Source organism: Haemaphysalis longicornis, unplaced genomic scaffold (assembly GCF_048455015.1).
Source record: "Haemaphysalis longicornis isolate Haplotype H1 unplaced genomic scaffold, Haemaphysalis longicornis Haplotype H1 scaffold_3, whole genome shotgun sequence".
NCBI lineage: Eukaryota > Metazoa > Arthropoda > Arachnida > Ixodida > Ixodidae > Haemaphysalis > Haemaphysalis longicornis.
The window spans coordinates 173,261,478-173,405,656 of record NW_027526335.1 but is presented as its reverse complement, the minus strand read 5'-3'; the positions used below and the strand labels follow the sequence as shown (position 1 = coordinate 173,405,656).

Here is a 144,179-nt window from a genome sequence, read left to right as displayed (position 1 = left end):
AGAGCCCGTGTCTCCAGGTGAAATCATATCGGCGTTCACGTCACTCAAAAATTGTAAAGCTGAAGACAATCTTGGTCTTCAAGTTAAACCGTTTAGACATTGTCATCGACCTAATCTCACCAATCCTAGTGCACATATTTAACATATGTTTATGGGAAGGAATATTTCCTCGTAATATGGAATGCGCAAAAGTAACCGTAGTTTTTTAAAAAGGCGACAATAATGACTTTCGTAACAACCCTCCAATATCTATCCTTCCAATTTTTTCAAAAGGACCTGAAAAAGTAATTCTTAAATGACTACTATCTTTTTCCGACCTGCATAACATTTTATGCTCGGACCAAATCGATTTCCGCCGAAATAAATTCACTGAACTAGCATTGCTGGCCCAAAAGGAGTATATTTTACAAATTATTTTAACCCAAAACGTGGTCCTTGGTATTTTTTTAGATTTTACAAAAGCTTTCGACCTTATTGATCATAAAAGTATTCTGCTTAAACTCGAATACTATGGGTTCCAGGTAAAATACACTCTCTGATTGATTCCTATCTTCAATACCGTTCTCAGTTTGTAGACATTACCCATCATTGCTCTATGATAAAACCAGTAACCACTGGCGTACCCCAAGGCAGTATACTTGGGCCCTTTCTTTTTATACTTTATATAAAGGAGATTGTAAACATTGATCAATCTGCAAAAAAATTCTCTATGCCGATGACACTAGTTTGTTTTTTTCACAGCCAAACAAATGTTGACCTTGCCAACCAGGCGAACAAAACGCTTACACTTATTCACACCTAAGCGACAAAGAACAATTTAAAAATAAACGTAGAAAAAACTAAGGCAATACTATTTCGACCACGGACTACAGTTCTCGATCTTCCAGCAATCATGATCGGCAAAACACAACTTGAAATGGTACGCTGGTATAAAACGCTGGGTGTCTATTTCTCAGAAAATTTATCATGGGATCGGCACGTTAATTATCTGGCCGGAAAGCGTTCACAAGTGATAGGTTGTATGTGTCCTCACTGTCTGTATTTTCCTATTTTTGTAAATCGAACTTTGTGCAACTGTTTATTTTCCTCGTCTATTAATTATGGAGCACTGGTGTGGGCGACCACCACGGCATAAAATATCAAAAAGTTAGTTCGACTACAGAAACTAGCCGTTTGTATAGTTGTAAAGGTTTGCTACCTAGCCCACACTGCCCACTTCTTTCAGCAGTTGAAGATCGTTAGTGTTAAATCTTTATATTCTTTCCGATTGTGTCAATGGTACAAAACTGAACTTAACAAAAGAGAACACACTTTGACTGAATTAGCTAGCCTAAGAATAAATGATCCAAGTTGCTGCACTCGCCATCTTGAACACTACAAAGTTCAAACATGCCGGACACATTATGGCACACAGATGCTGAAACCTCGTCAGGAGTACAATCTTAATACGTTATCACGTGAAAGCAACTCAGATATCGCTTAAATCTCATTCAAACGCTTGCGGGAAAATTTCTTGCACTTTCTTTGCACTTGAGCAAAAACATTCTTTTTTTACTTGGTTCTATTTGCGATGTACGACTGTAATGAATTTGCGTTGTGCCAAGTTCTTTGCCCTGTGCGTACTTTTTTTGTGTCTGAGCTCTTCTCTCTCTTCTTTCTCTCTTTTTTTGTTGTCTGTTTTTTTTTCTTCTCTCTTTCTTTCTATTTCTTTTTTTTCCTCTTTTCGCTTGATATGCTTCCTTCCTTTCGAACTTTCAGTTGTTGTTCATGGCAATTTGCTGAGTCACTTACTATGTATTTTGCTGATAACGTAGAGATAAAGTTGTGGATTTTTCCCTGTATGTTTCACCCCATTTCAGCAATCGGGCTGTATAGATTTTTTCTTGTCTTTCGGAATCCAAATCTGTATTTTTTGATGCCCTGTTCCGCAGACGTGCTAATAATGTATCCTGTATAACATTTGCGCTGTTTGCAAAGGAGGGGTCCGGCCGAGTCAAGTCTCGTTATGACGTTTTGCCCGTACCTGCCAACATCGTGTTGTGTTGATTAAACATTGAATTAAATCGAATTGAATTGAATTGAAAGCCACTGTTTGTGTGCGTGATGCTTCGGGACACTGGGTGCGTGACGCCAGCACCGCGGTGGCCAGGTATCGTGTCATCGGACAAGCACTAACGACAAGCCGGGCCACTAAAGTGCTCCGAACTTAAAAGCGAGTATATACTCTAGCGCAAAGCGGAAGACTTCGCACTCGCTTTGTTTTCCTCGGAGTGACAGAAGTGAACGTCGATGTATCTGGCTCCTGCAGGTTATCACTATCTGAAACGTTGCGCTGGCTGTGTGGTCTAGACACGACACGCTTCTGTTGTATTTACAGTCCCCAGGGAGGCAGACTTTTTTAAGAAAAGATACAAAATGCAACTTGTATGTACATTGCTGCTGATGACTTCGCCGTTGGGCAGTAAATCAATCTTGCGGCCTCCTTGCAATCTTGCAATCGCTATCTTTCGGACAATCTTTCGAATGTCATTACACAGTGGCTGCGCTAGAAGGGCAAAGTCGATGTTTCATGGCGCCTGGAGGCTGCTCAGTGTGTGACGTTTCGTTTGCTCAGCCTTGCACTCTGCTCGCGCTCCCTTTACAACGGTGCTGCGTATACCATCCGTTTTGTTTATATATATATATATAAATATATATATATATATATATATATATATATATATATAAATATATATATATATATATATATATATATATATATATATATATATATATATATATATATATATATATATATATATATATATATATATATATAAATGCATTACGAGGGTTCTGGATTCTGCAGTCTGAAATGCCTTTGGCTATCCCCGACTTCCGACCACGTCGCCACGTCTTACGTGCGGCCGCTGGGAAAAAGACGTTCTACGTCTTCCCGCGGTGGTCGAGGGGCGGCGCTAGTTGACCGGGCTCTGAGCAGTCGTAAATACAAAACCCCGTGGTATAGTCGAGAGGGGAGTCGCCGCGGAACTAGCTCAATGGTAGAGCACCGCACGCGTTATGCGGAGGTTGTGGGTTCGATTCCCGCTTCCGGAAAAAAACGACGCATTTTTTCTCGACTTGAATTTTCAATTATTTTATTCCTGCATAAAAAAAGGCAATCATACCTCATTCGGCACTATAAAACACTGTTAAAAAAAGAACGCCAAACAGCACTGGCAATAAGGACTGCAACTTTATTGTATATATATATATATATATATATATATATATATATATATATATATATATATATATATATATATAAGAAATAAGGGTTGGCAGTCAAGAAAACCTCGGAAAGCAAAGGGGGGAATACGGTAGGCCATAGAAAAAGATGAATTTTTTGAGTAAGAAGGAAAGTGGTGAAAAAATGCCCGCCGGGTGGGATCCGAACCCACGACCTCCAGAATACCGGTCTGGTGCGATAACCACTACGCTACCGGCGGGGGGGTTTCCCCCCCACATTCTTGGTATTTATGTTCAGGTATTTTTTGTTTCCTGCACTTTGGGGTGGTAGCCAGCGCCACTCAGACTACTCTGGGTGAAGGGGACCTTCTATTTGTTCCCCGGGCCGTGACTCGAGTGTCTACGACATGTCGAGAGTTGTCGACCAGCGTTGAACCCTTTTAAGCTCTCTATGGCACTAAAACTGCCAGAACAGAGGTCCTCGCTATGCAAGTAGCGAATTAAAATGGTAAATGAGGGGCTAATTTATTTAAGAACAAAAATAAGCGTTCGCAGTCAATAAAACCTCGGTAAGCAAAAGGGGGAATGTGGTAGGGCACAGAAAAAGGTAAAGAATTTGGAAAGAGAGAAAGAAAGTATATGTGTATATATATATATATATATATATATATATATATATATATATATATATATATATATATATATATATATATATATATATATATATATATATATATATATATATATATATATATATATATATATATTTATATATATATATAGCGAATCAGAATAGGAAATGAGGGGCTCGTTGAAAATAACACAGAAATAAGTGTTGGCATGCAAGAAAACCTCGGAAAGCAAAAGCGAGGATGTGGTAGGTCAATGAAACAGATAAAGAATTTAGAAAGAAAGAAAGAAAGTAGAGAAAAAATGCCCGCCATGTGGGATCCGAACCTCCAGACAACTGGTCTGGTGCGATAACCACTACGCTACCGGCGAGGCAATTTTCCCGTCCACTTTCTGGGGTATTTATGTTTACGTATTTTTGTTTCCTGTGCTTGTGGGTGGTAGCCAGTGCCACTCGGACTCCTCTGGGTGAAGGGGACCTTCTTTTACACCCCCGGGCCGCGGCTCGAGTGTCTACGACATGTCGAGAGTGGTCGACCAGTCTTGAACCCTCTTAACCTTCCTATGGCACCAAGACTGCCAGAACCGAGGCCCTCGCTATGCATGTAGCGAATAAGAATAGGAAATGAGGGGCTCGTTCAAAATAACACAGAAATAAGAGTTGGCAGTCAAGGAAACCTCGGAAAGCAAAAGGGAGAATGTGGTAGTTCATTGAAACAGATAAAGAATTTGGAAAGAAAGTTCCTTTCCAAATGTTTTATCTGTTCCTTGACTGCCAACTCTTATTTCTGTGTTGTATATATATATATATATATATATATATATATATATATATACATATATATATAAAAAATAAGGGTTGGCAGTCAAGAAAACCTCGGAAAGCAAAGGGGAGGTTGTGGTGGGTCATAGAAAGAGATGAAGAATTTTTTGAGTCGAAAAGAAAGTGGTGAAAAAATGCCCGCCGCTTTCTTTCTTTCGACTCAACCACTCAACGACTCAACCACCTTCTTTCGATTCAACCACAACCACTTTCTTTTCGACTAAAAAAATTCTTCATCTCTTTCTATGACCCACCACAACCTCCCCTTTGCTTTCCGAGGTTTTTTTGACTGCCAACCCTTATTGTCTGTCTTATTTCACGGAGCCCCTCATTTCCTATATATATATATGTCTTGGGGGGGGATCATCGGACTGCCATCAGTGCTTCCTATTCATCTGTACATTATCATCATCATTAGCGAACGTGCTCTAGTACTTCGTCCTCATCTCTGGGAATACTCATAATCATGGTGTGTGTACTCGCGCGTTCCCTGCTGGAGCCTCCGAATAAACGGTCGCCCCGAACATCGGCCTCTCCGGTGAACCTTGTCCTCTCAAGTGGTGGAGGGTGCGTTTCGGTCCCGCTTCGTACCTCTTCGGTCCCACTCCTGGAGCTGCGTTCCGGTCACCGCTTGCCTGGCCCAGCCATGCCCATGACGCGAGAATCGGCCAACACTGCCCCCAACCCGGCACCGCCGCAGTGTATCATTACGACCCGCCAGCGCGACCCGCCATCGTTCGCTGGCCTTCGTTGCGAAGATATTGAGGAGTGGCTCGATAGCTACGAATGAGTCAGCGCCTTTAACAGGTGGGACGACCGCGCTAAGCTGCAGAACGTCTCGTGGTTCCTCGACAAAGCAGCCAAGACGTGGTTCTTCAACAACGAGCGCCGAATCGCTGACTGGCCCGATTTCACCGGGCAGATACGCTAGAAATTGGGCTCGTCCGCTGCTCGTTCTGACGCCGCAAAGAAACAGCTGGACGATCGCGTGCAACATGCCCAAGAGACGTATACGTCGTATATAGAGGACGTTCTTGCGCTGTGCCGTCGGGTCAACGGGGATATGCCAGAGGCAGATCGGGTGCGTCACATTATGAAGGGGATCGGCCAGTTTGCATTTTCAGCCCTTGCTGTGCAGAACCCAGCGACGGTAGCCGATGTGGTCGTGACGTGTCAACGATTGGACGAGCTGCAATCCATCCGCCTACACAATGACTCGCTGGCACCTGCCTATCTCGCCAATGATGAGCTACGCACGATGATTCGTGCCATAATTCGTGAAGCGCTCGGCAACCAACCGTCACTATGCAGTGCAGCGTTCGTCGCAGCGCTCCTGCACCTGGGCTTCATGAAATAGTTCAATAGGAGCTGGCGTCTATGTCCTGCCTTTCAGCGTCCCCTCTACCGACAGCGGCAACCAACCCGTCGTATTGCGAAGTCGTAAGCCGAACGTCCTTGCCGTTGGCGCCAGTCGCTGCTCAGCCTCACCCTGGGTTTGTGGCAGCTGTTCCTGCGGTCTCCCGCCCGCAGACCTTCCAGCCGACGTGGCGACACCCCCGCCAGGACCTCCGCACTCACCGGCCAACGTTTTACTATTGTGGAATCCCTGGTCACAGCTATCGTTTCTGCAGGCGACGCCAGCAAGACGAAAGACGCGGCTACGATGTCAACGAACGGGATGACTTCCGTTTTGCTTCCGGTTACTGTCCACGGTCCTATACGCCCCCTATGCGACGCTCGTCGTCTCCACCTGGCCAACCAGCCTATCATCACGACTCCCAAGAAGTGCGCCGCCGATCTCCGTCACCGTATCGCCACACGTCGTCTCCTCTTCGCCCTGTCTCTCATGAGACTAACCAATTGGCGGGAAACTAGGCCCTGCAGTTTTGGGGGGGGGAAACTGCACCAGTTTCGAAAATTGAAATTCCCCCAGGTCATCCAGCTAATATGTTATCGGTATCGGTTGAGGGGATTCGTGCACAAGCTTTGATTGATACGGGAGCAAGCATTTCGATTATCCATGCCGATTTGTGTGCACGTTTACGAAAAGTGAGGACTCCCTACGAAGGGCCATCTTTGCGCGGTGCTAATGAGACTGCACTTACACCTTCGGGATACTGTACAGTTAGGGTTATGATCACTGGAGTTACTCACCACATATTGTGTACTGTGCTCTGTCCTTGTGCCCACAAGCTGATATTGGGCTGGGACTTTCTCTCTTCGACGTCTGCTATCATTTCATGTCGTCAACCCGCCGTCGACTTCTCGGATACAGAAGACTTCATTGTTTCCACTTCAACGGAGTCAGTGACTTTGACAGCAGATTGTGTTATACCTGCTAGCTGCGAGCACATCTTGCCGATTTCCGCTGGAGCCATTACTGGGGGAGATGTCCTTGTGGTGCCCTCTGCTCGTTTGCTATCGTGCGGTATTATAGTCGCTGCGGGTCTTGTCCGGTTTACGCAAGGTACTGCACTCATTACTGTTCAGAATACGACACCAGAACCAATTCCGCTGTTTAAGGGTTGCACGATTGGATCAGTTAATGACGAAATTGCCGCCGTTCTCCCACCTGCCGTAACTCCACAGTGTCCACCCAATTCGGTTTCTGCCTCTTCCACACCTCTTGGTGCTGTCATCAGCCCCGATCTCACTCCATCCCAAAGAAAGTATCTTTTAGACGTGCTCTCTAAATACCAAGCTTCCTTCGACTCGTGCTCCCCCTCTCTTTCGCAGACTTCTACCACAGAGCACTGCATCGAAACTGATGGCCCCGACATAGTTCGCCGTCGTCCATACCGTGTCTCACCATTAGAAAGAAAAATAATTGAAGACAATGTGGCCGACATGCTCAAGCGCAAAATCATACGCCCCTCGGCAAGCCCGTGGTCTTCACCTGTCGTCTTGGTGGAGAAGAAGGATGGCTCAGTTCGCTTCTGGGTTGATTACAGGGCGCTAAATAAGGGCACTCGGAAAGATGTGTACCCGATGCCTCGCATTGACAATGCTCTGGACTGCCTTCAAGGCGCTGAGTATTTTTCCAGTCTGGACCTACGGTCCGGTTACTGGCAAATTCCGCTGCGTGAGTCGGACAATGAGAAGCCGGCATTCGCTACGCCTGACGGCCTCTACGAGTTCAACGTGATGCCGTTCGGGCTGTGCAATGCTCCGGCCACGTTTGAACGGATGATGGATACAGTTCTCCGTGGCCTAAAATGGAAAACGTGCTTCTGCTACCTTGACGATATTTTCATCTTCTCGCCCAAGTTCTCCGAGCACCTCAAGCGTCTGGAGGAAGTATTAGCGTGCCTTGCCCGCGCTGGGCTTCAGCTTAACGCAAAGAAATGCTGCTTTGCGAGTAAGACTATTGGGGTATTGGGCCACGTGGTCAGCAAAGAGGGCATAGAACCCGATCCTGGCAAGATCGCCGCTGTAGTCGATTTCCCTCGTCCGCTCCACTTAAAAGATCTACGGAGCTTCCTCCGCTTGGCTTCTTACTTCCGTCGCTTCGTGCGTAACTTTGCGGCCATTGCTTCTCCTTTACACAATCTTTTAAAGTCGGGCACGCCCTACGACTGGTCGAGCGAATGTGAAGCAGCCTTTCAAGCACTTAAGGACGCGCCCACATCTCGACCTGTTCTGCGCCACTTCGACGAAAAGAGCCCCACAATACACCACACGGACGCCAGAGGTCACGGCCTTGGCGCTGTCCTTCTGCAGCGGGACGCCCAGAATCAGGAAAGAGTAGTTGCCTATGACGGTCGTTCCCTGACAAGTGCTGAACAAAACTATACCATCACAGAGCAAGAGTGTCGGCAGTAGTGTGGGCTGTTCAAAAATTCCGCCCATACCTTTATGGCCGCCACTTCACCATCGTAACTGACCACCACGCTCTGTGTTGGTTGTCTTCCCTCAAGAACTTGTCCGGACGCCTAGGCCGCTGGGTTCTCCGCCTGCAGCAGTATGATTTCGTCGTCACACATAAGTCCGGCCGGAAACATCTCGATGCCGACGCCCTGTCTCGATGCCCTCTGACCACCAGTCCGTCACCTGCTGGGGAGGTCCCGAAAACCGTACTCCAAGTAGCACCCGTTACGTCTCCTGCCCTGGAAGACCCTCCAGAACTTCTTTCGTTGCAGAGGGCGGACGCATACTGTGGTCCTATCATTGACTACCTTACCGGCCGCGTACAACCTCCCAACAGTCGTGCTCGCCGTCAAGTCGACAAGTTCCAGCTCCTGCATGGCACGCTTCACCGTCGCAACCACCACCCTACCGGCCACAAATGGGTCCCTGTCGTACCCCGTTCCCTTCGCACATCGATATTGCAAGCTTGTAACGACGATGCCACGGCTGGTCACCTTGGATTTGCGAAGACTTATGACAGGGTCCGCAGCCGCTACTTCTGGCCTGGGATCTCAACAACTGTCGCAAAATACGTTTCCTCGTGTGCATCTTGCCAGCGTCGCAAACGTTCGACGGCTTCCCCTGCCGGGTTGCTTCAGCCCTTACCTTGTCCCTTCGCGCCTTTCCAGCCAGTCGGAATCGACTTGTATGGACCTTTGCCCATCACGCAGTCCGGTCACCGGTGGATAGTGACGGCGGTCGATCACTTGACAGGATATGCTGAAACTGCACCTGTACGCTCCGGGACAGCCGCAGAAGTGGCCGAATTCATTTTACATCACATCATTTTGCGCCATGGTGCACCACGCATACTTCTTAGCGACCGCGGGCGAACCTTCCTGGCGACCATTGTTGAGGAGCTGCTGCGTGCCTCCAACATCGTGCACAAGACTACTTCCGGCTACCATCTCCAGACAAACGGCTTAACCGAACGTTTCCACCGAACTCTTTCTGACATGATCTCTATGTAGATAAGCACCGACCATCGCAACTGGGACATTATCCTCCCCTTCGTCACCTTTGCTTATAACACTGCACGTCAGCGTACTACTGGCTACTCTCCGTTCTTTCTCGTCTTCGGCCGCTCACCTTCCTATACCTTCCAGTCAACTTTCTTCTCCGCCCCTGTTTCCTCTGACGCACCACCCATGAGCAGTACATTTCACGGCTCGCATATTGCCGAGAACAAGCACGCTTGCACACTGAAGCTCATCAGCAAGTCGGGAAGACAAGATACGACTCGACACATTCCTCCGTTAGTTTTCACCCTGGTCATGAAGTGCTCCTATGGACCCCCGAACGGTAGCCTGGTCTCTGTGACAAGTTCCTTCAGCGTTGCCTCGGCCCTTACGTCGTCCTCGAAGAGACTTCTGCAGTTAATTACCGCATAGCACCGATAGGCCCCGTAACAGACCGTCGTCGCCGTGGCGTCGAAATAGTCCATGTATCTCGCCTGAAGGCCTTCGGACGCCGGGCTCTAGAATGACCCGCGGCCAGGCGGCCGACTCCGCAAGGGGGGGGGGAAGTGTGAGCATCCTTAGGCAATGTATCGGCACCGGTTGGCACAGTCGGTCTTGGTGGGGGATCATCGGACTGCCATCAGTGCTTCCTCTTCATCTGTACATTATCATCATCATTAGCAAAAGTGCTCTAGCACCTCGTCCTCATCCCTGTGAATACTCATCATCATGGTGTGTGTACTCGCGCGTTCCCTGCTGGAGCCTCCGAATAAACGGTCGCCCCGAACATCGGCCTCTCCGTTGAACCTTGTCCTCTCAATATATATATATATATATATATATATATATATATATATATATATATATATATATATATATATATTATATATATATATATATATATATATATATATATATATATATATATATATATATATATATATATATATATATATATATATATATATATATATATATATATATATATATATATACTGCTTTTTCTATTGGTCATTTCAGTGTATATTACAAAACAATTTCAAAATAAAATGACCGGACCATTTTGCAATCATGGACAAATAAAATGGGGAGACGAGTATATAAAGCACATCAACCGAAATTGAAAAAAAACGCTATTCGTGGAGGTCCATTAGGGTGCGCTGTTGGGATGTTGGGAAGACGTTTCCAACTTTTAATTAGGCCACTCATTAGTTTGTCTTGTCTTTGCATGTTCTGATTCAAATTTTGAGTATGGGGTTTCATTTGAGTATGACTGCACGACCTCATACCTTTCTCCCGCCATCATAGTCAATAAAATATCTAGATTACCCGAAATATATTGGCAGAGAAAACCCCTGGAAACGGTTTAAAAGTTGCGTGTAATGTTCGTTGTTTTACTTCGCGTTGAAGAACGAGTAATTTTCTCAGTTACAAACGCTAAAACTGCGCATCTCCACAACCAGCAAAGCGCTCTGCGCCCGGTTCATAAAACTGCTGCCAGCTCCATCTAAGGTTACAAATCACCAGGAGCTCAAATTACGGAAAACGCGTGAGACAAAGTTTTTGAGTTTAATATACCTGTAATGCGAAAATACAACGGCCCACGTGCCAACGACGGTACCGAAAGTCCCACTGACTGCAAACTCCACATAACCATCATCATCATCATCATCTGCCTACTTAGGTGCGCTGCAGTAGGAAGGCCTTTATTATTGACTTCCAACCACTCCTGTCTGCGCTGCTCAAGCCCGAAATTTTTATTTCTTTCCTGTAATGGAATACTGGCGTTCCCCTTCTTCTAGACCCATCTCTTCCCAGCCGCAGTTGCACTCATTTTCCACCGGTTGTCGGTTCGTCTCACTACAAGGACAGCCAAAGTCCAGTTCTTTTTCTGCATTTGAACTATGGTATCTTCTACTGCAGTTTGTTTTCTGTTCAACGTAGCTCGTTTCCTGTCCCTGAGTGATATACCTGACGGTATTTCTTTCATAGCCCGTTGAGCCGACCTGCGTTTGGTTTGAAGTTGGTTATAAATGTACCAAGTTTCAGTTACTTCTCAACCTGGATGACCGCGCCATAACCCAGTTGATGGCTTACTACAACGATGCGTTGCGCAAGGGCACTCTACCACAGGAATGGAAGCACGCGGGCATAATCCTGATACCCAAACCGGGCAAACCTCTTTCATTTGGCAACCTCCGCCCCATCTCACTTCGTGTCTGGGCAAGCTTCTCGAACATATCATTCTTGCTAGGCTGCAACCACATCTCGAAGGCACCCACTTTTTCCCCGACACAATGTTTGGTTTTCGTTCTCACCTGGCCACACAGGATGTGCTCCTCCAACTCAAGCACGGCATCGTGGATCATCCCAACAGAGCTCAAACACGCGCCATCCTGACACTCGACCTAAAATGTGCATTTGATAACGTCACACACGACCTCATTCTTGACAATCTGCCATCATCAAATTGTGTAGAACGCACATACAATTACGTCAGAGCCTTTCTGGCTGAAAGGACAGCCAACATAGGGTTAGGTGAGCACCGCTCAGAACCCTTTCAACTGACTGGAAGAGGAACGCCCCAGGGCTCAGTTCTATCCCCGATACTCTTCAATGTGGCCATGGCTAAGCTGCCTCCTCTACTCAATGCAATTCCGGAGCTTCGCCACGCGCTGTACGCGGACGATGTGACCATGTGGGCAACGCGTGGATCGAACGGCCAAATACAGGACACCCTGCAAGAGGCAGCAGATTTAGTTCTGAACTACGCCTCCCTGGGGGGCCTGTCTTACGCAGCGGAGAAGTCAGGGCTTCTTGTGTTGCCTCCCCGCATGCGACCAGTAACCAAGCCAGAAATAGCCGTTTACCTTACCAGTAATTTGATCCCGTGCGTCACCCGTGTCCCAGTACTAGGCCTCCACCTACAGTCTAACGGCCGCGCTACGCACACAGTTCACCTCCTCAAAACCCAAATCACGCAAATCACGCAGATGATCCGTCGCATCTCCAACAAGTGCGCCGAACTCAAGGAAGCAGACACCCTCTGCATAGTTCAGTCCCTAATCATCAGCCGCCTTGCCTACCACGTCACCTTCGAAATTTTGTTGCGCTCCGAACTCCAGCGCCTTAACACTGCGTTGCGGACGGGAATCAAAGCTGCCCACCAGTACGGCTATGACCCACATGTGATTTACACCAACGCAGCCAGTTACCCAGCTAACCCCAACGCTAAAGTGGCAGTGGCCTCTACGGTTTCTGGCAGTGCGCAAACAACTTGTTCTGTACGCACCGATTCCATCAGGGAGGCCGAGGAAACAGCCATAGCATTGGCTGTGTACCAAATCCCCACCGCCCTACCCGCGGAAGCTGACGACGAAGATACCTGGGCAATTATAACAGACTCGCAAGCCACCTGCCGGGCATATTCCTCTGGAATCCTCTCCATCCAACCAAACAACATTCTTCAACACTCCGATCCATCCAAGCTTCCCTTCATTCGTATCATCTGGACCCCTGGCCATGCCTCCCTTCCTGGAAATGAGCACGCGCATGCGCTGGCCCAACAAATGACCCACCGGTCATCAGGTGAAGCCGACAGACAGATCTAGGGTGGCTCCATGACATGAGCTTCCATCATCCTATCCCACGAACCTCTCAACTATACACACACTCGGCTACTACCACACACAAAGAAAAACACTACCTCCACCCCACCACTCTCTATCCCGCGCCGACGCCACGTCATGGCGGCAGCTCCAGGCACGCACGTTCCCAAACTTGCACCACAAACACCTCTTCTACCCCACCCAATACGCTAGCAACTGCCCGACTTGCCAGAGCCCCACTCCCACCCTCTATCACTCTGTATGGGAGTGTCCGCTTCCACCAGACAGGCTCACCCATATACGCATCCCCACCCTCTCCTCTTGGGAGGCTGCTCTGTCCAGCACTGCCCCGCAAGACAAGGAACGGCTAATCAAGCGGGCCCGCGGGATAGTGTCCGCCATTGAAGTCCTTGACTGAGGACCCCACTCATAAAGGCTGCTCTTCGGCTTGTAGGGCGCTATGTCGGGCGAGAGGAAGGAGCCTCAGGCAGGACGACCGTTCGTCGCAAGGCAAAACCAGATTCTATTTTGTCAGCACCAGTGCGACTCCCGTGTCCTCGTGCGCTCACGCGGCCACGCAGCCTGCGTCCATGTCGATCGGGCTGCTGAGCGAGGAGCGGCGCTCGATCCAGCGATGTCGCTGGAGCTGGTTCTACAGGGGCTGCCGCCACTACAGGGTGACAAATGTTCAATAAATGTTTTCACCACCACCCTCTCCGTATGTCATAACCGGCAGCATACACTGTGTGTAGATTTTTCTACTGAGTGACAGAGGTAGCATACTTTTAAGTATTTGGCAGTGTTTGGCGAGTGTGCTTCGCGAGGGATCTTGACCCTTACCAATTCTGCTCCGGAATTCTCAATCGTTTTTGGGCTCAGCTAAAACCATTTGTCCGCTGTATTTATATTAGTTTACGTCTAGCGTTTCCTTTCCTAAACTGAAAAAGATGTTTTTTCGTGCTTATTCCCCCTTACTTTCAATTTATTCAGCTTTATTTTTACCCCCACGGATGTGCTTTTTGATTATATTTCCTCAAGCATTGTTTGCAGGTCTTCTGCAGTCTCACTCAGCAAGACTATGTCATCCCCAATCCTCAAATGACTCAACTATTCCCCGTTTATCCTTCATCATCGGTTTAACTAACAAGTTTTCTCAATACTCTAACCCCCCTTAACCCCTAGACACGCTGTATGTAGGTTTTGCAAAGCTGTAACTCACTGTCTTGCTCACTTTCGGATCGGGAATTTATTGCTTTCTTTGTGGAGGGTTGGTCGCAACAGGCATGCCTTATATATGTCTTCCAGATGTTTTATGTAAACCTCCTCTCTTCACTGGTCTCATGTGCTTCTAGCACGGCTGTGGTGATTATAGAATCAAACGCTCTCTCATATCTTATAAAAGCCATTTAAAGGGGTTTTGTGTATTCTGCGGATTGTTCTGTTACTCGATTTACAGCACGAATATGATCCTGGGTTGAGTACCCTTTCCTAAACCCAGCCTGCTGTCTGCGTAGTTGCAAATCAAAGAGGTCGCCTATGCGGCTAACTACAACTTTTGCAAACAGCTTGTAAACAACTGAGACGAGGCCACTGGGTCTGAAATTATTGAGATCCTTGGGATCCACCTCTTAATGTTGGCGTTTTTTCCAGCAGGTTAATGTTGGCGTTTTTTCCAGGCTATGGGCACTTTTTGACTCTTCGAGCCTTCTAAAGAGACTACAGCGAGCTTTTCCAGTACAGCTAGTTTTCCCTTCCCTGAGATATCCACGGTTGTGCCGTCGTCATCTGCAGCTTACCCTCTTTTTGTGACTTTGGCAGTTTTTCCTACCTCATCTTTAGTTACTAATGGGACAAGGCAAGTTGAACCTGTACTCTAAGTTGTTTCCCCTGATCTAACGTCACTGGTGTACAGAATGGTGTAGAATCAATCTGCTAACTTTATTATTTTGCCCAATATTTTCCTAATGATACCCTGTTTGTGTCTCAGTGCGTACAACCAGCATTTTCCGATTTCTCACTTTTTCTTAGTGGCTTTCAAGTTTCCCCCTACTGCTAGCGTTTCCTCGATCACTGCCATTTTATATGCATGATTGTCTTTTCTTTTGTTTGTTTTAATCAGTTTTGACAGCTGGGGTAGGCAATCTGATCTGCCGTACGTGACCCTTGTTCTTACGTTTGGCAATTGCTTCTTCCGCTTCTTTAGCTTTTATCGTTCTTCCTTACATGTAGCTTCTCTTCCAGCTGCTGCTGCTGATTCAGTGATTGCCGATGTAAGGTTGCCGTTTAGCTTGTCTACATTGGCCGCGTTCTGATTGTCTAGGAGTGCGCATTTGTTTTGAAGAGATATTTAAACCTTCTGTGGTCTAGCCTTGACTGACGCCATGCGGGGTTCCTTGGTTTTGACTAGTTTCCTCAATTCTCGCTTGAGATTCAGCCTTACCTTGCATCTAACCATCCTATGATCGCTCCTCCAGATCTTACTTAGCACCTCTACGTCGAGAACAATGCGTGAGTTCTCACAATGAAGTCAAATTGGTTTTTGATATACTATGGGGACTTTTCCTGTCCATTTCCTATTCTTTCGTTTGTAACCGAACGTGTGGGAATCTAAGCCCAAGGGACGAAGAACTCAACGAAACGAAGAGCGACCTTGCAGATCGGAACTACTTTCAATAGCGACTTTTTGAAGAAGGATGAAGCAGCTCGAGGTGGACGCTCGCGTGATGATTGCAGCGATGATGGTAATGTCAGTGCATCAACGATGATGACACGTAAAGTTTCTATATCTTCCCCGACCAGGAAGAAGCTCTGTGCAGTCCGCATTTAGCAGGTACAAACGTTCAACTGGTCGCTTTGTGATTAGTCCAGTCGGAAACCGCACGGGGCAGGAGCGAACTTTGTTGTCACAACCTGGATGTAGCGTCTCTATACGAGCTAGACTCCTTAATGCACGTGGGTTAGAGTCATCGTTGGCAAATATGACCGATCGTTTTTTAGCTCATTGGATGCCTTTTGGCGTGTCATGCTTTGAGATCGGAGTTCCTAGAGGTATTCCCCCTTCCACCGTGACCAAATTTCTTTTAATGTTTTTTCTCGCTGTCGCCACATCCTTTCCAGCACCGTTGACGTTGACTGATTTTTAGGGGGATCCAAGAAGAAGACGGAGTACAGACGCATGTTTACCTCGCTCCGTCTTTCGACCGTGACCACGGCGATTTTTTCATCCGAATTGACCGGATTCTTTCACAAAAACCTCCGTGAAGTGTTCCCGACCATGTGGACACCAATTTCACAGGTGGGAGATCTCGGATTTGCATTCTAGAGGACTTTGAGTGAAATCGGCTGCCGCCGCCGCGCTAACCCTAACCTTGAATTCGACCACGCCGGAGTCGACGCGGGTTTCGGGCGGACACTTATAGCGACAGCGGAAGCTACTCGGCTGTCGGAAGAGATGGCTTCGGCCATGCACATAGAAGTCGACGGGGAGGAAGTTGACCCGGCTTTATGCACGCGAGCCAACGGCTGGAAGACGGTCTGGGAAAAGTTGAATAAATCGGTGGCGCCGCACGGCACCGGAGGCGAGGCGGCCAAGGCCACGCCTGACTTCATCGGAGACACCAGCTGCAGCTCAAGGACGGGCGTGGACGGAGCGGAGCGTACAAAGCGCCCCGCTATTCACGAGGGAAGGCTACTGAAGAATTCACGGATGCCGGAGCTCCCGCGAGGCCGCATGAAGATCGTCGTCCAACCACGTTGCGGGCTCTGCGCTAGTGAAGTGACTAGAGTAGAATTAAGTCGAGCTCTGGCGGCGGCAGCGCAGGTCGCAGCAAAAGAAGCAAGAGAGGACGTCGTCTGCCCCAACGGGCACCAGAAGATTCTCGTAATAAGCAACCCCCGGCGGGAGAACGCTGACCGTTATGCGGCGGTCGAGCGCATTGACGTCAGGGGAACTGCATATGAGGTCAGTACATACGAGGCCGCACCGTATGGAACCGTTAAAGGCGTGATTCGGGGCATTCCTCTCGAGGACACAGCCATGAATATCCAACAGCAAGTCGTGCAGGACTATAACCCCACGGCATTACAAGCAAATCGCATCGGGCGATCTCGGTCGGTGGTCATCGCGTTTGCCGGAAAGAAAGTCCCAAGATATCTCAGGTACGGCAACCTCCTCACGGAGTGCACAGTATATAAAAAGCAGATTGAAGCATGTCAAGAGGGCGGCCGGTTGGGGCATAGAATGGACGTCTGCCCAGAACCTAGCAATAAAATCTGTCGAGGGTGCGGAACTGCCAAGCCCACCGACGATCACGCGTGTGAGCCCAAGTGCGGCCTTTGCGGCGGCAGCCACATCACGGCGGACAGAACGTGCAAGCACGTTTCAAGACTCCTTTCGTCGTTCGGCAATGCCGTTCGGAAAGAAAGCACCAGAGACGACAAGAACGAGGACGAAGCCGGGAGCGTAGAGGTCCTGCAGGCGGACCCCAACGAAGCGACGGTTCGAGATCAAGGGCGCCGACAAGGAGCGCCGACGGTCGCCGGCGCAGCCGCTGCCGATCGCAATCACGGGTGCGCGGTGGCGGCAGCGGCCGGCAGGGGCGCTCCTGCTCAAAGATGGCGCAGAGCAGCAACCGCCGCTGGGAGACGGTGGGGAGAGGGGCGTCCGACGGGCGGAGCATTTCGAGGCGGTGGAGCGAGCTCAAGGACGGTGAGGCGTCGGCACGGGGACAGCGTTCGAGGTCATGGGGATGGCCTGGAGAACAAGGATCAGCAACTAAAAAGGTGGGCTGGGCCAGTGGGTCTCCCAAATCGCTCGATTCGGAGTTCCCCCCCCCCCCCTCAACTCTTCCTCCCCGAAATCTCAGACTACAACTAAGGAAAGTGCAGATATTGCGGAGCTTAAGAAGATTATTGCAAAGGAGAACGCACAGATATTAGAACAGAGCGCCCAAATAAAAGGGCTCATGAGGAAAATAGATCAATGAGTTGCTAAGGCAGACCAGGGGACGGTAAACGACCAGGCAGAAATAAACGGAGCGGCGGATGCCCCGCGGAAAATTCCCCGTAGGAGGTCACCTGCTCCGACTGCTAGCCAAAGACAGGCACCGCAGAAGCAGGAAGCCATGGAAGCTGAAGAGGCACAGACTAGCGAAACGTCTACGCAGCCACCTGTTGAGGAACAGAAAGAACTAACGTATGGCAAAACGATCCTTCTAGCGGCGCTGAAACGCATGGATAGATCGACTTTACATGCTCGAGACTAAACACAAGAAGTATTCGGCACGAGTGGCGGCCAACGAGGTCAGAATGAAATCCACATTGTTAAAGAAGGAACGAACGAGTAGGATCAAGGAGGCCATCTCAAAGAGAAGGAGACGGCTAGAGATATCCGCCAACAAGGACAATGGCCCCAAGTAACAATAGGACTAAGAAAATGGGCCGCAAAGAGCACACGACCATTTTTCAATGGAACTGCAGAGGAATTAGATTTAAAGACACGGAATTGGCACTTTACATGGATAAGGTTGACACTAGGCCAGCTATTCTTGCGGTACAAGAGACAAGGGGAGTCCCAAAAGTTCTGGGATACGTTGGGTACACCAACCCAACCAAAATGGGTACGGCGATCCTAGTGTAGAATCGCATAGCAGCTACTCAACACCTTACAGCACAGGCCGGGTGTGAGCACACGCTGGTAGAAATACACGCAAAGAAAATTGGCAGCAAAAGTAATATTTTCATCATGAGCGTCTACTGCAGACCATCGCAAAGACAATATGAATTCGATCGATTTGTGATGGACGCGAACAAATTGGCCGGGAACAGGCCACTCTTGATTTTGGGCGATTTCAACGCGCCACACACCCTATGGGGATACAAATTGCAATACAAAAGGGGAAAGGCTTTGATCAAGACTATGGAAGACCTGGACGTTTCTCTAATCAACGATCCCGAAGTACCCACAAGAAGAGGCAACAGCGTCTCCAGAGATACAACACCAGATCTGTCATGGCTCAGCGGAACGCTGGATATCTCGTGGAAGTGTGAGGACGAGGATCTGGGCTCTGACCACACCATCATCACACTCACCATACGGGGCCCAGACTTCCGGGCCAAGCTGGGAACAGCTCGCTTGACGTACTGGGATAAGATGCGTGCAAACACACAAGGAGACGGCGAGGGCGCGAACGAAGAGGAGCCTCAAGATTCCTCGTACAAGACATGGGCCGATACGCAGAAGAAGATCCTCGAGTAATTCACCCAAAAAATTGCAACTACAACGAAGGTACCTTCGTCGACAGCAGGCTCGCTCAAATGTGGGCGGCCTGGCATTTGCTCACGAAGTGCTGGAAGAGGCAAAGGCGCAACAGGAAGCTCGCGCGTCGCATAGCCGAGCTTAACAACGAAATTTCAGAGTACGTGGCTCTCAGCAAAGAGAACTGGCTGCAGGTATGCGACCGCCTCCAGGGGCAGTTGTCCGTGAGGAAGACATGGAAACTGCTGAGGCACCTCATAAACCTCGCAAAGACAGCAAACAACTGGTTGCTGACGAAGGTTTTAAACACTTACGACGGAGACGGCGACCGGCTTCTGACGGCCCTAGAAGACCACTATCATCAAACGGAGCGAGGGCAACACCCGACCCGGCGAAAATACACAGGACCAAGCAATGAAGACCTGGACAGGCCGTTCACGCTCTCCTAGTTGTGGACAGCAATTGACAAGAGCAACATGAAAAGCGCTCCGGGGGGAGACGCCATCACCTACAGTTTTCTCGCCAACATGAGTGGTAAGACGGCACAACCCCTGCTCGAACAAATAAATAAGGCTTGGGAAACCTCACACCTCCCGCAAGAGTGGAAAGAGGCTGAGGTGCGATTCATTGCAAATCGGGTAAGGCCCCCGCGATCGAAAACATGAGGCCAATATCGCTGACCTCCTGTGTTGGCAAGGTGATGGAGCGCATGGTTCTACGTCGCCTTCAGGAACACCTTGAGATGACCGACCAACTTTTGAAGACGATGTTCGGGTTCCGCAACCATCTATCAACAGAGGACGTCATGCTACAACTTCAAGATCTGGTGATCAAAAGAGCTACGCGAAACAGCCCCAGGGCAATCCTCGCCCTAGACCTCAAAGGGGCATTCGACAATGTTACTCATGCTCGTAAACTCACTAACCTCAATGAGACGATGCGCGGGCAGCGCACTTTTGGATATGTCAAAGAATTTCTGTCCTCCCGTAAGGCACGAATCTCAGTGGGTGAAGAGCGATCGGAGCCCATTGAATTGGGGGAGCGGGGAACCCCGCAGGGAGCAGTGTTATCACCACTCCTGTTCAATCTGGCCTTACTGCCACTGCCACGTTTGCTAGACCAAATCGAGGGAATCAGACACGCGTTCTACGCGGACGATATTACTATATGCACGGAGCGAGCGGCTTCCGACGGCTGGATGGAGGAGACACTTCAGGCGGCAGCCCTCACAGTGCACGAGTACGTGAGGACCTGTGGACTCAATTGCGCGCCACAGAAGTCGGAACTCCTCGTAATCCAAGCAGGGAAGCCCCGCAAGCAGCCTTCACCAGACATCCACATCCAAATTGGCGGCACCAAAGTCAAGCCGACAGACACTTGTAGAATCCTCGGTGTCCTAATACAAGACAATGGCAAAGCACATGCCGCCGTCGACAGGATCATGACCAGCGCGGAGAAGATCCTAGCCATGCTGAGAAGGGTTTCAACTAGAAGAGGACTGAAGGAAGACGACGCCCTCAGACTCGTGCAGGCATTCATTACATCCAGGATAACATATTCGGCCCCGTATCCTAATCTCAACAAGACGCAAAAAAACACAATCGATACCATCATCAGAAAGTCCACCAAGCAAGCCCTCGGCCTACCCATCTATTCGTCGACCCAGCGCCTTCAAGCCATGGGGGCACACAACACACTCGACGAACTCATAGAAGCCCACCTGTCTAACCAGCGACTCCGCCTGAGCCAAACAAATCATGGCCGCGCGGTGCTGAATAAGATAGGGTGGCGCAAGGAGAGAGCAACAATCAAGAGGTCCATCCCAACTGAATGGATGAGGACAATCACCACCAAGCTCTTACCCCGGAACATGACGCCGGGGAAAAATGATGGCAGGAGAGAAGCCAGAGCTAAGGCGGTTAATTCCAAAATGCAGCGGATTGAGGGAGTCCTTTACGTGGGTATGTCCCTCGTCAAGGGCAGCAGCAAAGCAGCAGCGATGGTAACCGACGGGGAATGGTTGCTAAACAGCACTGCAGTCAACACCAGAGAGTCAGCCACAGCAGAGGAAGTGGCCATAGCCCTGGCGCTCGTCCAACCGGGTGCCAGGGTGGTGGTCACTGGCTCCAAAAGAGCATACGGCGGGTACAAGAAAGGGGTGATCTCCTCAGAGGCGGACGCGATATTAACGAAGAACAGGGCGCCGGAGCGCGCCGTAGAGATCGTATGGGTGCCTGCCCACGCACAGGTAGCCGGCAACGTCATAGCCGATTATCATGCCTGAGCGATGACCCTCCGGGTGGGACAGGACACTGACACCACCACCCCGGGGCTCACGTACAGAGCTGCACCGCACCCTGAGCAGGGAACAACAAACAATTATCAGGCGCATTCAGGCGGGTTCACTTACACACCCAGTCCTGATGAAAAAATTGTTACCAGAAACCGAAGAGGACACTTTTCCATTTTGCACAAATAGCATAGGCACTCTCGCACACATCCTGACGAAGTGCAATTCACTCAAGTCCCCTATCACCCCCATCCCCCCTCCACCCTCCACTATCCCACCCCATGAGCGTTGGGAGACCTTACAGTCCAGCCCCGCCCTGCCGATCCAGCTCGCGCTGGCGACCAGGGGCCAGGAGCTGCTGTCGGTATATGGGTCCCGAAACCAGGGAACCACCCCGTCCGACATCTGAGAAGACACCGTCATTTTATTTGAGCTCAATAAATGTTTTCTGCTACTACTACTACTACTTAAGATGCAGCAGCCAAGGTGGTGACGAGGTCAGCCTTTTTCCAACAAGAAAGCATGCCGGTGATAGGGGAGAAGGTTCTGTAACATCGTTGTAAAGAAACGTGAGTGGCCGGGGAATAATTATGGCTTCCACTTCCGTGATGATGGTAGCTATTTCGGCTACGTCTACCAGCCTAATACCTTTCTCAAATATGTTTTTACCGAGCGCACAGGTCGTTCATAAAAGCCACCCCACGAAGGCGCTGCTTCCACGATAAACTTCCAAGCAATGGACGAAGACGTGAAATAACCTTGCACATCGGGGTGCTTGAGTGTTTTCTACATAACAGCGAGTTTTCGGGCGCTGTGTTTGAATGTACGCGCATTGTCACTGCATAACGTATTACAGAGTCCGCGTCTCGAAACGAAACGGTGCATAGCACGAATGAAACTCTGATGTCATGTCTGGTATCAGCTCGAGATGAATCGCTCTAGTAACTGCGCACAAAACAAGAACGACGTACGTCCGGTTGTCTGACGATGTTGTCTTTACGTAGAGTGAGCCAGCTAAGACTACTGCACAGGTTTCGGATGGAGTAGTCTCTATTACTCGATCCTTGGGTAAGGGTGCTTCATTTTGAACACATGCTGTTGAATTACATCGTTTGCATGTAACGAAGGCATAGAGCAATTTCTTGACGAGTTATCGTCCTTTCATGATCCAGTATATTTCTCGCAGGTGAACCAGAGTGTCACGGAGACCAGCATGGCCTAACTTCGTGTGCGCTGATCGTACTAGCAGTTCAGCGTAATAAAACATTTGTGAGGAATAATAATAGGGTGTTTCTGGCTGTAGTCCTCAGGGCTGGCATTTAGTCTTCGTTGTACCCACAGGAGTCGTTGATCATCAAGAAACAGGTTCACTGCTTCTACAGATGAGGTTGGTGGTAGAGGAAGCCCCTTCTTTATACAATATAGTTCTTCAGGAAAACCAGCTGATTCCGTGCTCTGAATGCAGTAAAGCTCGGCCTTCCCAACTCCCTCAGCTGTAGAGTGTCCCGTTATCTTGTTCCTGTTACGAGCGTTCTGTATGAACCGGTGTATCCAAGCTACCACTCGACGGAGGCGTAAGAGGGAACTAAATCGGGTAAAGTAGACGACGGCACAACTCGAGACATTTGACGTCAGGATCGGTTTTCTGGTCTGCTCCGTAACGTGTTTGCCTTGTGCATCTGAAGGCATTGGTTCTGTAGGCCAAAACTCAGGTGTAGCAATCCAGACAGGTCTTTGCCACCACGATGTGGACTGTTGCAATTGGCAGGGTGAAATTCTTCTAGTGAGGAGGTCCACTGGATTACCCTTTCCTGGGCATTAGTGCCACTGCCTGATTTGGAAATTCTTATTTCGCTTACTTTATTCTGTAAAAAGGGCTTCCAAGTAGTGGCCTCGTTCAGAGTCCAACATAGAGTAATCAAAGAATCCGACCATAGGTGCGTCTCTATGATGTCAAGGTTCAGGTTTTCGCGAATGTATTCGCTCATACGTGTAGCTAAAGAAGCAGACGTTAGTTCCAGCTTGGCTAGAGTGACACTCGACTTTTTGCAATAAGCAGACGTGTCTTAAGAGCTTGCGTCGAATCTTCCAAAAAGAGATATGCAGCTACACCTTAGGCTCTAGGGCTGGCGTCACTGAATCCGTGCCGCATAGCCTTCGCGATGTCTTGATTGAGCCCTTGACCGAAAAACCATGGGATAGGAATCCCTTCAAGGGCATCCACTTCGTCCCACCAGTTCTGCCAAATGTACGCCAAGTCTTCGGGTAGTTCATCGTCCCAATCAAGACGACTTTTCCACAAATATTAATGGAGTATCTTAGCTGTGACAATAAGAGGGCTAATGAATCCGAGGGGGTAGAATATTTTGGCAATAGCTTTCAGTGTCAATCTCTTTGTAGCCGGTCGTTTATTCGTGGATAATTGCGACCGAAAAACAAACACGTCTTGCATTGCGTCCCGTTTCAGTCCAAGAACTTTCCAAGTCTCTGAATGCGGCAAGCATACGGTAGAGGGTTAGTCTGGTTGTCAAGAAAAACAGAGGCCACGGTACTGTTGTTGGTAACCCATTTTCTGATATCCATAGAAGTAGATTTGAAAATAATGATGGTGTCATTGTATAAAGCAATCGCTTCTTCTTCTGTATGTGCACCGATTACCAGACCATCCATGTATATGGACTTGAGAAGACGTCCCGCGGTGTGTGGATAAGAATCCATATTGCTCCTGAAGTGATGCTGGTGTTGCCATTAGCAGGAAGGGGCTTGAAGTTACTCCGAAGGGGACTCGAGACATACTCCACAGCGCTTTGGGAGTAAATGGTTGACCAAGTTCAGGGCAACTCTCAAACCAAACAAAACGTAAAGAGTCGCGTTTTGGCTCCCGTAGACGTATCTGTAAAAAGGCCTTCTCAACATCAGAAGACACACCAATCTTGTATTGACGACATCCCAGAAGCAAGGCTACGATGTCGGAATTCAAGTTTGGACCGGCGTCAAAGTTGTCATTTAATGACTTCGCGCCTTTGGCATGCCATGACGCGTCCAACACAATCCCCATCTTAGTTGTTATTCTTTCTTCGCAAATGATGGCTATGTGAGGAAGATGGTATATATACTGCCCGTCGCTTGGCGTGGTCCAAGGCACTTGTTCTGTTGTACCATCATGAATGTACTGACGGATGGCCTTGTCGTACGCGTTCAACCCCGAAACGCTAAGCTTCAGTTTTCTCATGAGGTGGGGCAGCTTTTTCTCAGCAACTTGAAGGTTGTCGGAGAACTACTTCCTCTCTCCAGGGAAGAGCTACTTTGTAGCGACCATTTTTGGCGGCGATGTCCTTCTTAACTCAAGCATCACGGAGTCGTCTGTAGGATCTGGTTGATCTTTGAGGCCGATACTTTGCCGTTCCCAAAATTGCTTTACGGTGGATGCTACGTCTGAAGGCTCTGCGTAGGCATAGAGTGATACGACGTTTGAGCAGTGAACTATGCGTGCGCCTTCCTTTGTTGAACCTTGTGCTGTCCATCCCAGCCGGGTCTCGATGGCTTTGAGATTATGCGCCAAACTGTGAATATTTCCATTCACAATGTTCCAGTAAAACTCCGATCCACTCAGGTTAGCGAGGCCATCGTGATCTGCATGCTTACACATCACGCTCCTTGTGTCGATGAGCCTGTCTCGCAGAGCAGTAATCACACTTTCATCTGGGGATGGAATCGCCTGGTTGCAGATCGACTCGACTTCAAGCGCTTCTACAAAGACCTCAGATTTACTTGTCCGGCTACTCACCTTTACATACACTCTGTTCATGGTCTGTGCCGTATCTTTTCCTCCGCATACTCCCACTGTAAGGGTTTCCTGTTTAACCAACTCGCAGCCTAGTCTCCTGGAGACTTCCGCCGTAATGACACTGCGTTGACTGCCTCCGTCTAAAAGAACTCTGCAGTTCAATGCTCTTGTTGATCCGGTCACTTTGGCAAAGATGGCAGATTTGCTTGTCAGGCTACTCAGCTTTGCACGCACTCTATTCAGGGTCTGTGCTGTATCTTTTCCTCCGAATACTCCCACTGTAAGGGTTTCCTGTCCAACCAAATCGCGGACTAGTCTCCTGGAGACTTCCGTCGTAATGGCACTGCATTGACTCCCTCCGTCTAAAAGAACTCTGCAGTTCAATGCTCTTTTTGATCCGGTCACTTTGGCATTCAGCGTTTGAAGCAGTATAATAGAGCGCTCTTGTCTGGACATCAGTTGGACTGGAGACGTAGTGACTTGCTCGCTGACTTCCTTCATTTTGTGTTTGTCGCACATGGAAGAAGCATGTCGCCGGGAGCAGTGCTGGCATAAAATTTTCCTCTTGCATTGCCTAGCAAGATGTCCTTGGGTAAAGCAGCGGAAGCAGCGTCCCTCTCGAGAAACAACGTACGTCTTCCCCTCCAAGGTTATCGACTGAAAGGAGCAAGACGCTGCGTCATGCAAGTAAAAACAGAAGATGCACTTCTTAGTCCCACTTGTAGCGCCGTGGAGGGATGCTACGGAAGGCACCTGGGCACTTGCATGGTTCTGCTTCGAATTCGCATAGTTGAGCTCATAGCTTGACGTATTTGGCACCATCGCTTCCCTACATTCACGTTCTTGCCCCAAAAATGCCATAAGATGTTCGAAGTTTTTCTCGTAGACGGTAGTTGTTAGCGGAGAAACATCATTCGGACTGTTTGCCATAGGAATCTTCGACCACTGATAAAATCGAAGCACCAGATCTCTTGGTAGCGTCCGCACTAGAATTTATCGTAGCTTCGAGCACTACGTTGTAGGGTTCGTTACAAGGGCTTTTAGTCTTCAGCAATGAACTTGAACCTGTTCATAGATTTTGCGCAAGCTCCTTACGTCTGAAGATGAAGCGAACGCTTTTAATTCGATGAGGGCTTGCATATGATCTCGTACAAGGAGCGCCTGATCTCCGAACCGTTATTTTAACAGCGCTACCGCGTAACTGTGGCATTTCTCTGTTGCAGGCATTCCGGATATTGCGCACGCAGCTTTTCCCGTAAAAAGGCTGATGAAGTTCTGGAATTTCTCCGTAGGTTTAAGTTCGGGATCGGTATGAATCGTACTCTCAAACTAGTTCCAGAATTGGACCCGTTTTCAGCGATCGCCATCGGATTCGGTCAATTGCAAGGGCTGGTAGCTTCGCTCGCATGGCTACGGTCCCTGACGGCGGTGAGCGTGTCTGAGAAGGTGTAATACCAGACTCACCACTCGGATGGTCTCGGTACCGAAAGCGAAGCTGCGCTATAATGTGTACGATTCTGTCGTTGAAGGCTGCTTCTTCGGATGTCTCCGCTGGAACGAAGTCGTCGGTGGTGTCGAGATAAATATCCTCGTAGAGCTTTCGGATCTGTCGAAAGAGGAATTTGATCCTCTCCAGAGAAATAGCCATGTTCATCTGCGTGGTAAGGTGTCCATTGCGTAGGCCTTCTTCGACGTTCCGAGCGATGCCGTCCAGCTTCTCCCGCAGCGTGTTTCGTCGCCGTAGCTTTCTTTCGATGGAGGTCATTGTGGGTAAGGATCTGGTCCGCCGGAGCAGGAGTCATCGTAATTCAGGTAGCGGTCCCGCTGCTCGTCGTCTGTGCTGTCAATTACCGCTTTTGACGGCACCAAACTGTGGCAACCTAACCCCAATTGACGAAGAACTCCACGAAACGACCTTGCAGATCCGAACGACTTTTAATGGCGACTTTTTTAAGAAGGATGAAGCAGCTCGAAAGTGCCGCTCGCGTGATGATCTGCAGCGATGATGGTGATGTCAGTGCATCAACGATGATGACACGTAAAGTTTCTATAGAAGGTGTTCATCAACATCAGGTTATTTCTCTCTGAAATCCCACCAGTGTCTCCTCAACCGTTGCGATTGCCTATACTGAACTTTCCCGCTGACCTTTCTCCCATTTGCATGTCCCTGACCTTTGCATTAAAGTCTCCCATCGCAATTGTGAACTGTCTTGTTGCGTTCTTCAGTGCTGATTTGATGTCCTCGGAAAAGCTGTCTATGGTTTCATCAGAGCTGGTTGTTGGCGCATAGGTCTGTACTATGTTTAAACTCTATCGCTTGTTTAGCTTGATCACAACACCCGCGACCCACTCCCTAATGCAGAAAAACTCCTCCACGTTTCACATACCAATCACCAATAAACGAGCGAATAGTCCACTGACCCTAAATTTGCATTTGTGTGTGGCATACTCTGTAACCTGTTTCTCAGCGCAACCTGGGAGCCGTGTACGCCGAAGGAAGTATGCCATGGATGTATTCAAGGAACGGATGAATCGTACATGGCGATCTAAGATACTGGTGCTCATTACACCTAAACCCAAAACCGCCACGTCTAGCACCATGCCACATGAACGCCATTGAAGTTGACGTCTTGCACAAACACAGGCTGACGAAGACCTGCGGCAACACGATGCAGATGCTAAATGTGGCTGGCGTTATTCGAATACAGAAGCCGGACAAAGCGAGGCGAGATGTTTGTTGACAACTGTCGCCTATATGGCACTGAGGTAGTCAGAATTACTACTAAATTTCAGCACGCTTTAGGCCACCTTCCAACAGAGTTTTTGACTGCGTGGCCAAACACCCAATTGTCTAAAATCAGAAACAAAGCAAAATTGGTACGTATGTGCTGACTCCTCGGGTGGCAAAAGAGAAGCTTGGACACCATTCATACCAATTAACATTCTGTGCTCCGCACTATCATTATTTCGGTTGTCAGAGGGAAATGGCAGGCAGTCTACAAAACGAAACTCTATGAACCTCAGCGCCAGTTATGTAGGGAACATCGAGCGCTGCTTAGCAGCGAAGATTGTGTCAGGGAGACTGCGCGTAAGCGGCGGATTTTGTAGTAGGACAGTCTCGAGCACTGCACCGACCCCGGCTAACCCGAAATTCGCGCCCGACCTGGCCCGGCCAGTGGGCCGAGTCGCCCGAAGCGTTTATTGGGAGGCACATGATATAAGCCAAAGGCGCGGCCGTTCTCGGGCTTGAATCAGCGGGCCTGGGTTGTTAATATTTCTGACGTCAAGTCTTGAAAAGAGCATTGAAAATAATGTTTTCAGGTTACTGCCCTGCGCTTCTCTATGGAAGTTGTACGCGTCGTTCGTGGTCTCATAGGGACAAAACCTTAATTTAAAAAAATTTTATGCATCAAGATTTCCTATTTTGTGGTACAACACAACAAAGTTACGATTAGAAAGTCCCTGTGTAATTCGTCTTGTGTCTAAATTTGTTGCGCTTTAAATTTTCACTATGGAGTGCCAACTAGCTCGAACCCTCACGTTGTTAAGTTACGATTACAAGGCACGCCGTAGCGTGGAACGTATTCATTGAAAAATTTTGGGCATGCCGTAGGCAGCATTTTTTGGGGGGAGGGGGGGGACCCATTGCAACTCCGGGGGAGAGGGGGAGCGCGGGGGAGGGGGCGAATGCTAGTGCGCCTGCCGACGCCCATGACCTGCAGCTCTGCACCCACACGTGTGTTTTACTTTTCATGTCGCATCCATTGAAATGCGGATGCCGCGGCCGGGAATCGAACTCACGTGCTTGGGAAACAGCCTCGCTGAGAAACCACTGCAGGTAACGCCTTTCAATACACGTACCTCGCACAGTACTAGCGTATTCAAACGCGGCTGCAAAAATTTCAGCATACCAACCTATTCAATAGACAACCACGTGATGTCGCAAAGAATTTGGTTAACAAAGGTGATGGTTGCTCTCACATAAGAATACGAGATATTACCTCGATGTGACGTGAACTGAAGACGGGGAAAGCTAGACTACGTGCACTATTAGACCCTAAATCTTCGCATTTCAATCCATGAGTGTTGTGTACACTAGACGCTTCTGAATACCCGCGACGAAGAGCACTCAACTAAATATAATAACGTTTCGTCGAGTGTCTAATCCAGGCCGTTTTCACGCATACGCGAGCCCTCCCTAGGCTTGGTTTTAAATGACAGGGCCCGGGGCGAGCCCGGGCTGGACTCACTTTTGGACGCCCGGGTTCGGGCATGGTTCGCGTCTTAATTTTAGGCCTGTGCGGTGCCCTCCAAGTAAGGACTACTTCTGCGGGGAATAGAATGATGCGAAGCGACGTAGGTTGATTGATTGATTGATTGTAGGGTTTAACGCACCGACGCAACGCAGGCGATGAGGCGCGCCGTAGTGGAGGGCTCCGGATTAATTTTGACCACCTGGGGATCTTTATCGTGCGCCGAAATCTCGTACACACGGGCGTTTTTGCTTTTCGCCTCCATCAGAAAAGCGGCCGCCGCGGCCGGGAATCGAACCCGCGACCTCGTGCTCAGCAGCGCAACGCCTTAGCCACTGAGCCACCGCGGCGGGTAAGCGACGTAGGTAGCACGCCACTATATTGGACGAGCACGAATGTGCATATGCGAAATTTGTAACTTTCTGGAAAGATGTTTCCGATTCAGCTGTGCTATATGCGACAGGCTGGTTCGAGAACGAGTACTCGGGTAGGGGTAACCCTCGAAATGTGGAGCAGCCTCCACTTGCAATGGATGTTTTTTTCCGTACCTTTCTTAAAAAGCTTTTGTTGCAACGCTCCAATTGTGTGGGACGTACAAGGATTCCTCCTGGTGAGGTGCTGTGGTGCGACTCTGCAGGAGAACGAAATAAATATACCCCGACACCGCACACACACACATGCTACACCAGGTGCTATGCAGCTTCGCTGGTCATTCATTTTCGCTGCGCGGAATGGCCTTGACTAGAACAAGCGAACTCATGCGGGCAAGTAACCCACAACTAAATAAAAATTGGTTCCAATCCACACTGTAAATTGGGTTGTAAAGCAAAGCTTTAAACGACGGTCACAACAATTGGCCTAGCGACGTCACTTGAATTCACACACGTGGCTCAACAAAGGGTGAAACCAGAGATTCTGCCAGCCGTTACCAGGAATTCGTGGGGGCGGCGTCCCGAACGCCGCAGCGTCGGGCACAACCGGGGTAGAGCGGTGGACGCCGCCGCTCTAGCCCGTCCGTGTGTCGGCGGAAAGAAAATAAAGAGGAGCTTATTTCGAAGGGTTACTGAACCTAACCATCCTGATGTGCTAGCTCGGGGCTACATCACTGCGCGCCACAAGCGCAAACACCAAAACAATTTGGCATGTGAGCTCAGTGATTGCCATTCCTACTGATTTAAACTAGTTAGTGCGGAGAATAAGTTTGAGAGGTACGAGAAAGCTGATGGAACTTTTACAATCGCTATTTATCAGTTGCTTCTTTCTCATTTTGTAATATATCTTAAAACAACCGAATTGGTATTCGCCAGTTTAAGAAATGGAGTCGCATTCACGGCGAGCCTTGCACAAAAGGTAGCGTTTCTCTAGCGGTCAGACGCCTTTATGTGGTCGCTATATTTTCTTTTCCCGCCCTACAAAGCAGTCCTCAACGTATCTTTGCCGTACGCTCCCTTAGTTCTGTTAGTTCCTTGTTACCCAGCAGGTGCTGTCGAAAATGTTAATGAAGCCGTGAGAAGAAACCGCGCAATGAACGTGAAGCAGGGCGAAAACAGGCTCAAAACAACTGTCGCTAAAGCAGACGACAAAGCTGTCCCGCCGCTCCTCCCCACCGGTGAGAGCAGTCATCTGCGTGCGGCGAACGCTGGGTAATAGCTCCCTATCGCCGCACCATCTACACTATGCTCCGTGAGTGAAAAGTGCCCTCCTCATCCCCAGCCGCGTTGGGAGATTCTTGTCCCGCACACCACGAAAGAACCATCGGTAGGTAGAGGTCGAAAGCTTTGCTTTAAAAAAACACCAAGGAAAAACCCTCAGACTTGAGGAAACCAACAAGTAACCACACCCAACACGGATGCGCATGATTTTTCCAAATCAACACGAAGTCCGATGCAAGTTCTGTACCAAGTCCCGAAAACTTACGCATACTATTCTTAAATTCACCCAGAATCCTGATTTGCTACGTCCACGTCATTCCCGTTCCCCCAAGCAGTGGGAGACGCTGATGTCCAGCTCCCGCTTTTGCGTTGAGCTCACGCTGGTTTAGAGCAGTGGCATCCAGGACTGCCCATAACAACCTGTAAAAGGCCTCTACATCCTGAATAAAGAAGCCTCTCTTTTCTCTCTGTGGTGCATGCCGCAACTGGAAAAAATAGCAGCACAGTCGATTCTTGTTCTTCGGTTCATTTTGTTTTGCAACGCCGTTTTTTTTATCGTGGCGTTATCTACGTTGTTTAAAGCATTGAGAAGGCCGCCTGCTCATGCTAACTAGAACATTTCGAATGCCACTTAAAGATTGCAACTAGTTACGTGATTCGCTTAAGGTACCTGATTGGTGAGAGGAAAAGTACTCACAATGGCAAAGAAAAACAAAACGTAAATATTTTGCGATTAAAACAATACTTGTAGGCGAGCTGTATGTTTACAAAGGTAAACCTGTGCCCCCGACCAATCGTTTGCGACTATCTCCAACCTATCACTTATTTTCTTCGTTGCTTTCTTCTTCCCACTACCCGACTTGCGCTTCTCCGTTTTTATTCAAGCGCATTACAGTGCATGAGAACGCACTATCCCCCAGTTGGGTACAGGCGACTAGAGCTGCTGCCTTCCAGGTGCCTGCACATAGGAAGGGGCGGTGAAGCTTCTGTGGATCATGGGTTGTGGCAAAATAATCGCGTCCTGTTTAGGGGCACTGAGTGTAAACTAAACTGTGGTGCCCACACCGTGGTGGCGGTGCAAAGTGCCAATAACACCACAACGCCATGGGCATCCCATTTGATACGGGGTGTTTGACAAGACATAAAGGGGCGATAAACCACACAAAGCTTATACCAAAACCCAGAGTATCGTTTTTCATACACTAACAAAGTTTGCGGATGCGGGTAGTTCACAAATGCGGTGCTGGGGGTGCGCTGGCAGCTCGAGAAAGCCGGCCGCATGGGAGAGCTCACGCGGTGGCATCAACCGGCGTCATTTTACTCAAAAAACAGTGATTATTCCGTTTTTTGTCGTATATTTGGCCATTTTATTCGCAAAACGTTGCACAACTGAAATGATATGCTTCCTGTCATTTTGGCGTCCACCATATCTTTGACATTGCTTCAAATTTCCCGTGTATCATATTTTGATAGAGTGGGTGTTCATTAATGGCACAACTTTAGTATCGCTTCTGATCCGCTTTCCAACACAGCTTTCAACTGTGAACGTTTTTTTTGCTATTATTGTTTTTTGCGTGCTGAATTTAGGAACATATTAGACGGCATTGTCGTTGGTGAAGATGTCAGCGATTTAGTGTCGTTTCGGAAAGTGACGTTGAAGATTACTGTCCCCCGTCACAGCTTACCCGTCCGAGACAAGCGATGATGTGTAAAATGCTCTAGGTCATCTATAGCTTTGTCGTACCATGTAGGCAACAAACAGGGAAAAAAATGTCTCAAAAACAGTCATACAAACAGCCCATACAACAGCTGAACCAGTTTGACAAGTACAAAATCCACGTTGTCGTCACACACCCTGCGATTCCTGGTGTGTACAACAGTTTCGTGGGGGCATTGACCAGCGCAACTATCCGGCATCGCTGTGAAAAAGTAACGGAACTGCTTCTCAGAATACCAGAAGCCAGGAGACTGCAGCTGGCAAAGAGGTAGCACAAAAGCCCACTGTATCATATGTTACGTTAATCCATTTTTAGCCGACTTCAAATTTCATTTGTCCATTTGTAAGAATTAAGTGGCATTATCCCTAAAAAAGGGTACACACATTTTTGCAATTTTTATTTGCCTAGAATATTGTTTGGCCTTTACGGCGTTAATAAAAAAATCGTACGCCTCAAGTCCATTGATTTTGCAGGACAATGATAGAATTCACTCTGCAACGACCTAATTTTTTTTTCAAAGATCGGCAACACGTCGCTGCAGCTCTCAAACATTTTTTTATTCCTTGAGCTAATAAAGCATTGCCATAGCGCTTTCTACAAGTGACTTCGTCCACTTCGGCTGAGCTGCACATAAACAAGACGCCATCCGATATATTTTCACCAACCACTGACCCTCAGGACCATTTATTTCGGTATCAATATCCGCTATCGAGAACCCGAAAGTCGCTAGTTGCTTCAGCATTCACGACAATATCCCGCGGCAATTTATTACGCGGATTCACTATCTCTGTATGGGCGCGAAAGGTCATAAAGTTCATCATCTGCATGACGTGTGCGACACTGCTGGTCGTCGCCTAACACTTCCATCGTCCCGAGGTTACATTGGTGTCCTGGGAAACTACAAAGCGGAAAATGCTGCACGCAGGAGCTTGGAAAAGGTTTACCGAAGCAAGAGTTTCCTCAAAAACGATGCCCGGTTGTGACCAAGTCATTAGTTTTGACTAAAGACAATTGGTTATGGACCTTTGCGGGCCATCATCAGGATACCCTATACGCGAAAAACCCACGCAATAAAATCAAGTTTCGGGAACGACAATCCCGCCGATTGTAGGCGTTTCATCACCGACTTCGCCTGAAGGCTCCATTTTCAAAAGTATTGTATTCCCCAGATTTCTTGGTCATATTGCGCCGATTGTGGGGTCTGCGGAAACAGTTAATAGCGTATTTCTAGAGTTCTCCGCTTGCACCGAAGCAAGGAACGGTCTACAGCCGAAGATTAAATATCTCCACCCTGGAACACCACCAATTAATCAGGTACTTCTAGCCACGCCTCTCTCCCTCCTCTTCGCGCAAATTATGGTTACATTATGTGAGTATCTCTATGACAGTCATGCCGAAGTGACATTATCTGGATACCCTTAGAACGGAGAGTTTACATTTTACGTTATGGCCGGAAAAAGGCGGTTTTGTTTTTATTTTTCTCTTCTCTTTGTTTCTCGTTCTCCTCTAACTCAACTACTGCCTTTTGCATCACACCTTATCTGCAGAGTAGTATATCGATAAACACATGCTGGGAAAACTGTATGCGTGCACTTGTGTAATAAAGACCTCCTTTCCCTCTAAAACATAGATGCATAATTTTTGTTTCGTACCGCAATTCCCTCTTTCAGTTCTATTCACTAGGGAAGCATGCATGCAGGCTGTTTGCGTCGTCACTGTTTGCGTCGGGCTCCGCGGAATGGCGTACTTCTCCGTGCTAAGCACATGATTTGTGTTAGACGTTCAAAACTCTACCCACCCAACTGAAAGTAATGTCTCGACTACAATGCGAGTTCTATTAATACATGTCTGTTGACACCAGCGTTGAGAATCGGGTTGAAACGAAGCCGACAACGCCCGCGGGTGTTTCTTTTTCTGCGGTGTGTTGGGGGGCGCAACGGCACAAGCTACACCATGTCCGGGGCGCTTCGGGCATTTCCGGGGCTGTTTCCAGGGTTGCCAAGTAAAGAACCTGGCAGCTAAACTTTTCAGTGAATACCATCTACGCAATGTCAAGGGAGGACCATGGCAATCACCCAAAAAGGTGGAGCTCCGGTCGCTCTATCATGTTGCAACAAAGTAACTGGATCGGTCGCAGCGTGGCTGTTAAAAAGCACTTGCAAGTCAAACCTGTCTTTAAGGCCTTCACATTATTGGCCATGCTCGAATCCTACTAAACTCTTCCCTGAGATCTCTCAGAGTTTTAAGGCTCCAGCAATTGTAACCACAGAGATAAGTGGCAGCGATCACTGTTTTTGTAAAATTGTGGTTAGCCGCGAGAACGATGCAGCTCTTCAGACCGTGGCAAGAATATCATGGTAGAGATATCGTGCACTTTTAATACCTTATTTCGGACGCTGCAGTAATTGAGATTGCGTAAAAGGGAAGTATTTGTCAAATATTGTGAATGCAATCTACATGTTCGTTTCCAGAAAAAGCTTTGTGCCGCACCAGCAGTATCACTGGCGTTTGAGCTCGCGCGACCTCTACTGCTGTTGGCTGCCCGCTGTGCTTTTTTTCAGGTTTCCGGAAGTTCCACAACACTTGCTGTACGTAGCCAACAAGAAAAAAAGGATAGCGGTAGAGATTTACCATCACATATGCAACTGTGCTCATTTTACTGTTAAGGGGTGAACGCGAACTAAAATCCCTACTTCTTCTCCCTTGATCACATAGACACCTTGCCGCGTTGGCTAAGTGGCTAAGGCGTTGTGCCTCTGAGCACAAGGACGCGGGTGTGATTCCCATCCGCGGTGACCGCTTTTCTGATGGAGGCGAAAAGAGAGAACGCATGTGTGTTTGAGATTTAGGCGCACGTTAAAGATCCCCAGGTGGTCAAACTTAATCCGGAGCCCTCCACTAATGCGCGCCTCATTCCCCAAGTGTAGCGTCGGAGCGTTAAACTTCATTCTGAATGACCAAATCACATGGATGCCTTCATGCCTCAGTCAAGCCGCACGTGACTCGTTAACATTCAACGTTAACGTTAACATCCATTGAACAATGCAATGTTTGTTTGGAGTATCGTACGGCTCCCACCTCTCCTCAGGTAATAGGCTGTATTGTCGGATCCCATGCAGTTATTTCAGTTCTGATCAGTTTGTAGTTGGGTCCCAAATCTCGATTGAATCGATTGAATGAAAAGCTATTTCTTTGGGGCGCTGATGCTTGCAACGAACGTAGTGTAATCTTAGATTCTGTCCGCACGTACCACCAGACAACCGTCGTAACCAATCGGATGAGACATTACTTTTCTCTTCCACCGACTACCGTTCCTATCAATTCCAGTTGTGAAATATAAAAAGCGTCCTGATCCTGCAACAAGTGACCTCTGTAAGGTTCATTTTGTAGTTCGTTTACTTAGCCCTTATAGGCCCTACCGCAGCGCCATTTGTTTGGGCTCTTCTATATTTAAAAATTTGAAACTAAGCGGAAACCTCAGCCAGAATACCGTGCCACGTCTTGAGATGGGCGTCATTAGATCTGTAAACTCAGTTACCAGTTCTCCTCTACGTGGCATCTAACAAGAAGTTAAACAATTTGCCCATTGTTGTTTAAGACTTAAAATAACCGCGCAATGCTTCACATCTGACATTCAGTGAACTTGGTTTTCTGCTGATGTGTTTGTAGTCGTGGTCCCAGGGAAACAAATCGTGGAATACCTGTCCTTGTGATAAGCGGTAGTCCTTGGCATAAGGTACTGCACAGTGGTAGTACTCGGGATAAGATTGAGCCACATGTAATTTTCCACGCAATAACTGAAATTGGTCACCCAGGGATGGATAATTGGTTTACTTGATTAAGCGATTGCCTACCTATTTTGACATTACCCAATAAACATCATCGTTACCCATCAGTGCGCTTGTTAAACATTGATAAAAGCTGAACTAGTGGATCCCGATGTCAAGAACTTAAGACATCGCTTAACTGTCGAATCAGAGTTATAGGTAACGCCATCTAAGGGTGTACCCAGAGGTATTATCTTCGACTCTCCGGCAATGTGTAGCTTACGACCCAGGTCGTCCTAACAAATTAGGCACTAGTATATTGGTCGTTGGCATAGCCAGATTGCTGAGCCAGCGCATCAGCTATTTTTAAAAAAAAACGCTTTCTCTGTCCACATGAAACCTCCGCCTCTCGTGTTACGAGGCAGGATCCTCGCAGATCGATGCACACCACGCAAAGATCACAGCAAGAACAATAACAAAGAAGGTTTACTCACGTAGCGGCAATGGGACTGATTTTGCTGTCATAAACATTTGGAACACATTTCTTAGATAGCTTTGCAGAAAACTGAGAAGGAGCGGAAGATGTTTCGGAAACGGAGAATATGCATGCAGTCGGGCTATGCCTATGTTACAGCAACAAAAACTTTTTGTTGTTGTTGTTGTTGCTGCTGCTGCTGTGACATAGCCTTCGTCAGAATCAAGCTATGCCGAAGTCTTGCCCCAAGCCGAAACGTTAATACACTTCCGTTCGTTACCCTTTACTCTTTCTCTTTTACTGCTTTTTCGTCGGCTCTCGTATTTTAGACTCGGAGCCATTTTTCAAGATGTAATCCTGCTGTGAAGGTACTGTGAGCATCGCATATGCAACCCGTGGCAGGCATGCGGCCAGTAGTCGAGCTGCATAGCCTGCCTCACAGTCATTCATCAGCAGAAGGACATGATCCCCAGCCCGTAATGGCTGCCGCTTCCCTTTTACATGGTCTTTCAGTGCAACCGGATGCCTCCGCTCCTACGAGCCGAATTTCCGAGTCAAGTGGGCCACCATTACCTCTTTGTCAAGTAAGCTCAGTTATGGCCTCTGTATCTTCGAATCCGACGTCGCCTGATGCAAAGCCGCCGCTACAAGAAGAAACATGCGCCGTTTTCCCACCAGTAGAGTGTGAAACCATCTCGGACTCTGAGGAATCAGACAAATTCTTCACAATGTCAGCAAGTGGTCGACAGAAACTTTGCTTTATATCCTCCAAAATGTGGTCTCGTTGTTATTATAAAACCAACAGACCCTTCCAAACTCATCACCCGTTTTCATCCCCTTGCCGTGAAAAGCCCATTGGAGTCCGTGGCTTCTGGTGGGGTGCTCCACGTACGACCAAATTACAGATTGAACGTACTAGCCTTTTATACGGGAAATACGGTTGTCACGGAGCGTCTGCTAAACAGTACTAGCGTTGCAAAGATCCAGGTGCATGCATATGAGCCCCACCCCAGAAATTGCGGGATGGGTGTAATTAGAGGTGCGGTCACGGACCTTTCAGACTCCGAAATTGCTGACGCTTTGCATGAGAGGGTAGCTATACGTTCGATGCGAAGATTAGGGCAAGAATCACAAAGCGTGCTTATTGTGTTTGCTACTGAAACTATGCCGTAACACGTCATTATAGGCTACACACGGTACCGTGTCTTCGAATACAATGAAACTTCAAGACCATGCACGAAATGTCAACGTTTGGGCCACGTGGCTGCGGCATGTACATTTTCCTTGCGCTGCGCTAAATGTGCAGATAACCATGATTGTTCTGCTTGCGGTGTTAAGGATCCTCGCTGTGCCAACTGCACTAAGCAGCACGAGTCCATTCTCCTTACGCCGTAAGGAGAATGATATCACACGCGTCATGTCGACTAAGAAAACTGATTATAAGTCAGCCAAGGCGATTGTGCAACAGCACTGCGGTACGACAACAAAATATACGCCGAAGAGGAATATCAAAACCCCTGATGGGTACACGACCGTTGGTGTCAACAAGGATTTCACACCTTTACCTCTACGCGAGGGCGGGCAGTCGGTGTAACTCCACATGGAACCAACACCACCCCAGCCTGCTCTCCAAGCCGCTAGTATAGCTGCCCCGCCAGATATGACTGTGCATACATCAGCAGATGCGCTCTCGGTTGCAGCTCCACCTGCAGCTCTAACCTCGCCTACAGCAACACAAACTCCTCTTCGCACTCCCAAAGAGACTCCTAATGCCGGTCTTGCAACATCTCCACATCGTGCATGCGTTAGAGGAGGTCAGTCAGAAACCTCCATTCAACAAGGGTTGGGCAAACTGAGCTCCTTAATTCTCTTCATGACACAGACCATGCGTACTACATTTCTGGCCTCGTTTTCCTCACCAGAAGCTGAAGCCCTCATCACCCTCATAGACTCTGTGGCTCGCTTCCTCACTTAGTGGCTGTAGTTGTTTTGTCTCCAGCCTGTACTCCTACAATGCAACAAATTCGGAATGCAGCCACATTTTTTCAGTGGAATGCGACTGGGCTGCAGTATCGACAACCAGATTTCCGGAGATTTGTAAACAAGCACTGTTTCCTTGTGATCGCAATCTCGGAATCACGTCTATCTGAAGAGGTACGCCTATCAGGATACACATTACTGCGTTCCAAAACTGATGTGCCTTCAACAAGGGCACTTTTAGCTCTCAAAAATGACCTCACCATTATACGCCATGATTTGACGCCAAGTGATGAAAACGAATACGTAGCAGCCACTGTGCAAATCGAAGGTATGTCTTTCACTGTCATTGCTGCCTGCATACCACCCCGAAAGGCGTTAGATTGCGACCGTTTGGAGAGAATCCTTCGTGCTACGCCGCCTCCGCATATACTCACTGGTGATTTCAATGCGCATCATCCGTCATGGGGAAGCCGCAGAACAACAATTAAAGCGCAGCACTTGCTAGATATTGCTTATCAGCACAATATGACTGTACTTATTACCGGAGAACCAACTTTTTTCCGTAAAGGTGTTTCCAGCGCTCTTGACGTCACCCTCGCTTCCTCTACGCTGCTTTCCAGATTAAGCTGGTCTGTGGATATTGAATCCCATGGCAGCGACCATATCCTTACCTACATAACACTGGACGGTGTTCCGGGTAGTCATAGAAAACATAAGGTCCGATTCACAAACTGGGAGGGGTTTACCACAGCAGTCCAAGAGGGCCTGAGTTCAGGGTTATCCTACGACAACTTTGTAACCACGGTGGCTAATGTGTGCGAAATGAGCCCAATGACTTTTCTATTACCCAAGTTATTTTCTGTTGCCGACCCAGAGTTTGAAAGTCTTCGTGCCATATGCCCGCGAGCAGAAAGAAGAGCGCGTAAAACACTGGCACCTGAAGACATTCGAGAATCCAGACGAGTGCAGAAGCGCATTCAACGGCACATGGGCAACTTGGCTAAACGTGAATGGACATCTTTCTGCTCAACGTTGGACCCCAGGAAACCACGCACTAGAATATGGAGCCTAGTCAGAAGTATTCGCACACCACCGACGTGTCTCCACCCATTTAACTCAGTTTGATTACGTACCAATTCCACATTCTTAGACGTCGCTGAGATGTTCTGTGCAAAAATTGCGGCCACATCAATGTCAGTTGCCTCACTTCCATTTTCGGATAACGGACGCCTATCACATCACACGCCCCTTACGGATGCCCCGTTTACAATACCGGAACTCGACATGGCTTTATCTGCAGTTAACAAGTCCGTTTCCCCTGGTCCAAACGGCAAAACTTATACTGCTCTGACCCATCTGGGATAAAAGGGAAAGAGATTTCTCCTGGACATTTTCAACCAATCCTGGAGGACCGGTTGTCTGCAGCCCAGCTGGAAGACTGCTCGCATTGTGCCTATATTGAAACCAGGAAAAGATCCCGCAGACATTCAACCGTATGGACCCATTGCGCTTTTGAGCTGCGTAGGCAAGCTGATGGAAAAAATTGTGCTGCTTCGGCTAGATTGGGATCTAAATACTACAAATGTTTACCCGCCACCAATGTCCGGTTTCCGCAAAGTCAGGAGCAGTATCAACAATGTAATCGCCCTTGCTAATTGCGTCAAGCGCGAAAAAGCACTCCGTAACACCGTTATAGCGGTGTTTTTGGACATTAAGGCTGCGTATGACTCCGTCACGCATGACGCTATCCGCTTTCAAATGCGCTCATCGGGTATTAATGGTCGTATGTACGATTGGCTGTCGAATTACCTTAGCGACAGAAGCATCTTCATGACCACCTCTGATGGCGACACATCGAAGCACACCGTAACTCGTGGCATTCCACAAGGAGGAGTACTCAGCCCAGTGCTTTTTAATATTTCCCTCATCGGCATTGAAAAATGTTTGCCACCTCATATCGCGATTTCCTTATGTGCTTATGATATTTGCATATGGTGCTTAGGCCACAATAGGCGTGTGCTTCATGCGAGGCTTCAGCGGGGAATAGATTCTATCTCAGAATTCCTCGCAGTGCGTGGACTCGAAATCTCGGCAACAAAATTAGCCGCCATCGCTTTAACGAAACGAGATGTCACACGGTACGAGCTCACGGCAATGAGGATACCAATACCTTATGTCACAAATCATAAATTTCTTGGCGTCACATTTGGCAGATTGTTGACATGGACACCCAATATTCGCAGTTTGAAAGAAAAGTTCTCGTCATTTTTCAACATCTTCCGAATGCTTTCCAGCAACACTGGTGGCTGTACAGTTTACTCCCTTCTTCGTCTCTACGACGCTCTCTGCGAAGGTCGTTTACGCTACAGCCTTCCTGTGTTGTTTCTCCTCTCAGCAGAATATCTCAAGGCTTTGGAAAGCCAGGAGGCGCACACTGTCCGAGTGTGTATCGGCGTCTCAAAAACAACATTCACCCTGGGAACTATCATTTAATGTAGACGATTAACGCCGGTAGCGCTGCGCAAACAGCAACTGCTTCGGGCATGTTAGCGTTTTGTCACGAGACAACGTCACCATCCATTGGCTGAGACCTCTGCTTGAGATCTGCAGGACCTTTTACCGCAACATTACGAGATCCCATCTCCGCCTTCGTACTCGCTATGGTTGCCCCCACCCATTAGTATTCACACAGCCGTGCCAGGATACGCGAAGAGCAAATGTTCCTGCTCCAGGTCTTACGTTTTACACTCTACAACTTCCAGAAAGCAAATACACCGGCCATAAACACATATACACTGATGGCTCAGTGACAGAAGGATCGTCCACGATTGGTGTTTGGATATCTGCGTCGTGCACTACGAATAACCAAAAAACTCAGTCACAGGACGTCATCAATAGTGACTGAGCTCGCCGCCATCTGTGCTGGTCTTGAATACATCACCACGCAGTCACCCAGCCAATGGGCTATCTTTACTGATTTTCGCGCGGCCCTTCAATGCCGTCAGACTTTTCCTACTGACCAGCTAGTCTGGGACATTCGGTTTCTACATCACCAAGCCATCAGTGCTTCCCATTTCGTCGAGCTACAGTGGATACCGGCACATTTCGGTGTATCGGGTAATTCTACAGCGGACGCTGCAGCTTCCCAAGCTCGCAATTGCCAAGTGCCTACTGCGGAACTACCGTTCTCCAAGAAGGATGCCGCCGCACTTGCGTGTCGTGTTGCGCGGCAGGTACAGCTTTCAATATTGGCGGATCCATCACGTCGCTACACCCCGCTCTATTCTGTCGACCCAGAATGTACTTTCAAATTGTCCTCTAATCTCACCAAACCAAACCGTAATACACCGCAGACGCCTGAACGTCACCTACACTAGCCTTTTTCATTTCAAGCTTCAGCACCAGCTCACCCCTCACCCCTCTGTCCAGACTGTGACTGCCCCGAAGATATTCACCATGTCTTATTTGTGTGTAAAGGATATGACGAACCAAGACGTTCCTTGACAGTGACTTTGGACCGGATACCCACATCGTGTCTTACGTTGAATGATGTGCTTGACCCGTGGTCAAGTGCAAAGATGGCTTCACGTGCGACGAGGGCCTTCCTAAGCTTCCTTCGCAGTTCAGGCCTAGTTCACAGTCTTTAACAGTGGCGATCATTGATTCGACATGTGGTGCAGGACCGTGACCGGCATCTTTGCTCTCTCAAACTCTTAATGGTGTCCCAGTGACATTTCTCCAGTGCGTTCGAACATTTCTCAAGTGTGTTTAACACTTCTTTTATTTTTACCTCGAACTACTGAACTCTGTCTACAGACCTCATGTCGTTTTTTTTTCATTTGTGTAACTATTAACCTGACGTAGCATGTTAGGCTATCTGCTGGACAGAACTCGTCAGCATCATTAAACTTCATTCTCTCTCTCTCTTTTTCTTTTAGTGTACATTTTTACCGGCCCCATCGTAACTTATTGTAGCCGGATGGTTCAATCAGGAGGTGCACCGAATTGCGAGAACCAAACCGAGCAGTTATCATTGACAGTTTTCCTCTGCCGCACATAGAAGAAATTCTGCAGTCGCTCCAGGGAGCCACGCACTTCTCTAAACGGGATTTAGCATCCACCTATCATCAAGTTCCTTTACATGTCGACAGTCGAGATCTCACGGCGTTTATAGCCCATGAAGGTCTATTTCATTTTAAACGAGTTTGTTTCGGCTTAGCGTCCGCACCAGCGGCCTTTCAACAAATGATGCATAGCATCCTTCAAGGTTGCACCGGAGTGCAATGTTATATTGACGATATCGTAGTATATGGCAGCTCTCAGGAAGAGCATGATTATAATCTGCGTCAAGTGCTGCAGCGCATTTCACAAGCAGGCGTGAAGCTTAATGAGAAGTGTCTTTTTGATGGTCATGAACTTTCATTTCTTGGTCATGTAGTATCTGCAAACGGCATCCAGCCTATTAGCAAAAATCTCAAGCAGATTGACTCATTCGCACAACCGTCCAATGTCTCTCAGCTCCGCGCGTTCCTTGGACTCGTAGAGTATTACTCCAAGTTCCTACCTCACTTAGCAGAAATCGTTGAACCCACGCGGAAACTTATCAGAAAAAATCATCCGTTAGTCTAGGATAAGGAAATCGAGGATAGCTTTCAGAGGGTCAAAGCACTCCTGCATACGGCACCAGTCTTGTCTCTTTTCGATCCGAACCTCCCAGTTATAGTAGCTACAGATGCATCTGATTATGGCATTGGCGCTGTCCTTCAACAACAAGATGGACATATTACTCGTACAATTCAATATGCCTCTCGGCCACTTACGCCAGCTTAACGTAAATATTCAGATGGCGAAAAAGAAGCGCTTGCATGTCTGTGGGCCTGCAAAAAATGGCACTCGTATCTGTGGGGTCGACGGTTCACATTAACTCGATCACCAGGCCCTCGTCACACTCTTGTCATCAAAAGGGTCGGGACGCCGCCGGTTACGTATCGGGCGTTGGTCAGCGAGGCTCTTAAACTATACATTTGATGTCCAGTACCGGAAACGAGACCACAATAAGGTTGCCAATGCGCTCCCGCGAAATCCCCAAAATACTCAGATAGAACAAACATCTTTCGAAGAACAGGTCATAGCGACAGTCGATTCTTTCATCCATAAAAAAGTCCAAGAGGGTACAGCCCAAGATCCAGTATTATCAGAGGTTGCATCGTATTTAAATCAACAGTGACCCCCAAAAAGGCAACTTTCGCAAAGTGTTCACCCCCACTTCAAAGTCAGGCATGAGCTCTCCTTAGTGGAGAATATCATTTGTCGGGTTGAACAAGTCGTTCCCCCGTCCAGTCGGCGCAAACGCATTTTAACGCTCGCCCACCAAGGACACCCAGGCATTACTCGGATGCAAGCATTCCTTAAGCCGGAATACTGGTGGCCGGGTCTTCGCCACGATGTCAAGCAAGTAGTAGTCACCCAATGTACTACATGTCACTCCGTTGACAAGTCGGCAAAAATACAACAAAGTCCATTGCAACCTGTTCAATATCCTGATAAACCTTGGTCAAAGCTGGGGATTAACATCATAGGTCCTTTCGTGACAGCGCCAGCAAACGGTCGCTACATTATAGTGCTCGCCCATTATTTCTCCAAATGGCCGGAAATATGCTTTACAACACCCATTTCCTCCTCCACCATCATAAAATGTTTGGCCGACGTTTTATTTATTTATTGATACTGCAATACCTCAGTGGGATGATGAGAAGGTCTTCCGGACGAACTGGTATCTGATAACGGAACCCAATTCACTTCTTCCGAATTTGAAGCGTACTTGCGCCTTAAAGGCATGAAACATAACAAGTCGTCCCTTTACTACCCAGGGGCTAACGGTCAGGTAGAAAGGTTCAAAAGAGTGCTTAAGGGCTTCATTCAGTGTGCCATTGCCGAAAAAAACATCTCCAAACAGCAGTTGATGAATACATTTCTATATATAGAACTACACGCCACACAACCACCAAGCAGTCTCCTTTTCTCCTACTTCGAGGTCGTATTTCCTGAACCAGGTTGTCGATTGTGGGTTTCCATGCACAGCGCTTTAATAAAAATCCATATAAGGAATGGTCAGAACTGCGTCGAAACGTTGAGCTCCAGCATGCTCGCATGAAAAGAGACTATGATCGTCGACATACCGCTTCGGACAAAGTGTTCCAACATCAGGATACGGTACGCATCAGACTTACGATTACCTCCAAAACAAACTCCACGTACTCATTACCCAGGCGCATTCGCCGTAAAGTCGCTGAGAACACGTACGAAATCAAATCAAATCAAATCAAAAGTTTATTTCGCTCACAGCTACATCGACGTGAAAAAGGTACATCGAAGGGGCAAGAAAAAAAGCTGCAAGAAGCAGCTTGACAGGGCCCTTGACCCCCGTCCAGCAATGAACGGCGTGTGTGCTAAGAGGGTATATACAAAAAACGCACTGAAAAATACACTTTTTTTATATGTCATAGCAATATAAAAACATAAAGTGCAATAAAACCAATTTGGCGGTACGACAGGAGTAGGCCTACATGCAGTGTACAGTAATCAAAAGACTTATGCATGAACTGCAACACGCAAACCGAGTACAAAAAAAAAGAATTACGATCGCGTACATTAACCATACTAGTATTCCGAGTTTTACAATGTTCGAAAAAGAAAACACATCGTGTTCGCACCAATGAAATCACATTTTATCATCTAAAAATAGATTTAAAATGCCATGTCTGTTTAACAATAAAATGTCGATTGGTTCCCGGTCAAACTTGTTAAGTACAATAGGCAAGGTGCTTTTAATTCGTTGGCACCCGTAGTCAGTACGTGAAAATGGAACTTGCAATGGGGACCGGTATCGATAAGAATAAAGGCTATGAGTCATTGTTAGGGCAGCTGCAGCTAAAAAAGAACTTTGTTTTTCTAGCGATGCTTTCTTGTACCTGCGCAGTAGCTGATAATTGTATATATCACCAGCACGGAGCAATTTATGCTTTTGAAAAAGTGGCTGAGTGTGTTCTAAGTACGAGACATTATCTATAGCCCGCACGGCCTTTTTTTTGTATTAGTACTAGTTTCTGTAGGTTCTATGAAGTGGTGTTTGCCCGTACTAATGCGCAATAATTGAGGTGGGACTGCAGGAGGGAGTTGTACAAAAGTTTCTTGATGTTACATGGGAGTTCAGGGCGATGTCTGCTAATGACACCAGCAACCTTCCGTGCTTTTGAGCAGATAGAATTAACGTGGTCATTCCAACTCATATTTTCCGAGAATGTAACCGCAAGTGTCTTTATTAATTTTTCGATATCAATTGTATAGGGTCCCAATATAACGCTATTCGGTTAATCTAAAGAGGTACCTCGAGAACGAAAAAGAACGCACTTCGTTTTTGATTCATTCAGTGATAGGCCGTTTAGTTTGGACCAACTTTGAAGCTGATAACAAATGCGATTTCCATTGGGCAAAATTTCTGGCAAATCCTTTCCATGGACCAGCACAGTGCAGTCATCAGCGTAGATAATGAACCTGTTAATGGAGTCTATCCGTAAAATGTCATTTATATAAAATAAAAAAGCACCGGTCCAAGAATACTACCTTGCGGCACTCCAGCAGTTATTTGACGAGTGTGAGATTTACATTCATTAATTTCTACGTACTGATTTCCAGAGCTTAGATGTGAACGCACAAATTCTATGGGAGTCCCCCGAAAATCGTATCGTCCCAGTTTAGCAAGTAAGAGCTCATGATTTACGCTATCAAACGCTTTGCTGAAATCTATGTATATGCCTAACGTCGTTGGCTTATTTTCTATGTTTTCCAAAATTGCTTCCTTCTGGGCTAACAAGGCGGATTCCGTCGAGCGACTTGCCCCAAAACCGTACTGAGTCTGTGATCAGGTTGTACTTTTGTGTAAAGCTACTGATTCTAACATTTATTATTTTTTCCAAACAATTAGAAAATACTGGTAATATAGATATTGGTCTGTAGTTGCCTATTTTGTTTTTATCACCCCCTTTTTAAGTAACCGTTACTCTAGCCAATTGCATATTTCTTAAGAAAGTGCCAGTTTGCAAAGCGAGGTTGAAAATATGCGTTAGTACGGGAGCTATGATGTCAAGCACATATTTTACTGGTCTGATTTCAAGGGCATCAGCATCTTTGCATCGACTATTTTTAGGACTCTGGAAAGCGACAACGACTTCCGAAATATCTGCTGGCCGTAAAAATATTGTATTTTCAGTTTCAGGAATATTATGCAAGATTTCTGTGTTGTTTACATCAACGTGGCCACCAAGTCCGGTAAAATAGTGGTTAAACTTGTCCGATAGCTCCACTCCAGTTAGGATTTCACCATCAGCTACAATTTCTTCCAGGCGAGAAGCACGGGGTTTCCGGTTGATTATCTCGTTTAACTTTTTCCACACGACATCACTGCTGGGGGGGCAGCCGCAGTCAAATATGCGATAATAGTAATCTTTCTTTGCCTTTTCTATCTGTTTCTTAAGTTTATTTCGAAAATTTTTAATTCAGTCAATGCTGGCGGCTCTCGGGATTTGAGAAATGCGTAGTAAAGTTTGTTCTTTACTTTATTTGTTTTACAATATTCGGACTGATCCATGGTTTTCGCACTTTCTTTGTGTGTTTATATTCTCTCAGTGGGAAAGATTCGAAATACACTACCTTTAAAAGGTCCACAAAAGCATAATAAGATAAATTTGCAACCTGTAGGGCGAAGATCTCAGCCCAGTTTACTCGGTCAATATTGTTTCTAACGGTGTTAAGTGTGTTCGGTGATATTACGCGGTATGAGCCTTTGTTAGGCTCGCACCTTGGCTGGCGCCATGCTTATCGACAAAACGGAATATTGGCATGTGGTCGCTTATGCCGTAGCTCAGTACCCCCTATATGTTACGATCCCTTGAAGAGTTTGTGATGAACATGTCAAGAAGTGAACACGTTGAGCTGGTAACACGTGTTGGTAGTGTGATGACGTTGCAGAACCCATTGACGGGTTCTGCAACGTCAAATGGAAGACGAAACCCGTTAGAACGCGTCCAAATTAACTAGGACACGCATGCAAGCAGTCCCGCAACACTTCGAGGAACGCTCTCCTTTCCCTATCGTAGACCTTCAGCAAAATGCAAATTAAACAAATAATTCAGGCACATTCGAGTAGCAAGAGTTACAATCCTTGCCACAACCTTGAACCACCCACGACATCAACGAGCCGACCACATCGCCGGGGTCGCCATCACCACCCGCAGCCACAAAACAAGCAACGGCTTCACACCACCTGTCGGAATCGTCGCATAGTGCGTCAATGACTTCCGACCATCCACACAGGACTAGGAAACTTCCCTCGCATCTTCAAGACTACGACCTCAGCTGGATGTTTTGACCTCACTACGTGAAAACATCGTCAAAGTGAAAGTGCAAGTGAAGGTGAAAGTTGGTGTTTTCTTTCCCTCTTCCTTTCCCTGGACACGTGTCCTCCGTGTTAAACAATCTTTTTCCATGTGAACTCTTATTAGGAGAACAACATCACCATCAGCTCGGCCTCTCTGCGTCTGGTCTCCAGTGCGAACGGGACGTTTGCAATGTGGCACTACTTCCAGGACCACTACCTGAAAATGTCTACTTTTCTTTTCGTAATTCGTAGGTGAAGTCACTGCACTGCGCTTAGAGGTATTTATTATATGTGCATTGTGGTTCCCGTATCGGTGGTGCTATTTTGGAAACATGTCATGACACGGTATTCGTACATACGCCGTATCTGAAATTAATTTCCATGTTTCAATACGGTCGTCATAAAAGGTGTAAATGCAAACATCCAACTGCTTCTCTTTCGTACCCAGCACAGTTTCCACGAACAGTAAGTGGATTCCATGTGTCACATCGGCCACAAGTTGTTGGTGATGAACTCCGGTGGCTGGCTCTAAATGTAACAGATTGAATTTCACTGTGTGGAAATCGCCTCGAGCGTTTGTCTCCTGCATCGACCTTCGGGGCCGCCGCAGACGCGACACCACAATATATATATATATATATATATATATATATATATTTACAGTAAAGCCCGCTTATATCGATATAGCCAGAATTCGATATAGATAGTGAAGCAACAAAAAAAACTTCTAGGAGAGCAATCTTCCATATGTAGTCACGAGCTAACGCTGACCTCTAACTACTCTGCAGTTCACTATTGATAGGACACTTTCTCGAAAAGAAAACATTGATTTATTGGGGCGGCAGAACTGTGTGATTGTAGCCTGCTTCTTGGAGCACAACGCCTTGCTGGTGACTGCTTGCTCCACGGTATCTAAACAGTCCACAAGCACAAGACCACTGCCCTCAATGGCACTGCAGTATCGCCGTAGCAAGGCCACGGCAGGGACGGCTTCGCACGTGCTCGGAAGCGGTACGGAGTCCTCGGCGTCTTCGACAGAGCGGAGACAAGCATGGATACAAGCAAATAATGGCGAACCCAGCGAACCGAGCAAGTGCGGGTAGCGAGTGGCGCGGACTTCAAGTTTGGTGACACCGCAGCCTGCCGCGCCCGCTTTCGGCTCCAACGGCATGCACGCGTGGAATGAATCAATGAATGAAAGCTTTATTACTATATATCTTTTCCCGGTGTAGGTCCCCTCTGTCCATGGAACCTATCGTGGCTTCCTAGGCGGCGTCATGTGGACTAGGTTGAGTGCTTGTCGGGGGCTTGTTGACGTCCCTTGCAGTAGCGTTCCAGGTTTTGCTTGATGAAAGCGGGGAGGGCGGTTTGTTCTTCACGTGACGAGAGTCCCACAATGCTTTCTTCACCCGGTCCGGCCGGTTTGGGCGCGCCCGGCTCCCGCGGGAGTCGCAAGCGACACCCGCGCCAGCGCTGCGCCCCGATGTAATGCGGAAAAGTCCGCCGCATGCCTAAGGAGAGCGAAACATCCGGCGCGGGAGGGTTTGATATAGGCAATATAAGCGGGCTTTACTGTATATATATATATATATATATACTGTTACGTGACGGCCGGACGCAGGAAAGGAACAAAGGCAGATGCGAGCGATGTATTCATACTATATACACGATGTCGGCCTTCAGGGAGCCCGCCCAGCTGGGGATTATTCTTCTTCCCTGGAGATTGGACCGATAGCTCTCTTCTTTCCGTGACACATCCCCCTCGAGGCAATCAAATCTCCCAGTTCGGGCGTGACACGTGTGCCGACTCATGTTCTTCGTTAGCCCATCGCTGCGGGCCCCACAGTTTCCCGGCTGCACTGCAAGCTGGTAGATGAGGTGCAAATTTTAAATGCCTGAGAAAAGCCGCCGCACTGCAGCTTCCACCGCGGGTTCTGAGGAGAAGCGCCAGGCCGCAGCAGTGGACTTGTTCTTCACAAGAAATTGCCCAGCTTTAAAAAAAGGGGCAAAAAGTTTTTTTTTTGCCATTTCTGCGAGGCAGGAAAAAAGCACGCGGTATCTTTCAACCCGAATAGAGTAAAACCAACCTCCCGTAAACTCTTACATAATGCAGGTATCAGAGCGATTTGTTGGGGAGGCAGTGCTGCTACAAAAGTTTTGGTCCTTTGCTGGAAATCCAGCCCGATCGGCATGGTTTACGATTGCTAAGAACAACAGCGCGCCAGATCGTAGTTCGGTTTTCTGAAATACGAGTATTTTGCAGTAGCATTGGACAACAAGTTGATGCGTTTAATAAGCAGTTCTTCGCGTATATTTTAATAATCATACTTCACTTGCGTGCAGCCCATCAAAAATACTTGGCTTCAGAATTGTAAGAGTAGCGTTTCCATTCACCTTTTCTACTACGAATATTTGGGTCACATCTGTGGCTTCCGTAATGGTTGAGAGCGTGTGTTATCCCTGCCGAAATTTAAAAGATGGAAAACTGGAATCAAAGACTGAAACTCAAAGAATGAAATCGTCTTTTCTTCGCGCCTTCCGCGGGCTTAAGATTATCATTATCCAGAGTGCGGCAGTCACGTCTGGGCAAATTTCTGCGGCATCTTGTGAAGATGTTTCAGGTCCTCTTTTTTACGAGAATAAGTTCTGAAAGTTTTCGGGGAAGAATGGTCGTGTATTCCTGTTATTACGAAGATTGGAACACCGTTCCAAACTGCAGACGCATAATAAGAAACTAGTTTTGTCAGCATGTCTGAAAGCGGACAGTAATTCGCGGCTTTTGGGAGAACAACGTTTACTAACAAAAAAGCTGTCAACATATCAGATTTATTATGCTATGAAGCAGTTTCAATCAGAATCACTGGACGCGCATCTTGAAACCGGGCATGGCGCAAGAGTTCTCCGAAAACCAAACCCGGACCATCTAAGCGCAGAAACCTGGTGACAAGAGTTCTTGATGGTGTCGTTGCCATTTGAACCTAAATGGGGAAGAAGTATGGTGAGGCAGCTCAAGATCGTTGCTGAGGATGACGATGAGGCGTCGCTTGCGGAAATTCGGCGTAACAATGAGAAATTAAAAAATCCCGAACAAAGAAGACAAGCTTCTTTACCGCTCAACGACCCCAAGTAACTTTTTTAATTGCATCAACATAGGCGGCTGTGGCTCTCACAGCCCAAAACATTTTCGTCCCAAACGGACGCTGGCTGCAACAACTCTAATCTCTTCGACTGCAACCATCTTTATCGTAGCTACCGGCGCCACTTCAAACGGATGTCTTCGAAGTTAGAGGTTTGGTCGATGTGGGCGCATGGGTCACCAAGGTTCCGCGATGGAGCAGAGTTGAGTTGGTATCGAATTAGCTCGGGAATAAGTTCACCACGCAGTTATGGTCTGGGCCTCTGCGCAGCTGGAGAAACCACATGGCAGGCGCAGTATGTATTCGTCTTTTTTCGCGGCTTCCAAAGATAGGGAATCATAATTCATAATGTACTCGGTGTCTCAGTAGTATGAAGCGATTTCAATTTTACATTTTTTGGAAATGTGATGTTATAGCCAGGGCCTGTTCGAGCGACTCTTGGAAGCAAGGCCGTCCGCTTCCTCTCCTTACCCCATTGTAGGCAATAGACATTTCGCACACGCGCTTCCGCTGCGCGCCTTACATAACAAGTTGCCAAAAGAACAGGCAACAAATGATCTATACGATATAAATGCTTTATCTATCGATGCCAGCGTCACGTCTTTTTACATCGACATATTCGTTGGGTCCATGACATTTAATTGTCCCTTTTGGGATGTAATCTCAAATTCTCCATTTTTCTCGCAGTACCCGCTCCACAGCGCATACCTTTTTATGCTCTCCAGAAAATACACGTCACGCAAAATACATTTACATTAGTAGCGACCCCGATATTCCTAATGTAATGAAAATGTGGCCTAAACTTCCTTTAAAAACATTTCGAAAGCGATTTTGAGTCAGCAAAAAAAAATATGATGAGCCTTTTATCGCAAACATCTTTTTGGCACATAGATGTGTACTTGAAGAACTATCAATTGAAGAAAAAAAAAGGTGTTTCCCTTGATTCATCCTTAAATCACATGTATTTGAAATAATTTTCGTGCTTTTAAAACTTTAAATTAGCCATTTATTTAGTGCTAAGCCGCGTTAGACCCAGAACCTGACATTTTTTCTATTTCAAGTTTACGTTGCAGATAGAGAGCACGGAACAATTCACGCTCTAGGTTGTTATGGTTTCTATCTGGGAATTTTATGTCATCATTAAAACCAACTACTATTGCTTCAGAATTGCTTCTTCTTCGCACAAAGAATGCGGTACCAAGTATTATTTTAATTTAATGGCAGACTGCTTTGTCACTTCCAAAGGAAATTTCTGATTTCCTTCCCATCGAGTGTTGTATATAGTCCCCTTCTCACACGTACGGTCTACATAGATGTTATTCAAAACTTACAATTTAACCGCCAAAAATAGGCAGTATTTTGTTTCGTATCATTGTTATATACTTACCGCCACGTCTGCCACTGTAGAATGGGTTCGAGCTGATGCCTCTCGAAGTAGAAGGTCCGGATCTTTATACTGAACATTTTGAAAGAAAATCTTAACACATTAAGGGGGACTCATCAGTAACATTCGTACAAGATTTACTACTTCCTAGCCCACGGACTTAAAAACCACCCTGCACCTATAAGAAAAGCTTTACGAATACATATCAATGTTCATTGCGGCCTAGTTCACTTATTTTAGAGATATGCCACTTCTCCACTAAAACAAAAATAAAACTCTTCCTTGCTGGACAGCTTGCGCCATCTACATAAAACTGGCTAAACCAAAATTCATTCCTTGTTTTGCTGCCTCCTCTTATTCTGGGGCCTCCTGGCGCTACTTCCGCGCGGGCCGATACAGCTGTCTTCGGGTGCCCTTGTCCCGACGAAGGTCAGAGTTTGGAGAGAGCGCTCTTCGTAGAGCGCGGAGAGTTCGGGAGCTTATTATATTCGGAGTCGATAGAAACATTCGAAGGTGTGGTGAAGGGCTGACCTTTTCGTTCTTCTTCGTCTGCCTTAAAACGGAGGGCGTTCACCAGTTGATGGTGATTCGTGAGAGCAGTGTAAGGCCTTGTACTTGCACAGAAAACTGGAATTGAGTTTCGTAACACATGTAATTGTTTTAATAGCGTAAATTCAGATAAGTGCATGGTAGAGGAGAATTCAAAAAATAAAACACTGAAAACAGAAACGTTTAAAAGTTATGAAAATGAACTGAAGAAATCAAGAATACATATACAGTGCCCTTACACAATGTAAACAAAAAGATTCCTGAAAAAGCAAACCAAAATACGAACAAACCCCTTGAAAACTCACCAAGCGAGTAACGCTCTACATGTGCGAAAACATGCATGCTTGTTGAGCTTAACATTGTTGTTCGCTATCATAGTATAGAGCGACAACTTGGCATCTCAGTAACTTAGGCCGGCTCAATAATTCATGGAACCAAGAATGATACCGGTAGCGCTCAAAGACAGGAAACGAGCCTTTTGGATCAGGAAGCAAACTTCTGTAGAAAATATCCCAGTTCCAATTCAGAAAAAGAAATGGACTTAGTCTGGCCATGTAGTGAGACGGAATGAAAACCAGTGGGCCGGCAAGATTACCGAGTGGCCACGGAGAGACGGCTGTAGAAGAATTGGAAAACCATTAAACAGATCAAGGAAGACAAGAAATTCGGAGACAATTCGGAGACAAGAAATGGTCTCGGGCAACGCAAGACAGGAGCGGCAGGAGGTCCATGGGTATTTGTCCTGCGGTAAGCTTAAATTGCCTGATGATCACATTGTTGATAATGATAGTAGTGTAAATAAAGATAATTGGAATTTGAAAAATAAAAACACAAAAAATATTACGGTAAAAGATTGTAGAAATGAACTTCCAATGAACACAAGATTCTGGGTGCATCTAGGTCTGCTTACGTGCTTTGAAGGTGAAAACAGGGCGATACTTGACAACAACTTCTTTCCTGCCGCATAGTATTTGCTTGCTTTTTCTACGCTTTTACATCTTTGTCTGTTGGCCCAAAATACTTCAACTGGTTTTTTTTTTTTTGGCACGCCGTCTTTCCGTCTGTTTCTTCTATTTGATTTATGCGAATTTTGTCCGCAAATGGACCCGGCACATGCCACAGCCTCACTTATTGATGGTTGTGCGCGCAGATGTGCACCTGTTGTACTCAAGGGCCCCGACGTTCAGTGTCACGCGGCGCGCACTATTCCGTGAATTTTACGTTTACAATTCACACTGTCCTAGATTTTGTGAAGCGCGCACCTAATTCACTCGAAACTACCAATTCCATGCCAATCCCCGAAGTGGGCATGTGACAGGAAGAAAGAAAGACCAACATCAACAAATTTTTATTTATTTATTTATTTATTTATTTATTTATTTATTTATTTATTTTAAAACACTGCAGGCCATAAAAATGGCCCAAGCAGGATTGGGAGGTGTTTTAATCATAATGATATGAAGAATTACATAGTCGTTTTGGGGTTTGCAAAAAGGGATATATATATATATATAATTGCATTCAAAATTTGCTTTCTGCTTCAGCTCGTTTGAATTGCTGAAGGGTGCTAATTAATGGGTAATTCGGATTTTATTCACAACTAAGTTTCCTTTTACAGCCTCTTTCTGGAAATAATTTAGTATTTTGAAGTACCCACGTATTTAACAACCGATTTAGCTGTGGCCAATCCCCCTCATGGGTACGTGCAAAAATCTTTCAGGACATCATCATCATCAGCAGCAGCAGCAGCTTTTTTTATACAGCTCGCCACGCCCTGGAATAGCACAGACGGCAGAGCAACCTGTTTCTACTATAGAGACCCGTGTACAAGTATCACCGGATCGCGCCCGTACATTTTGCGCTATGCTTAGACCTTTCTAGGAATGTGAAGGAGGAAGCCTAGTTGGACCATTTCTAGATCTGCTCTTGAACTTTTCCATGAACTTCGCGGCCGCGCCCGTCACGAGTGAACCAGCTCCCTCAACAGCAGCCTGCAACGCCGGGCTGGTTCGGCTATCTAGCCAGAGCCATTTTCCGGCGCTGCCTGCGTGGCCCTTTCCCGGAGCCTTCCTTCGACCTACTTCAGCACTCCGGTTTCACTGCTGTTTCCGGGCTCGCCTTCTTTCTTGGCGCGCAATCCCCAGCTCCAGCTTCCCGGCTCGCACAACTTCTCTATTTAGAAGCGAAGCATCTCTTGGTCGGGGCTATGTCCCTCCCTTGTCGGTGTCGTTGCTGCGCCGTCCACACCCCCCCTGTGCATGCTCGGCTTCTGAACGCGCGGTGGTGTCTTACCCTTCAATGGCTCCTGGAGCGACACTGTTACCGGTGTCTTCCTGGGCCGGCGCGAGACGAGCACGCTTCAAGCGCCTTCGACGTTTCATCGTCGTCGGCAGCGGCGTGCGTCAGCGAGTCTCGGCGGGCCGTGATTACAAGCAGCCCAACACCATCCGGGGAACGAGAATCGACCTCATCTTCAGCAACTTTAGGGTTCATTCACTACAACAGCCCTTCACTTTACATTTCACAGACCATATGGCGGTCCTAATCAAAGCGGAACGGCAACCACAGTTTGGCGTCACCTACGTTGAAATTGAGGATGATAATGCTTAAATAAAGACAAACTCATACCACGTACAACGTCTCTCTCTCTGTCTCTTTAATGCCTCTCCACTCTAACACCGCCCCCCCCCCTCCAATAAAATTACTCCATCTTCTCGTAGGACAACCCTGAGTAGTATACGAAACAGCCATGGGGTCAACGCACTGTCCCAATTCGTATTTCCGGTAACTGAAAAGTGTGGTAGTTACCATGGAAACCAAACGGTAAATATAACGGTAGCTACGTACCTCAACCTCACGGAAACGACGAACTGAAAACTAATGGGCACTTGAATCGACCCCATGCCTGCTTCGCATACTACTCAGAGTTCCCCTACGGGAAGATGTAATTTTTTTGAACACCCATTTCTGAACATCAATGTTAGCTTGCTTGAAGAAAATAAATTTATTGCTTTCACCTTAATATTCTTTTCATTAAATAGATAGACTAAAATACGCTTGTTGGTGAAGATTGGTTCGAAAGCCCCATGAATAGAGTTTAATCTCATTTTGTCCCGGTTTGGGAAGGGTCCGTCGGCGTGCTCGACATCGCGGATGAGAGCTCCACGTAGCTGATGAGCTGTCCATAAGTGTGTTATGCAGAGCGCGTTGCTTGTGGTGACCTCAAATTTAAGAGACGGATGTAGCGTTCCAGGATGTGTATGCGTTATCGTAACCAAGGCGTTGGACTGGGCTAGTTGGTACACGTATGAATCGAATAAAAACCAGCCGTAAACACATGACACAGAAGAAAACGACGGCACAAGCTAGCACTAACAACTGAACGAACAAGGCACTTGAACGACTAGAAACCGCAGCTTAATAAAGAAAAAAAACTAGAAACCGCAGCGATGGCTCACAGGTACAGCACTTGCCTCGTATGCGGGAGGTGCTGGGTTCGACGCCTGGTACCGCCGGGCACCCACCGGTTTCTTTAACGGGTACAGGCGTCCCTCGTCTAGTGCGGACCCTTGAAAGGGGAATCCACACCTGTAAAGCTGCCTTTACCCTTGCGACGGGCCCCTGACCCTTGTCCATCTGGTGGGGCCCCCGGCCATCATGCCGCATCGCGCCATCGCCGGGGTGAAAGAGTCTGGCGGCATGTCCTGCCACACGCGGTTGCGAGTTGAGCGTCCTCTGTGGCTGTGGAAGGCACCATGTGCATTCGTGTGCCTTGGTGGCGCCGGGCACCTACCGGTAAAATAGGTACAAGCGACTCCCCGGCCTGGCGCTCGGCCCTTGTGTGGGACTACAACGCTTCGGAAGTTCACCCGGCTTGTACGGGAAATCGCCCCCATGGAAACGAGCGCCTGCAAAAAAGCAGCAACATTTCTTTTAACGTAACCGTTTGCCACCGCTGATGCGTACTGCGAAATGCAGCGTGCGGATACTGTGGCTCCGAGTGAACGTCAAAAGAATCAGCAACGTCTTCCAGGACGCAGGTATGCAAAAAATCCAGAAGAATGCAAAGAGTGAGACAGTCACTCAGTACTAACGATCTGCCTAGCAATCTTTATAAACTTTTCTCTTTACATTGTCGTTTTATTCGGTACGGTACCTGGCCGCCTTTGATATCGTGTCACGGCAGCTTTTATTGTTGTTACAGGGTACTGAGACCTCCATACTGCGGTTCGCTCGTAGAGTTGAACCAGTGAAGGACAGAAAAGCTTAGGAGAGGCCCCGACAACACGTTTTGGCCGCTCTACGTTATTTTTGGATGTAGTCCTTTTTTTGCTTGTGGTGTGCGTACACAAGCCTCGTCCTGCGCCTTCGCACGCTCCACTGTCGTCTGCTTCGTCTCCGCCTGCCCACCACTTGCTACCGGCTTGACCCGCAGTTACGTAGGGTTTCGGTGGGCCGCCCTTCTAGGGTGCGGTTACCAGTGGCCTTTAGTGAGCCTGAAAAAACCACGTGACTTTCTCCACACTTCCACCGGGGCCTCTCCTAAGCTTTCTTATCCAAATTTGGTTAAATCCATAGGCCTACATCGCTCAAGTGTGGCGGCCATGCAGCGCCCTCTCGCGCTATGCCGCCGTGGGTTGTACGAGAGCAGACGCCCTCCATATTCTGGCCGTGGCTAACAAATAGGCGGTCGAATTCTATTGATTTATAACGGAGTTTAGCGAGGTTTCTCGTCATCACAGTGGTTTAAATATCCCTCCAATTGGCTTCACTTGCAAAACAAAGCCCAAAACGTGCGGATTTCTTATCAAGCTATCGCGCACGCCGTTGTAGCGCGGGTAGTGGTTTAATCTAGTCATGGACAAAAGAAATGAGAACACGGAAGTATGAACCAAACAAGCAAAACCAAATAACACATATAGTGGAGGTAAAGTAGAAGAACGGAAACTTGGGCTAGTTGGTATGTGTTCATTTTGGTGGAATACAGAAGCGCTCAAAAAACAAGTACGAAGGAAGAAGTAGACAGCACGGCGCTTACTCGCAACTACTCGTTTATTGAAAAACATACAAATATATACCATCCAGAGTACACGTGGTCGGATTTCCTCCCCCATTATACACACCATTACAAGACTTAACAGCGGTCGAGGCACATGCGGCAGAAAAAAATATAAGATACAACACACGCCAACTTATAGTACGCAAACCCTGAAAACAGCGCCACAACCTTAGATTGACCAAAGCATTAGTTCCGCAACGTGTGACACAGATAGGAGTATTCCTTGTCGGTCAAATTGAGGAGGGGACGCTGACACGGCGTTTCCCACACCTTTTAATGTGGAATGCTTCTATAACTTCTCTCGTGGTTCTGTCCCGAAATTTTGATAAAACTGAAGCCTCGCTGTTAAGTCTTGTAATGGTGTGTATAATGGGGGAGGGAATCCGGCCACGTGTACTCTGGATGGTATATATTTGTATGTTTTTCAATAAACGAGTAGTTGCGAGTAAGCGCCGTGCTGTCTACTTCTTCCTTCGTCCTTGTTTATTGAGCGCTTCTGTATTCCACCAAAATGGAGGTAAAGTAAGCGGTCGCTGTTGGTATATTTGGAAATACGCATTTTCAATCTTTGCTACTGTAACTTAGACGTCATGACTCCCCTACAGCTGTGCTACAGCTTGCACTCCTTGAGCCATTGGCCAACCGACGTTAAAAGGCCCGTGTAAACTTTCTACTCCACCTATATTTTAATAAACTGGGAATCCAATCACGGGATTACATATAACAACCATGGTCGAGTGTCTCGTCGCAAACATAGTCGATGTATTAAGCCGTTCTTTGCCCGTACTGGCGAATACAAAATTTTTTTTTTTCCCCACAACTGTTTCCGATTGGAATGTTTTGCCAGAGGTCACCCTTGCAGTCATGCAATGTATAATGATTGCCTTCTTGCCTGTTGATTATGTATCTACGCTTTCATGTATTGATCTTGTATCCATACGCATGTCTTCTGGGTGTGTACATCCCTCTCCGGCTTGGACCACTCAAGGTCCGAAGTAGTCTACACATAAATAAATAAATAAAAGCCACGCGACAGTTTCACTTCCACCCGCGGCGGTGGCTCAGTGGCTGAGGCATTGTGCTGGTGAGCACAAGGACGCGGGTTTATTCCCGGCCTCGGCGGCCGCTTTTCTGATAGAATAGAAAAGTAAAAACGCCGTTGTGAACGAGATTTCGGCGCACGTTAAAGATCCCCAGGTGGTCAGAATTGATCCGGAGCCCTGCACTACGGCGCGCCTCATCGCCTGTGAAACGTCGGTGCGGTAAACCCTACAACGAAAAAATCGCTTTCACTTTCACGGGAAGAAATCGGCCTATTTGTGTGTTGTGGCTCGTGTTTCTGTGTTCGCGCTTCAGTTTTCTATGACTGTACATTCGCTTGTGGCTTTCAGACCGCTCTTTCTTCCCTAGAATGGTGTTGTCATCCCTCTCGATAACTGAAAGCAGGTGCTTCGGCAGCGGTCAAATGCAACAAGCAGAACTTGATAATACACACGTAGCCTAGCCCGTACAAATCCCCATAATCGTGACACTGCTCGCGTTGTTAGCCCCATTCAGAAGGAGGCCCCCATTTTACCCTGATACTGTGTACTCAGCTTGTTGCTTTATCCGCTTGATTTTTGCTGAGAACAGTGTCGTCTGAGCTCAATTTCAGAGACAGGTGAATGAGCAGCATAGCGACAACCCAGCATAAAGGATCAAGTCTCTGCGTAGCATTTGCTTCTCGCGCACCAGGTTTTGAAGTGTGCGCGAGCTTCTTTACGCCCAGCCACACTTACTAGTGCACTAACCTGTCCGCTTTCTTATAGCAGCACTTACAGCCGCGCAATCGAGTAAGACATTAAAGGGACAAGAAATTTTCAGAGAACTGGGTCAAAGGGGACACTTGCCGAGGATTTATATGGACCGCGCGAGAGTGGTAAAATTATTTCTTTGGAGCGATGCATAGGAGCTGTAAATCGCTGGGTGCATCAGGAATAAGTGGCTGAAAAAGCTACAAAAATAAGCACAGTCACTTTGGGAGCGCTGGGGAACTCAAATGATCAAAAATACATGTGACGTATACGTGACCTACGGTGCTGAAAAAACGATGGGTACCGCTGAGCCTTGATTCAGGAAAATAATACACCGGAAAATACCCGCCGGTGGGGAAATCAAGTGTGTGAATTATTTTTCCCACTTTATACGTGTGGATGTATCATTTGATATAAATATACGCGAGTAGCAAGCTGGTCATATATGGATTTATATAGGGGTACAAAATGTCAGAATTCAGGCCCTGAATATTAGTTGTTGAATTTGTTGTCGATGTTCTAGTTTGTTTCTGGTGTAGCTGTGTCCGTCGTTCGACGAGCACACACTTTGCGAAAGGCCTCTGTTGCTCGTTGGCTCACGAAAGAATATCCACGCAGGGCTGACACCTACGATGACTTGCAGGGCTAAGCAATGACACTAGCCGTATGGCGTGTTCGCTTGAGATGCACGCGCGCAGAAATGAGCACTATAACACTACGCAATGCACAAAGAGCGGATTACGTTTACTAGCAGTGCAAAGGCGAGCTTCTTACGAAATGGATAAGGCCTTTTCAGGCAAGAAATGCTCGTTTGGGTGCGAGCCCAAAGTCGAGCGAGTGGACTTTAAAGGGCGCAGCCCCTTTGGGGCTGGGGCTGTTGGCGTCTCTTGTTGTCGTGGTGGTTGACGCAATCGTCGTCGTAATCGTCGTCTCATGTAGTCACGGTACTAAACCACTGGGAAGTATACCTTTAACGCCTCCCGCTAGAACGTAACATGTGCTAAAAAACACCGGCACACTTGTTTACGCCTCGCGCTAGAGAACTTGGGGCTTCAAAGACAAAAGACTTTTACAGCGAAGCTGTGTACCTTTACCCTTCCAGCGGTTTCATCTCCGTTGGCAGAAACGCCAAGGCGCCAAGAATACACTTATACACTGCATGCTTCGCCTCTCCTCACGTTCCACGTTAGTGGAGCAGGCCTGGGGGTTTTTATGGGGGTCTCATGTAGTCACGGTGCCAAAACACCGCGACACTCGTTTCCCAACTGCTCGCGCTAGAACATAACGCATACTAAAAGGACACACTGGGACACTGGTTTTCCACTGACCCGAGGTAGAAAGTTTCATCTACGTGGCCAAAAACCCGTACTAGAAGAACACATCGGGACACCCGTTTATCGTTCGCGCTTGCTTGCTTGCTTCTATTTCGCTCCGTACTCGCTTTAACTTTAAAATTCGCAGTTCTCTGTTTAGCATTTTCCCTTCTTCTCCGTCTTCGTAATTGGCAGGTCGCGTATATCAGCGCGCCGTGTTTAAGAGAAAGGCAATCTTCGAATACTCTTATACACTGCATGCTCCGCCCCTCCCTTGGTTTCACGTTAGTGGAGATGGCCCAGTTCTCCTTAACACACATGCTTGGTTTGCGAGAGCAAGGTGGCCTAATTCATGTGAACAGTAGCTAGTAGATGTAGAATGGCTAAATAGAAGAAATAAAAACGATACACCCGCCACGGTGGCTCAGTGGCTAAGGCGTTGCGCTGCTGAGCACGAGGTCGCGGGTTCGATTCCTGGCCGCGGCGGCCGCTTTTTTGATGGAGGCGAAAAGCAAAAACGCCAGTATGTACGAGATTTCGGCGCACGTTAAAGATCCTCAGGTGGTCTAAATTTATCCGGAGCCCTCCACTACAGCGCGCCTCATCGCCTGCGCTGCGTCGGCGCGTTAAACCCTACAATCAATCAAATAAAAGCGATACAAGGACGCAGAACCGGCGCTGACTAGGGGTCACGCCTTCCACGTAGTCGCGATTTGATCTATGTAGGTTATACTTCACCATCACTTAGACGTCGCCACCGCTCGCCGTTTCATACAATGATCCACACTATAAGCAAACGCAGGCTACTTCTCCATTACGTTGAACTTTCAAATTACTGCTGACGATCTGAAACGAGCGAAATCACATATAGCGAAGTTTGCGCGGCAAGCGCACGCAGCATCCTTCGATCGCCGCTGCACGGAGCCCTCAACAGAAGTTGTGCAATAATAGCTCAGTGCATTCGCTTTTGTTTCTAATGGCAGACGGTAACTCAAAGTTCTGTGTGTTTTAAAGCTTATTAAATCAGGACGAGACCGCTCCGCTCAAACTTCACTGCTATCATACGATTATGGTGCACTTGCTAGTTGGAGAGCTCCGTAACTCACCTGCCATTTTCCCGATGCTGTAATCCAAGTTCCGCTCCAAATCCTTCCTATTTTCTACCGAATGGAGTGTCCAAGAATATATTTCACCCTGCTAGTGGGCTGGAGCCCGTGCGGCAAGGATATTGGAAGTGCCGCGCTCATGCCGAAACGCGGAGGCATGTATGTACTACCGAAGGCCTCCAACTCTGCGGCACCGCCTGGACAGTGCGTGAGGCCTACTGCAACTGCCCCGTGAAGCATCACACGCGCGCTGCTGGCCCAGACCTCCTTTCTAACTCGAGAAGTCCCTCGACTCTCCCGGAGATGTAACCATTATGACCACATGCGGATTCGATGTTGTGTTCCCGCTCTAGAGCAGGCGTGATCACTTCCAGCAGTACATCGTTTTTTACAAGGAATGAACGCTCACCTAAACTGCAATTACGGTTCTCTCAGTGTCTTTATGCGGTCTCACATTTTCGAATCACTATCACTGGTGATCCTGCTGATCTCCTTTTCAATAGCCCTATATATTATAGCGGCTAGAGGCTACGGTTTCGTGCATACCTGTTCTGCTTCGACAAAGACACACTGCGCCCTCTCCGTGTGCGCGCTCCAATAACACGCTCGGGGAGTTTTTGCTGGCTACCACAACGTGGCGCTAGTATTCCCCGCTGTAGCACAATGCCGGCGCTCCAAGTTTGAAGGTTCTTTGAAGTGGGAAGTTTTTTTGTTTTTTTCTGGAACAGAAGAGAAAGTTGATGGGTTCTCCGTTCTCTCTACTCTTTAGAAGTAGTTTGGTAGTCATTAGAGAGCACTAACATAAAAAGATGTAGAATAAGCACGGAAAAAAGCATACAAAACAGAAGTTTATCCTAACACAGATTATGTATAGAAAGAAATACCAACTGTGAAGTTCGGCAATGCAGGACAGCAGTTTGTGGCTATATATCGGTTGCACCATACACTTGAGTGATTTAAAAATGAGCATACCTAATCTCATCAAACACAAAAACTATTCCAAACGAAGTCACCCGGAGGGCTTAGGGGAGTTGTGAATCACACTCAATCAAATATTTAGCATTTTCTCGGAAACTTTGTTCACATTTCTTATATTAATTCTCAACAGAAATCCGTTTAAAAGCAGCAGGCACTTGAAATTTTGTAGACTGTAACAGTTTGGGCGAGTTTTGTGTAGAATTCTTTTTCGAGTACGCAGGTATTTACTTTTGCAATTTAACAAGATGATGATTTCAATGATTTCCGTGTGTGTACTGCAGCAGACGTAATTGCTTGTGATGCTTATCGGGATTACTCACTTGTGGGCGGCTGCTGCTCCAGGTAGTCCAGTAGCATGAGCAAATATTTTTTCTAAATTTGCTCTAATTTTCATCCCTACATGACCTGCAAACCTACCCCCCCCCCTTGCCGGCCCTTCCTATGTTCTTGAAAACGCAAGTCCACAAGGCAATATAAATTAGGTTAACACTACATACATTATTTAAGCGTCTTAAAGTGGTATTGTTTGCGTATCAGAGATTTTTTCTCTGGTCTCTTTTGAATTGGACAAGTAAAAAATATTTGCCTTCAAATAACGTTGGCACCGGTAGAGATAAAACCTGACTGATTTGCCGTCCCTTTTGTTCTAAAAATCAGGGTTTAACTGATATTTTTTTTTGTTTTCTTTTCTTTTCATTCTAGCTTCTGGCGAAATTACCTGCGTGGGAGACTCCAAAGTGCGGGGCAGTCAACTCGGTAACGCCGCGTCTAGGCTGGGTACAGAGATGGTTGAATTGCATTCATTCCAACTTGCTGATTGTAATGGCGAATTTGGCCACTCGGCTTAGGTGTACAATAAACAAAGTTCACAATTCCAATCTGTGTGCACTCTCTTTCTTTGCAGTCGTTTGCTGGCCCCAATCAGTGCATGGCTGGTGTAGCTTTACACAACCGCCCATATCTTTAGGCTAGAACCTATTGCAAATTTTGAAACCACAAAAAGATATTCCTGTCTTGAAAGTTGACAAATCCCATTAGGTCACAGTGCAATTCAATTTTTTCAGTGTATTCAGAGCTGTACTGAGTACGCACTAGCAACACATTTTTAAACAGTATTTTGTGTGCCTCCAAAATGAATTACTAGCACATCCTGCACGTATCTAAGATGGTATTTTCTGTACATTCCAAATGCATTGCTAGTACATTTTGCGCGTATTTAGATATCATTTTCTGTGAACCTTCAATTATTTAAAATTTTTTGAATATGTACGTTCGATATGTATGCATTCGGGCCATACAATCAGAATAAATTTTAGGGTGCATATGAATTGTGAGCAAGATAATGCAAAATAAATACAAACTTAATACGCATGTTAACTGAATTAAAAATAAAAACAAAATTACGTCTTGTTTCCCCTAAGATATGTTTGTGGTGCAACGTCAGGTACATATATATGGTTTTCACATTTACATATCATGAGCATCTAGCGGCGCACCGTACTCAGTGACTGCAAATAACTGTTAACGGAGCCATAAATGTCTGAAAATAAGTGGCTGTGTGGCTTTGATTGCGAAAGTTGATTTGAAAGAAAGGGACACAGTTTAAAGTTTACTCCTGTGACTGGGGTGTGTGTGCGTGTTTTTCGGTGTGTGACTACGTGAGTGAATTTCAGATTTTACCCAGATAATTACGCAGCCAATAAATAACAAAACACATTGTTTTGTCGGCTTCAATGTTTTGCGCAGCACATATTCATCCTGCTGACTAACACTCATGGTGTCCAGATGTCACGCTCACTGCAGCTGACCGTGGCAGCCCTGCGCGTCCAAGACGTTTTGCTGCTGGTTCCGGATTCGCGTGTTGGCATCCCGCACATAGACACAAAAATGCACATTTCTGTGAACTTTTCGAGAATTTTTGGGATGCCGGAATGTAGACGTCGTGGCGAAATGAAAATTGGTGAATTGGATGCACGTGACCACCATTGGTCAATCCATATGTTTGGGTTGGAAACAAGTATAATGTAAGCTATTTTTAATGTAAAGCCAGCCATGCTACCAAGACTTGGTGTAAGTGATGAGGAAAAAAGGCCGTCGCAACCAATGGGAATTTTGATGAAGGGTGTGAGGCTACACGCAGCCATTGAAGTTTTGTTGACTGGTTTGGTAGCCCATGGAAATTTTGCTGGCAGGCCCGGTTACGGAAATATGGGGACAGTGCTTTTTTTGGCAAGTGAGCCAGGTAGGGCTGGAGTGATCACGAATTAAAAATGGAAAGGGGAGGGTGTAACCACCCGTGTGAGTACGGCTCGGAATGGTTACGTGTGGCAAAGTTAGCTAATGCAATATATTGACGATGTCGGTGACAACTGATTACTGCCAACATAGTTGATGACCATTTATTTTAAGAATAAATGGTCACCAACTATTTTGGCAGTAATCAGTGCAAATTGTGCAGCGCTAATTGTGCCGGTGTTTAGACAGCGCGACGTTCTTCAGCCGTTAGAGGGTTGATACGCCTTTATGCTGTAAATAAGCAACTCGGCGAGTGCACTACGACTGCTATCCTCCCGTAAGAAACCTGCGCAACGTAGTATAGTGAAATCCGACCGCACGCCAACACGATGTTCACCAAAGAGATCTGAAGGGGCAAAGGTGGGGTTGAGCACAGAATTCATGGGATCTACAGCGCGAGCTGCGGAAAAGCAGCTCAGTGGGCCACCGATACCCCTTGGGGCCGGCGTAACTCAACGCCATTCAAATGGGATTTCACTTCATGCAGTAGTGAGTGCGTTCTGCTTTATCTCTATAGCGCCCACGATATGAAAGCACGCTACACATGTCCGTCGTGGTTCCCGTTTTCAGCTAAAAAAGAGTTTACTTATCAGTGCCTACCGTCAAAGCTGATGCGCTATTGGCGTGATTTCTCGATGGTTCAGATTTGGACACTGTCCTCCCCGGTATAATTTATTAAGTGGGTTAGAGTTCTCAAGCCATAGCGTTTTCTTGTGCTTAGAATCAAGTTAAGGAGCTGCCTTTATGCCTCTGTTCTCGGTATTGTGGTTCAGCGCACTCAACCGCGGAACTCATGCCAAGAAACGAACTCAAACGTAACTGTCCCGCCCGAACTGAACCTAAACCACTTCATTGTGAACTACCTTGTCGGAGTAATGCAAAGGAGTTAGCTCTCCCACATAGCTTTCTCTGCATTGCCGCTGAAAGGTTTCCGGAGTATACCACAGTTTGGGGAATAGGTGACAGCGTACTAATGCGGCCTGTTGGCCATTGAGCATCAAAGAAATAGGCCATGGCATTTTTTGGGTCTACAGCTTAACGACATTCTCGACAGCTATCTTCGCAAGGTTCCACGTTAACAGTAAACCAAGGTGCACACCTATCCATGATTGTCGGCGTTGCACACAGCCTCAGACATTTTGCCATTTTTTAAACTTTTTTGTGGCACTTTCTACAGGCGTAAATAGCAAGTAAACACTTCACTTTCCTTTATCTGCTGCATTTGTGGGCAGATAAATTTCATTGTTGCCGTGTTTCTTTTATCTTTCTAGGTGTAAATGGGTACTTTGCAACAAAGAGGAACAAATAAGTGCCTGGATCAAAGCTGCGTAGCAAGCGTATTGGGTACATCCGCAATCAGGACATGGCTCCGCGGTTTAGGGTCCCCTTTTTTGTACCCTGCATTGTCATGAAGACTGCCCATCACCAAGGGACCTTGGAATGCGTCTGTGCGCTCCGCCCACGCCACGTGTAGCGGCCGTGTGCGCGCCTTGAGCATGCGCTATTAGTTATACAAATTAAAGCAAGGTCACACCAACGCATGCCATCGCACTTCTGCTCCTTCTCTCCACCGCCGATCTCGTCGCCTCCGGCGGCGGCAGAGACGGAGGAGAAGTGACATCGTCTGACACCGTGTTTGAGCTTCGTTTAATTCGACAAAAAAGATCTTCCGCTGGTGTGTTTCACGAATATAACTGAACGGACTACCGTTCATGAATCATACATTGATTCAACCTTACAAAAATATCTCTTTGAAGTAATAAACGGTGTGGTTAAGGGAATTTCACTTGTCTCTTGTTTTCCCTTTTGTAGAGCCACGTGTGTGAGATCAAGTGACTTTGCATGGGTAATCGTTGAGGGTGTGGTTTACAGCTTCGCTTTCCAACCACCTTTACGAGGTGACTTGGCGTGCACTTCTTTTTTCCTTGCCTTACCAAGTGTCAGTTGTGACCACAGGGCTCCGCTCTTTATAATGGCTATAACTTCTGCGCAAATTATCTATGTAAATTTAAAAAAAAAATGTAAACGTGACGATTTGCTAAACCACCAAGGATATGGGTGAATCATCGGTTGCGTCTGAAGTCAGTAGCTGGCACAAAAAAAACCCTCACCGTGAAAGGCAGGCGGTGTATGCTGGCAGGATTGGACGACTAGAGGAAAAAATTGACTGGCAATTACGATACCCCCTGTAAGGTCCACTTATGAGATTAGCGGCCAGGCGCCCGGGCTGCGCGTGAGAACCGGCCACTATGTCTGACGACGCAGCACTGCCAAACTGCCAACACTGCAGAGCAGTCGACGCCAATTCGTCACGGCAAGCAAGGGAGACGGATTGTCTGGCCCACCGCATACCACAAGGGTAATCCCCTATTGAGAAAGCAGGCAGCGCCACCGGATTCCGGCAACTTCTGCTAGACGCGCGGAGGTGGAGGGATTACCGGCGTCGGGACGAGCGCCGCACGAGTCTCCATTGTCACCACGTCCCGGTCAGCATGACGCACAGTCGTGTCTTTCGCTCTCATCTCTCGGGGTCGTACGCGCCTGCTGGCCCGTGAGTGGTCCGTTGACCCGGAGATAGCGGCGCCTCATTGAATATTCCGGGGCGTGCTGAGTAACAGCTGTCTACGTGAATTTGGGCACTCCCTTGCGCGTGTACGAACGCTACAGGGGCGTTCCCGAGAGAGGGTTATCTCGAGGTTTTATAAGGCCGAACTTGGCCGTTGGAAATCGTTCTCGTCAGAGCGCCGAGCTGGGCAGTACCCGGCGGGACAAGGAGTCTTGACCGTTAAAGCTAGGTTGGGATTTGTGAGCCCCCTAGTCGAGGTTAAGATCGCGTAGGAAGTTAGGGGTACAGCGCCGTACCGGGCAACTAGACGGATCTTGTCTCGGCCGTTGTTTCTGGAGCGGTTTGTGTACGCGCCGAGAATAGGAGAGTTAGACGAAGTTGAGGAGCTCGAGTGATTTGTGCGCACTCGGAGCTAGCGTCTAGCTGAAGTTTGAAGTTTTTCCTTTTATTTCTCATGTACCCAGTTTTCGTACTGTAAATAGCTGTATATAAACTCTTCGTTTCATTTAATCAACCCCAATGCCTTGAGTTCGTCAGTTCTACCGCCGTCTGCAAGAACTTCAACCATCGCCCTGCCAGCCTCCTGCCAAATCAACCGGAGCCCGGGCGATTGGGTTCCTGATCGACACCGGACTTCGGGGAAACGATCTTTACTGGCGCAGTAGGCAGGATTTGGTAGAAGAAACCACCAGGCCACAACCAGGGGCAGCAAGCAGACGCAAGCTCGCCTTCATCGGCGGGAGCCGAGCTCCGCGCGGAGTGGAGCGGCAGAGCCAACCAGCGCACGGGGCCAACTACGCGGCAGCCGACCACCGGAGGTGCGGGTTAGTGGGATTTCTTGCGCTTCGTTGTGGCGGTGTAGGCTGAGTCTCAGGGTTGCATGGTAGTCACGCCGAGCATGCAGACGAACATGGCGGAAGGAGACGGAAATGGTCAGACAGACGGGGTGCCACCTCAAGGAGGCTCGGCAGCAGGAGGATCTCCCCAAGTGGAATCCGAGGCGATAATTCTCAGACGAATGGAGTTGGAGTTTCAAGAGCGGGAGAGAAAAGCAGATCGCGAGACGGTGGAGCGAAAAGAGGAAAGAGCGCGAGAAGCGGAGGAGCGAAAAGATGAAAGGGCGCGAGAATCGAAGGAGGGCATGCAAAAACTGAAGCTCGAATCTGAAGAGCGGTTGCGAAGGTATGAGTTGGAGCTGGAGCGGAGAAGGCAGACGCCCATGCGCTCGGACACCCGCGAGCAGAAACAATGGGGCACAGACCCAGCGAGTTTTATAGCGACAGTGAAGCCGAATGGTTCCGGCGAATGTTCGGAAAATGAACTTTGCGATGACAAAGCAAGCAGCCGTGACTCCCTGCGCGAGGCTAGCATTTCCGCCGATGCCGAACGCGTGGAGATGGACATTGGGAAGAGGAGTAACGAGGAAAGCGCGTCCGGTGATCCTATAGAGCGGGGTAATGAAGTGATACTCGAACATGATGGGCGGCCTCGCAGGCAAAGTTTGGGGATGGAGCAGCAGCGCATAGGGCAGAACCCGTCGAGCGGGCCCAGTTATGCACTGACAGCAAAGTTGAATGGGGGCAGCCCGTTTTTCAACTCGAAGCCGCGCGAGAACGAGATAAGCGGCCATGGCTGCGCACGGGAGGCGAGCGGCTCAGCCGGGAACAGCTGCATGGAAAGGGAAGAGAGCGCGAGGAGTGTTCCAGCGAGCGCGTCCGGTATAAGAGCAGAGTCAAAGGTTAGCCCCGTTGTCGCGAGCGTATGGCCGCCTGTTACTATTGCACCAGACACTGCGACAACGCATGGTGAACTTGCTGGCTCGGGCAGTACCCAAATTCTAGTCGGTGGACCGGAGGAGACTGGAGTTGCGCAGGAAAATCTCGGGGCCAGCCGCGCTCCCAATTACTCTCGAAAGTTGCACGAGAAAGCGAACTCCGTGTCGGGCGTTCAGGAGCTCGCCCAGAAGAGAAAGGAGATAGAAGACGAGAAAGCATGTGACGAGACGGAGCGAAAAAGAGACGGAGTTGACGATCAGGCTGAGGAAAAGCAGGAGTTAAAGGGGGATAAGGGAGCTGAGAAGGTAGACTGGGTTGAACATGTAGAAAATGGAAGAGGAAGCGAGAGAGAACGCGAGAAGATGGGGGATGAGGAGCTCAGAACGTTTGAAGAGGTTAGGAACGATACGGAGATGTCGCGTGGGTTTGGTAGTCTTGATGGTGAGAGTGTAACCGAGGAGGCCGATGGAGAACACGAAAACGCATTCGTGGAGACTGCGAAACCAAGAGTGAGAGCTCCCGAGGAGGTTGTGAAGGAGAGGGAAAAACCATGTGGGGAGGCAGCTACAGTTGAAACAGAGGAACGAGACGCAATCCGCGATCTCGCAAAACCGGTGTCCGAGATAGAGCTTCGTAGCTTTAGTGTTGGTTGCGGCCATTACCGAGAGTTAGTCGGGAGCCGCGCTGGATGGGTTAACGCACTAAGTTCTGCGACCTGGCAGTGTGTCACAGGCCCTAGTTCTGAGTTGTGCCAGGATGAGTGCGTGCTGGGACAGCCGAAAAACTGGCTTTGTCAGGCCGCTGCTCAGAACGCACCTAGCGTGCATGAGCGGTTTTTGGTAATGACAGGTGCTTGAGAGGTTGTCGTTGTGGGGCAGTCTGTGCGTAGGGGAAAGAAGGATCCCGAGAAGGTCGTCGCGTTCGCGGGCCGACATTTCGCTCCAGCATCAACCCTGCGCTCACGCTGCCAGCGCGCCGCATTGCCTCTACGTTGGGGCAGTAGAGAGGCATGGCCACTTGGCCTATGGGACAGGAAGCGAAGTCGCATTTTGCGATACTACTCCGTCTTCCCCGAAGTTGTGTTCGCCTCGTGGGGCTAAATTGTCGAGACTTGCGTTGACATTGCTGCGCTACGCGGTCTGGATCATCTGCAGAGGGGGCTGTTGCTTGGGGAGGCTAGTATTGTATTCCCTCCGAGCCTTAACACCGCCACGACGGACGTGAACGTTCCCGTTCACCCGTCCTTTTTCGCCGGTGGTGTGTGTGTGTGTGTGTGTGTGCTGTGGTTGTGCGCGACGAGATGCCTTGGGTGCTCGATCCGTGCACCGAAATGACCGATCGGCACACCGAACCGAACTTTCTGTGCACCGCAAGTGAGCGAAAGTACAGCCGAACATTCTTGAAGGAACGTTATCAGGCTACGCCGTCAAGGACGACATTTGCGTGCATGCGCACAGTGACAATGCAAACTTTATTAACGTTATATTTTCGTTGACTGCAAAATTGCCCGTGTTGTTTGCCAGTCCGTATTCCTTTTGTTCTTGTTGTTGAGTGCCGGGATGTTTGTGCGCGTTTGCAGTTATAGCACGCATCAGTGTTATAGGTTGAACTGTCTCGTTGTTCGTGGCGTTTGCGGGCCCTGGAGACACGACCCAATTTCTTTTTACCCGCACTTAGTGTTTTTAGAATTTTTTTGGAGTGTTTCCGGTTTGCTACAGTATTCCGTCCCTGTTGAATGGCTAGTGAATAGGTTGTGTTTGTAGTTAAGGCGAGAGAGAGTTCGGATCAGCTGCAGAAGTAGAAGATGGCTCATTTGTGGTTATACCTAGCTCCTTCCACGTGTTTTTTTTTTGTTTGTTTGTTTGTTTGTTTGTTCCGCTGTTATTGCTGAAGGAGAGACGAAACGAGTGGCCCTTTTAAATTCCTTTCGGATTGACTGAACCAAACGTCCAGTAACCCTCTTAAATGGGGTAGTTTTAAGGTCCACTTATAAGCTTAGCGGCCAGGCGCCCGGGCTGCGCGTGAGAACCCGCCACTCTGTCTGACGACGTAGCACTGCCAACACTGCAGAGCAGTCGACACCAATTCGTCACGGCGCAAAAGGGAGACGGATTGTCTGGCCCACCGCATACCACAAGGGTAATCCGCCATTGAGAAAGCAGACAGCGCCACCGGATTCCGGGAACGTCTGCTAGACGCGCGGATGTGGAGGGATTACCGGCGTCGGGACGAGCACCGCACGAGTCTCCATTGTTACCACGTCCCGGTCAGCATGACGCACAGTCGCGTCTTTCGCTCCCATCCCTCGGGGTCATACGCGCCTGCTGGCCCGTGAGCGGTCCGTTGACCCGGAGATAGCGGCGCCTCATTTAATATTCCGTGGCGTGCTGAGTGACAGCTGCCTACGTGAATTTGGGCACTCCCTTGCGCTACACTCCCTTGAACGCAAGGGCACTCCCTTGAACGCTACAGGGGCGTTCCCGAGAGAGGGTGATCTCGAGGTTTTATAAGGCCGAACTTGGCCGTTGGAAATCATTCTCGTCTGAGCGCCGATCTGGGCAGTACCCGGCCGGACAAGGAGACTCGACCGTTAAAGCTAGGTTGGGATTTGTGAGCCCCCTAGTCGAGGTTAAGATCGCGTCGGAGGTTAAGGGTACAGCGCCGTACCGGGCAACTAGACGGATCTTGTCTCGGCCGTTGTTTCTCCAGCGGTTTGTGTACGCTCCAAGAATATTAGAGTTAGATGAAGTTGAGGAGCTCGAGTGATTTGTGCGCACTCGGAGCTAGCGTGTAGCTGAAGTTTGAAGTTTTTCTTTTTATTTCTCATATCGCCTTCACCGACTTGCGACAGAAGCTATCTTCCGCACTCATTTTGCAAGCACCAGATCTGCGTAAGAACTGCGTGCTGCGCACCGACGCATCGGACAGGAGCGTAGGTGTGGTTCCGCTGCAAGAGAAAGATGGCACCCTCCACCCTGTTTCGTACGCCAGCAGAACGCTTTCCCCGCGTGAAAGCAAGTATTCTACCGTGGAACGAGAAAGCTTAGCGCTCGTTTGGGCTGTGCGGAAATATCATCTGTTCTTGTGTGGTAGAAAGTTTGTCCTCCAAACAGACCACCAGCCCTTACAATACCTACAAACCGCGAAACACTTAAACAGCCGTGTTTTGAGGTGGAGCCTGTTCCTACAAGAATATTCATTCACCGTGCAATACATAAAAGGTGCGGATAATGTTGGAGCAGACTTCATGAGTCGAGTGTAATGCCGAAAATCTGTGCTTGCTCCCTTATTGTTTTGGTGACATTTACGCAAGTAGCCCTTGTAGTGTACACAGCGTTTTCTTTTCTTCTTCTCCCTCATCACCGCACCTCGAACACCGGGGACACTGAAAGTGTGTGTGTGGCTCCGCCCCCTACAACTTTTCAAAGCCGGGGGTAGTGTAATCGTGCCGCCAATCCCCGAAGGGGTATGTTTGCAATTAGAGGACAATAACGCCCCGGTGCGCGAGCGCGTGAGAGGATGGAACGCGGCGGGGACCACCATCGGTCGGCGGAAGCTCGGTGTGTGCTTGGACAGCACCGAACGTGATCTACACCCCCGACGGCACCCGTGGTACCGCGCCGGGACGTCGCCAGTGAACACCGCATTACGGGGACGTGCCGTAGCGCCGGTCGCTCGTACCCGCTATCACACCGGGCACCCGTGCCTTGCGCCGGTCGCTCGTACCCGCTACCACACCGGGCACCCATGCCTTGCGCCGGGGAGTCTGGTCATCAACCCTCAGGCGGGGCCGCCATCGGTTCGAGAGGACCACCCGTCTAGCCGCCGCCCCTGCCTGCCTCTCTTGGGCCTCCGGGCGAGAGGTCCGTGCTACCGTGCCGGGCCGCCTCATGTTTCTGCTGGGCTGCGCCACCGGATCGGGCCACGTGTGGTTCGAGTGACGTGGGGCCAGCCAAACGGGACCAGCACGTCTGCGACCCTCGGCTAGTCTGACTGCGACAGTCCATGTGAGCCCAGTCCAGATTCCACGCGTATGTTGGGTGTTCGCTACCCTCGCTGAACTGGGACTTGAGCGGGACTGTTAGAAGGTGCAGGACTGAATCCCGCTTGTTGTTTTTCTCCTTTTTCATTTGCGTTTGCCGCGTGTGTAACGTTTTGGTTTCTTCCCGTTTTGCCCATGACCCAGTTGAGCTGTTTTTGCCGCACAATACATCGCTGCTACGTTTCCCCTTCGTGTTGTGGCCTCTGTCGTCATTGACTCCGTGTGCACGCCTCGTGGTTCCCACCACCGAACACTGAGTTCATCACTATTGGCGTCCGCGACAGGACCTCTTCAATAAAATCTCGAAGAGGTCACGAGGCTTGTCCAAGAGGCGTGGGGACAGAGGACCGACATGGAGGTGGAAAAGTTAGTGGCCAGCGGAAAGGAGCTGGGACTCCGCGATGCCGAGCTGCGGGAATGGGTTGAATCGGAGCAAGACCGGTTGCGCGATGGAAGGGCGGCAGAACGGGAAGCTTTAAACGCCGCAGCAGAGCTGGAACGTGCAAAGCAGGAGAGCCTGAGGCTCAGCTTAAGACTACAGGAAGGCGCCCAAAACAGCCCACAAGCTGAGGGCCCCGTTGCAACCCAACCTAACCCTGTGCCTGTCATGTCGACGAGCCTGCATAACTTTATCCCCCCATTTGATGCGCGCAGAGACGACCTGGACGCATACCTCCTAAGGTTCGAGAGGGTCGCTGCAGCTCAAAAATGGCCGGAGGATAAATGGGCCGTCGGATTGAGCACATGCCTCACTGGAGACGCGCTCTCTGTCATCCGGAGGATGACGCCAGAAGATTCGCTGGATTACCAAAACGTTAACCTGGCGCTCCTTCAGCGGTTTCGTTTTACCCCTCAAGGGTGTAATGACAAATTCCGCCAGGCTAAAGCTGAGGACGGCGAAACAGGAACTCAGTTCGCTACGCGACTCTCCGGTTATTTTGACCGATGGCTCGAAACATCTGGTGTTCCCAAGACGTTCGAAGCGTTACACGACAAGATGATCGCAGAGCAATTTTCCAAGTGTTGCTCGTCCCAGCTGGCCATTTTCATGAAGGAAAGGGACTGCAAGTCGACCAAAGAAATGGCTGAAGCTTGCGATCGCTTCCTTGAAGCACAAGCTCTCACAAACTTGGGAAAGACCAGGGAAGAAAGAAAAGAGTCGCAAGCAGACCTTCCTTCCAAGAGAGCTCCCACCTGCTTTTTATGCGAAAAAACGGGGCACAGCGCGCAAAACTGCAGAGTAGTAGGCCTGAACATCCACTGCGGAAGCTGCGGAAAACAAGGGCATCACGCAGACAGCTGTCGCTCTAAGCCTCCTGATAAAGAGCAGGTGTCGGCAGGCGCTATTGAGAAGTGTCACGAGAAACCGCAACAGCACCGCGGGAATAACGGCACATTGGCATTATCACGTTCCCAGCGTAAAATGCAACGCCAGCTCCAAACGAAAAGTGCTGCAAGGCGTATGCCAGTTGTAACCGGTGACATTTACGGTCAACAAGTTTCCGTTCTGAGAGACACCGGCAGCAACGCCGTCATCGTGCGACGAGAGCTGGTCCCTGATAGTTGCCTTACAGGCCAGGCATCAACTGTCCGTTTTGTGGACAATACCACAAGGAGATTTGAAGAGGCTTACATCCACGTGGATACACCATACTTTAGAGGAAAAGGCCTGGCCAAATGCATGGCTGATCCCCTGTACGACCTCACACTTGGAAACGCACCAGGTGTTACGGACCCCAACAATCCTAACCCTGCGTAGAAGCCGCAGCAACCAAGGCATCCAGCTACTCCAGCGGTGCTCGGTGGAGAAGCACATCCTCCTTCGGCCGAGGAGAACACCAGCCGCGTCCATCACAAAGTACAGCATAACGGTCCAGCAAGTCCCATCATGTTCGCCGGCGTTACAAGAAAAGAGATGCGCCAACAGCAGCAGCTGGACAAGACGCTAGAAAACTGCATGAAGATGGCATCTTCATAGTCCTCTTCCGATAAAGAGAACCCCTGCAAGTTTGTTTGGCAAAAGGGGCTCCTGTACCGTCGGTACGCCTTACCATCAGGCCACCTCATTAAGCAACTTGTAATTCCGCATTACTTCAGAGACGCGGTAATGAAGAAGGCTCATGAAGGAGTACCAGGTCATCATCAGTGAGGTGTTGTGGTGTCTGGACGATGCTTACTGACGGATCGAAAAATCTGTTGACTGTGCAAACAGTGTTTTGTTTTCTTTTCCTGGACCACCTTTCGCCAACCGGTGTCTTCTGAAAGTGTGTGTGTGTGTGGCCTCACCCCCAACCGCTTTCTAAAGCCAGGGGTAATGTGATGAGCTCCAGGGAGAAAACAGGCGCAGAAAATAAAACAGAGGAAGGAGAGGAGGCCAATCACCCGCTAATGGTTATGCGCCTCGAGGAAAGAAAAGAGCCTGGAGGAACAGGAAGAGGAGGAGGAACGCGACCGGGCTCTTCGGCGGACGAGCGTTCGGGGTGCGCCTGGATCAGCTGCGAATACACCCATCGACGGCGCCCGTGCTACCGCACCGGGACATCGCCAGGTACCTCCTGGTCACCAGCCGGATCCGCTATTGCACCGGGCAACAGCGCCGGGATCTCTCTCCTGATGTTTTCGCTGCGCCTGGCAGCTTCGCCTTCCATTCCGGTCAGCGTGGAGCCATCGAGCCACTCGCGACCGAGTCTCAACGGACTGCATAAGTGAGACTCTTTAGTTTTGCTTCCCGCTTGTGCTACGTCTCGCAAATCGCCAAGAAACTGCGACAGGGAAGGACTTATTCACGCTTTCCTCTGCATTTGAGTTTCATTCTTTTATTTCTCAATTTTGTTCTTTTTTTCCCCATCCCGTTCTGAATATCCCCGTGCTCTCGCTCTCTGCAATATATTGCATCTACGCTTCACCTTCGTGTTGTGGCCTCTGTCGTCATTGACTCCGTGTGCACGTCTCGTGGTTCCCACCACCGAACACTGACATCCCCACACTCATGTACCCAATTTTCGTACTGCAAATAGCTGTATATAAACTCTTCGTTTCATTTAATCAACCCCAACGCCTTGAGTTCGTTAGTTCGACCGCCGTCTCCAAGAACTTCAACACCATCGCCCTGCCAGCCTCCTGACAAATCAAGGGGAGCCCGGGCGATTGGGTTCCTGATCGACACCGGACATCGGCGAAACGATCTTTACTCCCCCTTAGGCAAAATTTATGTGCCTGGTGACCTTCAGTCTCCTGGCAGATGGTGCAAACCTGCTCCGTCACACGAAGTGATCGCCGCCTCGGAGAACGCACGCAGGCACACAATACACCCTAGCGTTGCCTCGTAGCGCGTCGCAGCGGGGAACCATGTCTCGTCCCTTTCACCATGTTTCCATCGTCCTCTTTTCTGCTCGCTCAATCTTCGGTAGCCTCTTAGTTTTTTCTAAGAGCTTTAAACGCCGCAGCAGAGCTGGAACGCGCAAAGCAGGAGAGCCTGAGGCTCAGCTTAAGACTACAGGAAGGCGCCCAAAACAGCCCACAAGCTGAGTGAATGTCACTCAGACGCCGCCGGAGTGAATGTCACGCGCCGTCTCGGCATACCACCCTTGCCCTCACACTTTCGCCATACTTTCCTTTTGAACTCAAGTGTTGTACGGAAGCCCATCTGGTCGGGGATACTCATCACACAAAATAAAAACTGACACCGACCACGAGTGTTTATAAAACAAAACAAAAAACGTTTCGGTACGGGGGCCTTGTTCACAATGAGCTGAGGGGGCGAATGTGATCTGGTTACATTGGACTGAAGATGTGACGTACGCAACGAGCGTACACGTGTGGAAAGTTGCTGTCATTTCGATTACGTCTGTGCTCCGTTGTCTGGATTGTCAAGAATTCAAGATAAAGCCGTGAGGCCCAATTGTTCTCTTTTTCCATTATTTTCGCATTGGCCCAGTCTATTTTCTGGTGAACCCGCCGCGGTGGCTCGGTGGCTAAGGCGTTGCGCTGCTGAGCACGAGGTCGCGGGTTCGATTCCCGGCCGTGGCGGTCGCTTTTCTGACGGGTGCGAAAAGCAAAAATTTCCCCCGCACCTCCCCGAAGGGAATCGTGCAGAAATGCGAATGCACTGGGTGCACCGATGAGTGTGTTGCGAGTAATAGCGTAATTAATGACGGGAGTGTGAACGTAATCATTTATTCATCAGCACCTGTTTGTGTTATCGTTGTCCCTGACGGCCACAATCACTGCCTTGTGATCGCTTAAGTGCACGGTCAAAGGGTCTTTGAGAAGCATACGCGCGTCACAGTTTCGCGTAAAGACCAGATCAATGCAACTCCCGTCAATGGTAGTGGGGCACGTGTCGAAGCCGGCAGAGAGACAATGCATAGAGTGCCTGGTCTGCTTGTACTCGACCAGCCACTCGCCACTCTTCTTGCGCACGTCAACGTTGAAGTCGCCAACCAAGACTATGGGGTCAGAGGGCTTGGAGCGCACGCGCACACTTTCCATAGCCGCGTCCAGCTGCACGGCAACGGCGTCTCGAGCGAGGTTGGGCGCGAGGTACACGGTCGCCACAAAGACTCCGTCTCTGGTGTAAGCAAGGGTGTACAAGTCCTTGTACGGAGACGTGTCTCGAACGGGAGACGTGGCAACGGCGTGCGATATCAAGTTCCCATACAAGTTAGACACAAGACTAACACCGCAGTACTCGCCGTCCTTGCCACTTCTAGCAAACAAGTACAGCTCGCTTCAAGCGCATGCGTTCGGCATTGAGCGCGGAGAGATAACACCTGCGGGCGCACGCCGACGGAGCACGACAACCCCCGACTAAGAAATGCATTCGCATTTACGACGACGATGACGACGAAGGCAGAACTACGAGGCGCGCGCTCACGTGCGCTCGCGCTGGAGGAATGCAGGCGCACGCCGCTCGATGGACGCAAGACAACCCCCGACTAATAAATGCATTCGCATTTAAAACGTCCGTGTGTACGACATTTCGGCGCACGTCAAAGATCCCGAGGTGGTCCAAAATAATCCGGAGCCCTCCACTGCGGCGCGCCTCATCGTCTGCATTGCGTCGGCTCGTTAAACCCTACAATCAATCAAATCAACATTTCGTGGCGAGTTGCTTCTACGTGTTCGGTAAGAGCGTTAGAGGATACGTTTTTCTTTTTCACGTCGTAAGTGTTCTGCTTGAGCCGTTGCTAGAAATTTTCTGTCTCAGCGACATAGCTTCGATCGCAGTCTGCGCAGGGAATGCTGTAGATAACTCCTGGGAACTTTTGATAGCTTGTCTTTGACGTTCACCAGGGAGTGTCTTAACCTTTGTGTTGGTACGTGCGCTACCTGAACACCGTGGGGGCATAGAACACGCGCCAACTGCTCTCTAAGTCCAGGTACAGCCTCCCAACTTTATAATAGTATAGCTGGAGCGACGACCGAGCGGTATGTCAGCGCCCTATCACGGTGTTCACCGGCAAAGTAGGCGAGGGTACACACACGCGCACATAACTATCTGTTGTGGCAGTGTCATCCGCTCCGCTGTTCTTCTCAGGGATACACACCCCCTGTTTTTCTTATCTTGCAAGGCCGTTTCGCTACCACCAAAGATAGCTAAGCAGCGCGGGGCACAAAGTCATTCAGATGCAGTGGCAGGGCGTGTACCACTCTCAAAAAACAGCGTACCAGACGACACTCATACAGCAAATAGCCCTATGCGCGTGCACGTACTCTCGCCTATGTCGCTGGTGAGCACCGTGATAAGGCGTTGACATGCCGGTCGGTCGTCGCTCCCGCTATATTATTAAAAATTTGGGAGGCTGTACATATGGTATCGGAGCACGATTCTTGAGACGTGCGTTACTGGATGGTGCCGGTCGTTCAGCTGGGGTTCTTCGGGGCGCACAAACGAGTCAGGGTAGCCACTTGCAGGCAGGTTCCGAGCACGTGCTGTATGGCGGCTGTGATATCTTCCGGTTTCTTCATCCGTACGTAACTTCATCCGTACATAGCTGCGTATTCCGTAGTTATGGCTAAAAAGCATGATCAAGCCCCTGAGCAATCATTACCAAGTTCTGTTTCAACGGGAATCGCCATTATTATGTACAGTTGGCCCTCCTTGTCTGATACGGCTTAGGGAAACCCAACTGCAGCATAGTACAGAGTGCTCTTTTCACTACATTGTTATAACTGCGTTGCTGTTACCTTTATTTTCCAGCACCATGCGTTAGGCACTTAACGTATTCCATAATTTTGCCTATTCAAGGGCGTTGACGGCGATTTTGCGTGCGCCTTATTCACGACAGTGATTACAAGCAGCGGATCACCAACGGAAAAGGTAAAACAGCCTAGCAGACGATGGTTGCATTGGCGGAATCATTCAGTGCATGCCACCTTCCCTCGCTTGTTTCGCCGCTTTCTACCGTGAAAAAGTGCTGACCCACCTACCGGGAAAATTCGCTGTCTTTAGGCATATTCGTACGGCGGGTAAAAGATTTTTATTTGGTCTAGCTGCTGCAGCGCTCGTGTTGTCCTCTTAACCACCGTCATGATTGGGAATGGGATGAAAAAGTGTGCCCATACCGTCTACCTGGTGCGGAATCCTGAGTCTGCGTTCGTTTTGAAACATACTGCACGGCGATGATACTGCTTTCAACATACATTTCATTCTAGCTGAGCAGTATTTGCTCATTCAATATGCAGTAACTGGGCGCTCCCAGAAATTCTGCCCTGGAACGACCCGTCCACGCTTTCGACGCCGAAGCCGAAACAAACGGCGAGGAAACATTCGAAGCCAGCTGCACATGACAACCATTATAAGCATCAAGTTACGCCATGTTCGGCAATCACAGGTCTACGTCACACAATTGGTTGCGTGCTGGTTGTACCACTGCAGCGCCAGAGTCCCCTCTAGTCTATAGTATGGAACATGATGCCTCCACCACGCGTGGCCGCTGGATGCGCCCATTGCATCAGGGCACATGCAGCGGCGCGAACTATCTTTTTTTAATCTGGAGCCTACGTTTCATAAAATGTATATCGATTGAACGACTCCGTTTCAGAGGAACGTCGTGTCGTGCATACAGAAAAAATGCCGTTAGGCCGCTGCATACTCCCGGTTGCAGACAAAAGGATGTTTTGCACTATCAATTCGCAACACCACGTCGTCTTCACGGCTCAACGGGTTATCAAAAAAAGCGCCATATTGTGCTTTTGCGAAAATATTTCGGAAGTCATGGTAAGTGTACTATTAGACTTTTTGTGAGACATTTACAGTAAAAGGGCCGCAGAAACACGTTGAACCACTCGTTTATTTCATATAAGGAAAATACGCGCAAAAAAGTAAGTCTTGGTTCTGCGAACAACTTGCGTTTTCTTTGGTTCCATGATCTCAACTGGCGGCAGGATGCCTTCTCGGAGTCAGCTTGATTTCAAGGCCCTGGACAGGCTTTAAAATGAAGTCGGAGGTCATAACAAGATCGTTCATTGGTATTTTAGAGGTGACTTCGAAGCGGCGTAAAATATGGGTCAAGAGAATCTTGGCTTGCATCATTGAGAACTTTTGACCTGAAAGAATCAACCAAAAAAACATTGAAAAAAAGTTTTCCCCCGTAGGCAACTTGCAATCCAAGGTTAAGTCTGCAGAAATAAGAAGAAATGTCTAGTAATGCATAGTATTCTTATGCGGCTTGTCTAGAATGTGAGTTCTTTACACCCATTTTTTTGTTTTTCTACGTTCTGTGCGACCAACCATTCGCATTAACGCTATTATAACGACTACAGGTGTTACTTTCGACATATCTGCATTTCTTTGTGAAAATGCAGGGCGTTACACGCTTCGCCATTTTCAGTATTTTCTATAATTGCCACTTTTTTTGTTTTTCAAGATTTTGTTCGACCAATTATTATTATTTATTATACCTTACAGGCCCATTGCAGAGCATTGAGTAAGGGGGTTACATTTTTGAAAGAACACCAAAAAAAATAGTGGGGAAAAAGAAGAAAAGACAAGTACACAATATAGAGTTTGGGTAATCGGCTTACAGACGTAAATGAAACACGTCATACACGTTTCTAACAGACAATGATCACAAACGCACAGGGTTTTTGTGGAATAAAAAACATCACAAAAACACAAATACAAGGGGGAAACACCCATAAACAGTAACAATATTATTCTAGCAATTCATCATTACACAATTACTAGAAAAATGTCGGTGCAGATTTTCGCTAAAGCTATCTTGACTAAGTATGGATGCAATTTGGTCAGGAAGATCATTCCAGTGCATGATTGCTCGAGGCAATGCAGATGAATTGAAAGTAAGCGTCTTGCCAAAAATTCGCGTGAAACTATAACTATTATGAAGGCGTCGTGACGTACGTACTGGGGCGTTAAGAGGAAGCGGGTTAGGTGTGACGCGAACTATGTATTTATGAAAAAGACATAATAGCGCGATAGTGCGACGGGTATCTAGCGGCTGAAGTGATAACTCTTGTTTGATTTGGGTAACGCTAAGATGACGGTCGTACTTGCGTGTAATAAATCTGGCGGCTCTGTTTTGAATAGATTCCAGCTGGACGATTAGGTAGTTTTGGTGAGGGGACCAGATTGCCGACGCGAATTCTAGCTGTGAACGAATAAAGGTTAGATACGCATGTTTGCGGACAAGGGCTGGTGCGCATCGTAAATTTCGTCGCAGATAGCCGAGCGATTTAGAAGCCTTTGCGCAGATGGCGGAAATGTGGGTACTCCAAGAGAGATTAGGTGTTAGATGGACACCAAGATATTTATAGGAAGCGGCTTGCGAAACTGCACTGTGGTAGATGGAATAAAGAAAATCTCAATTATCGTGTTTCCGACTAAAAGACATTACTTTGCATTTACTCAAATTAAGTGACATTTGCCATATATTACACCAATTGTAGATTATGTTTAAGTCATTTTGTAAGGAAACGTGGTCGTTAAGGCTAGTAATCGTACGATATATAATACCATCGTCAGCAAAGAGTCGTATCCGTGATGAGATGTTGAGGGGCAGGTCATTTATGTAGATCAGGAACAGTAACGGGCCCAGGACGCTCCCCTGGGGAACTCCAGAAGTAACATCAGCGAGGTGTGAAGAAAATTTGTTGACCACGGTAAATTGGCGGCGCATAGACAGAAAGTTCCGAATCCATGATAAAGTTAAAGAATCCAGGCAAAGGGCTGATAGTTTTGTAATGAGGCGGGAATGAGCAACACGGTCGAACGCTTTTGAAAAATCAAGGAAAATGCAGTCTGTTTGTTGGTTAGCATTCATGTTAGAGTGTAGGTCAGTTGTAAATTCCAGCAGTTGTGTATCACATGACAGGCCTTTTCTGAAACCATGCTGATGGACGAAAAAAAGTTGTTGGATTCGAGGTGTATATACACGTTAGATGCAATAATGTGCTCCAGTAGTTTACAGCATATGCACGTCAAAGAAATCGGGCGATAATTTTCGGGTGCATGTTTGTTATTGGATTTGAAAATGGGAAAAACCTTGGCGATTTTCCAGTCGGCAGGTAACTGACCTGATGTCAATGATTTACTGAAAATATGGAACAGAATTTCACTAGATGTGCACAGTGTTCTTTAATATTTTTGAAGTGATGTTATCGACACCAGATGAAGTGTAGACTTTAAGACTTCCAATTAGTGAAGCGATGCCTTCAGGAGTAATATTAATTGGATGCATATATCTGTAATCGGATTCGGTAACCATGGGTATGGTGGAATGATCTTACTGAGTGAATACCGACGAGAAGAAATGGTTGAATGCATGCGTACACGCATGTTCCTGAAGGGGAACACCGTTGTCACCATGTAATACAATGTCATTATTAGAACGATTGTTTGAAATTGTCTTCCAAAACTTTCTGGGGTTATTTTTTAACAGCGAAGGTAAATCCTCAGAAAAGTATTTTTGTTTGGCACTGTGTACTGCAGACTTAAAAGTTCTCAGAAATTCCTTATATTTGGCCCATGACGACGCACTGGAAGTCGATTTAGCACTCTTATACAATCGTTTCTTTTTGTTTCGCATGTTTCTGAGTTGTCTGTTGAACCACAGATCAGATTGATCATTTTTTATTGTTATTAAAGGCACATGTTTGTCGACCAGTTCGGCTATCTTGTTCTTGAAGAGCACCCAGCTGTCATCCACAGACCGGGAACTGAATGAGGGTAGGAAGTATTCATTGAAGAATTCCTCCAATTCTGCGTTCATTTCCCTGTAATTACCTTTGTTATAATCGCGTATTTTTTAATGATGGCACCGGGAAATTTTAAAGGAGTGTTAAATGTAAACCGAAGGAGCTTATGATCGCTGAACCCATCGATGTATGATACGGATCTTATGCTTTCCGGTGCAGTGGTTAATACAAGATCTAAGATGTTAGACCCTCGAGTGTGTTCGTCTATAACTTGAACAAGGTTGAAGTCTAGAGTTAAGTTAATGAATTCGGTTGAAGTGCTACAGGGAGCTGAGAGGAGCGACCAATCAATGAGAGGGAAATTAAAGTCCCCGAAAAGGTAGACTATATCAGCAGGGCATTGTTTCAAGGCACAAGATATACTTTCACGCAGTTCCTTCAAGAAGGATGGATCGGAGTCAGGTGGACGGTAGCAGGCGCCTATTAAGAGCTTAGCGGATGCTGTCACGCATGCAGCCCAAGTTATTTCAACCGAAGCATTCGTTTCAACTGAAAACGACGTTATCCCGTTTCTAACTGCGAGCAGAACACCACCACCCCTCCTGTGTGTTCTATCGTATCTGTAAACGCTGTAGTTCCTCTTTTCGTTAAAAAGTTCGCTATCACTGATGTCAGAATGTAACCAAGTTTCAGTTAGCACCAAGATGTCGCTATTACTGTCGTCCAAGTAAGAGCATAACTGGTCGCGTTTAGGAAGTAAGCTTCGAATGTTAGTGTAAGTAACCGATAACGACGACAATTCTTTAGTTGAGTGGTTCTTTGGTCGCAAAGGGTGAACTCCTGTCCTTTGCTATATGTTAGAAGCAATAACAGTATCAGTTACGGGGTCATATGTGTATGTTTTATTGTCCATGCGCATTCTATCCACCGATAGCTTAAATGTCTTATTTTCTTCTCTGGCGAAAGCTATTAGTTTTTTTCTGGCTAGTCGGGTTGAGAAGGCGAAATCTTCACCAATCGAAAAAGTCGACCCCTTAAGCCTGTGCGCCGAACCTAGAATGGTTTGTTTGTCCTTGAAGAAGCAGAACTTCGCAATTATGGGTCGGCATTTATCGGGAGCAAACCCTCCCAACCTATGCACGCGATCAAACTTCAGGGTGTCGGAGGTAACTTTAAGCTTATCTGAGCAGAAGTTGACTATTTTCTGCTCAGAGCCAAGCCAGTCCTCCTTGGGGTTATCCTCAATACCATAAAACAATAAGTTACACCGCCGTGCCTTGTTTTCCATTTACTTTATTATAACGATTGAAGGCGGAATTTCTGTGGAATATGGGTTTGCGGGGAAATGCGGGGCGCTACACAATTCGCCATTTTCAGCATTCTCTTCATATTTTCAATATCGTTTGGCTTTGACAAATTAAAACCTATCTCCATTCTCGCAATTATAAGGATTAAAGGTAAAACTTTTCCGAAATTTGCATTTTTGTCTACTCTCAAGGCGTTACACGGTTCGCCATTTGCGCTATTTTTAACAGCGAAGCTTTTTCACAGATCGGAAGTTCTCCTGTCCACAACAAAAATGGCATGAAAATGTTGAGCGTGCGAACTGGAGCGCGTGCTTCCCGACAGCCGCCTACCATTCTCGACGCAAGTTTTGTCAAACCAAGCATACCTACGTAGGGTGATTGGCCCAGATTGGCCAAAAAAAACTCCCGCGTTCTACGTAATCGTGCCAACACTTTCTCGGAACTATAAAGACTCGATCGTTCACCGTAATCCTGGAAACACTTGCTCGGAACGGGAAAGACACGTCATAGCGTACGTGCCTCTAGGGTTATGTCCTATGATTGTCACTTCCAAAAAAGTAAATGTAGCTCACACTTATAGCAACAATCATCGAGTAAAGGTCGTTGAAGCAGCGAAGAAGAACCAAATCGGCTGCAATAGTGGACTTAAACTGTCGTGCTGGTCGTGAAAGTTGCGTAAAGCTTCGCTACCTTCAAGTCTTACGCGTGAGTGTGAGCTTTTTTGCATTTATTTATATATTTTCTATTTTTCGCTTTTTTCATTCTGCTCGTCCTAACATCTCCATTTACGCTATTATAACGAGTAAAGGCGCAACTTCCGCGAAATCTGCAATATCGTGGAAATGCAGGGCGTTACACGGTCCTGGCTAAGGGAGGGGGGCACTCTACAAAGAATGCTACGCATTAAAAAACAGCCAGTTCTGCCCAAGTACAGCACGCAGCGGTCACATCCGACATCACTCATTGTCACATATGGCTTGCCTGCCTAAACGCTGTATGCTTGAGAACTACAGCAGGCTCCATCTTTCTTCGTGCAAGATAACTTTCTATCATTTCGAATTTGCTCACCGTTTTTCTGGCATCGCGAAGCGACACCCAGATCTAGTTTTTATCAAAACGCATAGTAGCCTAAATTTGAAGGATAAACACTTTTCTCAATTGCATTCAACGATTCCTCAACAAGCTCGAAATTGCCGAGAAAATCTACCAAAACTGCATAATCAATAGTGCAAAAAAACACGCGTAGTTTTTCGCCTCCAAGTGACCATAGCGATGTTTGGGGGATTCAACATAGGCTGCGCATTTTAGCCTTTCCAGGGCTTCTCCGTAACACTGGATAATGTAGCCAGCTGTTTTTTTCTCTCTATGTTATAGATAAGCAGCTAATGCTGCCTTCACACCTACGTGTTACCGCAGCCAAGCTAACGGCAGCGTTGAGCAGCCACTTACCGAGACAACTTCTAGCACCGCCCGAGAAGGGGGCAAAAGCGAAGGTGTGGGCCAATTTCGGATCCATAAATCTCTCTGGTTTGAAAGCATCAGGGTCTTCGTAAAACCTCGGGTTTCTCTGGAGAAAGTAGAGAGCCACGAAGCCCACGGTTCCCCGAGGAATGGTGTACTTCCCTGCAAATATAAAAGAAAGTCATTCCGTAAGTCTTTCGAGAGGCATCATGCCTTGAATCCTCGCCATCGATGTTGATCAACTTTATGCGTCCTAAATTGTCGTAGATATTGCTCTGAATTCTACTAAAAACTAGGTTCTTGCCCTCCTCTTACTCTCTACTAAAGGAGCACCTTCGCGTCGTCATTTTGTTAATTAGGGCGCGTAGGTTTCCAGCAAAATGTTCGAAGTTGGACAATGGGGCCAACATTTGCCCGTTCAGGTACAAATACGCTAAGCGAGATATGTTCAAAAGCAACGCGTTGGATGCACCAACACGCCGCTGCTGCGATATTTATAGGTAAAGGAAATCTTAGTGACTTTATAGTTCTTCAAGTAAAAGTGCACGAGGCTTTTAGAAAAGTTCGGGTAAACACACGTACTTGTGCTTCTAGAAAAATAATTGTTAGCTGAGGTGTACAAGAAAAAACAGCCTTTAGATTGGGTCAAGTTCCCAAAATGAGTGCAAGCCGCCTGCAGGGCAGCACTCACTTTAATAATAAGGCTTAAAATATCGTACGAGTGGGAATGGTTATCGGCACCCAGGCAATCTTCCGCTTAACATTCCGTAACGGCAGAAATCACGTATGGTAACACGGCGGTGGTGAAGGTCGGCCAAAAAAGTATGGTCGAGGGATCAAAAGGTGGAGTTAGCGTACCAGGCAATTTCTGCAAAGCATTGGCTTGGAAATACCGCTAGCCTCAGAAGAAAAACATATAAAAGTCTACGTGAATGCCCCCAAAAAAGGATTTGTTTTATTTTCCATTTCGGTCCAGTGGTTCGATATGATGTGGACGCGACGTCACAGCCTGTACGCGGTTAAACGCTACAACTGCTATGCTACCTACTGCCTGCGCAGTTAACGCAAGAGACAGGTACATATGCTTAAGATTTTAGGGTTAAAGCCTGCTATGTTTTACTGGAAGGTTCACCTCGAATAACGACGTCGTGAGGAAGAATGAAGCAATACACTAGTTACCGAGGAAGGCTCAGAACAAAACCAAGGCTTTCCAACCTTAAATCAGATGATAATGACGCTCAAAGGTAACAAAAGTTCGTCTAATGACGATGATGGTTGAAACGTGAAGCTCTCTTCCACCCGAGAATCAAAATGCGAAGGGCCGCAGTCGAACCTGTTGCAATAAAAGTCAAAGCTGCAACGAACACAGTGCAAAGCAACCCAGAATCAAAGTGCAAACGGGAACAATCAAAGTGGGAACTGCCTGAGAGTAAAGTACAAACTTAGACAACCGCAAACTTTTCCCTCACGAAAAGCTGAACTCCCCCGCCCCCAAAACCCTCCGTCCTCGTTACAGCGCCGTCATTCCTCCTGTCAAAGCCCGAAGCTAAAGACTTCAACTTTGGCTGTAGATTTGGCTAAGTTCCCTTCAATTCAGCCGATGTCGTAAGCCAACACTGCGCGATGAACCTAAAGGAAATTCTTAGCTACCCAAATGCTATGATCGCGCAATCGGATAGACGACAGCTGTATAACGAGAGGAAAACAGGTTAAATTCCGACCGGCATCGATTGATCACCATCATCGTGTGCCCTTCCGTTACGCAAATTTGGCTTTCGTCCAGTGCGTTTTGGTTACAACACCGCTAGCTTTGAGTCCAAGAGAGCTTCCTTATAATCAGCAATTTGTGAATTATAGTGAGGATTAGTAAAAAAGTACTGAGATAAATTAACATAATGTATGGTGGTTTAAGAAGAAGTAAAATGGCTTAAGGGATAATAGGGTAGAAATAAGAGGAATTTATTTATTCTCAGCTCATTTTGGCCATTATTTTATGCCAATAACGAAAAGGAAATGCAGGAATGCAAGAAAGCTTCTCGCAGGCAGCTTGACGGGGGCCCAACTTCTTTTACGACCGATGTGGAAGCTAGGAATGAATTCCAAAATTTGTTTTTACGCCTTAATAAGCATGACCATCGAAGAAAAAAATAATAATTTTTACGCTCGTAATGAAGATGAAAAATGCGACAGCACGGGACACTCCTAGTGGTACACAATCAAACCAAAAACATCTCGCATATTTCAGGATTATGTGCCAATGAAAAATCCAAACGATTTAAAATTCAACAGCTCTGAGGGGATGTATTGCTCAACGCAAGGTAGCTGACGAAATGCCTTTAATGACCGTTATCCAAGATGGAGCGGGTTCACAGACGCGCGCCTGTCGTCTTCGTCGTCGGTGGTTTTCGTTTTGTTGTCACTGTCGATGCTGCTTTCGCGGCTGCGGAGTCTGGCGCACTATCGTGTTTCGTTCACTAGCGCCTGTACCATTGATCTCCTTTACACCGCATAGAAACACGCAATTACATTACATTCAGAACACGTTTTTTGTGTGCAAGTGGACTTCATTGTATATTCGGGGATTTTCGCGGTTGGTGTGTATACATAAATTTTGATTCGAGTTCTATCTTTCCTTCTGGGCTTTTTCTTCATTTCTGTCTCCGTTTTGTAGAGCTTATGTAATGATACATGTTTTCGGTTTCAATATTTATTTTGATAATTCTTTTTTGTAAATGGTGGTTCGTAGCCTCCACTAATATGCTAAAAATCTGTGAACTGGGCTTGTTGGCACTGGTTCATTCTACTACTGCGGAAACAACAGTCTGAGGCAAAGACACCACACGGGCACAGTGCAGACTAGCAACACAATTTTATTGAGGAAGCAAGCAATCTATAAAAGGCAGATACTTTAGGCCTTCACAGAATGAACGTGTCGTGCGTTTTAATCAACGTGAAAACTGACGCAAATGACGTTCACCATGCTTCGACGAAAGTACCTCATGGGGCGCTCTAACATCTGTTATCCAAAATTAAGAAGGGCTATCTCGCTGTTATCGAGATAGCTGTCATCAAGATAGGACGATGCAGGGATCTTCCAGGAACGGAGTTTATTGGAGCGAACATGTGTTCCGCAAAACCTCAAAGCACACACAAGCGTCGAAGAAGTAAACAGTGATGTCCAGGGCTTTCGTCGGTGAATCGAATGCCACGACGCTCAATCTGCATACATTTATCTATAGTGCTGTCGTGGCAAATAAACGAACGAATATTCATGCATTCCCACCTCAGACAGATTTTCAGACAGCGAACCTCGGCTGGATCTGGAGCATGGCTGTGGTTATCTGTCACTTTAACAACGCGCGTATTAGAGACGTCAGTCACTCTGCTCGGTTTGCATGTCCGTGTCCTTCGACATATCCAGTAGATGCTTTGCTCCGTCCTCCGATTCATAAGCATCTGGGGGACTTTCTTACTAAATCAAGCATCAGCCTACCGCAAACTACTGGTTGCATGTCCTGCAGGAAACTGTGATGTAAGGTAATTATGCCTGTAAGGTATGCCCGTAGGCCAAAATTCCGGTCATTATTTGTTGCTTCATGTGTACCTCCGTTTCCTCCCACCACCACAACCAAAATATAGGACTCTCTCATGCTTTAACCACGTAATTTTCAACCTGTTTCAACAGCTGTGTACGACCAGGTGTGTGCCGTATGCGCACACTGAAGTGTGTTTTTTAGCCTAATTTGTTGACCGCTATTGCCTTTAAACTTTTCAACTGCCGCTTAACTTCTTGAGTTATTGTGTGTTTTTTTGTCTCATTGTTACGCAAATGAACAACAAAAAAGGTCTTACCGATCGAAATGTCTTTCCGTAACGTCCGGCTTACAACTGGCACCGGAGGATACAGTCGGAGAGCTTCCTGCGAAACAGGGAGAAAGGGGTTCATAATGGCTGCTAGGCACTTAAGCCGTCGACTTTAAATGGGACTAACCTGATCCCAATCCCGTGCAACTTACTAATTCGTGACCCGTGGGTTTAAAAAGCATCGTCTACCCACACGAAAAACTTTATAAATCCATTGAAACGTCCCCAATGGGACAGTACGCCTCTTTTATAAACATATCACTTCTTTACTGAAATAGAAAATAAAAAAACGCAGTTTAGTTTACGCAGTTTTCAGTAGATTGCACTATCTGTGTAGAAAGCAAGGGTTTTATTTTTTATTTCTGCGCAGAATTGACATATCTCAAAAATAAGCAAACTAAGCCGTTGTGAACATTCATATGTATTTGTAAAGCATTTCGTATTGGTGCACGATTTTTTTGAAGCCTCACAGGAATCTTAACAGGTGAGTACCCCTTAAGTAATACATTTTCGCATCAGTGATGAATTGTAATGGCCAAAGCTTTGGTAATGTAATTTAATATGACACTTTGCAGGTATGCTCAAAGTACCCGACACTTTTGGTATCATTGCCTAGTCATTGTAATGTCTAGATTCGCAAATTTTCTCACTATAAATTCAATTCGCTGACTGCGACAACTCTTGGAACCCAGAAAGGGGTACCGCGGTCGCTACCTCCCTGCGCCTCGGCCAATTTCATGGGCGTATATCTAGGAATATAATGATCTGAAGCCATTAGTAATTTTTATGCCTGATCTAGACATGCTGCTGAATTGCAATAAAAACTTGCTAGGTAGAAATTATTTAATAGAATACAATATAAAACAATTCAACGTTTTTTTGTCACAGTGGGGTCCACCAATGAAATGTACTTAAAATCATGTCAAGTGTAGCGTAGATGCAAATATTTGTCCGGACTTTATAGGCAGATACTACGGAAACTACAGGGGTGAAAAGTTAACTGTTTAGTCAATGGTTCTTTGAACAAGTGTAAACGGGGGCTCTGAACAATATATTTGATATACCGTTAAGAAGCAATGAGGCCATAATTCTGAACAAAAAAAAAGGAAAACCTTAAGTTGAGATGCCTCTTAAAACGCCTCTATTTTTTAATTTCTGTGCAGGTGTTTGTACAGAACTGTACCTGCGTTACCAGCACAAACATGCTGCGTGATTTTCCTCCTAAAGCGCATAAAGCGCCAGAAAAACTCCATTGACCAGGCTCTCCATGAAGTACTGTGACAAAAACAAAGCGAGCTATTTTCTTCAGAAATTAACAATTTTTTTTTAAATCCGGAAGGCAGGTAATCCCTCTTGGGGTAAAAGAGCAGAATAGACACTAAAAAAATGTCATTTCCAATTTTAACATTGTTTACCGCAAGGTCTACCCCACCAGTCCTACATTCATATTTGCTTGTCGAATTCCAGCATTGCGAGCTGCTAATCTGAGCATTTTTTCGATAGCGCTATGCACTAAGCGTTCCCCCAGCCCTCGCGAATATCCGATCACCAGCGATTGCGTTCCAACAATAAAGAAAAGCCATCGCAACTGTGTGATCCCGCTGCATGCCCGTAAGCTAGCGCAAAGAGGGCTCCCGTACCTTAGCTTCAGGCTTTACGATGAAAGATTCGGCTGATTTTCCTTTTCTATTGCCTAGATTAATTTCTCCGAGTGTTCTTCTACCTTTAATTGGCCTTAGGTTTGCTACACGTGTACTGGTCGTACACGCATATGCAGCTTACAACACCAGCGGAGCGAAGTCGTCTGAGCGTCGTGACCATTCTACATACAGTAATCTCTCCTTAACTCGAAGTCGAAAAATTCACTAAAAATTTTGAGATAAGAGGAATTTCTAGTTAAGTGAAATGCTGAAAATTTGTGGCCAGGTCAGTAAAAGAACAGCTACCATGCTGGTAAAGAAAGCTCCACGGCAAAGGGAAGCTTTCGTATTATGCATGAAAAATTAGTTTTTATCAGTGCGGAAGAAAGAACTGCGTGATGCTCGCCTATTTCACGTTCGCATATGGTCCCAGAAAAGCGTTCTCAGGCTGCTCAATGCATCGCACCTATTCTTGGTCACCAATGCTACAATTTACCATGTTGTGAAGCGCGCACAGCACGCTTCTTGTTTCTGCCATTGTACGCACTATTCGCTGCTCATTATCCGCATGATCAGCTGCGTCGTCTACAGCTACCTCAAGGACGCAGGCGTTGGACAGCATTCCATTATTGGGGACATTGTTCTCGTACAGTGCATACTCCACGTAGCTTTGCCGTTCCCGACCGTGTTCTGCGCGTGGTGGGAGCTAGGCCTTAAGGGAACTAAGCGGAGAGCTTACCAGCTGCCTGTAGCAAACTGCTTTGTGTACTCTCTGTCAACATTTCGAGATATCCGTGGTCCCCCAAAAACCGTTTTGCGATAAAGGGGGAACATACATAGCGCCTATGGAAGGTAAATGCACGGTAGCAAAAGATTCCACCAAACCGATATTTCGAGACATCCCAGTTTGAGTTATCGAGAGATTACTGTGTTTCATTTGAGGTACTGTGGAGTTAATTTCACATCATACACCTTTCTAAGATTGATACATTATACAAACTATCGAAGTAACGCCACACTCTTTGAGGTAAAACACATGTCAGGCTCAGCGCCCGATTTCGCCGACCGATTGCGCCGGTACCAGCCCCGCAGTCTAGCCAATACGGATTAGTTCACGTAATAGGAAACGTCAAAGCAAATCGGCTACGACGACGAAGAAATCACAGCAGCCATTCAAATTAATTTTTCTACTAAAGAAATTCATGTAAACACATTTAGACTGGTCGCAACATGGCCTAGAGTTGTCTGCGCCAGTATTGTTACTGTGCTTACATATGACTTCAGTTTCACTTAAGGCAATGCCAGGACAATTAACGGTGGAAACGAGCGCATTGTAACAGATGTATCCAATTCTGTACAGTAAATCGAAAACTATTTACTCTATAACTAATGGCGGCCCCTATCCATCGCGTCGGTATGGCGACATTTCTACTCAAAGTTAATTATTGCCAGTGCACGTTGCGGTAAGGGATATAAAGGCGACATGCGTGTGAGCTAGCTACAGCAGAACAATTGAACTGGTGTTGTTATTCGCAAACCGGACAGCAATATATCTCGCGGTAAGCTGCGCAATGAAACGGAACAATGTGACGACAATGCACTCACAGCTTCCTTCATCGCCCCGAAAGAGCGAGTCATCAAACCCACACGCTGCCTGTGGATACACTACAATAAATAGCAAGAACACTGCCCATTGTCTAATTAGGAGGGGTAGGTCTGTACGATATATGTCACCAAGCTGATTCCATGCTTTGGCTTCTGTGACGTGTTTTGCACGTTTTCACGGTTGAAGACTGTCTGTGAGATCAGCCTTTGCTGAATTAGTCCGTAAGAGTATGCAGCGAAAAGAGGACGTTTCTGGAAATGAAGAATCAGAGAAATGGAAGAGAACTGGTAGCAAGGGAAGTGTGTGTACTTGTTGGTTAATATCGAGGAACCAAACAGCGCTCAGAACTGCACAAAGATCCTACACAGAGACATAGCTCTGTTTGCGTGTAATGCATTTGTTCGTCCTGCACAAGGCACTGTTTTGTGTCCTTGAAATTCGGTTTTTACCAACTGAGCATGTGCTAAGTTGTCGCATCCGTAGGCATGGAAAAGAATGAGACTGCGGCAAATTCTAATTCTCCGTAATTGAGCTTGCATGGAATCGGCAATTATTCCCGAACGCTGCAGGTTCCTTTCTCTGCTGGCCGAGTCAAGTAATTTGCAAGGTCCGCATTTCGATAACGCACCCAGCCGCGAAGAACGGCTCCACGAAGTGAACCTATCAACCAACATGCGCATATGTTGCAGTTGACACGTTAAATATGCAATAGGAGAACTTTTACGCAATGTCTGCCGCATGTTATTCGGGAGGGTGGCCAAAAGTACGAATAGTGGTCGGGGTAGTAGAGTCTCTCACCTTTAGTACACAGTCCATGTACGTAAGATCCTTCAGCTCCTCGTTTGTGATTGGAGTGTCCAAGCCCTCTCCGCAGACCAAGTCGATTTCGCCGTGCACCTTAGCCTGAGCTTCTGGATGCAGGCCGAGCAGGTGGAGGGTGTGCGCGATCTTGTTTGCAGTCGGGTCAAACCCCTGCGAATGGATAATGATGAACTTCAAGGCCGGCATTTTATGGGGCATTCGAGACGGGCTCTTCGCCAAAGCGCAGCCTGCACACGGAGCGAAATCGCAAGCTTCAGGCTGTGGGAACTGCGGGGATCCGCCATGTTTCCTACTCCTCCCGGTGAACCTCGGAGGCGTGAGCGGGGATCCCCATCTCCCATACAGCGTCCACTGCTCCTGCCATGAGGCAGGTGTGTCACGGTCATGGTCACGACGCACCCTCCCACGTCACTTTGATCGGAGGACCGGCAGGCTGGTCCTATTGCGCGGGCGAAGGGAGGCACTCTCTGGATTGAGGCAGCCACGGGAGCGGACGTGAGTACGTTGGTTTAGACAACTGTCCGGGACCGGGCCTACCGGAAGGCCCAGCTCCGGCCCGACCAAGTAAGGCAGTAAGGCAGTTCTTCACCACCAAGGGGCGGGAACGGGCCAGACATGGCTTTTTGGGCGCGAGCCAGGGCCGGACTCAGGCCTTTTGATGCGGGAGCGAGCCGGGCTCGGGCCTATTTGTTGTGCGCATGAGAAGTGCGGCCAGTCATCCTCGTGCCTCAGGACTATGGAAAATCTCTTTCCCCGCCGCAACTGGAAGCCACAGTGCTAATCCTGCGAACTTTCCCGTTTCTTCTTCCGTCGTATTTTGCGCGGTTTGAAGTGCGAACGGAATTACTTTTCAAGGCAGATCCTTCTGCGTGCAAGGGTTGTTTTATCCGTCCTTTTCTAACCACTCGCGGTAAGTAAAGAAAAGTGCATTTTGTGGGGTGACATTATCCTAAACCCAATAGCTAACACTCGCCTTCCATACGAAACGTTGTCTGAATCGTATGGCTTCTGCAACACCATAAAATCCCCGAAGCGAATAGGCAGCAATTCTAGCACACTCATAGATCACTTGTTAATACACCTTAGCTCTGATAAAGGACTGCCTGCGGTAAACTATCCTGACACTGAAATTGGAAACAGCGTGAAAAGACGGGACAAGGAAACGACGACACACGGCGCTGTTTTCTAACAACTGGTTGGTTTATTGCGGGGGTTGCGAAATATACCCAGAAAAGTGTGTCGTCGTTTCCTTGTCCCGTCTTTTCGCGCTGTTTCCAATTTCAGTACGCACCACCAACTAGCCCAAACCACCGTTCTAACGCTATCCTGTCACATCAGGGCACTTTTCTGGCGCATCGCTTTGTCGCACTTTCTAGCGGTACTTCATGCATGCTATGTCGACCTCGACATGACTTGATGAGAACCAAATACACAAAAATGTGTTAGCGATAAGAGATCCTGCGATATCTCGCAATGGCCCCCAAGAATTATATGAGCAATTTTATGGCGCGATTGTACAGTGTATAGCTGTAACACCTTCACGTACTAAGAGAAGCTACGAAACACCAGTCCATCCGTCGATTACAGGTAGCGCCCTAGAGCTTTCTTACAAAAAATAATATTGCTGTCAGAAGTATAAATAACACACGTGCAATGCTAAAGGAATGTATATATACGCGTGCTATAAAAATAAATATTTGGCGTAGATACGTTGATCAAAAAAGAGTATCATGCTCGCATCATAGTAGATAATCTGACATCGAGAAAATTTTGGGAATTTATTAGTTCCGTTTGGAATGGCAAAAACTGATGTCCCAAAGTTTCCAGATATTTCCCCATATGAAGGCTGCAATTCAATTCTGGTGACAAGTTTTATGAACGTTTCCGCAGCATTGCTAGGAATTCGGCGCTTCATTTACACTTCCGTTGTAATGTCGCACTGCCGGCACACCCACTGCACTCTTTTGCATTTTTTGATATTACCCCTGAAAAAGTAAGTGATGTAAGCGTGAGATTACCAACAAGTGAGGTGACAGTTTCTATACGATATAATTGAACATACGTTATTTGCCCTGATTTAGCTCATAAAAATACTGCTTAGCACTCCGGCAAATTCCCATATTCACTAAAAATAGCCAGAATTACACGAATTTATGAGTGACAAGCAGGATCAGTTCAGAAACTTTAGACAAATCTCAGTGCTTACTATAAAAAAACTTGTGTTCTGAAAAACTATTATCAACGCGAAATACTTAGTATGTAATAAAATATGACCTTTAACGAAAAGCCAACAGGGCCTTCGCCTGAAAACATGGACTATCACAGCGGTGATTTGCGTTGCAAACTGCTTGAATGAGCATTATCGGTATTTTTTTAGATATAAAACTACCGTTTTATGCCGTAGATCATGAAATACTAATACGCAGTCTCGAACGCAATGCTTTCTGTAAAAATACGCTAACCTTCCTTTGAATCTATCGACAATCCCGTCCGCAGTGTGTACAGGTTGACACACAGTGCTTCGACCTCCTTCCCATTACCCACGGCGTCCCACAGGGCTCTGAACTGGGACCTATTTTATTTTGACTGTAAATGAATGATGTTCAAAATTTATTAGTAACACGCGAACGATAGTCTACGCTGACGAGACAGTGTCAGTAATTTCACACAAGGAAATTAAGCAAATACAACCCCCGGCAAATAAGGTACTGAGTAACGCAGAATAATTATTTTCTGATTATTGAAAATCATTACACGTATCGAAAGCTAAAGTCATAATATTTATTCGAAAACCAAGACATTACGAAAATGTATTTATCCATAAATCTCTATTACGAAAAGGGGTGGCCAGTGGCCTAAGAAGAGGGGGGGGGGCTGTTTGGAAGTGGGGTCATTACGAAAATAAACGTGAAGTTAGCAACATCTACAGTTTAAAAAGTTAAGCCTACTGTTATACTGGTGGAAAGTTAGAAAAGGAATACATTATGAAGCTCATATTTCTGCTCTAGCTTAGAAAATCATGTCGTACCTTATATCAGGCACGACAGCATTTCCCCTTACAAATTTTCGAATGCTGCATTTCAGAATATTTCACTATCACCTAACGTATTCTATGCCATCAGGTGGCCGGGGGGGGGGGGGGGGGAGGTATGCCGATTTAACTTATATGGACTCCGTCATAACACTGCAAAAAAGAGCTGCCAGAATTATCACGCTTTCAATCGTACGGAGCACTCTGCTCCAAGCTTTAAAAACCTAGGTACTACGCCGTTCTTAGTCGCCAGAAACTACGGTACCGCCTGTATTGCCTACGAAATACTGAAAGATCCCCCTCTCACAAACAAGTTACTTATAGCCCACAGACCGAAAAAACAAAAAAAACGTAAACATTCTACCGGTTGGTAATTTATATAATATACAGAAATAACTATATGGAGCGATAATGTGGAATTGCCTCCAAGACCATTGTAAAGTAGAGAACTTATATCAGTTTTGCGTTGAAACCCGAATCGGGGACTATTAACCACTACCTATTGTAAATCTACAATTCAACAACTTCAAATTTTCCAGCCGTTTTCGTCCAATCTCTCCTTTGTAATCGACATAAATCACATAACTTTAGTGGAGACCAAATTAGTTTCCACCTTTAGCTGTACGCGCAGATTATGAAGGGAATTACGCACATTTAATTTACGTCCTATAGCCTGAGTCGGTGTTAGTGTATTTACGACTTGCACGGGCACAATGCTCGCCGCTTTGCTAAGGGCCCCATTGTTTTTGGCCCCATTGTTTCGTCTGTACAAATGCGTGAAATAAAATAATTGAATTGCATTGGAAACAACGCCCCTTGGTGATATATATGCGTTTGGTTGGCAAGATACAGCTTCAACCAATTTGTTTCTATATGTCTAATGTGTATCAAAAGTATTCAATGTAGAAATTGAGGCAACTATGTCACTTCTGCGATAACACATTCAGAAGCCCACACAGTGCACCAGATACCTTTTGAGATGTGGAAGTTGGCAGCGGCGTTTCTTACCCCAATGAGCATAGCCGTGCACTCGTCGCGGACGTCGATCTTGGTCAACGTCCCTTCTTCGGCCCACATTCGCAGAAGGATTTCGAGAAATACGTTACTCGAAATGGGATCTCTTATGCCCTTCTTGTAGTCGGCCAGTCTCTTTTCCAGTATCTGCAAATATATTACCTACGGTTAGAAACGTGAATGCGCAGCTTAAATGTCACCGTCGCCGCGCCCAGTACGATTTTTGGGAAAGCATTTGTTTTAGCTCTACGGCTTCGAAAACTTTAATGCCTCATAGCCACAAATGGGAAGCTAGTGGAATTGCCCTCTACGGCAGGCCGACGAACTGAGGCGCCCTGTGGTGGTAAAAACGTTGGTTGTAGATAACTCCTTTACCCACGGCACGGCAGTACTCACCCGAGAACATCGACCGATTTCACCATCGCCCGTCCTCGCGAACAACAAAGCACGACTGCCCATCAGCTCACTTCCATCGTCCTAGTGTCCAAGCGCCAGTGCAATGGTCATGCAAAGTACCCCCTTCATACCGCTGATCCGCACACCCTCGTACCTTTGGCGACTAGGCTTCTCTCGGGGTATGCCGGGCAGTGTGTTTGCGGTGGTGGCATAGCCGCTGGCAATAGGCCGGTCAGCTGTTGAAGGAGGTTGCGGGAGCGCTCTCGGCGAGGGACGCTGAGGCGTTTCCCACAAGCTAAACCTCAGGATTGCGATCGCCCCTGATCCAGCCCTGCCTTTACACAACGACGTGCTGTATATACAGTCGCTTATGGGATTGATAACCGATAGGGTGATCTTTTCTCTAGAATCCATTCCCTGAAAGCTCACGAATAGCCAACAACAAGAATATAGTGGTTTTGTACGCGTACACGAGCAGCATTCTTTCCCCTGTTCCAACGCAACGGACGGAAAGGGCAACGTTGAAGTTTCCTGACATCGCTTTCCCTCATTCTATTTCAGTGGTTCCTGCATTTTGTCTTCAATACGTGGCGTGCACGGACAACATAGCAATGTTTAAGGGCCAACTGCAATGAAAATCTCGAAATCTTCAAAACATTGTTTCCGTATAACCTACCTAGCACACTGCAACATACGAAATATGGCAGATGATATGCGTGCATGCAGGGCGCAAACCACTAGCAAGAACCAACGCTTTTCCAACCATTATCGAAAAGAGCTGGACCATTACGGCCTGGATGAAGTGACGATGCATCGAGCCATCGGCTCGCCGGCCGGAGAAAACCTAGTCGCAACCACTTCGCGCACGCCACAGCCCCAGGAGAAGCACACCAAGCGAAGCTAGAGCTGTCCTCCTGGCTGGCCGGCGGGCCAGGCACCCACTAGGCCGGAATGTCGCTTCCGAACCAAGGGCGTTTTCGTGATTCTCCGGCAAGTGCCGCATCGTCTGCTACGGGGCTATTTTAATCGTTTCTGGCTGATTAATAAAGAGATTCAAGGGGCTACTATTCATATCCAAGTTTGTTTGTTGGTACGCACTGTACGCTTAAAATAGGTTTCGTTGAGGCGAAATTTCAGTGCAATTGGCCTTTGAGACACCGGTTTTTTAGAGCTGATTTCCAACTAGTTACACTCCGTAAAACGGTGAGATGAAAGAGAAGGGCACGTGCGCCGTGTATCTTAAACTGAACTGAAGCACAGTACACTTTTCACAAGTCTTACCAAAAACGCGTAGCTTATGACGCCTCCACACACGTCATAAAACCAGCTGCTCCCGAAAACATTTAGTTTTTTTCACAGGCCTTGTAAGACAGCCGTGAGTGAGCGACCCCGTTGAAGCAAGCGCCTCTAAAGATGTATGTAAGTACCGCATTGCAGCCAAACGCAGTCTTCTATACGAAGTTACGCTAGGTTAGCGTGCGAATCTATGAGCAAGGTGGATCACCAGGAAAATCCTTAGAACTTAACTGAAACAAATTGCGAAAGGGTGTACTGAAGGCCTTGTTGTTACATTAAATCGTTTAAAAACAGCTTCTTCTCTTCCTTTTGCTTTTCATGTATATTTTCCGTCGAATTAAAAATACGCAGAGTTGTTCGTCAGCGTTTGTGTCGTCTGTTTCTTCCTTAACGGGAACGTCATTGGTAGGAATCTCGGGATAACTTGGCGTAATAGCGAATGCCTCGGGAAAGCTTACAGTATCAATGAAGTTGTTTGCTTTTTCGATGTGTCGCTTCATTTCCTTGCACTCGGCGGTAAAGGCGTAGATGCTGTCAAACCAGTTGTGGAATTTGGCAGCGCGTTTCGTGACGGAGTCAGAAATGCTGCAATGGCAAAACAAAGCTACGTCAGTCATCAAGCATTGTCGGCGAACGATTGTTCTGGTATAGACAGAAAAAAGCAGTTCACTTACGCATCATGAGTCTTGAGGTATTCTACTCGCTCAATTTCATCGTCATAGTCGACGCCCATCGTGGTTTCTGCGTAGGGTTAATGATGAAAATAACAAGAAAGCTTAATTGTGTATCACACTCACCGTTCCTGCGAATATTGAGCGAGTGATGTGATTTCTAGTTTCATCTGGTCATAACGATATCTGGCAAAGCTCGGCTGCTTCGGTTCTTGAACCCGATTACGCTTATCAGCCAAATCACAGATCCCAAGGAACGTTAAGCAAATTTCTGTTCGTTGAGTTATCTTCTAGCCAATTCTCTCTTAAAGGTGTCCTAAATTGGGCTCCGAAAGTTGCAATTTTCGCGCGGGCGATCGTTGGAGCACCGTCCGAGAAGGTCCTCCCGCAAATAAATTTGAAAATGTTAAATATTGACCAAGGTATCGTTCAATAAATAGTGCCCGCTCTGAGGCCTAAGGTTTCGCCCTTTCCTTACGCCTCACAGCATTGGGAATGCAACGGGCTTACGAGCGCAGAGCAAGACCACCGAGGGACACCTGTAAAGGCCCTTGTGCTCCGAGAAACGCGCAGCTACTGGATTTTCTCAGCGGTACTTCACGCTGTTCTTTAGCAGCCGACGCGCATGCTCCGCCTACTAGTGGTTTCGAGCGGGCGCCTCTGGTCGCATTGCTCCTCGCGTCCGTCGTGCCAGCATCCACGCATTAGTGGGAACTGGGCATTTGAGTTCTAGATATGGGGCCCTTATCACAACGCGCTCGCTCAGGGCAATTTTTTACCATTTCTACTAACAACTAACGGCCATCTTGCGTTTCTTATAAATGCGGCGCTTTCGCGCCAAGCAGGTTGTTCAATGGCCGCTTCGGGCGGAGAAGGTTAAGGCACCGCCTCAGGTATTCTGTCGCCGTTTTCCGAAACCGCGCTGACGGCCATCCCAAACGCATCCCAAACGCCACAGCTTATGTCGATTCGTGCGCGCGTCGCCCACCATGCAAGAAGATGCTTGCGTCGGTCACGTGGGAAGCGTTTCCAGATGCAGGAGACGCTTCGTGCTTTTCCGCGCTCATATATTATCTATATCTTGCAAACGACGCAGCGTCTACAAACACAGCTAAGCTCGTGCGAAGGATGGTGCCGATCGACATTCGTCCTACGAAAATACGTCAGGCTGGAAGTCGTTCGCAGCTCGTACAGAAGACCACCCAACCACCCAAGCCACCAGCGTTCTCTAAAAGCCGGAAACCGGCCAAAAGCGGTGCCGTAGTCTTGAGAAGGACTGTCCATTAGGCAAATTGGCACTGATTCGCAATGCAAACAGCACAAAAACGACCGTACCGGACAAGGTGTGAGACAGGACACGCGCCATTTGTATATATTGTTCTCCTGTAAATTGAAATTTCAATTGCTAGTGAGCGCTAGTCATGTATCCTAACTTGTCCAAGTCCGTCGTTCTTGCGCTGTTTGAATTATGAGCCGTAGTCTTCAGCGCCAGCTGGGTCATAGAGACCGCGTCACTGAGGTACACCAACATCAGCTCATTCAAACTGCAACGGTGATTCACAGGTAAGCAAGGAAACAAATAACGATCTTTTGGCATGTTTGTAGAGCCCTTGCATTACGCAGAGATGTAATATTGGGTGTATGTGGCCGAGAACAAGTACTCTAGCGATTGCGCGCGTGAAATCACGATCCCTGGAATCCTGTTCATGGTCCCTTTAAAGGGGAAACTTTTGAGTGCTGTTTTCTCCTCTATTCTGTTTTTTTTTTTTCATGATCGACGCCACTACATTCCTCATGCCTGAACCATACTCTGTATCGCCTACAGTTATGGATGTGGAACGCAGAAAAATCTTGGGTGAGCTCTGACAGGTGCTTTTCGACGTCTTGTTGAATTATTCGGCTCTAAGCACCAGCATTCCGGGAATGGAGGTGCGTGCGGACGGTACGGCCATTACGCCAGTCGCCACCACAATTGGCAAGAGGCGTCAAACCAGTAAGAGCAATGAAGGAAAGCTTCTTAGAAGTTGCGGCATTTGAGAGCATGCTTTGCCGTTTTCTGCTGTGAAACATCTGTCAGCGCTTCGCCAACCCAGCCTGTTTTGGATGACCGCGAACCTACTTATTTGGTCAAAAGAACTCAACTGAGCTACACAATCTCGGCCGAGGTGCCTCTCAGATGCGCCTACGCTGATTCGCATGTGGTCGCTTGTGACAAGAGACTTTATTCGAATCACACTAGAGTCGTAGTGCGAGCCCTGCGTGGCCGCTGACTACATCTTGCCGGATCTATAAATAAAGTTCTTCTCTCTCTCTCTCTCTCCACCCGCATCAACCGATACCGTGGAGCGCCTTGCGAACGTTGAACACTTCTGAGTACTTTTTCAGGGCTCCATGAAGAATTTGCAATATTCAGGGGAAATGTTTATGCATTTTCAGTAAAATCGCTGTTTGCAGCGCGAAACTGCAGGCACTCTTGCTTCGGATCGACGCCAGTAGCAATAGTGCCCTACCCATTCTTTCTGGAAGCGTTTCTTAAAGCGAGTTATGTATTGCTCTAAAATATCTCTGGATCTAATGTTCTTACAGTGGCTTCAACGTACGCATTAAGAGTAGTTTCGATTTACAAAACTGACACAGTCGCCAATTCAATTGAAATTTTGTCAGTGTTTCAGCGTGTTCGATATCAACGAGATGTGTATACGTTGTTCTGTTTCTGGATCATTTAAGGCTTTTTCGCAGCAGTTATTGTTGTAATCTGTTTTGCACTGCTTAACTAGACTTTTGAAGACACTGGACGACAATAATGTTTCTATGAGAATTCCAAAAAATCCAATGGAGCTCACACTAACACTTAAGACTTGAAGGTAGCGATGCTGTACGCTACCTTCACGACCATAACGATGGTGTAAGTCCACGATGGCAGCAGATTTGCTTCTTCTTCACGGCATCAACGACTTTTAATCCATCACTGTTGCCATAAGTGTGACAATTCCTTGATATTTTTTGAAGTGATAATAATTGGACATCCCCTTGGAGATGTGTACGCTATGGCGTGTCGTTCTCGTACCGAGAAAGTCTTGCCACGATTACGGCTAAAGTTGGAGTTTTTCTTTGGGCAAGCTTGGCCAATATCCTTAAGTGAGTACCCCAGGCTTGAGAAACATGCGCCAGGGACACCCGGCGGTCGTCGCGAGGCACGCAAACTCGAGCGCTCGGCATTTTCTTGGTATGTGTAACTGCGTACAGGAAAAATTACTAGTTGCTAAACAGCTTTCCGGTTAAAAAAAGTTTAGTGAACGGACGTTCCTTATTAAACCTTTATCACTGGGTTTATATTTCAACTGCGGAGCTGCTTAACCTTTGTTGTGTCCGTGCGGATCGTCAATAGGGAATCCCGCTCGACGAAGTAGAGAGGAGGGAAATGCTAGGCCATGGAGTGTGAGAGAAAGTGGCGAGGAGGCACGGAGCGCGCGAGCATGTGTTGGGATTGCGCACCTCAAGAAGAAAACGCTTCCCGTGGTCGGAATTGAACCTGGGTTCATCGCGTTATAAAACCGGCACCTATCCAATTGCGGTATCATCGCGTACTTGACGCAAAGCATCTCATTTTGGTTCAAAGTAAGGGCGTTGGCTTTGTACTTTGGTGGAGGTGAAATGGACTTTGGTTTAGGACTTTGCAAGCATGAATTTAGACTTGAAGACGCCTAATTTTGGCCTTCGATTTATCTCAGTTTGCATAGAGAAAGCTCTGCTTTTTAGCCATCTTTCTCTTAAGAAAGGGACAGTCTTTAGAAAAGCCTACTCAAAGCTAGTGAAGACCGCCAGCTCCAATGTTTCCTCAGTCTTCGTATCTGAATTTCCATGCTGGCCGAATTTTTTTTTGTAGGATTCCAAATCCCATGTATTTTTATTTGCCCCATTTTCGGTTTACGAGCTCTGCTGTTCCTAAGTGATGTTTTCCTTCAACTGCTTCTTTTTATATGCTGTAGAGAGTTGATGCTACCGGTCCTATAGTGTGTAACAATGTTGAATTAGTTTTGTTGTTCCGTCTTTGCGTGCAATAGATCACTGCAATTGTCTTATGTGGGGCGTACGCGCCTCAAGCTGCACAAGGCATCCTTTAGCCTTGCACCCCATATCGACTCGGATAGTCTTTTTTACTGCACAGAGAGAAGTATGCGACTATCTGCCTAAAATGCAGCTGTAGGTTATTTACTCGTGTGGGCCTGTGGCCACGTGCGCGCACGCATCTGCTCACATTTATTACGACGCCGCTTACCAAGCAACACGCCGAGGGAGGCCGCACGAGCAATGGGGATCATGTTGAAAAACTCATCCCCCATGCTGGCCACTTTTTTCATCAGGCGCTCTCCTCTCTTGTTCAAAATGGGGATGTAGCCCTCGAGAATGCGGAAGTGGTAGCCGGGCTTTACCACCTTCCGACGGCTTCTCCAGGCCTCGCCGCTCCTGTGGGGCAAATGCGACACCGCACGGGCTTAGCAATACGTTTACCCGGTACTGCAAGTGGTCACCGTTACACACGAATATACTGGTGACCTTTTGTGGCAAGCAAAAATGCTGGTGGAATCATCTGCATCTTGGCGGTACAATTTATCAGAACAAAATACGCACTTTCTGCACGCCCATGCACTCCGCTTCCTGGCTCAGTGACTAGACACAGCTGACTCTTGGCGGAGCCCCTGTGCCTTTCCTGTTCTTTTTTAACTGTTTAGGTGCGTGTGCGGGCGCGTGCGTGCGTGCGTGTGTGCGTGTGTGCGTGCGTGTGTGTGCGTGACTGCGTGCGTGTGTGCGTGTTATCATTACTATTATCTTGTAGTCTATCTCTCCTTTGCCTCTGCTATCCATTAGTCTGACATCCCCTTCCCACACACCCACACCATCAGGTGTTGCGGTGTCCAGCTCTAGGATTGACAAATTACGCCTCCTCGTGGACATTCTTTTCCTTTTTTTCTTGTCAAATAATTCATTCAATGTTTCTGTAAGGTGCGGTGTTTTACGTCGGACGGGCCACAGCCAAAGTTTGTCCCTTGGGGAACTAACCCGAATATTTCGTACTAGTTAACAAGTCCGACTGTAATGCCTACCAAAGAGCATTAAACAAAGGAACCCTCTTCGAAGCTCATAGCTACACCATAGGTGCTGGTCTAACCTTATTGTGCTTGAAAGAATAATTTTTACTTAGCGTATGCTCTACTTTATTGTCCCCACCGTGACGGCCTAGTAGCAAATATCGATACTGAAGCGGTTTAAGTGCCAAAGACGTCAGCATGAATCTGTCCACTTGAAAATCAGTTGGAATGCTTTTCATTTACCCGCTCATATTTGTATGGGAAGCGCGCCATCGGCGTCCATAAATAGTAATCCTATCGCCTCTCTAACAGTACGAGATGCACGCATATCGATGATAAATTTTCTCCAATGTAGTTGCATCGCGCCCTTACTTATATCCCCGTTTACAATATGATCATGACTACAGTGAAAAAGTAAGAAACTGAAACTTCAAAATTACCTAATCTAAGTTGTACTCTAAATACAAACTTACAGCAGTAGACGCCATAATTTGAGCTTGGAGAGAGCACCGGATTTTGTTTGAGTAACGAGAAGTTTGAATTATCAGAATTTCTGATAAGTATGGCTCGGGGTAACGTGCCAATTTGTGTTGTAACGGCACATTCACATCTATTTAATAATACAATATTCATGCGCAATACTCCGGTGCAATTCACACTTCGAAAAAAAACCGCGAATAGACGGCTTAGGCAATTCCTTTGCTTGAAAGTTCAGACCAAAGTTTTTGATGCCAGCTAGGGCAGCAACTTCATGGCGTGAGCACGCACAAGGTTGCCAGCCGTCTTGTTTTTGTTCTGTCTTCCTCATTCTATACGTGGTTGCTGGCGCGCGGTTCCGCTTTGACACGTGTATGCACGTAATTAGTGACAGGAGGACGATAATGTGCAGTCGGAAGGCAAGATGTACACATATTTTCCGGCAGGGACAAGCGAAAAGTACGAATTAACCGAAATTACGCAATAAACCAGTTTGAAATAGGCGGCTTTCAAATACATTGAAAACATAGCGGGCCAATGAAATCCTAAAGCATGTTTGAGTTAAACAAGAGTTCAAATTATCGGAGTTTGAATTATCGCGAGCCTACTATACGCAGTTACACCCAAACTTCCTTGTCTTGTGCACATTACCTCGTGTTATTTTGCAACTCAGCCAAGCTAAACGAAGGGGGCCTTCCTGTTTGTGGCAGAGATGGGCCTGCTATAAATAAAAATTGTCTGCTAATAACAAGCTCGTCCGAGGTTCTACCACGTAGCGCTCGGGGGTGTGTTTCTACATCACGAACGCTCGGGGGTAGTGCGTATTTATACCCTGCTATGCCAAAGCTTATGCCTAAACAAACTGATAAAAGTCGTATACAAAGCATGTGTGATTGCTCACTCATTTTTACCAATACGCGCATTGCTGTTGGACAATCAATATGTTAACGTGTACGCCGCATGCCACAAATGAGGTACGTTAACTAAGCGGTGTAAAATAGTGAGTATATTGTGAAAATTAAAAACACAGGCGGGGTGTCAGCCGTGAAGCGACAGCGCAGAGCTCGCGCAACCTCAAGGGCTGTTGGCAGCAGGCTACAGGATAAGTTAGGTGTACTGATACTTGAAATGTCTAACAATGCTTTGTAAAATCTCAAAAAAGGTCGCTCTGATCCTTACGCAGAGCCCCCGCTAATGTTGTAAGGCCATTGGACGCAATTGAGTTGGAAATGAATTGTGATTGCAGGAAAATATCACTTGGAACCCGAAGATTACATTCCGTGAGATGATCTTTTAACAGCCATTTGGTTACCGGTAGAATCCTGCAATGATGCATTGGAAATAGAGCGAAACCGCAACCGGCGCTTACTTCGCCGCGCAGTGACGACAGCTCCCAACGTGGCATATACGTAACTTCCACTGACTTCACGATAGCTACCACGTTGGTAAGCAGCGTGGACGGCGAAAGGCAGTGAACTTATCTAATGCTCTTATCTCGAGCAGCGCTACCTTGTTTAGCCGTACCGACCTGCCTGCGCTCACATTATGTTTTTGAATGTGCCCTCTCTTCCACCAAGTGCATAAAAATGCGAGTTGTCTGGCGTTTCGCATGCGGCGCACATGCGAAGATTCTCTAGCAACAAATCGCGGGGTGGTTGTTACCAGCCTATATATTGTGTACAGTTTGTCCACAAACACGGAGGCGCATAGGCGGCTTTACAGAATACGTTTAAGAAGAGTTATAGACGAGGGGCTGAAATGTAAGTGGAACCTAAATACCTGCGGGCTAACTTGCTTTACCATGCTAACTTGCTTTAGCAGGAAAGTATTGCTCACCTGACCAATACTTTTTTCTTCTATCTGTGTTCTTGTGCATGCTATAGCAAAGATACGAGTATCTCCACACAAAATCAGCACGCCAACTCGTGTGGAAGACATTCTGGCTCAAATTAGGCGAATAAAATTTACGTGGGCGGGTCACGCCATGCGATTGAGGGAGTAGCTGACACTTTACCGTAAACGGAACAGCGTTCGGCCGAAGACTCGATGGAGAGAAGGGGTTCAAAAATTTTGGGGGAAAGAGTGGACACGGAAATAGCACCCTGAAGCCGGGACCGGAAAGTTTTGGGAAAGGCCTTTGTCCTGCAGTAAACGAAACCAGGCTGCTGCTGGTGATGATAATTAGTTGATTAAGGGCTCCAAATTAACTTTTATTTAAGACGTTATTCTTGATGGTGTTCAGTAAACCCGAGGGAAGGCACGTTCTTCCACAATAATGAACAACAGGAAAGAATTAGCAAGGCGCACCAACGCTCCGCGTAAGAACTTATACACATTGCGGCACACAAAGAAATACTCACAGTGTCAGCATGCCTCCTCCTACCCAGGGCTTCAACATGGAGTAAAAGAAAGACCGGTCCACGTTCTCCGGGTTGGTGAGCACGCTCTGCGCATGCAACAAATACCGTCATTTTTGGTGAGTATAGGCCTCTATCTCGGTATTGAATTGTGCGCGCAATTTCGCTTTCATTTCTAACTTTGGCGTGTTGCGGGCCCGACCTTGTGGAGAAAGCAAACTCGATGCGTGGTGACGAGTTGCAGCTACACACTACGGCGTCGTGAGCTGCAGAGGTGCTGTACCTCAGGTGCGTTCTATTGCTCCATTTCCTCCGTAACTGGCTTCAATGCACTGGCGTATGCAGTGTAAAGGAGGCCAAGGGACTGCCTGCCACCCCTGAAATGTTCTCCTCGAGGATATGGAAGCAACGATCTAGGTAACAAACTCTGTCTCTCACGAAATAATTGCTACCGGCAATTACTTTAACAGCGAAGCCGTTTTTGGGTGAGGCTTTCGTGGGTCCATAAGTGGTAACGCGGTCGCAGTGATGTGGAGATGGCACAGCCCGGACAGAAGTAGAGAAAGCGCCGAGAATAAATGCAGCAAGCTAAAAGAATTCCTGAATGAGACGATCCAGTAGGCCAAGCTTTTCTAAACTGCTAAACGTGGTGCAGCATTTGTACTTGCCAACAATGTGGGATAAAAAGAATACAGTAAGCTTAGTTAAAACAAGACATCAATTCACAGATGATACCTTCATTTCTCTTTTAATTGAATATACACGGCTGCTTGATTTTTGCCACAGAAAATAAAAAAATACCCCGTGAAAAACAAAAAGCCCTTGCGGCGCTCCTTCGAGGCACTGTTATAAATTTAAGTATAACAAAAGGTTCTAATAGATGGTGGGAACAGTGGAACACGGCCAAAATTATTTCGTGTAAACGGGGATTGATGTGCTGGTTTCGAGGAGTTCTATGAAGCTTAGCCTTGCGATAAGGACCTGCCTGGCAGCTTGGCTCTTGTCATCAGTGGTCGCGAAGTAACGTGAGTGAAGCCAGGCTAACTTTTTTTTGCTTTGCCAGTGATGCGCCAACCAGATACAGTTTTTGGGTTACACGCTCTCACATAAACAATGAACGATTTCGCAATTTCAGTGGGAGGAGGGTGGGAAGGCAGACACGGCCTTCCGTTTCCAAGTCAGCGCAGGCCAGGTACTGTCGATGGGCATCAGTTTAAGTAAAGGTGCTAATAGGCGCTTCTTCGCACAAAACAGACATAAAAATTACTAAGCCACCACAATTTGAGAAAATAATGCGCACTACGGATCTATAAGGGCTCATTTTACTGAATGAAAGAATCGCGAAAAAATAGAATTGCTGAGGCTCGAACCCATGATGTAAGCGTTAACAGCCGTGACGCTACCCGCCAGGCCACATAGGCGCACCCGAAAGCTCATTTCAGCAATAGATTAACAAGGTTGCGGCAGATTTCAAAACTAACCACTAGACAACGGTGGGTGCAACAGAAAGTGTCCCGCCTCTATTGACTTGTAAACGGAATGTCGCATAGTGAACTCAATAGCAGGAGAGTTGAGCAGCGTACGGCATCATCCGCAAGTTTTTTTGTTTTTTTTAACGGAAAGCGGTTTACGCTTTGGTTCTAAATGAAGTCCTTCTTTCACCACCGGTTCGAGACTCCGCCTTTTTCCGCTGCAAGGGTCAAAAAGGAGGAGAAGGCCGAACGGCAACCTCATCGGGTAGCCATGCGCAGCACTGCACCGCGCAAGCGGCCGTCCAGTGGTGTTCGTGCATCGCCAGCAGCGTTCGGAAGGCACGCGTGCAACGACGCCGCATAAGGAGCAAGCCCGACGAGGACACTTCTCTCGCCCTGCCCCTACAATGCATGTACTAGTCAGTGTGAAACTAGTAAATATTTAAAGTGTTAGTGCCAACATGCAGTTTGAGTACGGAAGAAATGAAATGTCTTGCAGTTCTTTATGAACTGCTAGCTGCTATAAGGAAAATCAAATTATTCTCTCTGTTTTATAATTGGTTTCTAGTGTAAAATGAGGAACGCAAGTTCTGATGCATGGTTAAAATCTCGTTGGGGTAAAGAGAAAACACACTCGTGTCATGGCTTCGAAATTTCTACAAAACCGTTTACGATATGTGAGAGGCCATTGACACTAACTTTTCGGTCCTCGGGCTTGCTATTTTTCTTTCTGAAGGAATCTTCGCTAAGCGGAACAGATATTCCACTAGGACACACGATAGAATGGACAAGTTGTATTGAGCCAACTGGTTCTGCATTTCTCAGTGTCATGTTTGCCACCGGGCACGTATTTCTTGAGTTCCCAAGAAACTGGCAAGGATATATCACACCTGGCCTTCTCACGCCAGCTCACCGGAACAATGTAGTTTTTTTGTGATAAACTAACCAAAAATAGTCCACAATGAAATTCTACCCAAGCTCCGCAAAGCGCCAAGCGGAAGCATGGCAAATCACTGTAACATATGCGGTGACTAGAGCAAGCTACCTTGAAAGGAGCTTGTCCAATCACATAACTACCGTGCGTAGAAACGACAGCAGAAGCAAGAAAAGCCTTTTAACATCTCTAGTCACGGATTCTGAAGGGAAACTGACAGACTGCATTACACTAAAAAAAATCTGCAGAAATTCAGAGGATTCTCTACGAATGCGTAGCATTGTTATACCGCTTGTGTTGCGTGTGAGTTCTTCGCAGCCAAATTTTGGTTTTTTTCCAAATACTGCCTGACCAATTATCTCCATTTACGCTGCTACAAGGATTACAGGTAGAAATTCCTCGATAACTACATTATTTTGGAAGTGCACGGTCAGCCATTTCCCGTATTTTTTTTTGTTTTCTGATTTTTCAGTTTTTCAAAACTTCGTTCAACCAATATTCTTCAAAGTGATTACAAAGTGACTTCAAAGTGATTATCATAGTGATTACAGGTGCAACTTCCGCGAAATGTGCATTATTGTGGAAATGCAGGGGGTTGTAGGTGTCGCCATTTTACGTAATGTTATATTTTCTATTATATCATTATATAAGGTTACAAAATACCGGCACTCTTTTCTCCGAATGTTCGGAGACGAAGCCGTGATCATTGGTCAGACCGCATCACGTGACATTTGTTTACGCTGCGACGGGTCACGGGCACCGCCGTTTTGTTCTTTATGCGTTTCCTGACGGTCAACTGGGGTAGTCTCAGCTTGTCCTTCCTTCTCTGCGACTGCGCGCAAATGGCGTCGTTCCGAACGATAACGCGCTTCCCAGAACTTCAGCTGTAGAAGTGTGTCCGAAGATGCCGTGTTGCTGCGTCTCCGGCAGTGTTTTTTACAAACGGCCTGATCAAAGTTAGCGGTGAGGCTGCAGAAGCGGCAATCTGGAAACGCTAAACAACAAAATGGCCGCCATTGCTCACTTGCGTGCCTCAGTGACGGCACTCTGTATCTTATCTAGTGATACTAGTTCGACGCTACCCAAGCTGGCTGTAAGTGGGGGTGCTGGTAGTTCGAGAAAGGCGGGAAATATTGAAGACTCCTTGATGAGCCTTCGTAATTCACCTCAACGGTTTCCGGGGTAGAAGCCACCAGAAATGGGTAGGGTCCGTAATATGCAATAGTCACGTCTTGGTCGGCAATCGACTTGAACATGCCCCGCAGGTAGTTGAAACACCCTGCAGAAAGAGATGAGACAAGAAATCACGCTAAGAATGCAGCTGTACAGCCGCCGACTTTTCAATAATATCACGGCAGCGTCGATCGGAGACTGGTTCAACGGCTTATCACGGTACACAGCGGCGAAACAAGTGGGGGTAGTTCGAAGAATTCTCATGCGCAGGAATAACGCGCCAGTGCAACCGTCGTCTGCTAGGCTGTTCCTGCAACCCCTATGCAACCCTTTTTTGCTAGTTATAAGCCGCCTTGTCGTGAACAAGGCACACGCCAAATCGCGGTCACCGCCCCACAAAGAAGATAGCTGGCTAATTAAGGGGAAGGGGTTGTGTCATGCTCGCGCGAACAGCCTAGCAGACGACAATTGCACTGACGGGATCTTTCTACGCATGCGTAGTAGTCTGGTTCGATACGCCGCATTCCACCGTGATAAGGCGCTGACCAACCCCCCGGTCGACGCTCCCACGACATTATTATTGCATTCGGTTGCTGTATGTTCAAAGGAAAGGCATCAAAACGCGAACAGTACGGAGCGAGCGCTAGATGCAGGCCTTTCGCCATTCATGTGCTTTCTTGTTCAGGCGCTACGGCTGATAACCAAAAAACACAGCTTCACCCCGCGCAGCCGGGAAGGTCCAAGCATCGTGAGGCCTCGGCAGCGGGAATGTGGAGAGCGTTGCCGTCGATTTTGAACCCTTCTGTACTTCTGGCTTTGTAACGTCAACAGCGCCAGGTACAAAAGAGTGACCGCAAGTGGACAGTATTAGTCCCTACGGCGTAGGCGCTGGGTGCAGGCCTTTCACCACGCATCTCTTCTTTGTGTTTCAGGATGGTGTTTGTGCACCGAAAATGTTTTACAGTTGTTCTGCCGTGCCCAGGAATGTGCCTGAGTATTGCTTACGACCGCGTTTTTGTCCGTGCTCTGCTTCTTTGTGAGGAAGTGGAGGAAAACCCTGGGAAGACCGTAGAAATATTCAAAGAAAGGTTGGATCGGCAACAGGCCATTCAAGCAAACGTTGTCAATATAAAAAAATCACCTTCAGTGAACCAAGGAGGCGCACAAAACCTTTAGCCAACGCCGGCGGCAGTTAGAAAACGATGTGTTAAAACTACAAAATAGTGCCGGTGGCACCGCGAATCTGAAGTTGGTTGTAGATATCATTCAGGACAAAATGAGGGTTCAGGTAGCCAAGCAGGCCAGTATAGAAGGCCGCAGTCGGACATCAAACCTTCTAGCGTTTGGCGCACCGGAAGAGCTAAACAAAACTGAATTGGTTTTACATGAAAAGACAATAACTTGGTTCATCAAAATTGGGTGTCACTTCTATTCAATGAACAGAACTCGCCGTTTGGGTGCGCGCTCTACGCAGCCACCGAATATTCTGCACTTTCACGATTACGGAGAAAAGCAGGCACTTTAAAAAACGTATCATAACTAAAAAAGACGGGAATATTCATTGAAAATGACTATTGCACGGGCACACTCCGGAAGTGGAAACTACGTAAGGCAAATGTGGAAGTAGACCAATCTGTGGGCGAAAAACATAGTGTTACATCACAATAAAATCAGTATCAATGGGCAGGTTTTTGTTTACGATGATGCTCTTAGATGCCGCAGGGCTCTCCGAAAGCAGGACGAGTTTTCCGGCCAAGCAAGCTCCACCTACAGTTCATAAGATCAGTCCTCAAGCTAGTGCGCAAAGAAACAGCCGTATTTTATTCCTAACCTTAAACGGGTCATGGCAGGCTTTTTCAGCACACTAAATAAATACGCGCAGTCAACGTCATCTGTGCCAGGTGTAACTTTTTTACGTGCCGCGGAAAGCTCACACTATCGTTACAAAGTTTGTCACAGCCTTTCCGACCCTTTTCTGCCGGTTTTTGGACACCGTCATTTAAACTAATGCACGTCATTTATTGCCCCATGTGCGTCACGAAGCAGAAATCCCATGGTATTGGACGACTTTTTTCTCACACCTCTGGCGAGCAGACGCGACGTCTGCTTAGCGTCGGCGGGTTGTGGCGATCCGTAATGCATTGCTTTATTTAGTTGTATGTACAGTCATGGACAAATAAAATACGTACACAAAAATATGAGCCAGAACACGCAAACGTAAAAAAATACTGTCCGTGGAGGACCAGCATTAACGAAGTATTTGTGCAGTTGGATCGCCACATTTCTTAAATTTCTTTCTGTGCTTAAGCCACGTGTGGATTTGACTTGCATGGAACGAAATCGCGCCATTTGGGTGTTCTGGTTAATGTTTTCGTGATCGCGTTTGATTTGTAATTGACTGTCCCTCCGTGTATCGGCGGAAACTAATTCAGGATCCTGTAATGCTGGAAGCCTTATCAATCAGACGGAAAAGCTACAAAACATTCGGGTTTTTTTTGCGATCCCCGCCTATGCGTTATCCCGGAACCGTGGTTACATTTTCTGATTCCTTACTTGAAAGTGTGCCTCCGAGTGTTTAGACGTGACAAGGGTCCCCGCGGAGGCCGTTTGGCTGTTGTAACAGAACGTGGTATCGATGTAAGCGTCGAGGAACAAGTAGGTAATCATGATAGTTTGTTTCTGAAGCTATCGTTTAGCGAGCGCGCGTTTATTAAGCGCAGAACACTTTAGAGGCTCGCCTTGTCGTCGTAGATCGCCCCACGACGTAACGTCGGCACTGCGTCCCACATAAGCTTCGTAGGACAAGCGGTTTATATAGTCACAGCCGTTCGAAACTTGTGAACCGCTGGCACTTGTCATACATCTCCCCGTCGTTTAGCGCAAAGAAAAATGCAGTTGCAATTGACGTAAAATACATGTAATTAACCGGCAGCCTACGCATTCATTTAGTTAGGAACCCTCGCTGGGTTGGTTTTCATGACAGTAAGCGGAAAAAAGTGGGAGTGCAAGAAAAAATTCCGTGTTTCAAACTTCTCAGTCAGGAGCTGACACGTCCTGACTAAAAAGCAAGCACAAAAAGCGAAACTTTTGCTCGCGCTGTTTCAGGCAGGGGCCGCGCAAGCATTGCGAAGGCGGGAGATTTGAAATGCGTTGGTCAAACTTCCGTTCAATTCATCAGGAGAGGAGTGAGACAGGGCGGCGAATAGAGTGATGGGTGGTAGCAGTGATCGGCAACTGCGCCACAGCCCATTATAGCGAATCACTGCTCTGAAATTCCGTCAGCATTCACGTTGAGTGGCAGGGCTTTAATTATTGTGTTTGTGTGCTGTTTATTGGCCTCCGGAGGCTGACGATTCCTTCATGCAGAAGTAGTATATGTATTTGCACACTATTACCGGCAAAAAATATGATTGTATCGGGTGAATTTGACCTGCCTGGCACAGATTGGCAGCCCATGGGCTACAGAGGGTCTCTTTCAGCGGATTGTATAATGACACAACGTTTTTACTAAACCTCAGTATAGGTAGAAAAAGTAATATTGTACCATAGTTTGTTTCGTTTTGTTAGACATGGGTAAGTGAGCAGAATGAATTATTCAAGTCAAATATAATAAAGATTTTTCCATGTCAGATGATACAGCACTCATAGACTAATTCGATTTACAACTTGAAAACTGCGAGGATGATGAAAAACGCCATGGAGGAAGTTTAGCACACCAGTTTAATAATGCCTAAAAATTTGCTCCAAATGATGATGATGATGGTTAGTGAATTTTCATGGCGCGAGGCTTACTATACCGCGCGCACAGATGGTACTTTACTGAAAACAGTATAAATATCAAATCCATCAGCACAAATGCGTAAAACGAAAAAGAACGCAATGAAGATGGCTGGTGTAGAGGGCCACTTTTTTATTATGAGTGGTATGAAACCAGGTGTAAAACTTTGATTTTTGATCGATATTTAAAAACTCGCATAAGGGAGAGCACGGCGTCCACGGTTGAAACGTGTGATGAATGTAGTGGGATATGTCTGTATAGCTGTGGGAAGTGTTTCTGTCGTTTTGTGTCGAGGACCTTGCATTAGATGAGGATGAGGAAAATGGATAGGCAATATCTCCACACCTGCTACGTAGGGGTTTTGGAGAGCCAGAGAGCAGTTCTTAGTGCGTTAAATAAGTCTGCCCAATCCGCAGCCTTGCTACGGAAACTTCCGTGTGCTGGTTGTGTGAGCCTGTTGTGTATCGTCCCAAGAGGGGTTTTGTACGGGCAATTTGTAGTCGTCTGTTCACTCCAGTCTGCTTGCCATGTTCTGCGATAGTGTTCTTTGATATGTGGCTTCAGGTCACTGTAGAATAGTGTTGGTAGGTTCACTGTATTTATAGTGCAGCAGCAGCAGCCATTTGGTCTCCAACCTCATTTACGACGATCCCTCAGTGTCCTGGAGCCAAACACACATTCAGTTCGACAGCCAAGGCATATGTAGAGAGGCTGATCTTAAAAACAACGTCGATGACGTGGTTTTTTGATGATTTTACTAACCGTTATGCATCCACCACACTCGGAAATTCTGTATAAATGACAGACTTTGGTTACGTTCTTTAACAACATGACTTGGGACAAGAAAAATGAAGGAAGCTCACACTAACGCGTACGACCGGAAGGTGGCAAAGCTGTACGCAACCTTCACGACCACGGTGAAGGCTTAAGTAAACGATAACAGCCGATTTGCTTCTTCTTCGCTGCCGCAACGACATTTACTCCATAAGTGTTGTTGTAAGTGTTCGCTTCTTTCATTCTTTGGAAAGGAATAATCACTGGGCATCGGATAGAAGGGACGTACGCTATGACGTGTATTTCTCGTTCCGAGCAAGTTCGCTAGAGTTTTTTCTTTGGCCAATCTTGGTCAACCTTCCTATGTTGGTAAATTGTGACTTGATAAACGTGCTCCGGGGACGCTGGGGGGTCACTGCTAGGCACGAACACACGAGTGCTCGGCCTTTTCTTGGTTGTGTTGGTTTTTGGGCGGTCACCGCGAGGTCCATGCTCACTTGCCCGCGCTCGGCAATTTATCGGTATTTTTAACTGCGGACACGAATAATTACGATTTTCTTAACAGCTTCGATGTTGAAATATCTTACTGGTAAACAAATGCATGCTTCTATTTGTATAAAATTTGGGACCTTGTGCAGCACAGGACACGGTGAAGGCAGTTTTTGATTCGTCACTGCAAACTTATGCACACCAATATTTTTCCTGCCAAAAAAGTGTTGCAGAATTGCATTTCTTGATGCTCGCCTTTTCGCAACCTTCAAAAATGACTGGTCGCCGGACACTGGGCGGTGCTGGCAAGGCTATAAAAGATGGGTACAAATTGTTTTACAGGTGTCAAAAAAAGAGATAGCACACTAATACGCCTCCTCTCTCCCCCTGCGTGAGAAAGGAACACGAATGGATGAGCATTTCGAAAGAGCTGGGATGTGGACGTATAGTTAAAAACATGTGCATAGGAATAGTCATTGATTGATGGAATTTTGAAGGCGTGTAACCGGACAAGATAAGTTTGCTGGTGCGCTAAGCGCCATTTGTCGCATGTTAGGGCTTTGTACCGGGCGGGTACGGAAAGCCCTACACGAAAGGCGAAGCCCTAAGCGCAGAACTGCGTGAGCATTTTTAGCAATTTTTGTGGCTGAGCCATACACAACATTGGTGTTGTCTCTCCGGGACCCTTCCAAGGCTGTAAAGAGCAGCGGTAGGAGCGGTTTGTCTTTGGCGTACGATTAGTGCTATTGGACCTTCAGGACGTGTATTGTTTTTAGGCATTTGTGTTTAATTTGTTTGATGCGAGGGATGAAAACGAGTTTTTCGCGCCAAGCTGCACCTTCAGAATTGCAGTTCTTTCCTACAGGAATACAGTCACTACTGAGTTTATTGTCAAGATCGGACTAGATTCTGCGCCTTTTAGAGGATATCACACTGCTATTTGCAGGATTAAATATACATCTTTGTCTACCTAGCGAGCACGTTTGTCACTACAAGCTTGACTTGTCTTTTACATATGGACGTGTTACTTGATTTGTAATATATCTGTATCTTATCCTCATATATTGAAGAGGAGATTGAGGGTGGCGATGTTTTTTCATCTTTACTATATAAACAACGCTCCGATCGTAAGTACACCTTCAGGGACGCCATTTTCCTCCACGTGAATCTTTGAGAGAGCTGAATTGACTCTAAAGCAAAATGTTCGTTCAGACATGTAACTCGAAAGGGTGTTCAACGTGACACCTGATGTACCGAAAGATGTTAGGTACCTCAGATTGCGGTAGCCCCACGCCATATCATTAGCATTTAGTATATCAAAACGTGGTCATGCATAATGGTTTATGGATGAAAGCGTCTTTATTGTGTTATTGTGGGGCGGCAAGTTTATCATTTGTGAATTTTTCCACCCTGAAGCCTGTCTGGCAGCTCCCGAAAAGGTCTTTGTACTGTAAAAAGTACGCGTCTTCTGTTAATTATCTGTTAGAGAAGCTTACACATGCAGCTTGTCAGTGCAGTAGGTCGATAACTTACCGAAGAGGATCGGTCTTTCTCCTGCTTCAGGATATCCATCACGATGGCGTCCCTCCAAGACCTAGGAATGCGCCCCACAAGCCATATTTTGTTGTGTAAGTGGAAATGTGTTTGAAGTGTGCCTCCGTGTAAGTGTTGTATCGTTGTGTATGTAATTTGGTCTGCTTTGAAGCTGGACACATATCTGCCCAGGGCAGCCCTCAGCTGATGAAGTAGGAATTCAGAGTTGTGAGTGGAGTTAAACGAGTTCTCGTGTAGGGACTATTTTCATAACACATTTTACCTTGTATGAAAGTCTGTAGTTTGCAGAACGGGACACTTGATCGAAGTGCTGTGCAAGTGTGTTACCCTGGTCTTCAAGGGTGTCTCCTACTGTGCCAACCAGGGGCAAGCTCTGTGTCCGTTGTGTTTCGAGTTTTGGTATTCGTGTTCATACCTTGTGAGTCTATGTATAAATTTATTGGTGTCAGGAAGGAGCTCCAACACTCCTTTTTTTTTTTCTCACGGCGCACACACTCCCCAAGACCCTTGCCCGTTTGAGAGATTAAGGGTTCTTTCGCAAATCCTTGCCCAGTTTGCGGTTCTCTGTCACTGCAAATGCCTTCAATGTTAATTTCTTGATAATTCTCTCAGGAGACGCTGAAATAAACCCCGATCCCCAAAGTGTTACGCTTGAACCTCGCGTGGATGCCATCTCCAGCATAGAGCAGTCCCAGACCTCTGTTCTTCCCGAGCTCGCATGCATTCGTTCCGTGCAAGCCAACTTGCTACATGCTGTATCCCGCCTTTCTCTCCGCGTGGACTGACCAGTTGGGCGGTTCGCCTAGTTCTGTCGCCACCAACGACACTATTTCAGGACCTAACATCTAAACTTGAGGTACTAACTGAAAAATGCGACGACTCTGAGAACCGCCTCCGTCGTTCTAACCTGATATTTTTTGGATTACGGGACACCGACGGCGAAACGTGGGACGAATCCGATGGCAAGATTGCCTCATTTTGTTCCAGAAATATTTCGCTGAACAATAATAGCCGTGATATTGAACGCGCGCACAGGCTAGGCCGTTCTCGCCCCGGAAAAAATCTACCCATTATCATTAAACCTACGCACTTCAAAGACAACTCAAACATTCTTTCAGCTGGACCAAAACTTAAGGGTACTTCGTTCTCTATTCGCGAGGATTTCTCTTTACGCACACGACTACCCCGGAAGAAGCTTCGTGCACACGGCAATCAGTCCTCAAATCCGGCCATAAATCGGACCAATACAACTATCGCCCCATCGCGCTAACCTGCATCGCGTGCAAGCTACTAGAGCACATAATTTATTCCCATACCGCTGCTCACCTGGACAATAACAATTTCTTCTTTCACAACCACCACGGGTTCCGCCGGTGTTTTTCATGTGAAACCCAGCTTTTCCAGATCATTACAGACGTTAACCTCAATCTCGATTCTTTTTCTCAAACACATGGCATCTTTATTGATTTTTCCAAAGCTTTCAACCGTGTCCCTCACCAAAGACTGATTAGTAAACTCTCGTGACTTTGCCTGCACCGCTGATATTATCGTGGATTAGATGCGTTTTAATAGATCGCTTCCAGGTCACCCCCGTCGCCGGTTTTTAGCCACGCACAACCACGGTAACGTCTGGGGTACCGCAAGGCTCAGTCCTCGGCCCTCTTTTATTTTTAGTCCACATTAATCATTTACCGTTAGGCATCTCCTCCTCCATTCGGCATTTCGCAGACGACTGTGTTCTGTACAGAAAAATGTCTTGTAAAAATGATCAGCTTCTTCTCCAAAACGGCCTATCCCACTTAGAAAACTGGTGGTTGCTATAGATGATGCAACTAAACGTTTCTAAATGTAAATTTATGCACGTCACCCGCAAACACTCTCCCGTTTGCTTTACATACTCGGTTACCTCAACTGACTTATCACGGTTGGAGACCTACCGGTACCTCGGCGTCCTTTTAAACAGCAAACTAACCTGGTCTGACCACATCCAAAATCTTGCAGCCGATGCCTCTAAGATCCTCGGGTACATCCGAAGATCGCTATCAAGCTCACCTGCTAGAGTCCGCCAGCTGGCATATACCCCCTTTGTACGCGCAAAGCTTGATTACGCTTCAGCAATTTGGAACCCCCATCAAACTTAATTGATAAATTATCTTGAGTCTATTCAAAATCGTGCAGCCCGTTTTATTTCTTCAACATACGGCTTTCCTTCGAGCATCTCAGCTATAAAGTCGTCCTTCGGTCTCCCCACACATGTTTCTAAGCGGAAAATAGCAAGGCTCTCTCTTTTTCATAAACTATATTATTCATTTCCCGACATACACACCTCATTATTGCTACCCCCATTGCGCACCTCACGCCGCCTACATAACTCAATAAGTAGAAGCACCTGCATGGCTCCACAAATACGATCAACAAATCTTTTCTTGCTATTGCCATAGAGGAGTGGAATAACCTGCCTGTATCTATAGCAACTGAACACGACCCTAATAAATTCAAGATGTCCTTAAGAGTAGACGTATACAACTAAACCCCATGACCGAACAGCGTGTAGTCCAACCAAACCCAGATGTCAGTGTATAGTTTCCACGTATCTTAGCTGATGTTCTCCTTGCTCTTTTTATTCGCTGTTACCCCATGCGCTAATCTAATTGTTGCTGACACATCCTCCTACTATTGGCGCCCGATGTGTCGTGTCCTTATTTTCTCTTGTGACTACATGTGCTCAAACTAGTGAAAGGATCACTACAACCCTGTTGTGCGCCAACTTTGCTTGTGTACCCTCCATACTGCTGGCTCAGCTTTTCATGGATGATGTTAACCTGCTGTATTTTCTCCCTCGGTTTTTTTAAGCCCTTGTTACCCCATGCAGTCAAACGGCTGCTGGGATGAGTCCCTTCTTGTTTCTCCCCAAAAACGTCTTTCCCTGCTTTACATGTTGGCCGATATTTCTCTTCGGTGTTCCATTTGTTTTTCCTCCTGTCTTGTTTTTCTTTTGTTTCTCCGAACATGTATACGCTTTCATGTTTCTCGCTTTCCCCCATTTGTACAATCCTCCTTTTATTCCTGTTGTCATGTTTGTGTAGTATTCTTGTTCTTGCTGTTGTCTTGTTTACATGGCTTTGATATTGCTCCTGTGTTTCCCCTTATTTCATCATGACCATCGAAAGCCCTCCTTTCTACCCCACCCCCCTTGTGTAATGCCCAAGCAGGGCCTTTAAGGGTAATTAAATGATGATGATGAATGATATCCCAGGTCTTGTTCTGGGCGCCCGTCGCTCTCCTATAGTCCCTGTTCTACCAAGGCCTCCTTGGGTTGCGTGCCGCAACGGTGGCCGGTGGAATGGATTTTTCGGTGCGTCAAATATGTTCGCCGTGATGCGTTTGCTTGCTTCCTCCACGTGTAAGTGTGTGATGGATGTGCAGTGTAGTTTTGATGTTTCTGTAAAGGTATTTCAGTTCGCCCTTTCTTTGTTGAACCTTTGTGGGAAGGTGAACTGTTTAAGTAATTGCCCATTTATGATAGTGTTGTGGAGAAGTGGTCAGTTACTCCCAGATGGGTTCGTGTCCACGCCCCACTGAGAGACGGAAAAATAACTCATGTGTGACGTTACGATACTGCTCGGCACCGGTATCCGCACTCGCGGAAAGCGGTGCCGATCAGTGTCGTAGTTTGTGACCGGATTTGTACGGGCTACTTTTTGGTAAGGCTGGTAGCAAACATTTCGTAAAAGATTTGGGTATGGTCGACAAAGAGCATCACATAAGACAATTTCGCTAATGCCAGATGGCACGTATATGCTCAACGCGCCGGAGGACAGTGCAGCTAACGCCGGCATAGTGCGCACATCACACACTAGTTCTTCGTTTACGCGTGCTTTAGTAACTTTCATTGCTTAGCTCATCATTGTTACTGCTATAAGAAAGGTAGTAAATGTTATCGCAAATAGCTTGTTCGGCAAGTTTATATATAGGGTTTTTCATTTTCGGGTTTTATTGTCTTTAAATCGCGGGCTATAAATCGGGTGCTATTTTTCAAACAAATAGCCGTGGAAAAAAAGGTTTTTTGTGAAAAACTCTCAAAATTGTTTTTTTTTTGGTAAATCTACAGGTGTACTAAGGAATAAGCTCAGTTAATTTGTTAAGGTATCATGAGCTTCTTAACCTTACGCATTAAAATATTAGTTTTTGTTTTCAAGCTGGGGATTGGGGGAACATGAGGGTATTCTAGCAAATACTCTCCGAAATTGGGCGTTTGTTTGGCAATAGAATAATAAAAATTACACTAAAGAGCATTGATTACTTCTAATAACTCAATTATTTTGTACACCAGAACTTGTCACGCATTTTTTACATATTATTGCTTAGATACGTTATCCTCTGCATGCGCAACATATCGGTCTTCATTCCAGACCGGTCCGATCGTTGAACGCATCTCAGCAGCGATAGAGTTCTCTTGACATCACATAATCCATTGGCTAGGCACAACAATGTCAGTGGCGCATTTACCAGCCTGGGGTAGCGATCGGTAGAGTGATGCCAACTCAATCAGTACGAAAGCTGTGCTTGCGAGGATTGCTTCCAGCAAGTACTGATTGAGAACGTCGGACCACCAGCCTGTTGTTCCGCAGACCGCTAATTCCATTCGGTGAGAAATAGGGTTCAACCCGATTCTCCTGAAGCATCTTCAGGCGGTAAAAATCCGGTAGAATCAAATTTTACCCGAGAACTAAGAACCATATCTATATCCCATGTGTAATCTGGGTTAGATTTTGTCCGCCTCAGTCATTCGCGACGAGCTGCCCATGATACTACGTAACTTCAGTGCGAAAAGTAGCTGGAGTGTCGCAAGCCGATTTTCTTTTTTCCTCCTCATCCCGCTTAGTCGAGTGAAGTTTGCGTTAAAGGTGGTGTCAGGGCTATTCTAACAAAAGGATAGGACTTCCAAAAGAGGCGGTAGTGTTTTGGCCATTAGGAAAACCCTTTCGTCATACCTTATAGCATCGGGCCCTGCTGTCGAAGGTATACATGGTGCTCGCTCAACGGGCCCCAATAAAATACTAATAGGTGTTTGTTACCGTCCTCCGAATTCGCCGTTTTCTTGTATGACAAATTTGCGCACCATGTTTACAAAGTCACCCAGTTATATGCTGCAGATAAAACTTCCCTCTTTGGAGATTTCAATTTTCCGTATCACTAATCATCGCTTGTAACGCTTCCTTAGAATTAATAAACACAACATTAGATTTCAATCACTTCCAAGCAGTTGATGAACCTACCCGAGGTTCTCTCATCTTGGATTTAATATTTACGAACGCTACCAAACTGTTCAGTATGCCTTCAAACGGGATGGACTGAGTGATCATAATGTGCTCATCATAACAGCTAACCTACCATTACCATCTGCCGGTGTGAATGTAAAAAAAATGAGCGACTACTATAAGGCTAACTATGATGAAAATAACAAATAACTGGAGATATTTTATAATTCAATGCTAATGCCCTCATTCGAAAGTCGCTTTATTGCTGCTAACTGTTCGGTTTTGAGAAACAAAATATTTGCTTTGGTCAAGAACTACTTAACCCTCACCTCCATCTCAAATAATAAAGCAAGCCTATGGTTCAACAGGTTCTCCATACACACAGAAACAAGAAGAAACGCTTGTACAAAAACACCAGGCGCTCGGGTAATATGGAGGCATGGCCGAAGTACAAAGCGTGTCCGAAAATTACACGTCACCTTTAAGTGGTGTTAAGAATAAGTACTTATCACAAGACCTGCTTCCCATCGTGAAAACTAACACGAGAGAGTTATGACAAGCAATAATCCCTGGCGTGATACTAACACGATTGTATTAAGAGATAAAGATCAGCTTCTCATTACTGAGAGTGACTGCCGCACCGTATTTAATGCATTTTTCGTCAGTATACACTAAGAAAGATTCTTCCACCATTCATAGTTCTGATGACCTTGATTGTCCACACATGCAGCCGATTTACATAACTGCCGAAGGCATTGAAAGTCTGATAAATAACCTTAAACTGTCCACCTCCGTATGAATAGATAATATTTATTCCAAAATACTAAAAAATTCCAAATCAATTTGAAGCAAGTTTTTATATCACATCTTCTTAGAGTCTTTATTCTCTGGACAGTTGCCTAGCGACTGAAAAATAGCTAAATTTGTGTCAATATATAAATCTAGAAATAAGCAATCACCCGACTACCGCTGCGACGTTTTGTTCACGTACATACGCTGCAATATGCTTGAAGATATTAAGCTTTACAACATAACTCTCACCTCGAACTCAAAAACTTTTTCTTTGCTAACCAGCACGGCTTTGTGAAAGGGTTTTCTTGGGATGCGTAGCTATTCGAATTTACCATAAATTTGCAGAGTAACATGAACAGTAGTTTGCAAACTTACTGTATCTCTCCCGAGTTTTTTAAAGCTTTCGATCGTGTAGCCCATTTCCATTCAATCTCAAAATTATCCGCCCTCGGACTAGATTCTTTTGCCTTATCTTTGCTGCGCAACTTTCTTTTTCTGCGTGAACAGTTCACGGTAGGAAACGGATATACTTCGCCGCTTTCCTCCGCCACTTCGGGTGTGCCATAAGGCAGTGTTTTCGGCTTCTTAAAAATGTTTAGCCCAAAAAGCAAAGACGGTACACGAGAAGGGAGACAGCACACGACAGGAAAGACAAAAATGTTTAGCGCTTGTCCTGTCTCCTTTCTTGTGTACCGTTTTTGGTTTTTTGCGCTAAACATTTTTAAAAATCATGAACCCACTAGCCCCTCAACAAGATTTGTTAAATTAGCAGTGTTCTCGGCCCCTTACTTCTTTAGCATTTTTTATTAGTTTTCCATAAATAAATAAATAAATAAATAAATAAATAAATAAATAAATAAATATTTCTTTCCTAAACAAGACATACTGACTGGGTTGACGTGTATCCAAGGTGTTACTTATTCCGTTTACTATTACTTTGATCAACAGCTTGTATACAACTGAGAGTAGGCTGATGTGTCTGTAGCAGTGTTGCGGAATGGGCATGCCCATTCCATTCCAATTCCATTCCGAGGAATTAGAACTTGTGGTGATTCCATTCCTTTCAATTCCTCGGAATTACAGAATTTAGCCCATTCCCATTCCTGGAATGGACGGGCAGGTCAATTCCATTCGTTCAATTCCTCAACTTAAAAACTGCCTCAGGCGCTCTATCGAGCTATCGAGGAACGCAACATGAATCTGACGTTATCATACGCGTTGAAGACTGCAAAAGTATGCAATATGTGCCACGTGTCACCGATATGGGAGACAGTAGCAGCTTGGTTGCAAATCTCTTGCAGAACTACCTTTCTAATGCAAACATTTACCATCCCTTCCTAACGAAAGTAGAGAGAAGTGCGAAAGCTAAAAGGTCGTCCAAATTTCGCTGAAGGTGCATCGAACCGATCGCCAAACATTCAAACTCCCAAATCGCAAGCGAACAACAGACCCATGCGACGATTTCTCCCGCACAAGTAACGCATCTACGAACGATCTAAACGTACACGATTACGTGGTTTATGAGATAAAGATATACTATTGCACTTCGTAGTCAGGGTCGACGCGTGTGAAGTTTTGTTTAGAACTGTTCTTTTTCGCTATTTTCAAGTAACGTTTTTGACACAATGAAAGCCCGGTTTCAGAGAGCGAGATAGGAAGACTTGTTTGCGGTCTCCGGTTTCACGCACGCACCGTGCGTCCACAGATATCAGTCAGCAGAGCTTTTCGGTATCGCAACCGGTATATATCGAAATGTAATAATTTCTTTTGACAGAATGCGATTGGTCCCACTAAGAAGGCTTTCGCTCTGAAAGGGGGCAGTGTCACACTGCCAATTTTTACATAATAAGTAGCTGGATCGCACTACTCATTTTGGTGTTTGCACGTTAGCTTGTTTTAACGGTTTGTTTCTGCGCGATGCGAGGTGAAGCATCTATTACGTTGATGTCTGCTTCGTTGCACAGCCTGTCGCGTTCGGTCGTGCTATCTGCTTTACGTACCGTGATACCAGCGTAATTAGTATGCTGTGGATAACTCGCACGAATGTAACGCGGAGATTTCTCCCATTTACAGGGATTTTAAATGCTTACTTGAATGATTTTAAGTGAATTTACAGCATTGAGCACTAATGCTACTGTACCAAAGAGAGACTAGAAGGCAGCGTCACGGAACACCGTTACCAGTTTAGCATTCGCCGTAGGAAAGTCACGACCGCTTCCACGTTGACCAGCATTTCACTTGTTTATTGTCCTGGCACTACTTCAGCCCAATCCGTTCAATACAGGGCAATATTTATGACCCCCTAATTTAAAGTGACAAAACCATATCGTGACGAGAGCCCTGGAAAAATAAAGAAGAATGATCAGGCAGTTTATTTTCGTGAAGGCGCCTCCAATATGCACGAGGACCTGAACAAAACTTTGAAATGAGGCCTCCCTTCCGGAATAGTGGCGATGCTACAAATTTCACGCCGACGACTAAGGCTTCAGTAATCAGGTACGTTTGTACTCCGGGCGCAAAGGCCCCATGCACAGAAACACAGCAACCAAACCAGGAACCAGTTTGAAACAAGTGGAGAGGAAGGCCGCCCTTTCGGATGGAAGCAAAGCACGGTGTCGCACTGCAGAGAGCTGTCAAAGCACTCGCAAACAAAGGCGCTGCTGGAGCCGGAACTGTTAGAAACAAACGCCCTTTGGCAGCTAAGTATTTTGCAATGTCGTATTTATTATCTATCTTATGCAATTGTATATCACACCTGCCCACAACCGTACCACAGTATGGAGGTAGAAATCTCAGTAACACATGCGAAGCTCGCTTCTTATGCCTATGGCGGGTGCCGGGCACGCAGGGCCCACACCCACAATTTTATTTTTACTGCCTTGTTTTTGAGTGGCTGGAGCCCCGGTGCACCACTGGAACAGACGGACATGCGGGTCCACAGGTTGGCCCCCCATTCCCGGGAGATGCCTACCAGGTCGGATTACAAGCTACAAGGCTATTCATCCCGCGCCGGGCACGGAGGTTGGGTTGAGAACGCCAAGCAGACTCGTTGTTCCATGTTTCATGCGCGAATGCTTTATGTCGCTAGTTCCATGCAAGGTTTCGCAGCATCAGCTTGCTGTGAGAAATACCGCGGCTTCTTATGCGGGCCGTTCGTGTTCCCCACCTCCTGCTTCTCGATGATATTCTCCGCCTGCTGGCCTGGGCACATGACGCCTGCAACTGACACGCCGGTCTGCCATCGGCGCCATGGGCAGTTAGTTGTACCGAGAAAGCTATGCCTCAAAAATCCTGCCTCCGCACGAACAGCCGACCTAACACTGCCACCGGCCCGGCGGCCAAACGCGCTTGCGCTGCTCAAAGTTCAGTTACACCAGGGCTGCCACAGGCTGCGCGGATTAGGTTACTCGAGATGCCGGGTATACGTTCTCGTTTTCGTCGCCGGCGCTCCATTTGAGATATACCGACGCAGTCGTCGCCACAAACTAATTAAGTTGCCGGACGGCGCCAACGAAGTTGACGTCGTCGTCTAAAAATCCCTATTCCATTCCCATTCCATTCCGGGGGAAAAGCGCTTAATTCCATTACCATTCCATTCCTTCAGCCATTGTCCTCATTCCATTCCCATTCCATTCCGCCACCTCAAAAAGGTGGAATGAATCCGGAATGATTCCAAATCCGGAGTTGTAACTCCGCAACACTGGTCTGTAGTTCGTAAGGTCTTTCGTGACCCCCTTCTTAAATCAGATATATGTTGGCATTTTTCCAGGCTACGGGTATTTTTACACTCTGTAAGCAATCCTTTAATTGTGCAGCAAGCCTTCCAGTGCAATATCGCCTCCATCTTTCAAAAGATCCACGCTTATCCCATCGTCACTTGCAGCTTTTCCTCGTTTCATGCCCTTGAGAGCATTCCGAAAATAGTCCACCAAGCTTTTCTGGCGCAATATCGCCTCACTCATTTACGAAATCCCCAGTTAGCTTCCGTCACTTGTAGCGTTTCCTCGTTCGACCCCTTTGAGAGCCTTCTCAAATTCGTCATTGGTTTGTAGTGGGACTTCGCGAGCTAAGCCTGTGCGCTTAGTATTTTCGCCTGGTCTAACATCGCTTGCCTACAGCCTCGTGTAAAATCGTTCTGCTACCAATATTATTTCGCCCAAGTTGTGCGTAGTGTTACTCTCCCGGTCTCTGAGTGCGTGCATCCTGCTTTTTAGTTTCTGTAACTAGATTCTTTTTAGTTGCACTTAAGCTTCTTATTATTCTGAGTATTTGTTCTATCACTGCCATGTTCTACTCACCAAAGTCGTTCGTTTAACTTCTGTTAATCGATTTAGACAGATCGGCTAACTCAATCTGATCCGGGTTGACACTCGAGAGAAAACGTGACATTCGAGAGTGTCACGTTTTCTGCTTCGCAATTTGCTTCTTCGTTTCCTGAGTTAGTTTTACAGTTTGTTTCCCACAGGATACTTCTCCCTCAGCTGCTGCTGATTCTATGATTGCTGTTGTTAGGTTGTCATTTAGCATGTGTACACCATTCTCCTCTTTCTTTGTTAAAAGCGGGAATTTCTTGTGAAAGGTTATTTTACAATCCATCTTCTTGGCCCCGACTGACTCCATTCTGGGTTTATTTCACAAAGTTCTTTCTTTCTCTTTTGAGATTCAGACTTTGCACCTAACCATCCTATGATTACTGATCCGAACCTTGCTTAGCAGCTCTACGTCCTGCACAATACCAGGGTTTTTACACAAAATGAAGTGTAGTTCGTTTTTTTGTGTTCCATCATTTCGGCCTGTCAATGTCAATTTCCTACTCCTTCGTTTGCAGGAGAATGTGTTGATTATTCTCAGGTTGCTTATCTCCGCAAATCCTACCAGTGTATCTCCTGGAGTGTGGCGATCGGCGATTCCAAGGTTTCCCACTGACCTTTCTCGTATTTTCTTCACATCTAATTTCACAGTAAAGTCTGCAATCGTGAGCTTTGTAGGTTCCCTTCTTCACTGCTGATTCAATGTCCTCGTAGAAACTGCCTACGACCTCATCATTGTTGCTAGGGCATCGCACTAGGCGCCAAATTTGGTCAAGGTGTCTTAAGACCCAGCCGTCGCCCCTAGGCCGTGTTGAGCGGAACCATACCTAACTACATTACCAGGGTACCGTCTACATTACCAGGGAGGGCACTGACTCCACGTCCGCCGAAGGTGCATAGCCTGCTTGGAAATCCGCAATTTGGAACAGCCCCCTGATATCGGCCATCATCGGGAGCGAAACGCTCACGCGGACGAGGAACTTGGAACCTCGTGTGACGCCTTATACAGGGGGTTCTTTGGTTCCGGCGTCTAAAATTTCCCTCGTACCACCGTCGACACGCCACGTCAAGCATTCGCTGACCGAGACGTCACAAGCAATCGGCCGTGCTTCATGTGCAAATCTTCCCTGCGTGACCGGGAAGTCCTTCACCTACTTCGCAGCGATGGGTACCGCTAACCACGGCGGACCGGGCATCGGCCACCGTTGGACGAGATCGGGGAGCATCGGATCACTTTCCTGTCCATATAGCGGCTAATGCAAGGCAGGCAATTTTCTATGGGGGTCAGTTGCGGAAGGCTGCAGTGGACGTAAACGTCATGGCCACTTCGCTTCCGAGCAGCGTGTCATTTCGATCCTAGGTCGGCTTACATCCTAGGGGAGAGTCAAAGCCCAGCCACCGGAGTCAATTGTCAGAGTTTTTATAGCTAAGCTTTCTATGTCTCATTGATGGCGTATGTCGCTTCGGAAACGCACTGCAGGAAAGCCAACTTTCTCTGACGATGATGTACATGTAAAATCACTAAGCTCAAAAAACGATAACCATCAAAAATTCCTGATTCGTGAAAAGGGGGAACATTTAGAAGGAGAGCACATGTTGGCGCATATTCATCGAGTGATTAGTGAGAAGTTTAGGACAATAGTGGTAGGGAAACCAGCACCGATAATATCAGCGCCACAGAAGACCGCGGAAAGGGAAATAAGTTTGAGCAACCTTGATTGGAAAAAAGCAGAGCAAAATGTTTCCCCCCAGGCAGCAGTGGGCCCGGACGGAATACCAATGCAACTGATAAACCTGCTTGAACCTAAAAGTAAGGAATCGTTTATGAGGGCAAGAGATAAGGTGATAGAAACCAAACAAATACCAGAGGACTGGTTAGAAAGTAGGATGAATTTAATATATAAAGGAAGAGGAGACAAAGCCAGTATTGATTCATACAGACCACTCACAGTAACGTCAGTGGTGTATAGATTCGTAATGCAGGCGATAAAATCAGAAATTCAATCATGGATAGAAGAAAATGAAATACTTGGGGAACTGCAGAATGGATTTAGACAAGACAGGCGACTGGATGACAATTTGTTCGTGATAACGCAATACATTGAAATTGCGAAAGCACAGAATAGACCACTATGGATTACGTTCTTGGACATTAAAGGGGCATATGACAACGTAAACAGAGAACGGCTGTGGAGAACGCTGAAACTCCAGGGATTAGATGACGAGTTAGTACAGTTCCTTATAGCAATCTATAAAGACAATAAAGTGCACCTTACTTTGGAAGGACAGAAATGCGCCCAGCAGGTCAACATCCATCGGGGACTGAAACAGGGATGCCATTTGAGCCCAATACTGTTTATGCTTTACATGGCAGGGTTAGAAAAGAAACTGGAAGAAAGTCAAGTAGGGTTTAGCCTAACCCATATGCTGCAAGGCGAAGTGGTACAACAGCATATTCTGGGTATGTTATACGCAGACGACACTGTTCTTTTAGCTGATAACCAAACCGATATGCAGCGGCTAATAAATATTAGCGGCCAGGAAGCCACCGACCTCGGGTTAGATTTCAGTGCAGAAAAATCAGGAATAATGTTTTTCAATGACGCTACCACTGAGGTAGTGTCTATCCAGGAAGGCGAATTACCTAGAGTGAAGGAATATAAAAATTTGGGAGTGTGGATAAACGAAGGGGATAACTACTTAAGAACTCACGAGGAGCAACTTAAGGTTAAGGGAAAGCGAAGCGCAGCTATAATGAAGCATAGAGCTCTGTGGGGTATAACAAATATGAAGTAGTAAGAAGAATGTGGAAAGGAGTAATGGTTCCGGGTCTCACATTTGCGAATGCTGTACTCTGCTTAAAATCAGACGTTCTATCAGGCCTTGAAGTAAACCAGAGAACGGTAGGACGTTTGGCCTTAGGCGCGCATGGAAAAACAACTAACGAAGCAGTTCAGGGAGATATGGGCTGGGCGTCGTTTGAAGTTAGAGAAGCTGAGAGTAAAATATGCTTTGAGATGAGGTTGAGGGCAATGGACCAACGAAGGTGGGCAGCTAAGGTTTTTAGGTACCTATACTTGAAAAGCGCGGACACGCAGTGGTTAAGAAAGACTAGAAGGCTAAGGATGAAATACGGAAAGAACAGTGGAGAATCCAAAACAGCCAAGGTAACCAAAAAAGAGGCAAGGAAGATTGGAACGAATAAATGGAGGGAAAAAATGGAAGCTAAAACGTCGTTAGAGATGTACAGGGCTGAGAAATTGAACATCAGAAAGGAAAATTTCTACGATAATTCCCAGGGCAGTGCTTTGCTTTTTGAGGATAGAGCAGGTTGCCTGCGAACTAAGAGTTTTGTGGGAAAGTATTCACAAAATGATGGGGTATGCGTTGTCTGCGGAAAAGAAACAGAAAATATGCGGCACATAGTGTTAGACTGTGAGGGTATTCATCCAAATCTACATGAAGGGAATATTGGGCTTCCAGAAGCCCTATGATTTAAGGGTATCACAGAGGAAGTTAAGTTCGAGGCTGTCGAGGGGACGAAAAGATTAGAATGCTGGTGGACGAAAACCAGAGAGGGGAATATTGCCTAGGACAGTTACCACCTGTAACAGGGGAAAAAAAGTATTTCGGGCCTAATAAGCTTTAGTGCCTGCCCTAAGCAGCGCTAGTATTAAACCAAAAGTGTAAAACATGATTATATTAGTCATTTTTGGTAAGACGACATGTCATCACCCCGCTTCAAAGGGGAGACCAATAGCAATCATCATCATCATCATCGATGATGGTCGTGGGTGAAGGAAAAAAATGATTGCTGTGGTTGGAATCCAACCTCGGTCCCTCGCGTTATGAAGCCGACGTCTATCCGATACGTCATCTGGAATTTTTTTTTTTGGAAGCTGTAGTGACAGCTGTAGTAGCCAGAAAGGCAATATTTGAGATGTAGTGGACTCATTCAGGTTTCTAGCAGTGAGGTTTTCATAGACGTAGGTCGCAACTGTGTCATGAAAGATGTATTTTCCCGTGTTACGTTACCGATCATTGCGTAGACCTGTTCCTGGCGAGGACAAGTTATCTCTTGCTAAGAAGATCGTCATGCCACTATACGTTAAAACCTTTTTATTTAATCTACACACCGGTACACTGCTGGTTAAGACGTAGGTGCAGGATAGAGTTTATTGCCGCTCCTACAACTTGCATTTTCTGCAACACATCGGAACCTGTTTAGCACTTTTTCATGGATTGTTAGGACGCCGCGTTTTTTTTTTGTACGTGTTACAAAAAAACTTATATACCCTCCAGTTTCACCGCAGGGCGGACGATTTATTTACGTACCATGCGAAAACACTGTGTCATATGACATCACCATGACTCTAGGATTGCGCGCCATTTGGAGATGGAGGATGACGGTGCGCCACGCTGAGTCGCACACCCTTACTGTGAGCCAATGCTTTGCACGATATATTACTGTGTACGAATGAAAGAAGCGGTTGAAGCAGTTTGGATTTGGGGGCATGGACCTGGAAAATTAAAAAAAATATGCACCCCTCCTTCCAACGACGACGATGGTTGAACGTGAACCTTTCTTCCCGCGAAATCAAGTGGCGAAGGGTCAAAAGCAAAGCCGCTGTGATCAGAAATTCAAACTGTGTGCAAGTCAAAGTCCAAGTCAGTGAGTCAAAGTCCAAACCGTCTGCGAGTCGAACTCCAAAACCAGACGGTAACCCGTGAATCCCTCACGAGAAACCTTCGCGTTCAAGCATCGTCGTCGTTGGAAGGAGGGGTGCATAAATTTTGCCTGTTACATCCATCGCGTTTAATCAGATAAATGCAGCAGAACGTCGCGCATTACGAACATATTCTCTCGCTTCATCCTAAGGAATAAAGAAGGAGGTCTGTTTTTGTTTTCATTTTTTTGTTCTTTTGCTACTGTTCTTTACTACACATTCTGCCTTTTTCCCCCTTCTCCTTTCACTTGAGAGTAGCATGTCGGCTAACTCATGTCGGCAAACCTCTCTGCGTTTTCCTCTTTAATAAACAGTCTATCTCTCTCTCCCTAAAGGACTGCTGTAACTCTGGCAGTTAGTGTCCCGCAGATGTGTATCATGCTGGGGCACGTTGTAAGTCTGTGGGGTGTAGCATGATAACACACCACACGCATATCATCAGATTATATCACACGCGTTTGTGTTCTACATAGCTAATTGATATGACCCACAACGAGTTGGCGGGTAGACACCTCGTTTGGCATTTACACGCCATGTAAGATCGAGGGGGGAGCCAGAAAAGTAATGATGTAAAACGATAATTTCTGATTCGGTAACTGAGAATGTACTGACCGAAGTTGTACCTGAGATGCGCTGTGGTGCTCCGTGTAGTGGACGTGTACGGGATATTGTACCAGCTCGAGATCTCTAATTTTCGCCTAAATCTTGACCAATGGCGTCTTTGCTTCTTGTCTGCATAAGACGGTCGCCCCAGCCGAAATAGAACGCGCTACCTCGTCATCAACGGCAAATGACATAGCCACTGAGTCACCCAGGCGCGTGAAATAGAAAGTTCTCAGCCTGTCATGTGGCCGACTTGGTCCATTCGTTTTTGACCCAAGAATAGAATTTCAGGGCATTAGCAGTTATCCTCCCTCAGCGAACATTTGAACATACCAGCCTACTAGTGAAAAGAAATGACAGAGCCAACGTTGAAACGCGATCTCGCATAGGCAGGCTGCACATGTGGGAAGTTTTGTTGGGTTCGGCTGCCTGTAATTTTTACATTTCTTTAAATGGCAGATGAGCTGTTATGAGATTGCAGTGCGCCAGTGCCAAACGCAGGTACCGAGCTGAAGTATTCTTAAATGGCATTCTCCAAAAGCATTGACTGAATTTGGGCTGGAGGTGTACTCACTGACTTTCATGTCGAGACTCGGGTCCATAGCTGCTATCTGCTTGTACATGTCGATGATCAGCGAGAACGATTTCTTGGGCTTGACCTTGGGGACGTCGCGCAGGTACCACCACATGCGCAGCCATTCGTACAAAGTCTGCGCTACGTGAACCACAATGACCGCGGTGATTGCCGACGCGATGGCGACCAACGTCCAGTAAGAAAGGACCGTGGTCCGCTCGAGATGCGCAAACGCTGCCGACGCACAAATCATCTCTTACGCCTGCCTCTCGCGCCTCCCGGAGCAATTTGACGGTGGTGGATAAGCTTCCGATCCTTTTTGGGCCGCCGGCCAGAGAGGGTCGGTAGCGGCACGCGCGCACCTGTTTTGGGAGAGCGTGACCGAGGGCATGTGGGCTCAGTACGCTTCGATCCGCACGTGCCGTAAACAGAGGTGCAGGATAAGACAGCCCTGGCACGGAGCGGCAGAACGGAGGAGGGGAGCCCGGTAACCTTTTCAGAGAGTGATTGCCACTTCCTCGGGCTGGCTGCTTTAGCTGCGCTGTGAGTGCAGCCAAGGGGCGTTGGGTAAGCGGATAGCGTTTATGTCACACTCTCACACAGCATAGGATTTGCGTAGGTTCCTTTCACGATTAAAGGAAAACAGGGGTGCACAGAAAGGCCGAAAATAGCTTCCGGCTACTCCGCTGTTTTCGCACGAGGCTTCCTTATCCCGTACTTCCGTCTACCAAGAGTCGTTACAAACTAACATAACGGGGGGTGGCCGATTTGGAGCCTATTAGGCACAGCCGTTGGTACTAAACCAAGCACTTTCCTGCCAGCCTTCTGACAGCACTTAGCCTTTGCGTCGTACAGAGTATATCGTCATTGTCGGTGCTTCGTGGAGGCTTCACTGCTAGGCTTGTTGTCGAGTCGCGCTTTTCTTACACACAAACTCAGGCCCACTGTCTTTTATAGTTATTGCTTCCACTGAAACATATTTTCGTTCATTGATTTTTCTATTATTTTTATTTCATGCGGTCCCCGGCAGGCCGAAGCAGACTCTGTTTCCCCAACACGATTGTTCATTTATTTCAAAATAACGCAAAAGTACCCCTAAAGAGGATATTACATAGGTAAGGAGCTTACATTGTTGTTGGAAAAATGTGTACGAATATAAAGTTTTCCAATTGGTATTGTTCACCTATTTCACAATACAGTCGAACCTCGTTGTAAAAAATACTGATATAACAAATTATCGGCTATAGCGAACAAAATACAAACTTTAGTTGGTCACGCTCTATTTAATTGACACTTGTTCTTTTTGTAACTGAACCAAAACCGCCAGAGCCACGCCCGATATCGGCTATAACGAGGAAATATTTTGTTCACGCCAGGTTTTAAACTCGATAGCCAGTATAAACAATCAAAATAGAAGAAATAGAAGATAACAGTTGTTAAAACTGAAAAAGTAGAAACAGCCCTTTCGTGCGTGGACATTGTGGGAAACTTCATCCACAGTGCTGTGAATAGCCGCCAGGCAAATATCACATCCTTCTTCAAATAAATTAGAAGGCAGGACTGTTTGGTCAGACGTACTTTGTTGTGTTGTAAATTCACGTTGCCATGTTCCGGTCCATGTAGTTTCAAATGCCAAAAGAGAGACAAATAAGGATTACCTCATGTATAGTGGGTTCGAAGCATACAATAATGCGTTTATTATCTGGTATTAATGCGTTAGCTAGATTGTGTATTTGTTAGAGCCGATTTTTACCTCTACCATTGCAACAAATATAGGATATAACGAATTAATTACTGCCCCGATACTGCTTCGTTATAACGGGGTTCGACTGAAACGCAACAGTCCCCTAAAGAGGGTATTACATAGGCAAGGAGATTACATATCTGTCGGAAAAGTGTGTACAAAAAATGTGGTTGATTCCTCTGTCATAGGAATCGGTAAAACACGAAAGTGAAATGTGCAGCGAAATCTGCAGGTGAGCATGATTTGCGTGTCGGCGGCTGTGTTGTGGGTGTGCTTGGCGAGTGACGTCCTGCTGTCGGGTCGCTTCGGCAAATGTATACTGGAGTCCTTTCCGTAACGGATATGACGTCAGTGAAGTCTTGGTGTATTCCGGCACAAAACATTTTCGTGTTCAAATATAAAACCCGAAAACGAACAACCCTAAGTATAGCGTACTCTGTAGTACTAAAGGTTGCTACCCGGCAAGAAGACCCTTTGTGCAGGGGTTCACCCTTTTTCGCCCACTTGCTTCGTCGAACTGGCGTCATTTCTGTGACGGAGATGACGTCAGCGTAATCTTGGTGTATCCGGGAACAAAACACTTTCGCGTTAATGTAAATAAAACGGAACACAATCAATAAAAAATAAATGCTCCCATGCACAATGCACACAGGGTTAAGCAGTGAAGGTGTAATGTGCGGTCGCTGTTTTCCATCGCTACGTTCACGCCGCTCCGGCCGCACCACCGACGCCCCTGCCCGCCGTAGCCGTTTAATCTGTGCTTCACGCAGTAGCTCACTTCGCGCGCGCGGTCTGCTGCGAGATACTTTTTTTTCGCTTCGCCCGATGCGCATTTCCCCTGACCAGTTCCCGTAGATGCGAGAGTGCGGCTACGTCTTCTATAAACCCAGCCAATCTCTGTCCCCTTACTTCTACATCCTCTCCAACCTTGTTTTGTTGAGCATGCGCATGGGGTAGCGCGGGAGGAGGTTTCTGCGTACACGCGGCAACCGGATTTTAATTTCGCCGAGCCACATAAACCATCGCTTTAAAGGGAGACAAAAATGAACTACACTGCAGGAACGTACGGTCTTTGTCAAAATTTTGTGGGCCACGCTGACCGTGGCCGCAGCAGGCACGTGGCCGGACAGGGGCACTGCGCTAGCCGCTGTCGGCTGGTTGCGCGGCTAAAGAGAACGAGTGGAACTTTTGCTCTTGCTTTTGTAGTGTGTCTGGCGCAGGGTGTCGAACCGGAATTTTCTCGGGTTCGGTTCGGGTTCGGGTTCAAGCGTTTTGGGTTCGGTTCGGGTTCGGTTCCGGAGCACCATCCCGTTCCGGTTCGAACCGGTTCGAACCGGTTTGAACCGGTTCAAACGGGATCGAAGAAGAAAGCAGGCGTGTTTTTTTTTCTGTTAATTTTTGTGTGCTTGGTTTTCGTTTCCTTGTCAAGTCGGTACAAAAACAAAGTGAATGAAGGTTTCTTTGTGCAAATATTTTGTCTTGGAAAAACTAACGCGACCCTGAAACACTTTTATCAACTTTTTTCGATATCTTCAGTGCTCGCAGAAAGTAGTCAACCAACACATCCCGTACTTAGATTAGGGGGTCGCAAAGTACCTCAGCCAAAAATTACTGCTCTGTCCTCATCAGATGCCTTAGAAACTTGCTTAAAATATATTTCTCTCCTTCCCGGTCTTGACGTTCTTCGACCGCTGAAATGACGTCATTACAGCGGTGAAGCGGCTATTTGCCGGCTTTCCTTAAGTTGCAGAATAAAACGCATTTGATAGCCACTTTAAAAGAAAGCCACAAAAGCGAAGCAGAAAGGGAAGGTGTATCCACAGCGACGAGCAAATCACGCACTGTTGCTCTGTACTGCAATACCTATAGCTTTCGCAGTGCTTACAGATGCGAAGAAGAGTGAAAGAGTTTATCAAAAGTATTTATTTATTTATTTATTTATTTATTGTTGGGTGTAACGCACCGACGCAACGCAAGCGATGAGGCGAGCCGTGGTGGAGGGCTCCCGATTAATTTTGACCAACTGGGGATCTTTAACGTGCGCCGAAATCTCGTACAGACGGGCGTTTCCGCGTTTTGCTTCCATGAGAAAGGCGGCCCCCGCGGCCGGGAATAGAACACGCGTCTTTGTGCCTTAGCCACTGAGCGACCGCGGCGAGTTTATCGAAAGTGTTGAAGAGTTCCTTTAACTGTACCAGTTACTGCAAAATGTTTTCTATGGTAGTGTGACGAGTATAGTATGTGCCCCCTCCCCTCCCCCTCCCCCCCCCCCTTGACCTAATCGTCGTTGGCCGCTAAGTTCGGTGGCCCTGCCTGGCTCGGTGGGAAACATTGTGCACGGCTGGCGAATAAACACCGGCGAGCACAGCCGCTCGCGCTCAGTCACCGTCACCACCAGCACGCTGCGGGTCGTCCCTCGGGTGGATTGTACTACGACCCTCTCACATTCACGAATGCGGGCCAAATCGTGGCAGGTAGGTCAACGATTATAACACTAACTGAAGCGAAATAAAAGGTACGCTGGGACACTTAAGGCTCTGCGTATTTGTATGAATGTGAAAGCATTACTCTTTATGGCCGTAAATTTACTTTTATTAAATTAGGTTCGTTCATTTCTATGATTTAATTTTATTTTGTTCTTGTCTCATACCACTGCAATTTTATACACCGACGTTGTTTTCTTGAGGAAACAAGAAAATATGGCAGACGATTACGATAGTCGCTAATGCGAAATTTGAGTGCAGCACGAACTGTATACAGTTCGTGCTGCACTCAAATTTCGCATTAGCGACTATCGTAATCGTCTGCCATATTTTCTTGTTTCCTCAAGAAAACAACGTCGGTGTATAAAATTGCAGTGGTATGAGACAAGAACAAAATAAAATTAAATCATAGAAATGAACGAACCTAATTTAATAAAAGTAAATTTACGGCCATAAAGAGTAATGCTTTCACATTCATACAAATACGCAGAGCCTTAAGTGTCCCAGCGTACCTTTTATTTCGCTTCAGTTAGTGTTATAATCGTTGACCTACCTGCCACGATTTGGCCCGCATTCGTGAATGTGAGAGGGTCGTAGTACAATCCACCCGAGGGACGACCCGCAGCGTGCTGGTGGTGACGGTGACTGAGCGCGAGCGGCTGTGCTCGCCGGTGTTTATTCGCCAGCCGTGCACAATGTTTCCCACCGAGCCAGGCAGGGCCACCGAACTTAGCGGCCAACGACGATTAGGTCAAGGGGGGGGGGGGAGGGGGAGGGGAGGGGGCACATACTATACTCGTCACACTACCATAGAAAACATTTTGCAGTAACTGGTACAGTTAAAGGAACTCTTCAACACTTTCGATAAACTCGCCGCGGTCGCTCAGTGGCTAAGGCACAAAGACGCGTGTTCTATTCCCGGCCGCGGGGGCCGCCTTTCTCATGGAAGCAAAACGCGGAAACGCCCGTCTGTACGAGATTTCGGCGCACGTTAAAGATCCCCAGTTGGTCAAAATTAATCGGGAGCCCTCCACCACGGCTCGCCTCATCGCTTGCGTTGCGTCGGTGCGTTACACCCAACAATAAATAAATAAATAAATAAATAAATACTTTTGATAAACTCTTTCACTCTTCTTCGCATCTGTAAGCACTGCGAAAGCTATAGGTATTGCAGTACAGAGCAACAGTGCGTGATTTGCTCGTCGCTGTGGATACACCTTCCCTTTCTGCTTCGCTTTTGTGGCTTTCTTTTAAAGTGGCTATCAAATGCGTTTTATTCTGCAACTTAAGGAAAGCCGGCAAATAGCCGCTTCACCGCTGTAATGACGTCATTTCAGCGGTCGAAGAACGTCAAGACCGGGAAGGAGAGAAATATATTTTAAGCAAGTTTCTAAGGCATCTGATGAGGACAGAGCAGTAATTTTTGGCTGAGGTACTTTGCGACCCCCTAATCTAAGTACGGGATGTGTTGGTTGACTACTTTCTGCGAGCACTGAAGATATCGAAAAAAGTTGATAAAAGTGTTTCAGGGTCGCGTTAGTTTTTCCAAGACAAAATATTTGCACAAAGAAACCTTCATTCACTTTGTTTTTGTACCGACTTGACAAGGAAACGAAAACCAAGCACACAAAAATTAACAGAAAAAAAAACACGCCTGCTTTCTTCTTCGATCCCGTTTGAACCGGTTCAAACCGGTTCGAACCGGTTCGAACCGGAACGGGATGGTGCTCCGGAACCGAACCCGAACCGAACCCAAAACGCTTGAACCCGAACCCGAACCGAACCCGAGAAAATTCCGGTTCGACACCCTGCGCCAGACACACTACAAAAGCAAGAGCAAAAGTTCCACTCGTTCTCTTTAGCCGCGCAACCAGCCGACAGCGGCTAGCGCAGTGCCCCTGTCCGGCCACGTGCCTGCTGCGGCCACGGTCAGCGTGGCCCACAAAATTTTGACAAAGACCGTACGTTCCTGCAGTGTAGTTCATTTTTGTCTCCCTTTAAAGCGATGGTTTATGTGGCTCGGCGAAATTAAAATCCGGTTGCCGCGTGTACGCAGAAACCTCCTCCCGCGCTACCCCATGCGCATGCTCAACAAAACAAGGTTGGAGAGGATGTAGAAGTAAGGGGACAGAGATTGGCTGGGTTTATAGAAGACGTAGCCGCACTCTCGCATCTACGGGAACTGGTCAGGGGAAATGCGCATCGGGCGAAGCGAAAAAAAAGTATCTCGCAGCAGACCGCGCGCGCGAAGTGAGCTACTGCGTGAAGCACAGATTAAACGGCTACGGCGGGCAGGGGCGTCGGTGGTGCGGCCGGAGCGGCGTGAACGTAGCGATGGAAAACAGCGACCGCACATTACACCTTCACTGCTTAACCCTGTGTGCATTGTGCATGGGAGCATTTATTTTTTATTGATTGTGTTCCGTTTTATTTACATTAACGCGAAAGTGTTTTGTTCCCGGATACACCAAGATTACGCTGACGTCATCTCCGTCACAGAAATGACGCCAGTTCGACGAAGCAAGTGGGCGAAAAAGGGTGAACCCCTGCACAAAGGGTCTTCTTGCCGGGTAGCAACCTTTAGTACTACAGAGTACGCTATACTTAGGGTTGTTCGTTTTCGGGTTTTATATTTGAACACGAAAATGTTTTGTGCCGGAATACACCAAGACTTCACTGACGTCATATCCGTTACGGAAAGGACTCCAGTATACATTTGCCGAAGCGACCCGACAGCAGGACGTCACTCGCCAAGCACACCCACAACACAGCCGCCGACACGCAAATCATGCTCACCTGCAGATTTCGCTGCACATTTCACTTTCGTGTTTTACCGATTCCTATGACAGAGGAATCAACCACATTTTTTGTACACACTTTTCCGACAGATATGTAATCTCCTTGCCTATGTAATACCCTCTTTAGGGGACTGTTGCGTTTCAGTCGAACCCCGTTATAACGAAGCAGTATCGGGGCAGTAATTAATTCGTTATATCCTATATTTGTTGCAATGGTAGAGGTAAAAATCGGCTCTAACAAATACACAATCTAGCTAACGCATTAATACCAGATAATAAACGCATTATTGTATGCTTCGAACCCACTATACATGAGGTAATCCTTATTTGTCTCTCTTTTGGCATTTGAAACTACATGGACCGGAACATGGCAACGTGAATTTACAACACAACAAAGTACGTCTGACCAAACAGTCCTGCCTTCTAATTTATTTGAAGAAGGATGTGATATTTGCCTGGCGGCTATTCACAGCACTGTGGATGAAGTTTCCCACAATGTCCACGCACGAAAGGGCTGTTTCTACTTTTTCAGTTTTAACAACTGTTATCTTCTATTTCTTCTATTTTGATTGTTTATACTGGCTATCGAGTTTAAAACCTGGCGTGAACAAAATATTTCCTCGTTATAGCCGATATCGGGCGTGGCTCTGGCGGTTTTGGTTCAGTTACAAAAAGAACAAGTGTCAATTAAATAGAGCGTGACCAACTAAAGTTTGTATTTTGTTCGCTATAGCCGATAATTTGTTATATCAGTATTT

General features: G+C 47.0%; 1 protein-coding gene across 1 annotated transcript; it reads right to left on the bottom strand.

Moving 5' to 3' along the window:
• Nucleotides 1-82,048: 82,048 nt before the first annotated feature.
• LOC144175801 (cytochrome P450 4V2-like) lies at nucleotides 82,049-136,816 on the bottom strand. The gene is made up of 11 exons (XM_077704803.1): nucleotides 136,397-136,816; nucleotides 113,528-113,640; nucleotides 109,959-110,044; nucleotides 106,311-106,498; nucleotides 102,035-102,101; nucleotides 101,819-101,945; nucleotides 99,663-99,815; nucleotides 95,600-95,773; nucleotides 91,544-91,610; nucleotides 87,680-87,853; nucleotides 82,049-82,316 (listed from the first exon to the last, which is right to left on the bottom strand). The coding sequence occupies exons 1-11, from the start codon at nucleotides 136,647-136,649 to the stop codon at nucleotides 82,141-82,143; spliced, it is 1,578 nt and encodes a 525-aa protein (XP_077560929.1). The 5' UTR covers nucleotides 136,650-136,816; the 3' UTR covers nucleotides 82,049-82,140.
• Nucleotides 136,817-144,179: the final 7,363 nt, after the last annotated feature.

What these genes read in the sequence shown, in the direction of transcription:
- LOC144175801 (XM_077704803.1), bottom strand. Translation starts at nt 136,649, where the DNA reads ATGATTTGTGCGTCGGCAGCGTTTGCGCATCTCGAGCGGACCACGGTC. An exon ending in CTACCCCGGAAACCGTTGAG is followed by an intron (nt 110,045 to 113,527) that starts GTGAATTACGAA and finishes TTGCATGCGCAG; the next exon opens with AGCGTGCTCACCAACCCGGA. An exon ending in CGGTGCTAGAAGTTGTCTCG is followed by an intron (nt 82,317 to 87,679) that starts GTAAGTGGCTGC and finishes TGATTCTTTCAG; the next exon opens with GTCAAAAGTTCTCAATGATG.